At 33.7% G+C, this 106,769-nt stretch overlaps 4 protein-coding genes across 4 annotated transcripts in view; 1 reads left to right on the top strand and 3 right to left on the bottom strand.

Moving 5' to 3' along the window:
- Positions 1–344: 344 nt before the first annotated feature.
- Positions 345–20,553, bottom strand: LOC123659051. Its single transcript, XM_045594325.1, has 9 exons — positions 20,474–20,553; positions 20,111–20,272; positions 18,893–18,965; positions 18,312–18,418; positions 6,801–6,867; positions 5,657–5,788; positions 4,781–4,854; positions 3,924–3,963; positions 345–2,984 (listed from the first exon to the last, which is right to left on the bottom strand). Exons 1-9 carry the CDS (start codon positions 20,551–20,553, stop codon positions 345–347), a joined length of 3,375 nt encoding a protein of 1,124 aa, XP_045450281.1.
- A 7,020-nt stretch (positions 20,554–27,573) lies between these two features.
- On the top strand, positions 27,574–29,201 carry LOC123660027 (protein canopy 4). Its single transcript, XM_045595174.1, has one exon. The coding sequence runs from the start codon at positions 27,615–27,617 to the stop codon at positions 28,254–28,256; it is 642 nt and encodes a 213-aa protein (XP_045451130.1). The 5' UTR covers positions 27,574–27,614; the 3' UTR covers positions 28,257–29,201.
- A 5,550-nt stretch (positions 29,202–34,751) lies between these two features.
- Positions 34,752–71,707, bottom strand: LOC123663555 (choline-phosphate cytidylyltransferase A-like). The gene is made up of 8 exons (XM_045598230.1): positions 71,292–71,707; positions 60,057–60,279; positions 49,122–49,219; positions 44,643–44,805; positions 42,805–42,974; positions 41,463–41,686; positions 39,432–39,496; positions 34,752–35,578 (listed from the first exon to the last, which is right to left on the bottom strand). The coding sequence occupies exons 1-8, from the start codon at positions 71,412–71,414 to the stop codon at positions 35,466–35,468; spliced, it is 1,179 nt and encodes a 392-aa protein (XP_045454186.1). The 5' UTR covers positions 71,415–71,707; the 3' UTR covers positions 34,752–35,465.
- A 25,126-nt stretch (positions 71,708–96,833) lies between these two features.
- LOC123663544 (importin-5) overlaps positions 96,834–106,769 on the bottom strand; it is a 10,059-nt gene continuing 123 nt past the window's right edge. Inside the window, exons 2-18 of the mRNA XM_045598223.1 lie at positions 106,051–106,284; positions 105,357–105,499; positions 104,845–105,046; positions 104,465–104,590; positions 104,159–104,370; positions 103,311–103,542; positions 103,070–103,213; positions 102,827–102,946; positions 102,393–102,588; positions 102,159–102,311; positions 101,901–102,074; positions 101,207–101,511; positions 100,985–101,125; positions 98,173–98,392; positions 97,637–97,937; positions 97,313–97,526; positions 96,834–97,198 (exon numbers count right to left, since the gene is read on the bottom strand). Of these exons, the coding sequence (XP_045454179.1) occupies positions 97,115–97,198; positions 97,313–97,526; positions 97,637–97,937; positions 98,173–98,392; positions 100,985–101,125; positions 101,207–101,511; positions 101,901–102,074; positions 102,159–102,311; positions 102,393–102,588; positions 102,827–102,946; positions 103,070–103,213; positions 103,311–103,542; positions 104,159–104,370; positions 104,465–104,590; positions 104,845–105,046; positions 105,357–105,499; positions 106,051–106,284 (3,201 nt within the window). The 3' untranslated portion in view covers positions 96,834–97,114. The remainder of the gene's footprint in view (positions 97,199–97,312; positions 97,527–97,636; positions 97,938–98,172; positions 98,393–100,984; positions 101,126–101,206; positions 101,512–101,900; positions 102,075–102,158; positions 102,312–102,392; positions 102,589–102,826; positions 102,947–103,069; positions 103,214–103,310; positions 103,543–104,158; positions 104,371–104,464; positions 104,591–104,844; positions 105,047–105,356; positions 105,500–106,050; positions 106,285–106,769) is intronic.

The following is a 106,769-nucleotide window of genomic DNA, read 5'->3' as shown; positions in this document are numbered from 1 at the left end:
AATTATTTTCTTGTAGAAGTTCAAAAATATTTTCCAGCCCATATTTACACAGTGCTTAAAAGTATGAAGGACCCTTTACGATCAATTTACAAAAGATTTCGTCAAACTGAGTACTCGTCGCTGAAGAATCCGAATTTTTGTCACTATTTCCGTAAACTGGAACATTGTCGTCTTCGATTTCCGTGTCACTTATGATCGATATATGTCTACCCTCATTTTTCTTATCAATTAAATATTGAATAGTATTTGTCTATTACGGTACTACTACGTTTTGAATTGAAATTAGCTTCTGTAAGCACGTTTTTAGGAACATCAAATAACTTGACTGTATTTTCGTTCTTTGCTTAGACCAGTTCCTGTAGACTCATCTTTCGTTCAAGCACTGTTCCCAAATATCCCAAATTGAATTCTAACTTATAACCATCAACTACACCATTGAAATTTTTGCCTGTTATAATAAGAGCGGAAAGTTTATCGATCTGTAAGACGGTTTCTAGTTTGTTTTCATTACGAACTGTGTTTATCTTCCTCCAAAATTTAGTACGTAATCTTTGATTCTGTTTTTGCAATATCGCTATAATCTCATCTGTGTCTCTATCAGTCCTCGCTACCATGGTTATAATACCAACAACACCTCGAAATTCCGTACATTTCAAATTTACTTGCATTTTAGAGTTAATATTTGCAATGTTCTCTTCGACAAAATGTTTCGACGGTAAATCCTTGCATATAATAAATATAACACCGTCAAATAAATATATATCATAGTATTTCGGTATTGAATCGTAATATTCGTCGAACATATCCAAAATAATAATCTCTAATGTTTTCTTTATATTGTAATATTCATTTTCAGTTATTCGCGTTAGTGGATAATCAACAGGGCCAACATACATTTTCAAATCATCTTCAATCAGATCTGAATAGTGGGTTTTTCTTAAATGTGTCAACGGTACATTTGTAACATTGGAATCAATAGGACAGTAAATAACTTTTAGTAATTCTTGATGTTTTTTAGCCCAATCATCTTCATATTTAGCTCTGTCTACTGCATTTTCTTTTTCTTTCATCTGTCTATCAATTATTTTAAAACTAATAACTTCGCCTTTATATGTAATTTCAAAGTTCGGATTTTTAATAACTTCTAATGAATCAGGATCAACGCCGAATTCTCTCCTTCTCTTGCCAACAACATCTGAGTAACACTTCCAGCAGTCTATATTTAATGTGGGATATTTAACTCTTAGGGCATATAGTATATCACGGGATTCGATATAACAAGGAAGTTGCAGAGGCAGTTTCATTATGACCCTAGTATATCTAACTAAATTCTTAACATCTCTAAACGCTAGATTAAAACCGGTCAAGTAAACGAAGCGCGGCAACAACTCGTTCAAATAGTTTTTAGTTTCCAAACTATCACAAATATAAATTACTGCACCGTTTGACAAGTACACATCGTGAAACCTGGGGATTATCTTATCTTTGAAACGTTGTAGTTTGACATCCTTATGCAGACAATCTTTAAACAACTGCTTAAGCCGTTTAATAGCCAATCCATCTAATTTATTCTTCGGATATCCTTCCAAAACGATAGCAGTCTTCAGTTCATCTTTTACTTGTAAATAATTTGTACGTCTGTTGTATGCGATGCTTCTAGTGCTGTCTATGTTCAAATTGCTGTTTTGTCCTACAAAATTATCATTGCTTTCCGCTACTGATTCTGTTCTTTCAGAAGTTGCAAACGTTGATGTACTTGCATCGATTAGTTTGATTGTAGAGTCTGTTCTATCGCGTTTACTATAAACACCTGCTAAATTTTTGTTAGAATTTTGATCTTCTGTACTTTTACCTAAGAAAATTTGATTATCCGTTATATTTTCACATTCTTTTGTTCTTTTTATTACATCATTTTCTTGACCAGTTATTTCACCAGTATTAGCGACTTTTTTATCATTTTCATCTTTATTATCAGACTCATTTCTCGGTGTAGATTCGTTAGACTTTAGTTCTTGTAAGAGTTTAACCCTAGACGCAATGCTGGAGAGATCCTCGTCACCGTTAGATAAATAGTAATCACTGTACAATTCAATAGTGCCGCGTAGGTCAAAGTCTGTTTGGTCAAAATTGATAACATTCTTGAAATCTCCCCCGCGCATAATTTCACGGGATACCCTGTCGATGCAGAAGTACGTATATTCCACATCGTTTATTACACGACGCGAGTAAATTTTCCACAAATGTGTTTTCAAAGTAGGATTAAAATACTGCAATAATTTAAACGTGTCTTCGGCAGAAGAGGGCTTTGTTGATTTAGGTGTCTTTAAAACTCCTAAACACATTCTTTTCACCTTCGCTTTCAGCAATACAAGTTCTTCCTTCATTCGTTCTTGCAAACCTGGAAATATCATTACCAACCAATTTCTAGTCTCCACATTTTTACATATACAAACAATCGCACCTTTATTGATATAATAGTCAACAAATATGGGCGTATTTTTCAGGAGACCCTCCTTTAATTGCATATCCTTAATATCATTTAAGGACCTCTGAAATATTTGCATGTGTTTTAGCTTTATTTTTGATGTGGGGTAGCTGGATAACGTAATAACTATCTTCAAGTCGTCATCGACTATGTCCATGTAGTCTACCGTCCTCAATTGTGTCAATCTATCAGATTCATCACGACCATCTGCACTATCACAGTCCAATTCACAATTTTTACTATTGCTAACTTTAATATCAGTCGTGTCTCTTCTCCTCTTATAATCAGTTTTTCTTTCACATATCATCTCTTCCGTTTTACTGTAGTTTGTTACTGTAGTATTCTCGAAATCTAATGAACTAGAAATAGTATAGTCGTATCTGCCAAAATCTTTTAACTTGTTTTTTCTATCCTTGCAAGTCAGAACGCATGTAGAGGGCGTCGAACTGTCCGAGGGTTCAGTCCAAGCATGCTGTTCACAGGAGCAGGTCAGCGCCCTCTGTCGACAAATAGTACTACTATTGTCAGAGCTCAAGATTTCTAGCGTAATATAATTAATTAAATTACTGAAACCGAAGAAGCTTTTTAAAGTAACACAAGTTATCAGTAATAACGCAATATTAGCACAGATTCTTTAAAGAAAAACCGGCAACACTAAGTTACAAAATAATATGTGTATATTATAATAATTTAATGTACCAAGCTATTTAGAAAAGAATATTGTTTAATCTATGTATAAAGACTGATACTGTAACGGAATGAAGAGACGAACTGCGGCCTTCGGATTCATCCGCGTAATTTCCAATCCTGTGGTAACGTGGGGACAAAAAATAGCCTACATTATATTCTGGATAATCAGCTATCTACGTTCAGAGTTTGACTCAAAATCGCGTGAAAAAGTAACAAACATCCAACTTGTTTTCACAAATATTTTTTATAAGAAAAATGTACTTCAATTTCATACAAATTTCTTGCAAACATCGGGAATGGCTGGATAAAATCAGAAGAAAAAATCCGTGCAGATGTTTGTCGTGGTCAGGGCCAGTTTGAGCCTTGTATATTGTGCGTGTTTCCGGATCCCTACACAGGAGACCACATACAGAACTTTGTCTTTCACCTACTGTGGCCGTTGCGTGTGATGCATTTATAGTGGAGAATCTCACAGGTATCAAGACCTAAAGGTCAGCTATTTCAAATAATTAGGTTAGTGTTTAAGAGATAACTCTTTGAATTCTCGTCAAAGTATAGACAGGCATCATTTTACTACAAACACTTATTTTAGTAAGTCCATCATTCAACCAAATTATTTTAAAATACAAAATACGTATTATTTTTCTTACACAGTACTAATATTTAGGTAATGTATTAACATCGCACCCGACATTATTTTAAGATCATGACAAGTGTAAGATTTATTGTAAGTAAAGGTTTCACTCACCGAGTCACCAGCTGCGCTGAAGGTGTCGCCGTGCTCGAACCTGCTACAAATAATAATTGTTAATATCTCACAGGAGGCTTCAAATATCCCGCATATATACAAGTAGGGTCCGATTTCACCACATATTTGTAAATACATATCTGACATATTATGATGGTAACCAACAGATAAAAATTCTACAATCAAACCTTATACATCAAACACTAATTGTATTAGTATTGCAATATATGAAATCAAAATTGTACTTTATTAGACAAAGTATAAAAATCTCTTGAGTACCTCTCTGATAGCTTCATCAAAATCGGTGAAATAACTTCTTACATTATATGTTTTTAACAAACAAATTTAATGTTTTTTGTTCGACTAGGTCGGCAAACAAGCGTACGGTCCACCTGATGGTAAGCTTATTCCGTAATTTATATTCCTGCAACATCAGCAGCTTCATATTCGCTTAGCCGACCCTAACTTCTACCCACCCACAAGAGTTCTGCTTACTTTACTCACATAGGAATACAAAACTACTTAAAAGCAGTATTATTTGCCTGTGATCTTGAAGGCTGGGGTTCTTTCAAAGTCAGGCAGCTCACAATTTTGAGCAAGAATTTTCTGCTGTGCTCTACCTCGATGATTACCTGATGTGCCAGATACGTGTAAAAGCAAACTATGACATAAAATGTTGTAGTTTACTAGCTCAAGTGCCTATAACAATCCCTGAGCATAGCTTACCCTTTGGACAGCATTGTGTGTCTAGTAATTGTGTGTATATTGGTGAAATAAAAGCTTAAGTATATTTTTTAAAAACAAATTCTATATGTATGTATTTGCTCCTATTCTTAAATATGTATATTAGTGTTTACCTGTCATTATTGTTCTGGACGACGATGCGCCCATCCGGTAAGATGGACCTGGTTGATGCTGGTTTTTGTGCAGCCTATAAAAAAAATAGACTTATGAAAACTTACAAATTAATAATAAATAAAAGTTATTAAAATAACAAAGGATGTTCGGGCAGTCTTTGTGGGTCTCCTCATCGTGCTTCGGAGAGCATGTTAGGCCGTTCGTTTCCAGTTGTTATTGTGTACACTTGATAGAGATTGTTACTCCTAATAGGGAATATATCCGTCAATCAGCATTGGAGCAGCGTGGTAGATTAAGCTCTGGTCCTTCTCCTACGTGGGGAAAGAGGCCTATTGCCCAGCAGTGGGATATTACACGTTAAAGCAAGTTTAATAATCGCCAAAACACAACAGCAGCGACTAGAATGTACCCGTGAGAAAAAAAAAAAGAAACACCCAGACTGCGAGAAACTTCTATATGGTGTTTTAGTAAATGAATAGACTGCTGTACTTGGTTAAGGGACAGTAAGTATATTTATAAACATTGACACTTGAGAAAATTGAGTTCAAAGTTTTGTATGTGTATTTTAATATTAAGACGTTAAATGACATAGGTTTAATGATATTTTTAACAATTCTTCAATAAAGAAATGTAATGATATCAAAATTTTACAAAAGCAGTAAAAAACTCTTGTTGGTTGTAGTGATTGCAGATTATAGCTATATTAAACTGCTCTCAAGTATTCCTGTGGTAAGGTGGCTAGACAACTTGGGGAGGGTCAGCATCAGGTTTGCGATGGTTCAGGTGTTACAAGCGTCTAATAAGCATAATCAGCAGTAATCAGCGTAAGCTGTGGTAATCGCTTTCCATTAATTAACAACCCCTTAGCTACTCACGTTTTCTCCCTTGCGGTTGAGCAGCAACATTCTCTGGCGGCACTTTAGCTGCGCTTCCTGGATCTTTAGATGCTCAAGCCTCAACTGCTCCATCTCCAAGACAAGGTGTGTGTCGATGCCGTCGTCTGTCGCCTAGAATATTTAAAAATATTAACAGAACATATTATCCTAAAAGTTTCAATTCTAACAACTAACTAAGGTAGGCCAATGCAGAATATCTCCTGCTCGAAATCTGGAGCAGCCCCACTAAGAAAACCCCTGGACCTTATAGAAGATCACAGCTAAAAAATACTGCTTTCAATTGTTCCTGTGATGAGTAAGGTGACCAGAGATCCTAGGGGGGATTGGAGGTAGGGTTGACAACGCACTTACAAGGCTGCTGATGTTGCATGTGTCTATGAGGTACAGTAATCACTTACCATCAAGTGAACCATACGCTTGTTTTTCAACATAGTTCTATATATAAATAACAACTGGCTTTTTCATAGTAGTGTTCCTCTTTTCGTTTGCCAAAGACAGGATCTTTCCTACACACCTTATACTTTCCATTTGTTTGTCCTAAGCAAACTCATTTTTCACATACTTTAAAGTTGTTGTTTAAAGTGTAATTTTGATAATTCTTTTTTTAAATCGAAAGCTGGTGCTTTTCGTGTCATCTCATTTAAATTTGATAGTGATGCCAATAGTAGTTTTTGGATATGCCTAATAACAGACATTTAACTTCTTATTTTATTACTTGTCAATATAAATTGAAATCGGTTGAGAAGAAAGCACATGTTAAGGCAAAATAAAAAAAAAAATAAAATTATTTTGCACCTAATGAAATGTTTTTTTGTGCAGTTAATGTTAATATAATTGTGCGTGTATATGTACCAACAAAATTACTATAATAGACTACTTAGAAATCAAAAATATAAAACCAAATATTTTATTTGCAACCTAGGAACTTTGGTAATATTGACATTTGAGTAACTTCATTTTATGTGTCAGATACCTTACTGATAGGTCTTATCAGCAGGAATCAAAGAGGTACTCAGAACATGTTACACCTCGACAGCCAGACAGAGCCGTGACAGCTGCGCCAGCTCGCCTATACTTTAACTTAATATGAACTCGATAAAAAAAAATCTCTTCATTCACTCACCAAATCGTCATCAACAACAAACTCCTCAAGATTATTATTCTCTCCATTTGAGACCTCATCTTGCTTCCTGAAACAATGTACAAATAAATCAACATAACAGACACTCAACAAGTTCCTCCAGGTTTGTCAGCTTGTTTTAAAAACATTAAAACATGGGATTGGATAAAAAAAATTTACTACATTATAATTTTTTACGCAAAAACAGTACATTGTCTGCATTTTAAAATCTACTATTAGTTCAAACTCTGCCTATATATTTATGTATCTTGTTCAGATTATCAATATTATGATAATTAAATAAACACTTTTCACTCAAAATACAATTGCTCACCTTATCAAAATATTTGATCTAGATTTTAACTTATTTTTATAAAACTAAGTTGGTAAACAAGCGTTAGGTTAACCGGATGGTAAGCAGTTACCAGTTACTATAACCAGCATGTTACCAACCCTACCCCCCGACCTTCCTCGAAGCTCTAATCACCTCACTCACCACAGGAATACAATACTACATGAGAGCAGTATTATTTAGCTGTGATCTTCTGTAAAGTTGAAGTACTCCTAAGCCAGGCTACTCCTATACAGGCTGTGCCCTACCTCAATAAATTAACTTAGTAAAAGTGAATCTCAAAAAAAAAACATCACATACATTCAAGAAAATTACAATATTTAAACTTAACAAAACGGAAAGGTAGTCATGCACTGATTATGAGCGTGATCTCTTACAGATAATTGTCCTTGGAGAGGAAATATTTATAGCAAAGGCTTTTAATTTAACTTGTTGTAGCAACTGTAATGTATTAATTTTACAATTTTCAATATTAAACGAATGTAGAAAATTCTGCATAACATACCGGCCATATTGGATATCAAAACTAATTTATATTTTATAATGAATAATAACACATGCAAAGTATTGAAAACTATCAATTATGCTTTGTTTTGTCTTGTTATAAATACAAATCGTATATTGTTGTAAAATTATTGGCTTGTAATCAAAAAATCGTACTCACGTCGCAGCTTCCGCATTTTTCAAAGAAGCAAAATATTTATTGAGAAGCATAGTGGCAATTGGAAAAAGAATCAAAATTTACTCAAGCTTTGTAATAAAAATTAGAAGGAAACACAACGTAATAGCAAAACAATTTCAAAATTCTTCGAACAATGAGATGAGACGAAAAGGAACTGCTTAATGCTTTCGAATTTAAAAGTAAGCAAATAATTTAGACATAGTAGCGCTTTAAGAGCGATAGGTGTATAACGTTAACAGATATGCGTATTATTATAAAGCGCTGTAAGTTGAAATTCGCGTCGGTTATTTATTTTGCGATTGGTTTAACTATAATATTTACGTTCAACAATTTAATTTTCGGGTAGGTGTGTTAAACGTGAATGTTTTTAAATTTTTACATATATTTAAATTTCATGACAAATAAATAATAGTAATAATACAATTTAATGTAACGTTTCGATAAAAATATACTTTATAGGCTTTTTTTTTTCTCACCTTTACCTTTGTACCAAAAATCCTTTTACCAAAAAGTAATAGTAAAAGAATTATTTTCTGCTGTCCGCCTGTCTATATCTTTGAGATCATCACATACACACTGAAATTTTCGGAAAATTATTATCTACTGTGATCTAGCCTGCTGTGGGACTACGGCAGTAAAGAATATAGTCACCCCCTCTCTTCCCATGGGTGTCGTAAGAGGCGACTAAGGGATAACACAGTTCCACTACCACCTTGGAACTTAAAAAGCCGACCGATGGCAGGATAACCATCCAACTGCTGGCTTTGAAATACACAAGCCGAAGACGGGCAGCACCGTCTTCGGTGCTACAAAGTCAGTCCTTCGGTCACCAACCCGCCTGCCCAGCGTGGTGACTATGGGCAAAACACATGAGTTCACGCAATTTTTGGCGCGAACTTGTGGAGGCCTATGTCCAGCAGTGGACTGCATTAGGCTGACGTGATGATAATGATCTAGCAGCCTTATTATAGCTAAAAAAATTAAGACAAAAAGGGAATCGCAATATAAAAACAAGGTTATGGTACTCACCCAGAGAAGCTACTGCAAATTTTGAACAAGGCATTTCCTGACATAGATTCATATATTTTGTGAATAATATACAATTTAAGTAAAATAAAACCAAAACTAAGAAAGTTCTTACTAACATAATTCGCTAATACAATAATGTTACCGATAAAGTTAATAGATTATATTATTTTAAATAATTAATCAATTGTCAAATAAAATAAGAAATGTCTTAGATTTCCTTTAACCGAATGTACTATGGCAGCAGAATTCAGGAGCTTTTTTTGGAAAGTGGTCATTTTTTCAAATTTTAACTTTCAAAAATAATAGATACTTCTACTGAGAATCAGAACCAATTTAATTCCTTTAAACAAATATAATATAATGTTAAGTTCTAAATATATAATTTTATGTTTAACCAATGGTTAATAACCATTAACACTATATCAAAAAATTGTCTATCACAAACGAATTATCTTTCAAATGTCGTATGTGAATTGTGGAAATGTAGGCTTGAGTAGTTATGAACCTCCTGAAATCCTGACTAATTTCAAAACAGTTAATATTTTAATTAGACTACATTTTACAATGTTAATTGCTCATACCTCATAAACTTTAAGCACTCACCTCTAAATACACACATATCAATCCCACGCAAACACATTTCTTACTAGTCCAGTCATTACGTCGGAAAAATCGGGTTAGAAATGCAAATGAACCGAGAAAGCCAAATTTTGGATATTACGTGGGGGATGGCTAGAAAAGCTTAAGTTCAAATTGTCGACCAAAATAACCTTGTGGGTTTTCCGCCATCTTGAAAAAAGGGTTAAACTCAGTTTTTTTATCATAACTCGGTTCCCCGTTGAGATACGATAATTTTTATAGAATACTTTTTTGTTGTTCTTTTTACGATCTACAATTAAGGTCCTATACATTTTTCACGTATCGATCATCGTTATCGAGATATCGTTAAAAAAAGTCACAAATTTTGGGAGAAAAAATTGTTTTTCGCTATTTCCTTTTTTCTCGTGAAAAATATCGAAAAATGTTTGAAATAAAACTTGTAGAGCCTGTTCAGACCTACAAATTCGTTTTTTAATTTTTCAATTTCGAGAAAAATTACGACCTCTAGCGCGCCGCAAAGTGAGTAAGACTGTGCCCGGTGTCGATTAACGGCCGAACCCAATATTCAATCTAAAGATAGAGATAGGTAGTTATCATCGACTGCTAATAACTAACTATCTATCCTTTGTAGTTGTCCCAATAATTCGCATAGGGGACTACTATCTCCAGTTAGCTGTAGATAGACCGGCTACCTGAGCTCTTCCTTACATTCCAGTATACACAGCGTCACAGACGGCCTCAGTTATGTTACACAGATGTTTTGTAGTATTTAAATTTGTCATACAAATTTTATTCATATTAAGGTAATCTTGTTTTATAAAAATATGGACAAATTAATTTTTACACAGACTTTTTAATTTATAATAAATGATATTATTTTAATATGGAATCAATGGTAATTCTAGTAACGGAACGTTTTAACACGACACGAAAAGACGCTACGACGCCATTACGCTTTATTGAATCGTCGTTTCGTTTGAATTTGTATAATTTTTTTACAAATCAAAATTCAAATTATACAAATCATTGCAAATTATAGGTACAATCATTCACCAAATTGTTTGTTTTATTCACAAGATGAGTAAAGTAAGTATTATTTCACAAGAAACTTATTATTTTTATTCAATTAATTGTTGCAAAAGAGCAATATCACTTGAACTGCTACTTGAACTTGAGTCTGCCATTATTTTTTACTCGAAATTAATTTTATTTTAAACAAAGAAAATACTTTTTCAATTAATAAATCTTAGTTATCCCCCGAAAACTATAGATCGGATATTGTTGTTACTAAAGATAACCAACGTTACTGACAGATAGAACTCTATTATTATTGGGACGCTTACACTGTCATTTTCATACGAACTGTTATCTCTAGTAAGCTATCCTCCCTCTCGTCGATAGACAGCTTTGAAGGATAAGATTGCCTATCGTCGACAAGTTTATTGGGTCAGTAAAATGAATGATAGATAGATATTTCTGTCTCTAGTAGGACATAACCAGAGATAGATTGAATATTGGGTTCGGCCGTTAGCCGCTCGCACTGTTGTATCCACAACGTAAAAATGAATGAATTATTTGCTTAAGGGAATTATTGTTTGAGGGAATTATTGGTTAAGGGAATTATTGCTATACGAAATAAATGAATAATAATAATATAATAATAATAATAATTTTATTTCAGACAAAATCCATACAATTAAACAGCAGAATATAAACATAATTAAGAAACAGAGAAAAAACCAAAATAAAGCATAGGAAAATAATAAAACATAGGATAATTATATCAAAATACACACAGAAACTAAAAACAAACAAAACCAAAAAAAAAACGTGTGACAATAATGACTACGTGTAATTATTATTTTTGCTGCATAAAATTTTTTTGATTAATAAATTTTATGTTTTTGATTTATAATTTGGCTGGTTTATTAATTATTTAATTAATTATTTAATAGGTTGACTTTGCTTATTATTGGCATTAATAAATTATTGACATGAATTCTATTTAATCGATTATTAAATATTGTATATTTGTGTGTATTTTGATATAATTATCCTATGTTTTATTATTTTCCTATGTTTTATTTTGGTTTTTTCTCTGTTTCTTAATTATGTTTATATTCTGCTGTTTAATTGTATGGACTTTGTCTGAAATAAAATTATTATTATTATTATTATATTATTATTATTCATTTATTTCGTATAGCAATAATTCCCTTAACCAATAATTTCCTCAAACAATAATTCCCTTAAGCAAATAATTCATTCATTTTTACGTTGTGGATACAACAGTGCGAGCGGCTAAATCGACACCGGGCACAGTCTTACTCACTTTGCGGCGCGCTAGAGGTCGTAATTTTTCTCGAAATTGAAAAATTAAAAAACGAATTTGTAGGTCTGAACAGACTCTACAAGTTTTATTTCAAACATTTTTCGATATTTTTCACGAGAAAAAAGGAAATAGCGAAAAACAATTTTTTCTCCCAAAATTTGTGGCTTTTTTTAACGATATCTCGATAACGATGATCGATACGTGAAAAATGTATAGGACCTTAATTGTAGATCGTAAAAAGAACAACAAAAAAGTATTCTATAAAAATTATCGTATCTCAACGGGGAACCGAGTTATGATAAAAAAAACTGAGTTTAACCCTTTTTTCAAGATGGCGGAAAACCCACAAGGTTATTTTGGTCGACAATTTGAACTTAAGCTTTTCTAGCCATCCCCCACGTAATATCCAAAATTTGGCTTTCTCGGTTCATTTGCATTTCCAAATGTATATAATGACTGGACTATACGTGTATATCATAACTAATGTATATCTAATATATAAAATTCTCGTGTCGCAGTGTTTGTAGTTAAACTCCTCCGAAACGGCTTGACCGATTCTCATGAAATTTTGTGTGCATATTGGGTAGGTCTGAGAATCGAACAACATTTTTTTTCATCCCCCTAAATGTTAAGGGTAGTCCACCACAATTTTTTTTTAATTTTAAGATAAATTATTTATTTTTTATTTTATTATGATTTGGCGTTTAAAAATACACACAACACTAAATTTTCACCCTTCTACCACTAAACCCTATTTTTAAATAGCGTTTAGCGGCAAGACAACGTTTGCCGAGTCAGCTAGTAAAAATATAATATAACGCAACACAAACGTCGGCATACATATTACAACCAAACAAAGTACGCGTGCAGCGATCTCCGAGCTTAATCTGACGAGCGAGCGCTGCTAGCAACAGGTAGTACCTAGATCGATAGACAGGACTCCAGAGCTCAGGCCGCCATTGCCTATAGTCGTCGCCTAGGATTATCTCTTATCAATTAGAAGTAGGAGAAAAAAAATAGGAGGTTCAGTCGCAGAACACAAGTATCAATGAATTGGGCCGGAAATATCTTGCTCAAAATCGTTCGGCGGTACTAAGCAACTGCATCGATTTCGGATTACGAGACGGGGACGACAGTCTAGCTGTAGCGGGGATCGCTTGGGAGGATGCGAATTCAAAAGGAACATTTTAGAGGCTTCGATTGGTTTTTCATAATTTAGTAATAAAAATGCACGCTGATATGGACCGATTTATGACCGGCCGCCACATTAAGAAAGCGGTTTGTTATAAGGTGCGCGTTTCGCTAGAGTATAGTAGAAGGTTCAGGCACAGAAAAAAGGACATAAATACCTTACTCAAAATCTGGAGCAGCTAGACTTCCAGAAGTATCCAAACCTTGGAGATAATCACATCTAAATAATACTGTTCATTTAGTGTTGTGTTCCTGTGGTAGCCAGAACTCGTGGCTTAGTCGGATGTAATTCGTGACGAGCTTTCGCTACTACTAATTGCAGGCATCCATAGCAGCTTATGGATGCCTTGATCGCATACCATCAGGCGGACCATACGCTTATAAACCATTGTAGTGGTATACAAAAACCGGAGAGCGACGATTTTCTGTATATTCCTTGAACTTTCAGTCAAGTCATTCGGGATGAAGAGTAGTACCCCACTTTTATTACTTAACCTTTTCACCGCCTGAGTCGGATTTACCCAAAAAAAATAAAAAATAAAAATCGGCCTTATTGCGCCTGAGTCGGATTTATCCGTCACAAAACCCTGTGTATTATTATATCGCACCACTAGATGAAAACTCCAGGAACTCAAAAAAGCTATTTTTTCAGAAATGACTAAAAACTGATTTCGGAATATTTACTTGAGATATCGAGAAAATAGTAATACATACACAATAGTCATATGTTCTAAAGCCTGTTTAATGACGTATTTTTAATGCTATACCCACAAAAAATTTAAAAAAACAATTTTTTTAGTTATTTGAGTTTTCTTTAGGTAATAAGAAACTTTCTTGTGTCATATTTAGAATTACCTTACTTTATCTGAAATAGAAATGCGTTACATTACTTTGCATCTTAAAAATATACGACCTACTGGTAGTGTTAAACCCGCTATAAGTTGAAAACTGGCTTTATAAATTAGGTAAAACATGATTAAGAATTGAAATAAAACTATTTTGTAATCAAATTAAAATGGTTGCATATTCTACTTAACAACAAGAAAAAAAGAAAAATAAAAAAATTACTATTTTAGTGACTTATATCCAACTAGATAGTACTTGCTAGATAAGTATTATATTATTTATTACTCTTATAATCACAGTTGCTATTAGAAGTTTTTTCTACGGAATAAGAATATAATTTTTGTTATTTAATGAACAACGATATATTCCTTAGTATTAATATAACTTAAATAATCATATTTAATTAGTATTCTGTACAATAGCTTTAAAACTCAACCTTTATCTTTAATCTATATAATTCAGTCTTTGTCTTTTACTCTATATAATTCTAAGCCAGTCTCTTTTTTTAAGCTATCACTTAAATAATTAACAATAATACCCATAGTTTCAAATCACAGTTCAAATCATTTGTCAATAATAAGTACTTTCTTACTACTAATAGAAATACGTTTGTTAGTGGCACTTACAATTAGTTCTGAAACTAGACAATCATTTAAAAATACCAGTTTAGTTAAGTACAAAATATTAAAAAATATTTCACATAAAATTTTTATAAAAAATATCGAATCTTATAAGGATAGTGCGATTAAATATGAGGATAGAATTGATGAATTGAACAACACTCTCTTTAACTGCAGGGCTAACGTAGGGTGGTTTTTATGTTTCCCTCTTTTTCCTCCCTGTACGAAACCAGTTTCCGTCTTATTAACTAATGCTGTTTTAATTGCTTGATCTCCCAAGTCAAGAGTTGCCTTAAAGAAGTTCTTAAAGACGCGAACGCGCGAGTCATTTTCTTCAAAATAGTAGGCCGTATTTAGAGCCTGGCAGTTATTTGTGCTTGTGTATCGATATTTGGGCTTTCATGAGAATTTCCCACAATGTACTCTCCTGTGTCTAGGTACTTTCAACGTCAAAACGTTTAAGGTCACTAAATCCCCAGAATGTATCAATAAGCTTTTGACGAATAGTTTGTGTTGAGTTTTGTACTGCATTTAAAACTGCATTTTTCTCCGCAAGGTGCTCGCATTTTGCGAGCCTGTCTGTGTCTGTGTGATTTCTTTACTTAGCTTACCCCGGGACATATATGCCTTACCAGAATTTTTAAGAGCTTTGGCTATGTTAGCTTTCCATGTTTCTGGTTTCCGCAGTTTTTTCTTACCCTTCACTATTTCTCGTGCTAAATGTTTTTCGGAATTATCATTAATAGTATTATTATTGCTGCTTGAGCTGATGATTGAATTGCTGCTGGAGCTGCTGTTTGAGCTGCTTGATGACCTCGAACTGGTAGACGACGATGACAGAGAGCGAGGTCGAGGTAATGGGAGAGTAGTAGGAGACTTACGCAAAGGGGAGAAAATTATTTTTCGTTTCGGTAAAAAGGATCAAAATCGCTTCCTTCGCCGCTGTGGACGGGCGATACTGTAAGTATATTTTAGTTTAGAAACTCGTCGTCGTTCATCACTATTAGTTGACTGCTCATCGAGAAACTGCGGCGATGAAACTGACTTTAACTCTTCAGCAGGTATTTCAGGCTACCCTACACTTTCAAGCATCTCCATGCCAAAGGGTTGAGTTGCTGGCTGATCAGGAATCTGTTTTCTGCATTGACGAGATCCAACATAGCTTGTTTTTCCCGGCTTTTCATTTTTCTATTCTAAATAATGACCTTATCATTTAAAAAATCAAGTAAACTCAAGCAAGTCAAAAATCCTAATTATCAATCCTTAATGAGTTACGAAAATTAAAAGCGAATAAAAAATTTACTTTAAATTTGAGATTGTAAAATACTATTTCATGAACAAGTTATTATTTTATTAAGCGGGTGAAAAAAACAAATTTAAAGATTCATTCAAGTAAACTATTGTAAGTCGGAATTCATATTTTCTGTCACGTAAACTAGATTAATTCGAAATATATTTAAACAAAACGTGACACAATATTAACAAAACCCCCGCAAATCAAAATATACAGTTTTGTTTATCAATCAAATTTCAGCAAAACTCAATCAACTCGAAATAAAATATGAAACTTACCTTATTAACTTCACATAAACTCCAGCAACTCAAAATATGCCACTATACAAATGTTTTTCTCTCAAGATAGAGAAGAGACAACTAAAAATGGCGTAGTATGATTCGCGCCATCCAGGGTAAGGTCATTCAGCTAAAGTAGTGTTTCGCGCTATCTTTCGACAACGGTCGACGCTATCGTTACGGGAGTTTTAACTCCGCGTGGGTATTCATACCGGGATTTCGAAAACGCCACTAACTCAATATTAGTATTTTTTGAGTTAGTGACGTTTTCATCTAGGGGTGCGATATATTCAATTTCTAAACGTATTATGATGTTTTAGACTAAAATACATTTTTTTTTTCGAAAGTTTATCTATTTAACCTTTTAATTAAGTGTTACAATTCAGATTTACTATATCAAGAAACAAAATAAAATACTATTTGAATTAGGGTAAATTTACTAATATTATCCCGGAGAAAGTGTATTGATTTCCAACGCCTATGTCGTATTTATCCGACAGTAGTGATGAGGCATAAATACGAAGTTATTGAATTAAAAAAAATTAATTAAGTATGTAATTGTTATTTAATAACGTGTTGTTTTTGCTGTGTAATGTGTAAATCTATATTTTCTAATAAATTAGCGATTTAGTTATTTTTTGTATGGACAAATATAAATGCTAATTCCCATCCCTAGTCCCTAAGTCCTTTTCCCCAGTATAGCCAGCACATAGCCAGCGCCTGCGTCGGATAAACACGACCGTTCATGACGTCACAACCGTATGGAATTTTCCATTAGTGTTGTGCGTGTTTTTGTGATATAGTAGTGAGTTAGTTTTACGTTCGTGTTTTTAAAATTGAAATTTACCATAACGACTGCTGAAGAATTAATACGAATTCTAGAAAGTGATGACGTGATATTGATGAAGAGGTAATTATATCTTTTATTAAACTGTTTTATTTAAATTTATTGTGCTGTGACAAACGAATATCATTTTAATACGTAATGCTCGTGCACAAGACTTAACACAAATTAACACAAAATCAAGAGACTTTTAGCCCGTGTCCATCTCCAGAGTATTAATTTTTTTATGAAGAAATAACAATCAAGATTGATTAACGTATGTTTGAAGATTAATTTATGTACGGTACTATACTTAGTAAAAAATTAATCCTTTGATTAAAATTTTGTAATTTTTACTTTATTTATTTCATTACTTTGTTTATCGATAACTATACTTTACAAGTCTATGCAAAATTGTACCTAAAGGTTGCTGGAGCTACAGGCACTTCACGCGAATTATGACATGGCGGTTAAAGTTTGTCATTTGTAAAGTGTTGAATAGCCACTAAATAATAAGTTCTTTATTAATCACGGTGTCGGGGGGGGGGGGGGGGGGGATTCCGAAAAATCACGAAACCTCACAACATCGAGGGCTGTAAAGAGATATCACGTGTATTTATTTTATGTCAGCTGTGTGGTTACGGCAGTAAGGAATATAACCACCCCCTCTCTTCCCGTGGGTGTCATAAGAGGTGACTTAGGCATAACACAGTTCCACTACCACCTTGGAACTTAAAAAGCCGACCGATGGCGGGATAACCATCCAGCTGCTGGCTTTGAAATATACAGGCCGAAGACGGGCAGCAGCGTCTTCGGTGCGACAAAGCCAGCCCTGCGGTCACCAACCCGCCTGACCAGCGTGGTGACTATGGGCAAAACACATGGGTTTGCGCCATTTTTGGCGCGAACTTGTGGAGGCCTATGTCAGCGTTAAGTGATGATGATGAGTGATTATTTTAGGCGCCGCGTTGGCGCAACAGTTACAGCCATGGATTGTACCTGTTGCGCTGGCGGTTGCGGGTTCGATCCACGTACATGACAAACATTTGTATTGGTCATACAGGTGTTTGCCGTGGTCTGGGTGTTTGTGCAGTCCTTGTGGGTCTCCCCAACGTGCCTCGGAGAGCACGTTAAGCCGTCGGTCCCAGTTGTTATCATGTACACCTGATAGCGATCGTTACTCATAGTAGGGAATATATCCGCCAACCCGCATTGGAGTAGCGTGGTGGATTAGGCTCTGATCCTTCTCCTACATGGAGAAAGATGTCTATGTCCAGTAGTGGGATATTACAGGCTGCAGCGATTATTTTACGTCGAATATACGATTTCAATGGGTATGGGGGGGGGGGGGGGGGGTAGCAATGTTGTAACTCTGCTAAAACATCACATGATTAATAGAATAAGATATTTATAAATATATTAAGTTAGAGTGTGAAGTAATAGTAAGGAAACAACACTATCCCTCACCTGTTGTACCGTCTTCTGCTACTATTGCTCAATTCTTCATCCCTAGAGTTACTGGTCTGGTAGTCTCTCACGTTGCTTCTCTGGTTCTGCGAGTCTCTCTCTGGTTTCTGTTAAATATCAAACGTTAGTTAAATAACTGAGAAACAATTTTTTAAAATCGTCCAAAATTAAAAATATTACTGAACATTATACAATATAACCTCTACTGTAGCAATTTTACACAAGACTAACTATTTATGCACTTGCCCCTTCCTCATTGTTTATTGGTATACATAGATAAATAGAGATTAAGGCCATCGCGGAGTTTGTAGTCCTATAAAAAAGTATAATTCCACCATACATTATTTTGTTATATCTCAGAGTTTCGGCAACGGGCGGCGGCTCAGTTTTCTCCGACTACTTTAATAATAATCGTTATATTTTAAGTCCATTGGTAAAAGCAACACAAATATCCGTTCAGTACCCGAGTCTATCGCGAACAGATACATTTTGTTCAGAATATATTACTATACGATAGATTAAATAATGAAGCCCATTTAGTTTTTTGACCGTTTTGTAAAATATCACTTCAAGTACAGCACCTTGTAAGCTACGTTGATGTGCAGCTTCAGTGGCTCAGTGTTGTTCAAGTTCATCATGGCTAGCTTTGCTTCGCTGCAACAATGGAAAAACGTTGGTAAAATCGACACCTCCTTGAAAGTTTTGTAACATACATTTAAAAAAATACAATTGAATTGAAAACCGTCTCCTATTTTGATGTTGGTAAAAATTTATAGGATTTAGTTGCTCATAAAAAGTACAGTGAAACCTCGACAATCTGGCCTTCAATTACACGGATCGACAATTATCCTGACATTTCCAACAAATTAAACCAGCGCGTATACATTTGTATTTCGTTATGCAGTATTTTAGTAATTAAAAAAAATGTCAAATCTTTATATCAAAATATGCCTACGACTATATATAACGATATAATATGCATATTCCTTGTAAAACACTTAAATTTTGTAAATCTAGAAAACATCTACGAGAAGAGAAATAATATTACACCAAGCGTTAATCGTTCTGTTGGGTCTCTCCACTGTACCTCAGAGGAAGCACATAGAGCCCGGTTGTCCTGGTTGTTATCATTAACAACTGATAAAACTCTTTACTACTAAAAAGTACAAAAAAGGAAAACCATTATTTGAAAACTGATAATATGATTACATTACATTTCGGATACGATTAGTGATTACGGATTCAGATATTTATTTAGAAATTTGTAGAAGTATTTTAATCAATATTCACAGTCAATGGCCCTCACTAGGATTTATTCCTGTGTCGGGGGTCCGTAAACACATACAATACACAAGCATAAACGTCCAGACCACGAAAAACATCTGCATGCCCATTACAAATGTTATTCCATGTGCGGGATCAAATCCGCAACCGCCAGCGCAACAGCCACAAACCAGTCATGTGACCGTTGCGATTACGGATATTATGGCCTGTTTTACAGATCGTTGATAAAAGTTTATACTGCACATAAGTTACGAATAGCCTTAAGACGATAAAATAGAAGATTAGGGACTGCTTAACTTTAATTAACAAACTACAGCTTTTAGATTCACAGAGAGCTAATAGAAATATCCGATAAATAAAGCTAAATTCGATGGTAAAAAAGAATAATATATCATAAATTTTAACGGCAGCTAGTTAAACTGTCATATATCAGTCAATAATCTTAACCCATTTTCAACAATTTCGGTGACAGAGCCCTTTGACATCCCTAATAGGTAAAAACCAAGCTCACTCACCTCGGTGTCTCGTACGTCACTAAGGCGAATCGTTTCAAGGGGTCAGTACTCAGAAACACCTTGGTACAGTTCCCGTATTTGGAGAAAAGTGTCTTTAGGCCATCTTCGTTTAAAGACTTTGATATATTCTTCACATACAGCTTGCAATGATCTAGCTGGTCACTAATATTAAAAAAAGAGATTACTTAAAAACTATTGAACGGGATACATAGCACAGCTAATATACACACAGGTACAATAACAGGAGCAACACAAGCCCTTTGCCGACTCTATCATCGACCCACTTCAAGAGCTCTGGCTGACTTTCTCACCACTGGAACAAATATTTGTCTGTTATAAGAAGATAACACTGGTAGTGTGGACCTTACTTCTGTAAGGTTGAAGTATATTACACCAGTCTGAGCTACTACACCAGTTGGGCTGCTACAGACTTTGAGGAACATATTTCTTGTCGAGTCTTATCCCTTTGAGGTCCAAAAGAGCCTCCTCAAGAACATATCCAACATATGCGCTGCGTCGACAGCAAGGGTGGGGTGCTAATGATGCATGTCTATAGGCTACGGTAACCACTTGCCATTTCTTGCCGCTTCTGTGCCAGAAAAATGAATAATTCGAGATGGTACTTACTTGACGTCATCATCATGGAAGTGCTGGTCCATGTCTAGGAACTGTTTGTGATTACGACGCTGGTACATTACTAAAAAAAAAAGTATTTTTTAAGTTTTCACATTTACGTATTTTCCAATCCCGTGGGAATATCGGGATAAAAAGTAACCTCTGCTTGTCGAAGTGTCGTAAAGTCTTGGTCTCCAGCTATCTACGTACCAAGTTTTATAAAAATCAGCTCATTGAGCAAAGCATTAAGTTGTTTCTTCAGTTATTATAGGAACATTGGACAGAGTGGATGCGTGCGTGTGTTAGATATTTATTATTTGTTAGTATTATGATGTATTTGCACAAAAATATTGGTCAACACATTATAGCAAGTAATTTCGCCGACGCCGCTGTTAATTACAAATTAAGACATACGAGGGAGCGTTTTTATGTTCGCGGAATGAAGGGTAAGGGGTTGAAATAAAAAAACCAAATTATTTTTACTTTTCAATATATTCACCTGCAAGACGGACACATTTTTTAGATCTTTCAATTAATTAATTTATACCCTCATAAAAAAATGTTTTGTCTTTGTCCTCAAAATACGCTGAAACTGCCTCCTTAACTTCATCATCGGTGGTAAATTTTTTACCCCGCAGCTCTTTTTTCATTTTTGGAAAGAGGTAACAATCTCTCGGGGCCAGATCTGGGCTGTAGGGTGGGTGGTTCAAAATATCGAAGCCCACTTTAAGCAGGGCAGCCAACGCAACGCGGCTCTTGTGGACGGGCGCATTGTCGTGCAAAAGCAGCACACCTTTCGTCAATTTTTCCCCGTCTTTTCTGTTTAATAGCTTTGTATGTTACACCTGACTTGCTGCTGCTGATTATGGTAGATAAAAGATATAAAAATAAATGTTAAAATAAAAATATATTTGCTAATAATTAATTGCTATTATGAGCTCACGAACGCGCTGTACGATGATGATATGTGAACGTGAACTGATGTATTTAGCTAATGAATCGTGCAACTAACGTAAACTGCTGATCGGGCGATATGTATGTGCGTCTGAACCGCACAAGCTTCTTTTAATCGCTCTAATATTGAAGTGTAGTATTCTCCGGTTATAGATACACTTTTATCTTTATAATCAATCAATAATATTCCTTCTGAGTCCCAAAAGACCGTTGCCATGAGTTTCCCAGCTGACTGTGACACCTTAAACTTCTTGGGCGTGCTGTGCCTTTTTTATGCCACTGCATAGAGTCCTGTTTCAGGTTCATAATGATGACAGTCCATCTGTCCTTTTCAACATGGTTTTTGCACTAGTAGATCTACATCTACAAATTTGATATCTTTTATAGACAATGTCTCAAATGCAGTTGATTCTTGCCATTTTGTTGATGTAATTTATACGGACTTTAGTAAGGCGTTTGATAGAGTTTCCCACTCCATACTTCTCAAAAAGTTGTCATGTTATGGAATTCTGGGATCTTTGCTCAACTGGTTCAAATCTTATCTATGCAATAGGGAATGTGTTGTAGTAATTAATGGATATGAATCTCAACCATTCAAGGCATTTTCAGGGGTACCCCAAGGATCCCATCTGGGTCCTATATTGTTTAATGTCTTTATAAATGACATTTCCACTTGCTTCCAACATTCCAAATTTTATTTGTTCGCTGATGACCTGAAATTTTTCCGCACAATTTCCAACCCAAACGATGTATCACTACTTCAGGGAGATCTAAATCGCTTGAGCTCTTGGTGCAATTGTAATAATATGAGTCTCAATATAAGCAAGTGCCATTTGGTCAGTTTCAATAGACTCAAGTCTGTTCCTCAGAGGTCTTATAAAATAAAAAAAAAATTACCCTTCAGGAATGTAGTGAGATTCGTGATCTAGGCATTATCTTAGACAAAAAATTGCGCTTCCACTCACACATTGACTCCATCTGTAGAAAGGGATTCAAGAACCTGGGCTTCATTCTGCGTAATTGTAACGACTTTAAAAACCCTAACACTATAATTACCTTGTTTAACGCTCTGGTGCGTAGTGGGCTTGAATATACGAGTGTAGTCTGGAACCCACACTATAACATTTATGTCAAGAGACTGGAAAGCGTTCAAAAGCGATTTATGTGGCATCTCGTTTTTAAATACGGCCTAGCTAAAAAAATTCCGTCTTACACACAAAGATTAGCGCATTTTAAAATGAATACTCTTGCCGATCGAAGATGCTTGTTGGACAACATGTTTATGTTTAAATTAATTAATGGCATTCTGGATTGTCCAGAATTGTTATCGAAGATACTAATCACAGCACCATCCAAGTCTTTGCGAATGAGTAAACGTATGATTTTCTCAGTACATTCTTCTAAGACAAACCTGGGCCATAATTCCCCGCTAAACAGGATAATGAGGTCCTATGGTATTATAAGTAGGAGTAATGAAATTGACATATTTAATTCCAATGTATTTAAATTTAAGAGAGAAATCATGCGTATTTTGAGCAGTCATAAATGTTAATTATTGATAATTTTTATTAACCTAGATTTCGTCAATTTTTGCTTATATATTTTTTTTTCTTTTTAAGTTTTTTGTTTCATTTTTTGTTTTATATCTTGCTTGATTATTGATTAGTTTTAGTTTTTGTTTAATTTTTCTTATTTTTTGTTATTTTGGGTAAACTTTATGTAATTTTTCTTAGAATTTAATTTTGTAATTTTGTGTTGTAATTGTTTTATTTTTATTTTTTATCTGGAACTCAACGTTATTCATTTCTTTTGTCGTTTGTTACCAAATATTGTCAATGTTGTTATCACCTTTAATTAAGATACCACTTGCTTTTTTTTTTTTTTATTGCACTATTTATGTAACTGCAATGTTTTTAGTGTGTATTTTGTTGGTGATCTAATAAATAAATAAAAATAAAAAATGAACCCAAGTTTCCTCTCCAGTAATAATTCGACTCAATACACCATCCTTGTCTTCATTGCAGAGGTCCAAAAATGCACGTGAATACTCTACGCGTTGTTGTTTTTGCGGCGGCGTGAGCATTCTCGGTACCCATCTTGCGCTGACCTTAGTCATGCCAAGATGATCGTGCAGGATTTTAAAAATGGTTGTATCGGATACGCCAACCATTTCTGCGAGTTGTTTCTTCTTTAGCTGAGCATCGTTGAGTACAAGTTTTTCCACTTTTTGGATAACTTCTGGCGTGGTCACCTCGATGCTCCTGTCCGGCCTCGGGTCGTCTTCAAGGGGTCCCCTTCCTTTTTTAAACAAACTGTGCCACTTGTACACCATGGTTTTTCCTGGACAAGAGTCACCGTAAACCAATGACATCTCATCCATTATGGTCGCAACTGATTTTTCTTGCTTGGTAAGGAACTTTATAACGGCACGATATTCGATTTTTTCCATATTTCACTTTTTACTCCTGATTATGTTGCTTGGTTGGCGATAGCTCAAAGACTAACAGTCTAATAACAATGAAATCTCGTATTTATACTAATTATGAGTCACTAAACACGTTACGATCCTAATGAGCCTAATCACGCCCCTCCAACCCTCTCATTCCGCGAACTTAAAAATGCACCCTCGTACTACACAACATACTTGTGGGTCCTTCATATACTACAGCAATTTAAACTAAATAGATCCACATATGTCCCATTTGCTCAAAACTTTTCGTTATCTATTGCCACCCAAGGAAAGCCTGGTGGCCTGGATACAGTTTTTTTTTTTTCACCACAGGAACACAACACTACTTGAGAGCAGTGAGTATCATTTGGCTCGGACTTGACTGTGTCATTCTGTAAGATAAGGTATTTCTTCCCCAGTTGGGCTGCTCAACATTTTGAGTAAGATTCTCTGTTGTGGCCTAGCTCAATATATATATATATATATTTTTTTATTTATGTTCAAAAGATAATCAATATATGTTATCACTGTGATTACCATTATTATTTAAATACCCCATCACATTAAGAAACACCTGTAATAATAGTAATGTCATGCTTCTTCTATACAAATAAATAAAATTAAAGTGTGTTTGTTATATTTAAATAACTGCATTTAACTAAATGCATATGGATGTATACAGGGTACATACACCAAAATAACATTTTTTACTATTTTTGTCTGTCGGTCTGTTTGTTCTGGCTAATCTCTGAAACTCCTCGACCGATTTTGACGGGACTTTAATAGGCAGATAGTTGATATAGTTAGGAGTAACTTGGGCTACTTTTATTTTAAATTTATTTATTTTCTAACTCAAACAACAAAAAACAAACTGAACAATAACTTTTATGTTAAATTCCACCCGGACGAAATCGCGGGCACAGCTAGTATTAAATAAAGGATTTTTAAATAAGCTAAAAACAACACATAATATCATAGGAACGATAAGCAACTACTTCTATACTTGTATTGTATATAAATTTTTAACATATATAAATAGTACTTTGTTATTATTTACAATTATAAAATAACATTTACCAATGATCGAGGTAATGCTTTAGATTAAGAACCGGCGAATTATCTAAGCTCAAAATTTGACCGTTTATCGGCATAATTTCGTTACAAAAAAAAAATAACCCTAACCTATCTAACTTCCAAATTAGACCGTTTATCGACATAATTTCGTTACAAAAAAAATTACCCTAACCTATCAAACTTCAAAAAGACGGTTTCTTAATCTAAAGCTTAGCTTTTCTAATATCTCCAAGAATATGTGTACAAAGTTTCATGATGATCGATTAAGTAGTTATCTATAATACCGAATTCAAATAACGTTTTCTTCCAGGAATCTATTCGACAAACGGACAAAAGATTTTTTTTTCTATTCTCAAAAACATCGCACGTGTACGGAATAAAGTTTAACAGCGCAACAGCTTGAAAAACAGATATAAAATTACAAAAATCATCATTTTACTTACCGATAAAATGTGTTAAATCACTTATAACAAAAAGAGGAACAAATATCAATATTCGAAAATTAAATGACAAGCCGGCAAAGAGAATTTAATGTCAAGCCGGTTAACACGACCAAAGAACACGACCACAGAACACTATTACAGTATTACTCCTACCGGCGACAGTCAAACTACAGCTATGGCCAGTTATTTTACTCTTTGAACGACAATAACAATCATAGAAAGCACTATGGGTATGTTCCGATATGCACTGCGAGCACTACATAATGCTATCACTGTATAAGAATTCGTTCCGTTATGGACTGCCAGTATACTGTCGCAGTACCATATTCTACTGTGAGCACTGGCGTTTTCAAGGTAAGGTACTCGCAGTACTTTGATTACGAGATCAGTCAAAACCACTCGAGTGCCAACTGCCATACGTGTTTTAAATAATATCTCCAGTTTAATCACAAAATTATAAAGTTCTGTAATTAGTTTAGATTAAAATAAATAAATCAACGGAAGAATTGCAAAAATTAACCATATTAGACTGTGTTAAAAATGTTCAATACGAGCTGAAAATTATGCAGGAAATTTTTAATTGTGCGAAAAAAAAAAACACGTAAAGTACCTATATATTAATTTTAAAAAAATCCTAAAGTTTACCCAACACATCTGTACATTAACTTATACACAAAATTAATATAAGTTGAGTAATGAGAAACATATTCTTTTTAATGAAAAACTTCTTACTTTTATTATATTATAAATTCAATTTACAATTACTATTAATTAAAATATTTTATATTTGATAGTACACTTATTTGAAACTTGAATGCTGCGTCAAAAAAATGCGGCTGACAGTATACGGGATTGCGTTCCGTTTTAAATAGTAACTAGTATAACTGGCTATATAGGAAAAGCCTTTATCATCATGATCATCATCACTTCAGCCTAATATAGTCCACTGCTGGACATAGGCCTCCACAAGTTCGCACCAAAAATGGAGTAAACTCATGTGTTTTTCCCATAGTCACTACGCTGTGCAGGCGGGTTGGTGACCGCAGAGCTGGCTTTATCGCACCGAAGACGCTGCTGCCCGTCTTCGGCCTGTGTATTTCAAACCCAGCAGTTAGATTGTTATCCCGCCATCGGCTTTTAGGAATGGCTTTACAGTATACTAAATTGACATCACACTGTAAAGTGGTCGCAGTGCATATCGGAACATATCCTATATTCCTTGGTAGTGACCAAAGAGTATATAAAATTGTAAAATATAAAAGTATAGAGATAAGAGATGAGACAGCGAGACTTCAATGCCACGGTTGAACCCGGTTTACTATACGCAGGATACCAACTTTGCAGTTGAGCTCTATTTTCGTAAAGTTGGAGTTTTGAAAGAGTGCTGTCTAAATATTATCGTACCTGAAGTCGATACTACTGTAGGAACTAGCTCATACAGCAATGTATGAGCTATTAATATAATGAATAGACTTTCTAAGATACGAATTAAAAATATAAGTGTAGTTTTTAAAACTAAATTGAAATCAAAAATAAATGAACAAGGTAAATAAAAGAATAAACTAATTTATCTATTTGATAATGGTTGCGTGCCCTTAGCCCGTAGGTGGAACGATAGAAAGGGTAATGTGGTCGTTGCAGTCGCTTTGTGGAACGCGGAAATTCTCTCTGCATCTCTTATCAAACTTATCAAAGTGAGGCTGTATGGACTATAGTCCTCTGCCTTTCCCTATTGGGGGATAAATTTTAAAACAACTTATCAAAGTCAACTGTCAATTGTCATAATAGAATTAAATACTTTTTGATCTAATAGCGTACAAGTAGCGTAAGTTGTAGTTTTTGATATTAATTTTAAACGTTAACATATTTAAACAATTCGTGCCACTGCTTTAGAACAAAATACCTTTAAGTTAATAGACAATAAGACAAGGCGTTAGGAATTTTTATTTTTATTCGTACTTGCTTCACCATGGCTTGCCGGAAAATAAGTTTTATACTTTTGTGCAGTCTTAGCATTGTTTTATGCAATAACAATGTAGAAGTTAGAAATGAAGAAGATTTAGGCGTTAAATATGCCAATCGGTGTGAAGTGTGCAAAATATTAGCCACGGAATTGCAAGGTAGACTCGAAGAAACTGGCAAAATTCGTGACGTGATTGAAATAGGATACTCTCTTGACGATGTGCAACCTAAGAAGCGGACTAAATACGAAAAGTCTGAACTACGATTAATCGAGTCACTGGAAGGTGTCTGTGAAAAAATCCTAGAGTATAACATACATAAAGAAAGACAGGATAGTACGAGATTTGCGAAAGGTATGAGTCAAACGTTTAAAACTCTACACGGACTTGTTGACAAAGGTGTTAAAGTTGATTTAGGTATTCCATACGAGTTATGGGACAAGCCTTCAGCGGAGATCACTCACATGAAGACTCAATGTGAAAGTCTACTTGAAGAGAATGAAAGTGAAATTGAAGATTGGTACTGGAACTTACAGGGCCAAATTGATTTAAAGCACCACCTCTGTACAAACCATGCTTTGAAAAATACAGATAATTCCTGCCTATACGAAGATTTAAAAGGCGAAACGGGCAAAAAGGATGAGCTCTAAATCATAAAATGTACATTAATAAACTAAAAGGAAAAACCAATATTTTAGCTCAATAGATTAAAGATATATGCTTCAAAATTGAGTTGCAAAATTCCACCCTAACAAAAATACATCTCAACATACTTACATGACATTGCAACTTAAATAAAAGCTTATAAAATGGTCTGCAATTATCAAATTGCTTAAATCAAGTACTGAAATGACTGCTTATAATTTAATTTTTCTTATTATAAAAAATAATAGTTAGTAACTAAATCATTTGATATTTTGTAAGTACAATAAAGGGGGCATTCAAGTATTACGTAATGAAATTTGGGGGGAGGAGACCAAAGACCAAGACCCCTCTGGTCTTGTAAAACGAACGATGCGTTACAGGGGCGGGAGGTGGGTTGAAACAACCTGCTACGTAACATTACATAACATTGTTTTTTATTTAAAAAAAAAACCTAGGGTATTAAAATCTCCCAAGTTGGTAACCCGTTTTGCTTATACCCCTTTTTTGTATATAAATATATATTCTTTCCGGTAGTTTGCGCAACATAATGGTGACATCTGTGTAAAAATGGTCAGTTGGGTGTTTCGTAACGTTTATGGGGTTCAGGAAAACATTACGCCGCGTTATATGAGGGGAGGGGAGGAGGTCAAAAATCTCCTAAATTTGCGTTACGTAATACTTACTTAGTCCCCAAACTTATTTTAAATTTACCTTTTTTTAGTTTTTATAAAAAACTACCGGTTAATTAAAAAAAATGTATGCACGTAAGAAGATATACTTCATTGGCTAGCTATCGTCACCTTGTTAACTTCTTTGTTGACTAGCTATCTTCAGGGTGTCAGTTTTTTGTGACGGTGTGCATGCGCATCGAAAATATTTACTCTCATCATTTTTCTGTCTCACGCCAAAAGAGTAATATAACTTCAATAAAAAGTATTTTAATAGTTCTATATAGGTGGTATTATTTAATTTTTACAAACCTAATTAAAATGGGAAATGTAAATAAAACTTTTAAATTTAATATATATTTTTTTATTAGGAGTATAAGACTTGTATTTGATAATAAATGTTGAATCTAGTAGTTAACAACACTTGTGTTCAAAAGAAATGAAAATACTAAGAGAGAAAACATTACATAATATTATAAAAAAAAAAAACTAGCAATGTAGACAACATATGAAAGTAATGTAAGAGAAAGACCTTTATTACGACACCCACGGGAAGAGGGGGTGGCTATATTCTTTACTACCGTAGCCACACAGCTTGAGTATGATAAAAACTGCATGCATGCTCTTTTTTTGTTTCTAACCGTCAGACAGCAATGTTGTACATTGAAACAATACTGTATACCTATTTACCTTAATGTTTCCGGTTACATTAATTTTATTTCTATGGAATAGTATTTTACACAATATACATAAAACGTGTTATTATCTGGCGTCCTTCCGTTTAGGGCAGGGGTGTCGAAACCCAATTGTGCAGAGGGCCATATATTAGATTTAGAATGTGTAGGCGGGCCCGATTCAAATAAGTAAAATGTAATGTGCGTATTTTAAAAGTTCGGTAGATGAATCGAGTAGTGTGAAAAAATGAAGAAGTACCGTAAAATGCTGCAACTTTGCACGGATTTTGAAGTTTTTTCTCAATAACTACTTTTGCTTAAAGAAAGTCCTAAGTGATTTCAGTTACTATTCAATGTTGGACTCTAAGCTACTGTAATAAAGTTGATTCTAACAAATAAAACTCATTTAAAACACCAAAATTGTGCTTTAAAAAAGTAGGCAAACTTAAGTTACAAACTACAACATTGCCTAGCTAAATATCTTATAAAATAAATAAGTATTAAAGCAAAAGTTTTGATACTCGTTATGATTATAACTTCTTTTCCACGGTATTTCTCACAAAGTCTTTAATTACTATACAATATTATCTATATTAATATTATAAAGAGGTAGTTTTTAACTTTGTTTGTATGCAGGGGGTAATCTTCGCAAATACTGATCCGATCATGAAAATTCTTTCACTAACAGAAACCTACACTATTCAGGAGTGACATAGGCTATATTTTATTGTAATTGAACAAAAATTCAATTAGAAATCCCTATTAGAAAACAATTTATTAGTCTTTCGACGTTATTAATTTTGTCATATTTTAGTCTATCGACGACGTTTTCTCGATTTTTGATAGATGACGTTGGAGCAACATATTTATTTAAGTGCTATAAAGTATGTTATTTGGTCAATATAATAATAATTAACGCCCAACAAAGTGGGCACGGGTCGGCTAGTTTTAAATATGGCTAGGCAAAGTTGTGCAGGTTTCTCCAAATTTGCATACAAAAGTGAATATGATGTAGGGTTGCCCACGATAGGTGAATAAAAGAAAATAAAATATCATATCGAAATGTATTTTTGTATGAAATAAAATCAACAATGAAGAACATTTTCGTTTTACATAATAGAGTATACTCTAAGTATACTTACCTAAATTGTTACTAGTCTTTTCTTTACATAAAAATCTTTAAGTAACAAAAATATTCTAGTAAATAAATTGAGATGAAATTGAAAAAAATACTTGCATGGTAATATTTCTGCTACTGTAAGTACTCCGAAGACGGGCAGCAGCGTCTTCGGTGCGACAAAGACAGTACTGCGGTCATCAACCCGCCTGCCCAGCGTGGTGACTATGGGCAAAACACATGAGTTCACGTTATTTTTGGCGTAAACTTGTGGAGGCCTATGTCCAGCAGTGGACTCTATAGGCTGTAATGATGAAGTACTACCTACTAACAAAGTATTTTACCTAAACATATGAAAACATCTTAAATAGGTACCTACTAAGAAAAACGCTAAGTGACGCCATTTTGTTTGAATGCGTCCATATGTCGGTCGTTAAACGTCAGTCAGTATCGTTTGTTGATCTTGCAGTCGCGATCGTTTTTATGTACTCCTTTTCGAAAATAACGTGTAAAAGCTGCGGAACGTAGCATGAGTGCACTTTCCGCCGCAGCAACGGTGGAGGCTAAGGTGGAGTCAGACGCAGAGCTCGAAGGTATTGTAAAGCTCTAAATTCTTCTGCACATCTCAAAACTTTAACTATGGATGTCTCCATAATATCTCCATAACCATGCAGTTTTGTATGGTGGGAGTGGTACTAGAAAGTAAACCCTCAACCCCCCAAAACCCCATAAATCGACGCCCGGTCGTCTAGAGAAAATAGCCCCACACCATTTAATGAGCGCACGTCGGAAAAGTAGCAACCCTATCCCTAGGCAATCTGTCGATTTTTTTGAAAACCTAATACAACTTTGCCGACCAAGATGTGCCTGTTTAAAATACTACTTTAAACAGAAAAAATAGTAAAAATATATAGAAGATAATATTATTTTTGATATACATCATAATACTTTAGTAAATAAGGCTTAAGACATATTCACAAGATTACTGCTCGAGCCGGTAAAAACGCGCGTATCATGACTGACATTGGAAGTGATACTGACAGTTTATTTTTATAATTTCGCATGTACCATGGAGCATTGAGAGCTCACCTCTCTATGCTCCATGGCATGTACCTATATAGTTTGATTTTAGTTTTGCCATATGCATTGCCGACTTCCTTTTAGTAATACTATAGACATTAAAAACAATTCTCAACGACAATAATTTAACATATTTTGAATTTAGGCAATGTTATACAGTGTTGGCAAAGTTGTAGCATTTTACGGTAGTAAGTGCAGCTCATTACTACGTAACATGAAAATCGTCAAAATTTGAAAAAAAAAATGTTGAGAAGACATGGGTAAATTGGCTGCTGTAACTGTAAAACTTATGAAACTTACGATGAAAATTTTATAAATAATAATTATTAAATTAATTAATTTTACTAATTGATATTGCTGTTAAATTAAAGGACGTCAGTTTATTTACACGTTGGATATCGCACATTCAGCGATACCGCGCCCACAGAGTACTTTATATATATATATATATGAAAACCGCGCCCTATCTCTTCCTCGAGTTGCGAACTCGACTGAAGTTTATAGGAATTCCCCATATATAGAAAATGGGGTTGCTATCACATAGCAATAAATATCTGGGATGAATAAAAAATAATAATTGGTAATAATAAATTAAGTGAACTAGAATTGAGAAATGAAATGAAATTTCGCCAGAAACCGATTACACACACTTACCGCACGTCAAAAATAATATCATTTACAAAAAAAAAAACAATCATAATAAAAATTTACATCTTTCATTGTTATCCAGCAACCTTAGCTTGATTACAATATTTAATTTACTCAAAATCCTAATGTCAAGCTTAAATAAAATAATGTCCCTAGTGTAGGCTGTAGGTTAAGAAAAAAAAAACTTGGTAGTTCGGTATTCAATTCGATATATATATGTTCGGGGATAACTTCGTTGTTTATGAACCGATTTTGATAATTCTGTTTTTGTTGGAAAGGAGATATCCCAGGTGTGGTACCATGATAAGGAAACTAGGATCTGATGATGGGATCCCAGAGAAATCGAGGGAAAAAGGGATACCCGTAAAAATCCACATAACTTATTACTAGGTGTACCGATTTTGTTGATTTTTAATTTAATCGAAAGCTGATATTTATCATATGGTCACATTTAAATGTAATCTCTGAAACGGCTGCATCAATTTTGACGGGACTTTCACTGGCTAGATAGCTGATATAGTAATGAGTAACTTTGGCTACGTTTATTTTAGAAATTTATTAATTTTATAACGCTGCGAACTGAACAATAACTTTTTGTTAGATTTCACGCGGACGAAGTCGCGGGCACAGCTAGTATAAAATAAAATAGACATTCACATAAAACAACTATTCTTCCTGAGCCGGCATTTAGGAAATGTTAATTAGTCGTTCGTTATCACTTCAGCCTATCGTAGTTCACTGCTGGACATAGGCCTCCCCAAGTTCGCGCCACACATCCCGGTCTTCCGCAGTCCTCATCCAGCCTACACCGGCAATCTTACGTAGATCGTCGGTCCAACGGGCCGGAGGAAGTCCCATACTGCGTTTGCCAAGACGCGGTCTCCACTCTAGGACCCGTCTACTCCAACGGCCATCGGTCCTGCGACACAGATGACCAGCCCACTGCCACTTCAACTTGCTAATTCTGTGGGCTATGTCGGTTAGTTTCGTCCTCTCGCGGATAGTCTCATTTCTAATCCTGTCTTTGAGAGAGACCCCAAGCATAGCCCGTTCCATTGCACGTTGAACGACTTTAAACTTGTGTACCAGTCCCTTCGTCAGTGTCCACGTCTCGGCTCCGTATGTTAACACAGGCAGGACGCATTGCTCGAAAACTTTTGTCTTCAAGCATTGCGGAATCCTCGAAGTGAAGACGTTTGAGTCGTTCGTTATAGTGTTACATTATTTGAGACATGTCGATCACTACGACTAACAAATAAATGCCTATTTTTCTCTTTCAGAGATTCTAATCCCATTATATACCTATATAATGGATACTCCTTTTAAGCAGAAAAAAAATCACATTAATATCACCCGCTTTGCCCCATAGCCATGCCATAGGACATTATACTATGCAAATAGCTGAAATAAACTAATCTAGCTGTATCGACATTCGTTATTAACCGTATTCTTTTCACCGCGTGCACAGCTCGGTCTATCCGTCAATTGACAAAACTGGTAGATAGGAGTAACATAGATACGAGAACTGGTAAATATTCAAGTTTAACATAGTGAATTTTATCGTCAAATGTGTACTTATTTACCATTTCTGCTTTCATCATCATTATGTTTCACCGGTGGCTGGTAAAAATTATTCAGCACATTAGTTACTACGGGACTGTTACACCGGCTATGGATAACGCTATTTAAGGGATGACGGTATCCAACAGATAAAAGTTTTTGATATATTATTATTTATTAATATCGAATTCTACTTTGTTTATAGGATCAGTTGAGAAACTGGTCCTAATGGCCTATTCTACCTGCTGTTGTTAAAGTTTATTCCTAACCTATTAGGATTATTGCAGGATATACTTTATCGACAACCGTTGTAACAAGGTGTAGTAGGAAAATAGGCTATTGGGGCCTGTTTCTCCACAATTAATAAACTACACATATACAGATTATTAGAGATATGTAGGTTCACAGTTGCGAATAAAAATATCCCATAAATAAACAATGTCAATCGAGACTATTTCGAACATCGAACGGTGTACATCTTAGTTCGACACTGTTGTTGATGGAAAGCGCTTTGTTAAATACTACGTTACACAGCGTCTCTTTTTTGTGTAATCAGAAAGCTACCAATAAAGTTTACTGTCGTCCGTAACATTTCTAATCTTTGAAAAATTATAAAAAATTCTAATATTATTCTTTTGGTTTCAATTTGTATTAAATTTGTTTAATTAGGTATCTTATTTTATAGTATTTCTATGATGATATAAAAAAATAATTCTTTAAAAGTTGCGTGACTTGGGACAAATAAAATAACAGTTTATAATATAAGCACCTCTTTAATCAACGTCAAAAAGTACTATACAAATAATATCTGTTTTACTTTCTGCACCGGTGTACTTTCGGTGCTAGTATTTTAATACTGCAGATAGTCTGCAATACATTACTAAATGAGATAAATTTACAAAATGAAATATAAATAACAATAATGAATAAAACTAATAGGATTAAATACATTCACTCATTTCAGACAGCAGACACAATTTCAAGCTGTTGCATACTTTTAATAATAATAACTAAATACATCCAACATATCTTGCCAACCCTCGTTTACTGTGGACTTTTTGATGTAGTGTGGACGTTGCACATTGTATAAAAATACTATGATACATTTCCATAAGGGCCGGATTGAACCATGTAAAATTTAGTGGCAACATCAATTGAAAGTATACCCTCTTAGGTAGGATTTTAAATTTTTTATAACAAATTTTCACATTTTTTATTAATGTATTTTGAGTTATCTCTGTCAAAATAGGTAAAGTAAATAGATATTATTTTCATTCTTTTTTAATTTGATTGCAGGGCATATCCAGTGTGGGGCACGGGAGCTGTTGCCTATATTGATATAGGTATAAAATAAATCAATATTACTTTCAAGTTTTTTTTAATTTGGGGCCCTTGGATGTTGCCTATATTAATATTGGTAATCTATATATAATCCGGCCCTGTAAATAAGCATACAATATCAGTGTTCTATAGGTAGGGGCTGGTGTCCTGGTAGTCCTCGTCACTGTCGGAGCCATCGTCCGTCAGCTGGCGCTGTGCTGCCTCTTCCGATTCCCCAGCATCGTCAGAGCTCGATGCATCTACAAAAAATAAATAACGTGTTATATTTAACTACAAGAGGTGCATATGCGACAAACAGTGTTGTTATTAATTGTTATTAATTATTTAATTGCACATACTTAAATGTTAATTGTTAGAAATATTTAATTATTATCTATATATAAAACAAAGTCGTGTTAGTTACACCATTTACAACTCAAGAACGGCTGGACCAATTTTTATGATATTTGATTTTTTGGATTTCTCTTAGTCCGGAATAGATAATAAGTATTAAAAATATTGGAAAATTGACACACATTGAAAAAAAAAAATAGAAGAAAAACAATTTTCCAACACAAAATGTTCGTGGGTTTTGTAACTGACAAACATCTAATGTTCATCCTGTCAATACTGTAAACTTTACCCTAAAATTATCCAACACATTTAAATAAAAGTTTTGAATCAACCATGTATATCCAATATATGAGGATGATGGCATATTTTTAACCGAATTCCAAAAAAGGAGGAGGTTCTCAATTCGACTGTATTTTTTTTTTATTATGTACGTTACATCAGAACTTTTGATCGCATGGACCGATTTCGACAAATTTTTTTTTAATCGAAAGGTGGTGTGTGTCAATTGGTCCCATTTAAATTTATTTGAGATCTAATAACTACTTTTCGAGTTATATCTAATAATGCGTTTTTAATTGACGCTTTTGATAATTTTTAATTCAATCGAAAGCTGATGTTTATTATGTGGTCACATATAAATTTTATCGAGATCTGATAAATACTTTTTGAGTAATATTTGATAACGCGTAGTTACTTGACTATTTTTTCGTCGATCTACGTTGTATTACTCGTCGATGTAACTGAAGTCGGTTTTTTTCGTTTGCGAGCAACCATAATTATTTGGAAGAGTCTCATTTGGTAAACAAACCCCTGTCAATCGTAATTCACGTTTTTTTCGCATTTATCAAACTTGACATTTGTAAAACTCCATTTACTATTTATTTCACTTAAAACAAATACCAATTTATCATTTTAAATATCAATATAAAATTTTATATTCGTCTATTGCTTATTAATATTGTTCATTCATTTGCTCTTTGTGTCACTTTACTATACTTACAATATAACTCTATTGTCTATGGTCGGAAGTACGCCATATTTTGTTTACTATTTAAGACTATTCCAAAAAATAGAATATACATACATATATTGTATTGATTACGTTTTCACTGGACCATTTAACAAGTATTAAATAAACATTATATATAAGCGCAAATTAACTTCGACAAAAATATATTATTTTAACAAAGACACACAGTTATGCTAATTTAAATCATTTTATTTTTAATACTAGCGACCCGCCCCGACTTCGTACGGGTGCAATGCTGATACTAAATATACTACAGAATGTCTTTATTTATAGTATGAAGCTAGCTTATAGCATGGTTATTAAAATAATAACAACAACATTCAAATATGCGTCGTTAGATTACACGTTGTTACAGAATGCGTTGAAGAAATAAAGGTTCACTGCTCGTTCCCCGTAGGTGATAGCGTGATAATTTGTAGTCTATATGTTGACCCCACTTCTTAATAATATTGGTGCCAAATTTGAAGTAAATCCATGTAGTACTTTTTGAGTTTATCCCGGACATACATACAGACAAACAGACAAAAATTTTAGAAAGTATATTTTTGGCTTCGGTATCGATTGTAGATCACACCCCAAGTATTCTTTAAAAATAAAAATAGGTAAAAAAACTTTTTAAGTTAAACGGTTTTATGTTAAACATACATTGCAATGTTTAAGATAAATGTACTAAAAACCAAAAAATAATAAAATAGATACAGTCGTGGGAATTATAAACATATGCATAGACTAGACTAAAATAAAACCGTGGGGCACGTCAATTGTCTACAATCGTTGATTAAAATGTTTGTTTTGTAATGTTACACTATAATTAGGCAGTTGTTCAACCGACAACGATGGACGTGTGATAAGTAGGGCTAGAATGTGGAAACAAGCTAGCAAGCTCGATTATAAGCGAGTTTTAGGGTTTCATAGTGGTGAGCGAGTAGTACTTTTATCATATGTTTTGTCGATTAAAGACAAACTACGAGCAGTGAAACGATTCCTCGCCAGCCAGCAGTGTGAATGTCCAACGATAAACTAGTTGAAACATCTCTTTTATTTACATGGAGTGTATAACTATTGGAATTTCCATGAGCAAGAAAATAGTAAGTAATTTCCTCACCGTCTGCGGGCCAACTGCCTATTTTAACGACGAATTAAACGATTCTTCTATCGCACATTAAGTCGATAATTTGTAGACAATTGACGTGCCCCACGGTTTTATTTTAGTCTAGTCTATGCATATGTTTATAATTCCCACGACTGTATCTATTTTATTATTTTTTGGTTTTTAGTACATTTATCTTAAACATTGCAATGTATGTTTAACATAAAACCGTTTAACTTAAAAAGTTTTTTTACCTATTTTTATTTTCTAGTTTTTAGTTTTTATTTCGCATTCTGTTTAATTCATTTAGTGCTTCATTATTGCAAGGCCCATCTTAAATATTGAGGTTGTATAGTGCACTGTATTCTTCTTGTCAAGCCCTTTTATTTGATACCCATATTGGTGGGATTGATAAAAAATTGTTATCAGACATTTGGTAACGGTGGCCAGCTTAGATTTCAATTTTGCATAGTAAATTGTATTCTACTTGTTGAGACCTTTCATTTGATACCCATGTTGATGGGATTGATAAAACCTAAGTTATCCGCCATTTTGTAGAGGCCGCCATCTTGGATTTTAATTTTATATAGTACATTGATTATACTGGTTGAGCACTTTCATTTGATACCCATATTGATGGGATCGATAAAACCTACGTTATCCGCCATTTTGTAGCGGCCGCCATCTTGTATTTCAATTTTTTATAGTATATTGTATTCTGCTTGTTGAGCCCTTTCATTTGATACCCATATTGATGGGATTGATAAAACCTACGTTATCCGCCATTTTGTAGCGGCCGCCATCTTGGATTTCAATTTTTTATAGTATATTGTATTCTGCTTGTTGAGCCCTTTCATTTGATACCCATATTGATGGGATTAATAAAACATGAATTATCCGCCATTTTGTAGCGGCGGCCATCTTGAATTTATAATGATAATGAATAAACATAATTGTATTGTCACCAAAATCCAAAGTGTATACAAAATTTCAGATTAATCGGTTGACAGGAAGAGGGTGAAATTTGAATTACTAAATTTGACCCAAGAATAAATAATAAATAAAAAATAAAACAAACGGGGTGAGCTAAATAAAACCGTTTAAAAATATTCAATGTACAGTTTTGACTTTCCTACCATTTTATTATAATATGTATAGATATTACGATTCTATTCTATATGTTGACCCGACTTCTTAATAATATTGGTGCCAAATTTGAATTAAATCCATGTAGTACTTTTTGAGTTTATCCCGGACATACATACAGACAAACAGACAAAAATTCTAGAAAGTATATTTTTGGCTTCGGTATCGATTGTAGATCACACCCCAAGTATTCTTTAAAAAAAAATATTCAATGTACAGTTTTGACTTTCCTACCATTTTATTATATGTAGGTATAGATATTACGATTCACTAAAGAAAGCTTCAAGTAACGTAATAAACATAATATTAGACTTTAAAAAATGTCAACTACGTCAATTATTTAACTTAATAAATTACTCTACAAATATCAGGCAAGTAATAAATAAATTAAATATATAACAACAAGCGATGTGTGTGGCGAGTAGCGTGTGTTTGTTTTGTTGTGTTTAGTCGAAAGCTAGAAAAAGCTACAAACAAATAATTACCCAGTTACCTGCTTGTTGCTCCCACAGCGTGTCGCAGCGTCGCGACTTGGGGGGTGGGGGGGACGCTGAGCCCCTGCAACAATGTACAATATTTTATAAGTGTTCAAGTACTTAGGAAGCACAGTAAAATCTAAATGTGATATGGACATTAAATCTGTGCGGCAGCTGTAGCTTATTTATATTCTTTATTGCACTTTAAAAAAAAATACAGTTATTTGTATACAAATTTAGTTATCAACGGTGGACTTATCTCTAGGAGAGATCTCTTCCAGCCAACCTGTGGTAGTGGAACTAATGTTGCATAGCAGGCTAAGAGAGTGCAGTAATATAGACATCATACAGATTCTTGAAAATAAAAACCTAATTAAATAATATTCATAACATCATGCAATATACATACTACATATAATATACTATCATACACACCACTACTTATATAAGAATATACACATAAATATTATAGTACCTGGGTGACTGAGCCCAGCTCAGTATTTTTAAACACAAATATTCAATGTACAAAACTGTACATTAAATATTTTTCTAAAAGAAAACTTGGTGTGTGATTTACAATCGATACCAAAGACAAAAATATGGTTTTTAGAATGTTTGTCTGTTTGTCTGTATGTATGTCCGGGATAAACTCAAAAAGTACTGCATGGATTTACTTTGAATTTGGCACGAATATTATTAAGAAGTCGGATCAACATATAGGCTACATATTATCAAGCTATCACCGACGCGGAACGAGCAGTGAATCTTTGTTTCTTCAACGCATTTTGTAACAACGTGTAATGTAACAGCTCATATTTGAATGTTGTTGTTATTATGTTAATAACCATACTATAAGCTAGCTTCACACTATAAATAAATAGCTTTCGGCAAGCTAAGGTCTAAAAGCATGCGTTCCCACGATCTCAAATTGAAAACTTAAATTTCATGCTGTATGGCGTTGTCATTTGCAATTTATAGCATCAGAGGCGTCGGTTGCGTACCGCAAGCATATCCGTATATAGGACCGATTCCAACTAAGATGCTTGCACGATATTCTAAATATCCATTGGTTGGATCGTGTAAGGAATTGGACGTGCTTCGCCGTTCACAGGTAGCAGAAATCAAGGCCAATTAACTTCCCAATATAAGAAGACATCTTTGATGGTACGGACATCAGTCGCGAATGCCTATTAAAGAGGCGAAGTGCATCTTCGTTTCAAAACTTCAGAACGGAAAGCGAAAACAAGGCAGCCAGTTTCTACGCTATAAGGACGTTCAGAAGAGACATATGGAAAAATGTCACATTTAGGCCTCCAAATGGGAAGATCGTGCAGCAAATCATCCGGAGTGAAAACGGCTGGTGCAGGTACAAGCCATGCTCGACAGTGAGAGATCGTGGCAGGCGCAGGTCTACTTCTGCGAAGAGGTGATGACGGAGCGGGCCAGGGAGAGTGACGTCCCGCTGACCCGCTCCGGCGCAGACGTACGGGAGCAAGGAGACAGTTTGCCCACCTTCTCCCCCCCTCGTAATAGTGGGGTCGCCGGCCGATAGTCGGGGGACACGACCCCACATGTCTGAGGGGTGGCCTTATTGTGAGCGAGGCCACCCCCACCATTGTGCCGGGGCCCGGAGGTTTCGTCTGGGCCTACCGCCGGGGTGAGGTGGCGAATGCTAGCGCGACCCCATCTCGCCCCACCCAAGCGGACGACTGCTCACACGTGGTGGTTTTTTAGTCTGTAGGAATCTGACATAACCCTCTGGCGCCCCCGCCCCGATCCATGACGGATTTTCCCCACGTAAAAAAAGTTACAAATGTCGATCATCATCATCATCATCATCATCAGCACCATAATCTTTTTCTTCTTTAAAGACTATGGCTCCATCAGCTTTTCGCCGATGATTTTGCCAATGACAAGTACCTACTGAAAGTGTATAAGTCCGGAAACGGTCCGATTTTGACAGTACCAGCACCATAATCACCTCAGGGCGACAGAAATATTTAAATAGAATTGAAGTCCACACCAGTAGAGGCGGAGGGGGCAGGTACCTGTGCTCGTCGGCCGCGTCGCCGAGCTCGCTGGGCGGCGGCGAGGCGCGCGGCGAGGGCGGCTGGCTGAGCGCCTGCATGAGCCTGCCCTTCGACTCGTTCCAGATGCTGGACAGCCGCCCGTCCGGCCCGAACAGCAGCAGGAACGCGTCGATCAGCTCGCGGGACTTCTCCTCCCACTTCGTCAGGATGTCGACTCGCTTCTCGCCGATGTTCGTCATCACCTGCGAGTGAATAACGTTATGTTGATGGACGTCGTCACGTTGGGAGGTTTATGGGATTAAGATGGGAGGTAAATGTGGATTTACTCGAGTGTCGTATTAAATACTAAAAAGAAACAACAAAGTGATCCTATAAGGGTTCCGTTTTTTCCTTTAGAGGTACGGAACCCTAAAAAAAGGTTGTATGTTGTACTACGTGTATCTGATAACGAAAAAATATTAATCCTCCGTTTTTTTTTAAACATATCTAAGCCTTATTTATAGAGAGAAATCGATAGCTACTAATACATTTTCATACCACTTTTCGCAATTGAAATAATCGGCCGATTTGCTTGATGGGTGTTTGCAGATTTTTTTTAAACCGTCAGATTAAGGAATTTCCTTCATATAATTGTCAGATTTTGGGTCAGTACAGTAGTTTAGTAATCTGAGGCACGTGAATTTTCTAACAATCGTTTTTTTATCTGATCGGTGGCCTTAGCATTTCGACACAAAAATAACGTTACACAATAAAAACATTCATACACACGAATTCTTTATATCTACATAATATTTTATAAATATAATTTAGTACATTTTCAAATATAATTATTATAATATTACATAATTAATTTTAAGTGTTTTTCTAAGAATTATCTCTTTATTATTTCCGCCTTACAATAACCAGTCTAAATATTTAAAGACTTCGTCTAGACTGGTTTGTTCAAGGTCGCAAGTTCCACTTGCAACAGAAATGATGTCAAAAAATAAATTAATCTTTATTTCAGGTAACTAATGAGCTACAAGATATTTTTTTACAGGTAATTTTTTTTCCAGAATATACAAATAATTTTTAATAATTATATTAATTAATAGTAATAGCGCCAAATATCTATTAAGGCTGATAGTCGTGGATTCGAATCCCGCTTACATAAATATTTATTTCTGGCCTGGGTAGCGCAGAGAGCACATAAAGCTTTCCCGGTTATTATCTCTTGACAACTCTCGGTAATTTTAGAAAGGAACTTATACACTAAACAACATAGGAGTAGCGTGATAGTTAAGCTAAAATCCATCTCCTAGATCTTTGTCCAAAAGTGGGAGTTTTACGGGCAGATTAAATTCAGATAAGTGCTGCTCACCTTCTTCCCCTTATCCTTGAGCTCGTCCATCTTGTTCTGCAGGCGGAACTTCTTCTCGTTAAGGAAGGACACGTTTAGCTCCTTGGCTGAATACCCTCGCGCGAGGTTTCGTCTCACGTAGATGTCGTAGTCGCGGACTATCCGCGCCACGATATCAGACGTCGATACACCTGGAACAATTATACGGTCATTAAAATTAATAAGTACTTAATACAATATATTATACGATATGTCCCACAGTTTCGTCCTCGTAATTTCGGATCCCGTAGGAATATAAGGATAAAAATTAGCCTATGTGTTATTCTTTCGCTTTATCTCCAGTTATCTATCAACATGCCAAATCGAATTACAATCAGTTCCGTAAAAGAATAACAAACATCCATCCACCCAAATTTTTCCATTTACAATATTATTAGTGAAGATTAGACTGCTCACACTCAATTACTACTAGGATTTACTCTTGTATCGGAGATCCGAAAACATATGAAACTAGCAAAAACACCCAAAAGAAAAGTGAAAAGGTCGTATAGCAAGTCAGCATTATTCGAAATAAATTCTATAATCGATTCATATTAAGGAATATTGTACATATATTCATTCCGCTTCAGCCTGCAATATCCCACTACTGGGCATAGGCCTCTTTCCCCATGTAGGAGAAGGATCAGAGCTTAATCCACCACGCTGCTCCAATGCGGGTTGGTGGATATATTCCCTACTATGAGTAACGATCGCTATCAGGTGTACATGATAACAACCGGGACTGACGGCTTAACGTGCTCTCCGAGGCACGGTGGGCAAACCCACAAGGACTGCACAAACACCCAGACCACGGCAAACACCTATATGGCCTATATATTCATTCATGTCATAATATATTCGAAATTCCATCCTTTAACATTTTGAGCCGCCATAACAATGATAAAATTACCTACTTTAATGTCTACCTAATAAGTATAAGCATTACAGAAAAATAAATGATACCAACACTATATTTACTCGTCGCGTCTAACTAATTATGACTGCGGTCAACCCTAATCGGCTTCGGGTCAAGTCGATACCAAATAGGACCTCTTGGTCGTCTACTGAGTAAACTTTCTAAATATACACATTCAAAGGCATGACAAGTTTGTAATGATTGACAGTTTGTTTTAAATGCGGAGTTTCTTGCCGGACCTTTAAAGAATCTACTTTCCTAATCGGTGGTAGCTTCACATTAAACATGATATACATTTTTAAACTATTTGAATTATCTATACTAATATTATATATAGTGCCTTTGTACCAGCATTGTTTATAAGAGCTATTTCCTTTTGCTTTCCTAGTGTACATAAATTGTTAAATAAATAAATAAATAAATTATAAAGCTGAAAATTTTGTTGTACGCGCTAATCCTAGAACTTACTAGTTCAAATTGAGAAATTATTTTTGTGTTGAATTACCGAGGAACCTTTACAGAAGGTAACCACTAAATAATACTGTCGTCAAGTAGTGTTGTATTCCAGTGGCGAGGTAGCAAGCTCCTGGGGAAGGTCGGAGGTAGAATCGGCAATGAGTTTGCGATGCTTTGGTAATGCAGTCGTAACAGCTAATCAGGTGGATCGTACGCTTGTTAAGCCGACAGTCAACGTCATATAAAAAAGGGGTTAGGAATTAAGTATAGCCTATGGAAACCTGCAAGTCCAAAAGCATCGGATGGGCGCTCCCAACCATACCCTGACTCTCTCTAGGAGCTCTGGACACCTTATTCATCGCATCTAGTGGCTATAAATACAATTTGTCTATTATTAACCTACTGGGGTCATAGTGAAACAAATAAAAAAATAAAAAAATTTGCCTACCCTCCGTCCTCTCGGTGGCCACGAACATGTCCTTCGCCTTGATCATCGCGTATGTGTCCTCACAGTCCTCCGTCGTGTAGGGGATGTCGTCGTGTGCCAGGAAGTCGATCTTGTGCTTCTCGAGAAACTCCTCGTCGTACTCCCAAGGGGCGTCCCGGACCACCTGCGACCGAAAAAAAGGTATTATTGCCTCTGCATATTGTATTGCTTAGAACTTAGATCTTTAGCGAGATAAGTTTATATTTTGTTATTGTTATTTACATGTATTTATTAAATGTATGTATATATATTTCAGAAATATTTTTTTTGAAATTACAATTACAAAATATAGTTAATTTTGTGGGAAATATAATTACATATGATTAATCTACATTTACTATGAGTTAACACATTTCGTTCATTTTTATAATATTAATAAAGCTTTATTTAATTACAAACAAAATATAACATCAATCATTACCTCAATTTACAAAAACCAAAATTACAATTAATTATTAATACTTTACATAGAATTTCATCTAAAACTAAATAAATAAATTAAACAATGTCATTTAAGATTGTATGAACCCTTTCGGGTAAAAGCCTCATCTAAAGATTTCCAAGCCTCTAGCTAGCTCAAGCCATGAACGACCGCCCCGTCCGCTATTTCATCCGCCCATCTAGCGTAAGGCCTGCCTCTTGCTCTCGTGCCCTGTGGACCTTGCCACTTGATAGATTTTAGCGTCCATCTATCGTCTTTGTGGTAGGCGACGTGACCTATCTAATTCCACTTTCTTTGCAGGGAAAATATGAGTACGTCTATTACCTTAGTTTTCCTGCGAATGTCTCTATTTCTTACTTTGCCCTTCAAATGTAAGCCAGGGTAACTTCTCACCATTCATCTTTGAGTGGTCTGGATTTCGCTCATAATATTGTGATTAAATACCCAAGTTTGACATCCATATGTAAGACATGATAAAATTGCTGAGTTCATAACCACCTTATTGATGGGCAGCGAGAGGTGTGATTTGAATATTTCTTTATGTGTCCAGTACTTTTTCCAGGTAATCGCTATTCTGCGGTCAAACTTCTGTGCTTCTATCTTTGCTGAAGAAAGTCTGTTTACCTAAATAGATGTATTTATCAACAAATTCGACTTTTTATTACATCTAAACTATTTATTATATCTAAAATGTTTCTTGTTTACAAACGCTAAAACAATTATGAAATATAAAAAAAACCTTAAATCAAATTTTATGATCAAAATCCGCTGAAGCCCAAAGCCTTCTATTTCATTTACACAACTCTTAAATATCATGTTCATATTTAGGCCAAAATTAGAGGTATGGTGCTAATTTGTGCTTGGCGGTTACTATGTTACACTACGGCACAACTGCAAAATTTTACAGCACATAACAACCTATTCTATTAGTATTTCTAGATTTTTTACGTATCTATTTTTAATTAATGAAGCATATTGTTTCTAAATTTCGTCGACATTTTCAGTTGTAGACTTTTTTGAGAAAGATAGCCCGTCAAGCCCGACTTCAATTTGCTCGTGAACACCTCGATTGGCCTATTGAGCAATGGAGCTCCATTCTGTTCACTGACGAGAGCAGAATGTGTCTCCATGGCAACGACAGAAGAGACCGAGTATACAGGTGTCCAGGGGAACGCTTCTCGCAATGCTGTTTCGCTGAAACAGTATTACATCACAGATTCAGTCATGATGTGGGCTGGAATATCTTATGAAGGGAAGACCGAGCTTGTTTTCGTGCTTAGTGGTGGTCGGAGTGGTGGTCTAACAGCTCAAAACTACGTGGAAAACATTCTCCTCAATCATGTTGTACCCTTTGCAGGGTACATAGGAGAAGATTTTCTATTGATGTATGATAATGCTCGGTGCCATACAGCAAGTGTTAATCGCCAGTTTCTTCAAGAGGTACAAATTGAGACGATGATGTGGCCAGCCCTCAGTCCTGATCTGAATTGCATTGAGCATTTATGGGTCGAGCTCAAATGGAGGGTGCGAGTTAGAGATATGGCTCCATCAAGCATCGTCGAGCTCAAAACTGCACTAGAGGAAGAATGGAATACGATACCTCAAGATTTTATAAAAAATGATAAAATCAATGACAAATCGCATGCAAGTCGTTATAAAAGCTAGGGGAGGCAACACAAAGTATTGAAAATTTTAATTTTCTTTACTTTTATCAAAAATAATTTTTTTATTCACTATGTTGTTGTTTTCATTTTTCTTCATTTTTTATGTATTTCTGTCAAATTAAATTTTATTAATAAATACTCAACCGATTTTTCTCATTAGGATAGCATTTTTTAAGAGAAAAGATTAGGGTTTCAAATAAAAGAAAACAAGAAAAGCGGATAAGCCATTTTCCTAAAAACCGAACTTTTATACCAATATACGGCTTGAGTCGATTCAGTTGCACGCGAGTGTAGCTGTATCAACATCTGTTAATAACCTTATTCTTTTAACCACGTACGCTGCAGAACTCAGTCTATCCGTCAATTGACTGATATGGGGTCCCCACTGCAACTTTGAATCAATAGTGATTCCTAGAAAGACGGTTGAGTTAGCTAAGTTCAATTTATCACCACTGAGTTTTAATTGCATATCAATTTGTTTTACATTTGGAGCAGAAAAATTGATACAATTAGTTTTTTTACTATTGAGAAGTAAGTTATTAACAACAAACCAGTGCACCAGTTCAGAGAGAGCATTGTTTACATCGTCATAGTTGGTTTCTTGTCTACTTAATTTAAATATTAATGAAGTATCATCAGCGAACAATACAATTTCATGCTTCTTCTCTACTAAATACGGTAGGTCGTTTATGTATATTAAGAACAAGAATGGAGCAAGGATTGAGCCTTGTGGGACCCCCATCTGTATGAGACTCAGACGACTTAGTAACATTCACTTCAACCCTCTGAGTTCTATCACTAAGATAAGAACTTAGAAATTTTATTGCGATATTTTTAATGCCATAGTGACTGAGTTTCCTGATTAATGTGTTATGATGAACACAGTCAAATGGCTTAGATAAATCACAAAATACACCTAAAGCATCACGCGACTCCTTCCAAGCATTGACTATCGAAGTAAAAAGCTCAACACCGGCATCAGTTGTTGAGCGTCCTTTAGTGAAACCGAACTGCTTGATATGTAAAAGATTATTTGTTGTGAAGTGGTTTAAAAGCTGATCGAGAATCACTTTTCCAAATATTTTACTACAGGCAGGTAGAATAGAAATGGGCCTGTAATTTGTTGGATCTGTATGACAACCGGACTTAAACAAAGGTATAACTCTTACTATTATTCATAAGATCAGGAAACTCACCACTTATAATACATTCATTAAATATAATCGCTAAGTGGGGTGCTATGATATCAACAATTGTACAAATAATTTTAACAGATATACCCCAGAGGTCGGCGGTGTTTTTAATTTCTAAAGTTTTAAATGTTTTAACAATTTCATTAGCATCTATGGGTTTAAAAATAAAATCACCTTTGCACGCATTTACATTTTGTTTAAGCAACGATTCAGCGACTTTGGGCGATGATATAAGCGCCTTAGTTTTCGAAAGTGGAATGTCAACAAAGTGTTTTTCCAAAGCGTTTGCCACCTGATTAACCGCTTTAATAGACTGATTGTCAATGATAAGTTCACTGACACCATTACGTTCTTTTGATTTTCCAGTTTTGGCAGTTGTAATATTCCAAGTCATTTTAATTTTGTTTTTACTAGACTTAATTTTATTTCTAATGAATAATGACTTAGCCGCGGCACAAACAAGTTTTAAAAAATTTGAATATTTTTTGATATAATTACAAAAAACAATGTTTGTATTATACGATTTCTCGTTTAAGAGATCATATAATTTTTGCCTACTTTTATAGATTCCCGGAGTCGCCCAATCATTGAATGACTTACAATAGTTAGGAGAGATTTTTTTTGGTATAAATACAGTCTTGAACACACTGTTTATATGACCGCATAAAACTCCATATTTATCAATAACACCACCTATTGATGGCATATCTATTTGATTTTTTAAAGTGTTTCTAAATCTCTCCATACGGTTAACATTCACATATAAGCATAATGTTTCTCCATTTGAACTAATTTTTTTTTTTTTTACCTACAATTTAACTAGACAAGAGATTTTGTTACTTAAATTTGAAAACGAAACAAAATATTCGTTAAATTAAACCAGCTTACGCCGAGTTGCACGAAACAAAATTAAAATTTAAGTAGAGATTAAACTAATTTAATCACAAGAATTTCATACAATTCTTGCGATTAAATTAGTTTAATCACTACTTAAATTTTAATTTCTTTTCGTGCAATTCAGCGTTAGATTTTTTACACTGCAACGACATTCCATTTTTAGGTCTATATTTTTATTGAAAAAAAATTGTGTTATTTAAATTTGAAAACAGAAAAAAATAGATGTAAAAAATTATCTATTCACCTCATCAACGTATCTGCAGTGTCTGACGGCCTCGTATCGTTCATCTTCTGTCATAACTGTGCGGCCCTTCCGGTTGTGTGTGAGCTTGTCGTTGCATACTGAAATAAAAAGATTAAGTGTTATTTTTGTTTGAAAAACTCAGCATTTATTTGGAACATCATCATATATCAGGTGGGTAATTTTCAAAACTAGTCATGGCCACCATTTCATGGTTTTACCCACCAATAAGATTAAAATTATCAAAGGAATTTACATTATATCTTGTTACTTCATTTGAAAGGAATAAAATTGGTTTTTGTCCTCAGTAGAAACATTTCAACATTTTGTTCAAAAAGGCAAATTGAGAGATCACCACTTATGTAGATAAAGTATCTCTCGAATTGTGCAAATTTTATAATTTGTACTTGTTTGTTGTACTGGTAAAACGTTTTCGAGTATTATAACTTTTACATCGTGGTATCCGGCAGGCACGTAATTTGGAAATTATACCGCCTCGTTGCTTTTCTATTGCGATAGTACTCAGTACAAACTATCGTCATTTTACGATTGGGAAAATCTAATCACAGCCCTTCACTTCGTTCAACCATTAGTAAAATATAATTGAATATATTTTTTGTTTACTTATTTTTTATATCATTTTTATTGTAAACCAACTAAGATGTACTAGGCGAATTTTAAAAAAAATGACATAAGAGATGCACAAGAGGCGATCTCATCACTAAATCAGCGATTTCCTTCAGATATAGGTTAGTCATAAAAATACACACGCAATATTTAAGGTTCCTTCAAGATTAACTAGGGTTATTTTTCTTAGGCCTGTACTATAGAATAATTGTGTTTGCAAGCAAACGAAGAAAAACCGACTTCGATTATATCGACACGTAATACAACGTAGGTAGACAAAAAAAATGTCGAGTAAATACACATTATCAAATTAAGATTACTCCAAAAGTTGTAATCAGATCTTGATGAAATATAAATGTGACCACATGTCTTCAAGGTCGCATATTGAATATGCTGTAAATTAATTAATATAAGATTGTATTAGAAAACATACATTATCACGAACACGTGTTTAAATGTGATCGATTGCATTAAAAGAGATAAAAGTTGATTGAAGTTATCAGTAATTTTATAATTTACGCGATAAACGGAACGCGGTGAAATGTATTATAAAATAATTTCATGTGATGTCGTCTTTGTTATGTTTCTTTTTTAAATAATACTTAATCTTAACTAAATTAGCCTGTAAACGTCCTACTGAAGGACAAAGGACTAACTTCCATATAAGAGAAGGGTTGCAGCTTAATCTGGCATGCTGCTCCACTGTGCTTAGGCAAATAATGCCCACACCAAATATAGACCTATTAATGCTTATTCATATACAAACTTTAATTTAGCCGAAACAATATACAAAAAAGTAATGGAAGTTATTATGTTTCACGACACTGCTTACAGGTAGCAATTTTAGTCGCAAAAGTCTAGTCATTAAAATTCGATTGTCAAAGCGAGCAATTCTGTTACCTACATAGTTTACGATTGTTGCCATTTAAATTGATGATAAAATACGTTATATTATATACTAGCTGTGCCCGCGATTTCATCCGCGTGGAAATTAACAAAAAAGTTATTGATCAGTTCGCAGAGTTATAAAATAAATAAATTTCTAAAATAAACGTACCCTAAGTTACTCCTTATTACATCATCTATCTGTCAGTAAAAGTCCCGTCGAAATCCGTTCAACCGTTTCCGAGATTAGCCGGAACAAACAGATACAGACAGACAGATAAAAATTTTAAAAACTGTTATTTTGGTGTATGTACCGTGTATACATCCACATGCATTTAGTAAAAAGCTGTTAATTTAATATCATAAACAGAAACTCCAATTTTATTTATTTGTATAGATGAGACTTGCTATATTTTTTTTTTTTTTCAAATATTTATACATTATACCTTTTTTATATTAATTGTTTAGGCAAGAACGTCAATCTAGAGATCCGACTGCTAAATGTCATCCTCGTCTATTGAAAATATTTTACTACTTTTTTTTATTCACTGTAATAAGGAAACAAAATCTGATGTAGTTGTATACTTTTAACTTTTTATTATATTTCTTAACTGATATTGAGTCAGAGATTTTGATTTTTTTTTTGCAACGAATGCGATATTAATTAAATGCGTTTATTAATTAAAGAAATGAACCAAGAAGTTCTGTTTATTTATTTTTACTTTTAAAATACACGGAGTCGCCTGTTCTCAAAACTTTATACCGGTGTTTTAAATAACAACCGGCTGACATAGATACACATTTTTGTATCTGTATAAAAAATAAAATTCTAAATGTGTATTTCATAGAAATTAAAATAAATAATCTTTCCAGTTAAAAATTATATCTTTCATTGTACAAAATATTGTAAAAAGCGCGTATCTTGGAAACGTCGTGTCAGATATATTTCAAGACCATCTTAGATCTTAACGATTGTTATCGCATCAGTTTTACATTGTATTTCTTGTTTATTTTTATAGTATCAAGTGATTCAGCGAGTCAGGTATTTATTTACCAGAAGAAGTCTATGTACCTATATAATGCTGCATGAAATTGGAGATGTAAGAGTTAATTTCTCAAACAGAATGATCGCAAAATCTTACGATGCTAACTATAGATATATTTTTAATGTCATAAAAGTTTCATTTTTCAGTTGACTCCGATTTCTTGAGATAAAAACTCTAAAATCAGGTACCTACGCTAAATAATAATTTGAAACATCAAAATAATTGGAAAAAAATAATGTAGACCACATATTTATTTATTTATTTTTATTAATACTTTATTGCACAATACATTATAGAATTGTACAAAAGGCGGGCTTAATGTTAAAAGCATTCTCTACCAGCTAACCTTAGGACGTACAAGAGCAGACGTTTGTAGGTGTGCAAAATTGATTACCAGTAAAATTCATATAAAGAATATACATACAATAACATATGGATATATAAAACCTTCCTTGTACCAAAAATGGCCTTATAAGAAAAAAAATCATCATAAATTCCTTATCACTCTACAAGGTCTTAAATCACAGAGTACTATTATCATCACGTTGTATCACTTTAGTCTACAAAACCTATTTATAAATCTCTTCAGGGTCACTGCGTCTCGTGTTTGTGACTATCTAGTATGCAACGATGTTGGACTCTCGTGATAACATTACTCACAATCGCTATCATTTAAGAGATAGTCACGGCTTGCGTATTTCGTAATATCTAAACATCGTACGATCGATTAGTACAGATATATATAATTATATCGGGAGGACTATTGAGCGATCGGAGATATATTGGGGATCGCTTTGTACATTGTCGCATGCAGGTTGCAAGCAGAAGTAATTTTGTTCAGTACAATAATAAAAATGAAAAAGTGCGTATTTCAGATTCGACACGCTACAAGAGAACGATTAGGTACTTTAAACTTAGGTATGTAATATTGATATCGATAAAATGTTGAAGTAAAGTTGTTTGCCAGCGCTCGACATCCTAAATAATATAATTGTCACTTTATTTTTTATTATGCTCTTGTTAAGCTTAATGAATGTCAGATAAGATTCTGTCAAAATTGTAAACACATTTAACGATAATCATGTAACGATATCTTTATAATTGTTTAAGTCATACACACGATTTTTCCATCACTTTCTTCACCTTGAAGATTTATGTTTAGTGATAATGCAGCATGTATTACAGTTCTTTTTATAATTTAACTATATGTTTTATGTTTTGTAATACATGTGTCATATGGACAAAATTGCATATTTCAACTTCGCTCATGACAAGAGGTGTAAGTATAAGCCACACAGATAATTGTCGTAGTGGGTGGGCGTTTGTATTTGTTTCTGTTGTGTGTTCAGGCTCACTGTATAGTATTTTCAACATACTTGGGGGACGATGAGTGTGAATCTTTTCACTTCAGCCTATCGCAGTCCACTGCTGGACATAGGCTTCCACAAGTTCGCGCCATTTTGTGTTGCCTATAGTCACCACGCTGGGTAGGTTAGGTTAGGTTAGTTTAGCGGGTGGGGCTCATTTTGCAGAGCTAGCCCCAAGAGTCGTGAAAGCCGCCGCCTCACTGGGAAGGCTGCTGCCGAACGTGGGTGGTCCAAGTGCCCATTGCCGTCGGCTGTACTCTGGAGTCATCCGGAGTATGGCCATGTACGGGGCACCCATCTGGGCGGACGCCCTCGGTCGCGCCAACAAAATCCAGCTGCGACGGCCGCAGCGGGTCATCGCGACGAGGGCGATACGCGGTTACCGGACGGTGTCCTGGACGGCGGCGTGCGTGCTGGCCGGCGATCCCCCCTGGGAACTGCAGGCGGAGATCCTCGCCGAAACATATCATTTTGTGGCGGCGAGGAGATCCCGGGGGGAGTCTCCTACGTGGGAGGAGCTCACACGCATGCAGAGGCTGGCGCAGGACACCCTGTTGCGGCGGTGGACGGAGGACTTGGCTTCGCCAGTCCCCGGGCAGTGGACGGTGGACGCAGTGAAGCCGGTCCTCCGAAGTGGGTGAGGCGGCGGTTCGGGCCGCTGACCTTCCGTCTGGTGCAGGTGCTTTCCGGACATGGGTGCTTCGGTAAGCACCTGCACCAAATCGCGAGACGGGAGGCGACTCCAGCCTGCCACGAGTGTGGAGCGCCAGAAGATACGGCGCTCCACACGCTGGAGGCGTGCGCCACTTGGGAACCGCAGCCGCTCACGCTTTCAGCGGTTCTCGGACGGGATCTCTCACTGCCGAGTATCGTAAAGGCCATGCTTGACAGCGAGAGATCGTGGCAGGCGGTGGTCTCCTTCTGCGAAGAGGTAATGACGCAGAAGGAGACCGCGGAGCGGGCCAGAGAGGAAGACGCCTCTGCTGGCCCACTCCGGCGCAGACGTACGGGGGCAAGGAGAAGGCGGTTTGCCCACCTCCTCCCCCCTCGTAATAGTGGGGTCGGCGGCCGATAGTCGGGGGACTTCGGCCGGCCGGACGACACGACCCCATACGTCTGAGGGGTGGCCTTGTTGTGAGCGAGGCCACCCCACCATCATGCCGGGGCCCGGAAGCTTTGTCCGGGCCTACCGCTGAGGCGAGGTGGCGAATGCTAGCGCGACCCCTCTCGCCCCACCCAGGCGGATGACTGCTAACACGTGGTGGCAGTAGGAGTCTGACATAACCCTCTGGCGCCCCCGCGCTGGAGGGTATCCATGATGGATTTTCCCCACGTAAAAAAAAAAAAAAAAAAAGGTTAGTTTAGCGGGTTGGTAACCGCAGGGCTGGCTTTTTCGCACCGAAGACGCTGCTGCCCGTCTTCGACCTGTGTATTTCAAAGCCAGTAGTTGGATATTTATCCCGCCATCGGTCGGCTTTTTAATTTCCAAGGTGGTAGTGGAACTGTGTTATTCCTTAGTCGCCTCTTACGACACCTACGGGAAGAGAGGGAGTGGCTATATTCTTTAATGCCATAGCCACACAGTTAACCTTCTCCTTTTTTGAAGTAGGTTAAAAACTAGGTTTAAGCTATTCTTGTTATGTGAAAAGGGAAGAAATCCCTTATAAATTTAAAATTTTATCTAAAATCCGAATCTTTAATGATAAATATAATAACTCGCAGACTATGAATAATAAATTTTACATTCAATATTTTATTTTTGTAAACGCCAGATAAGATATTAAGATTATAAGGACACCTATATAGAGGACGAGCGAGTTATGGTCAGAAAAGCAAAAAGTATGCGTTAAATTTTAGCTCATACTAGTATCTGCCCATGCTGGCGTCCGCGTGGACTCCGCTCCTGTTGGTTTTAGCGTGATGATATATAGCCTATAGCCTTCCGCGATAAATAGGCTATCTAAGATTGAAAGAATGTTTCAAATCGGACCAGTAGGTCCTGGGATTGGCGCGTTCAAGAAAACAAACAAACAAACTCTTCAGCTTGAAAACATTAGTATAAATTATTTGACATGTTTGGGTTCAGGGAACACAAACATCATTTGTAATGTAACAGATTTTATCGTAATATTTCTATGAGTCATATTTAAAGTTCCTTATCCAAAGATAGTCAAAATTATACTCAACCCGTTCTTCAGTGAGTCATTTTAAAATTCCTTATCTAGACAAAGCTAATGGTAGGTACCCTATCTTACCCTCTACGTAACAGATCGCTTTTACTACCATTTTTTCATTTACATTTACTTTTTTTCACCTCTAAGCTGTGGGTGGTCCGTGGCAAAACAGACATTTTTTTCAAAGGGTCCCAGATCATTAAGGGCGGCTTGCAGCGTGTGTTAAATCTAGATTTAAAACTCGATTTTGCCTTAAATCAGATTGAATGTCTTGCACGTCATCGATCTCGATTCAAATAAACGTCAAAGTTAAATCGGCACCAGAGTCGGTTTAGCGTAATTAAATCTCGATTTTGTTAACCATCATTTGCGAATACCTACGCGACGTTATTGTTTATTTGTTCGTTTCTTTCTGTTGTCTTATGAAAATGGATTTTCCTTTGGACCATGAGTACGATTTGTTATCAGATGATGATGAAGAAATCCTGCAGTATTTGGAAACGCCGTTTTTCAACAAGTATCAAAAGATGCATTATTTCATCATTAGTAAAATTAGGCGCCCTGGATTTTTTCATTCTAATGTTGCAAACGGAAAATCAGAAAACTCGAAAAACACAAAATCAACTATAACAAAAACACAACACGAAACAAAACTGCTTGACTTAAAATATGCGCGGAAACATAACCTATGAATATAACAAATTAACAAATTGTTCAGTTCACTTCTTTGCTTAAATGGCTTTTAGTTGTATTATAACAAATTGTTATAAAAATTATATTATAACAAATTGACACCTACTATTACAATGTACTCTGTGATTGACACTGATAAATATACGTTTCTGTGTACGCGATATTGCTTTGGTGTACATTATTGTATCTAAAACGGAACGTAAAGAACGAACGGCGACTGAAAGATACGCAAAATCTCGATTTAGTTAAACTGGACATAATTTTATTATGAGCAACGCAACTTCGATGAGACTTAAGTTAAATCGAGTTTAGGGTAAAATCTAGTTTTAATAAAATCGAGATTTTTGTAATTTTGCTGCAAGTGGCCCTAAGAGATTAAGAACCACTGCTCAACTATACAAACGCACCGACTTAGAATCTTAATAGGTGAACACATAACAGAAATCTTTGCATGGACATATCACAATGGCCGCAGTAAATGTATGTTCCTACAAAAAACTTGCATTATTTAAACATAACTAACTTTGTTAAGAAACCATCCGGCGGTACTTTTATATTCCTTTGTTTTGGTAAGGAAAAAAAAGAACAAAAAAGAAAACGATTTTGTCTCCTACTATGAAAAATTGCATTCAATTTGACACACAAGTAACATTAATCTTTTTTGGTATTATTATTATTACAAACAAAAGGCAAGTAAATAATTATAACAATACAATCAAAATTTCTAAGAACTGAGTTACACGTAAAAAGTAAATGTAATTACAAACATTTAGTGCCTACTTGTAATATTGTACACGCGTTTTAAGAATATAAAAATAAACTGGTAATGTTATATTATAATAATTTAAGGAGTCAAAGATGATCGAAAATTCAAACACATTTTATAAGTGATTATAAAACTAATCACAATAAGAAATAGGCCCATAGGCTACACATAATCGTAAGCCACACACTTGTTATTACATAATATATTAACGCCCGGTTTCTGAAACGTTTGTCAAAGTATAGGTCTACTAATCGGCTGTTAGATTTAAAACGGATGTCAAATCAATTGGAGTTGCTGAAACGTCATTCACAGCAAAATTAGCTAGTCCTCGATTAGTTTGATTTGACATTCGGTTTGTAACATGTGGTCATGTAACATAATTAAATATTATTTTATATATTTGTGATGTATCAAAACCTACAGAAACTGTTAGTTGTGATGTTATTTAATACATATGATAATACTCAAACATCTAATAAAGCATCATATAAACATCTAAGGAAGATACAATAAAAGGAAATAGTTCCTAAAAACAATAACTGACTAGCCCGTTGGCACAGTTTGTAGTGGCTCTGCTTTCTGTTCCGCGGGTTGCGGGTTCGATTCCCGTCTGAGTCTGGGTGTAATATTTGTATTTATATATTTATATATCTATTATTTCTTTGTATATTTATAAAAAATGTATGTTATAAGATATTTATTTTTTTAATAGTTCCTATAAATGTATATTTAGATATATATTTTTATGACCTTTTCTTTTAAATTCCCTATTATTTATATATTGTTAGTAATCAAATTTAAAACTTAACAATTAAAATGTGTCAATAATAGAGATGACTGACACTGAAGTGTTTTTATTTATTATTGAACTTTGACCAGTATCTTCTTCGTAATAATAATAGACATCTGTGTAAGCTACAACAAAGAACAAAAAATTTTAGTTTATCAAGACCAAAATGTAGACTATTATAAGATAAAACATACATTACATATATAAAACTTGGTTATAAATATGTTTTACATACCTTTAAAGAACCAAAATGTAGTTTCACGTAGAAAATAATTGTTTTCCTTAAGTTAATTCGCCGATATACACCGATTAGTTGACTGAGTATTTGCCAGACGTTTGATCAATGATTATAGCTTAATTCGCGTTTCAGAAACCCAAAATGGCGGTTACCATACGATTCCAGAGTCAAATTTGACAGTTATGTCAACTAACAGTATGATTAAATTAAGTAGTTAACCATGCTTTTAGCAACTCATTTCATGCTTAACAAGAGATTTGACAGATGATTTGTTAATTTCTGCATTGATCAGCCTTTCGGAAACCGGGCGTAAAACATTGAATAGTAACGGTACGCCTCTATCACAGAGGTTCATGTCCTCAATTAGTACCATTCATAATTCTCAATAGAGTTCAAAAGGTTTTTAACCTAGTTTAATCGTTAAGGAAAAAACGTATTATTATGTTACTACCGCCCGGTTTCTGAAACGTTTGTCAAAGTATAGGTCTACTAATCGGCTGTTAGATTTAAAACGGATGTCAAATCAATTGGAGTTGCTGAAACGTCATTCACAGCAAAATTAGCTAGTCCTCGATTAGTTTGATTTGACATTCGGTTTGTAACATGTGGTCATGTAACATAATTAAATATTATTTTATATATTTGTGATGTATCAAAACCTACAGAAATTGTTAGTTGTGATGTTATTTAATACATATGATAATACTCAAACATCTAATAAAGCATCATATAAACATCTAAGGAAGATACAATAAAAGGAAATAGTTCCTAAAAACAATAACTGACTAGCCCGTTGGCACAGTTTGTAGTGGCCCTGCTTTCTGTTCCGCGGGTTGCGGGTTCGATTCCCGTCTGAGTCTGGGTGTAATATTTGTATTTATATATTTATATATCTATTATTTCTTTGTATATTTATAAAAAATGTATGTTATAAGATATTTATTTATTTATTATTATTTAAAAAAACAATATCATGAAAATAAGACGAAGAGCATCTTTAGAAAAAAAAAATATCAGAATATTGTAGACTGATTTAAAAAAAAAACGTTAGTAGAAAATAGTAAGATGAAAATATGATAAAGTAATTATAATAGCTTGTTTCAAATTTTAGTTATTAAGTAATTATAAGTATTTTTTTAATAGTTCCTATAAATGTATATTTAGATATATATTTTTATGACCTTTTCTTTTAAATTCCCTATTATTTATATATTGTTAGTAATCAAATTTAAAACTTAACAATTAAAATGTGTCAATAATAGAGATGACCGAACTGAAGTGTTTTTATTTATTATTGAACTTTGACCAATATCTTCTTCGTAATAATAATAGACATCTGTGTAAGCTACAACAAAGAACAAAAAATTTTAGTTTATCAAGACTAAAATGTAGACTATTATAAAATAAAACATACATTACATATATAAAACTTGGTTATAAATATGTTTTACATACCTTTAAAGAACCAAAATGTAGTTTCACGTAGAAAATAATTGTTTTCCTTAAGTTAATTCGCCGATATACACCGATTAGTGGACCGAGTATTTGACAGACGTTTGATCAATGATTATAGCTCAATTCGCGTTTCAGAAACCCAAAATGGCGGTTAACATACGATTCCAGAGTCAAATTTGACAGTTATGTCAACTGACAGTATGATTAAATTAAGTAGTTAACCATGCTTTTAGCAACTCATTTCATGCTTAACAAGAGATTTGACAGATGATTTGTTAATTTCTGCGTTGATCAGCCTTTCGGAAACCGGGCGTACGTGTCGTAAAGGTAGATCTAAACAAGGTTGTCATTTGACATGAAAACTTATAAAATTTACGTTAAATTATCAAAATTTATTTTTATGGAAATTCGGGACGCTGGCGTTGTCAACATTATAGGACATATGATTTAATTTTTAATGATTGAATATACTGACAAGTTTTTTAAACAATACTTTTTTAAATTATTTTGCTGTTTCTTCTTAGTAAAATCTGTATTCCAAATACCACAATAACTAAAATTAAAATATTCAAGGCTACTTAAATAGAGAAATTTTTGATTTGATTCGAAATCCTGTTTCAAGAGTCTGGAAGTACAAGAATTGGGTAAGTAAATATCTACTTGTTTTGAGACATTTCTGTCATACTAGTTACATTACTGGTGAAATTTTACGCTCGTTTAAGAATTCAACTGACAGCGTACTTTTGCAACATCCGCAAGGTTATGTTCGTAAAAGGTTTAATTGCGCGCATGCTAACATAAACTATTACTTTCTAGTAATTTTTATACGTTTTGCCATAACACTAACGTTTTACCAACTTTATAATAATAAGGAAATGATTCTAAAACTCGACTCACCTCCGACTATGAGGTATACATTAGGGAAGACCGTCTTCGCTTGCTGAAGCTGTCTTGCATGACCCTGGTGAAACATGTCATAAATGCCGTCTGAATAGACTCGTACTCTGCGATTCGCCGTGCCTGCAACTGCAACTGCTCTGGGGATGCGACCGTACGAACATCTCTCTCTCTCTGCTACTGCCTCGGGATCCGTACTGAAGGGTGCTGCCATACAAAGTGACTGAAAGAGAAAAATATTATTATAAAAAAAAAATTCGAGTGTGTATTACAAAAATTGTTAGTTAAATTTTATAATATAACAATCAGGAAAGTAATATAATAGTGAAATAAGATTGTGACGAATATATCTACACATATAAATAAAAATGAATCGACAAATGTATGTTCGCACATAAATTCCGAACGATTGTATTAAATTGGATAAAACCTTTTATTTGAGTTCGTCATTGTCAGGACAAGATTTATATATAAGAAAATATATAAAAAATATACATAGGTATTCACGAAAAAAAAAATATTTGTAGCAAAAAAATAAGCGAAAAAATAAGTAAAATTAATCGTTCGATCAATAATAATTATTTAACGAACGTCATTTTTCAGTTCTATTGACGCAAAAGAAATAAAAAAAGTAGTTTATATTGTCGCATTGTAAGAGCCGATTTCAATACGGTCCAAATAATAGCTTTAAGGACGCTATCACATTTTTCCACAAATATCAGTGTTTTTCACGTACCATTTTAATTAATTAGGAGTCACCCTGAGAGGATATTTTGGTTTCAAATGAAAGATAATATATTCATCTCCGAGTGAGACCATAAAAATTCTATAGCCCCATACAAACTTTTCACACAAATACAGTTTAACCATCACAGAAATCGCAAAAAATTAAAAAAAGACGGGTCTGAATAGGAACCATTGTATCTAAATACACAGCACTAAGAAAAATAACTACACTAAGAAATTGTTGCTTATTTAGTCCTCTATGCGTAGCGCTAGATATTTTATATAAAAATAAATAATATTTCCATTTATGAGAAAAATAAGAAACGCTCTCAAATTTCTTCATACATTTTTTACAAGTGAACCATCGTCGTTCGTCATTCCGCGCCGAAACGCGCTCATGGAAGCATGGCTGTATCGCTTCAGCGCAAGTAATAATTACGTAAAAAATGAGTTCCTTGTGTGTACTGTGCTTGGACGAAATTGATACTTCACAATCGATTGTCTTTGCTATGCATCTGGTTTATATATAATAATCAATAATAATAAGTAATCTTCGCAATTTGTCTTCTTTTCAACCGATTTCAAAAAAAGGAGGAGGTTACTCAATTCGACCGTATATATATATTTTTTTTTTAATGTATGTTCGGAGATAACTTTTTCGTTTATGAACCGATTTTGATAATTTTTTTTTTCGTTGGAAAGGAGATATTTATAGTTTGGTACCATGATAAGGAAACCAGGACCTGATGATGGGATCCTAGAGAAATCGAGGGAAACTTTCAAAAATCGTACGGGTGACTAGTAAATTTAATCATGTTTTCATTAAGTACTATAAAGCACTACTATTTAATAAAGGTCTGGAGTCGATCTGATGATGGAGAAGAAAGATAGTCGAGGGAACTCTTCAACAATTTATAGCAATTACCTGGTGTTTGAACTTAATTCGTTTCTATCGATGAGAACTTTGCACCTATATGAGTTACAAGTGTCATTACAGTCTGATGATGGAGACGAAAGATAATAAAGGGAACTTTTCAACGATTTATAGCAATTAACTGCTGTGTGGTCATCTGTGTCGCAGGACCAGGTTTGATGATGGAGCCCATAAACACTCGAGGGAATTTCTCAACAATTTACAGCAGTTACCTTTTGCTGTTTGACGACCGCTTTGATATAATGGTGCATGTGCCGTGTCGGCGGCGCCTAAACACCGACGGTCGCGGGTTCAATTTCCGCTCGGAGTAGATATTTATGTTTATACTAATATTTTATTTTTGGTCTAGTTGTTAATCCTTGTGGTTCTCCCAACCAACCTAGCCTCAGAGAACACGCTAGGCTGTCAGTCCCGGTTGTTTTAATAATAATAATAAATAAAAAAAAATACGTTGTTATTACGTACACCTGATAGCGAACTTTACTCATAGTATGTCAACGCGTTAGCGCAGCGGTCACAGCACTGGTTGTTGCGCTGGCGTTAGTGGGTTCAATCTCCGCGCAGGACAGACATTTGTATTGGCCATATAAGATGTTTGTCATGATCTGGGTGTTTGTGCTTGTGTATTGTAGTATTTTATAATATTGAAGTCGGTGCCAAGTAAATACTACAACAACCTGACTACAATAACAAATACAAACAACACACACAAAAAAACAAGTACAAAAAATATTATTAAATATATCAAAACAATAACAGAATAATAACAGTATTCAAACTAACTTATAGTCAATGAAACAAATTATGAAAGAAAACTGAATACAACTTACGAGTAGATACTAGAGTAGTTATTTTTTTACTTGGCACCGACTTCAAAATTATAAAATATTTATTAAATCATTTCTGATTAACTAAATCAAAATACGAATTACTTTGTACTAAGTAAATTTATTTTTCACTTTTTAGTTTCCTGTTTGAAGTCTTTTTTTTTGTTAAAAATTATTTTATTTTAAATTTACATTCATCATCATCATCATTGTTCCGTTTGCAGAGTTATAAAATAAATAAATTTCTAAAATAAAAGTAGCCTAAGTTACTCCTTATTGCATAAGGTATATCCCAGTGAAAGTACCGTCAAAATCGATCCACCCGTTTCAGAGATTAGCCGGAAGACACAGACAGACAGACAGACAAAAATTGGAAAAATGTTATTTTGGTATATGGACCGTGTATACATCCGTATGCATTTAGTAAAAAGCAGTATTTTAATATAACAAAAGGACACTCCAATTTTATATATTTGTATAGATTGTTTACGTAAAATATGTTATGTTTATATTATTATAATGTTAAAACTATAATTATATAACTTAAAATTGTATGTGATTTTGAATTATAAAAATAGGCGTATTATTATCTATTATATTTTATTGTATAGTACGACGAACGTGTAGTAGATACCCTGACGCCTTAAGACATCGTCATAAACAGAGTAAGGGAGAGGTTCCGTGAATAGTAGGTAACAGTAACTTAGTAACAGTTACCAAGTTCGAATTTAAACTTACAACTAAATTTACTAATCAATACCAGTAAAATTAAAAATTAATACTTTCAAGTACCAAGATTAGTTACGTCGGTACAAAATCGAGCAGAAAGCGGTATCAATGTGTGCGTACGTGTAATGTTATTGTGTTGCGATTTAAATACCTAAACTTGAGCGAGTTAAAAATGTGATAGCGTCCTTAAATGTGAATACACTCGAATGCTGAGTTATGAACAGGGAAGTTCAATAACTGCGATACTATAATACAAAACAAAATGGAAAAAAAAATATTCATGGTCACTAACACTATCATTTATATGTAAAAGCAACGATTTAAGTCTTTGTGTAAAACAGGATATTTACGAGTGCACCCGAGACCATAGCACTTGCAATAGTACCGAATTATAATTATCGGAAACTTAACAAAATACAATCGAGTTGAGAGCCTCCTCCTTTTTGATGTCAGTTAAAAAGATCAAAAACTAATGTGGTAAATATTTCGTTTTGAATATAAATCATGATATCTATGTGGTATAATTTATCGTTTATACGAAGGATAGTAAATTAAATGATATTAAATAATCGAATTACATTAAAACGTTATCAACAATAGATATTGAGAATGTATCCAACCGATAAATTACATCATCCTATGTATATACGTTATAACTACTTGTATTGAATTCGAAATAAGCCAACATGCAGATGTTAGGTATATCTGTTATATGAACAGACGATAGACCTTATTAAGCGTGACACTGTTTTAGCATAAATCTTTTCATGTAGAGAACACTACAGTGTACGCAATAAAAGTGTTGATACAAATCGCTTTCCATATTGTAGATTACTTACTGATATTAATAATATAACATAATTATTTACTAAAGCGAAAGCAAACAACTCGAAAGAATGGGTTGAAACCTCAAAAATGCTCTACAGAACAATGTTTTGGTCACAGGCGATGATAAGCAATATAATTATATTATATAGTTTTCTTGTTACTGGAAAAATTTGTTTCTTTTTTTAATATTCATAAATATTTATTATGAATAAGTATCAATTACTTGTCGTAAAATTAATTTTATCAACTGATAAATCCCTGGGATTTCCCTAAAATCGCTTAACAACTGAAAGAAAACCTACTTTTCCGGGATGCCCCTAAACTGTCACATGTTAATGACGTTCGCTGTGGGAATACAACTCGTGTGTTATAATGACTGGATAAAAAAAAAAATCTCGTTGGCAGCATGATACGTTTTTTATGATTTCAATAAAAAAGGTCTACGGTAGTTTACAATAATTTCCACACTATTTTACGAATGTAATACATAGTAACTCGACACTATAATAAATCTCACGCAGAGAATAAATAACTTAAAACGTTATAAAAATGAATAGCCAAAAATATAAAGTACAATTTTCATTTATTTTTTTTAGGATTTGGATATTAGATTAAAGCTTATTTTTTATTTTATTTTTCAAGACAAAGTTTTTTTCAACTGGAAACTAAAACAAGTATTTGAGAAAATACCCATTGACTTTAAAAAATAACTGCAAAACAAAAAATATTCATTTAAACGACCAATAAGCGAGAGACAATATAAATTGCAAAACCACCGCAATGAAAATCACGCTTTAACAGTAGGTACAAATGAGGATGGCAAATAAACTAGTATTTTTTATTCCCTCTACAGCTGTGGCTTCATTTGTATCTGTTGTCTGAAAGAATTTATTTAATTTAGTTTGTTCCAATGTATCTTCGGCATGGGATGAAATGAAAAGGCAATAATTAATATGCAGTTTCATTGAAATGCATATTGAATAGTTACTATTGCTACTTGTTTATTACTGTGACATACTTTACATTATTAAACAAATCTCCATCGAATAAGTGCCTTTCTAGATGAGTGAAGAAATAAAAATAATTACAAATATTACATTTACGAAAAAAAGAAAAACAAGTTCGATCATATCGAAAATTGCACAAAAAGTAACTTTCGTAACATAATATCACTGATTTGAATTAATCACACCTGGTGGTCTTAACTATCAATCAAGCAAGAATAAAGAGATAGTAACAATCAACCTGTTGCAATACTAAGTATCAAGTGAATCACATGTTACGATGTCAAGGTTCAGTAGATTATGTTTGATAATGAGGTGGCGTGATGTGACATAGCGGTTCTTATCACACTCGTCCATCCGCCTCGTGCTTCGCTAGCCGCTGGGCGTGACTGAAATCATGCAGACACTAGACATAGATTGCAAAGTTACAGTACTTTGAAATTGTCCGGATTCAAAGGGCCAGAACTGAGCTAAAATCGCTTGTTATCTCACTACTGGTCAAACTGTAAATTTCCTCTCTCATGTATACCTAATCTTATTGGTAGAATATTGTTGGCGTACATCTTAAGAATACAATATGCAAAACCTCTTCTGAATATAAAATAGTTTGTCAGATAATCTGCGACGCAGCTCTACTATGAGATGACAGATAATGGATAAAAAGAGCTTCCCCAATATTTCGTTAGTTGAAATTCGCATTTTGTGTATACGCATAACACTTTCTTTATAGTGCTAAACCATGGTGCACATCTAAATAAACTATGAACGTATGCTACGAGTTTGAACAGCTCTGATTAATGCATTTACTCACGTTATCAGCTAATTACTCGCATCCTATGTATAGATAGCTGAGCGCGTTGTGACATACTTGTGCTAGTTATGACTAATAGTTTTGATGGAAAAAATAATCACTTGAATAAACATCACAAGGCGGTCCCCTAATTAATTACATGCCTGCATTAAGAAGATAAAATATATTTAACCTATTTCATTTTACGTATTTTTGAAACACTTTTAATGCAGTTAACAATATCTTAAAAAAATAATCTAGAGCGTGTAATGCAAGAACAATGTGATTGTTAATAGAATTTGCTAGGCACCGAATCAATTCGTAGGTGGACGAGGTTACAAGGTTGGCAAGATTACTTTCTAAACTGCGGGTGTTATTTTTTTTCTATTTGAAATCATATCTATCACGAGGACTACACAAATGTATTTAGCGTCTGTAAATTTCATTTGCAATCCAGACAAAATTATTGCAAATAACGTAATTTTAATAATTAACGTAACTTATTTTTTTAATTTCATAAATTGAGATTAATTTGCGAAAGAACTATTTTGTCCCAAAATGTCAAAGCATTTTTTCGATTAAACTCACGCATTTTAGAAGACTTTATAACTAGATGTATTTGGCATTAGTCCAAAAATGTTAGATTAGTATTGTGTAACACTTGTAGGTAGGTATATATTACTGGAATTGAATAAGATTCTTACTACAAAATACTATTCCTCCACTTCTATACTTCCATACTTTCCATTAAAATAATTAATTTACTTTAACAAGCCTAGTACGTAATTAAAAATGAACCAACAAAATTTTAACACAATTTATCAATTTTATTGCTTGTACATCATTATAATTTTGATATGGCAATAATAGAAACTATCTTCATATGTGTATGCGTGAGTGTGTGTTTCATATGTTTGGGTAAAACAAACAATTATTACGTAGTGTGATCAGCAGTGACGCAACTTCGTCCTTTATGACTTATGAGTCACTTATCATCATAGTCTTGCGGTCAGTATAAGTTGGTTTCAAACACACCCCCTCATAGTCTTGCGGTCAATATAAGTTGGTTTCAAACACACCCCCCTAAGTGCTTCAACCGAATCGTAATTATTATTTACATTCATACTTAGTTGTATTATTAGGTCACATACAATTTTTATCAGTAATACGATGGGATTATTTTATTGCTTTTGTATCAAAGTCGTATTGATTTTAATATTCATTGGCCGCCAGGATTACGTTCCGGAACTTATCTCTAAGATAGAACTGTTCTTATTAACCCATTATATTATACATTGTTGAACTAAGTGTTCACCGGAAAAACTTAGAGAAGGATACTCAATTTAAAAAATAAGGTCCACAAATCTCAAATGACCAATGAGTATTTATTAATGCTATTAAAATCATTTGACTGACTAAATTTAATATTCATAATTGAGACTAATTTAGACAAACTCATGTTTATACACGAATAAAGAAATCCATTTATCCGCCAGCAAACGCATTTTATTTAAACAGATGTGTAACATTATCTATTATCACAAATTGAATATTTAGTTATTACTTCATGTGCATATAAACTGTTTCATGTCCTATATGCGTTTTAAAAAGTATAGAGAAAAACATGTATCATCAAAATATGCAAAACGACCGAGGCATGTTTGTAAACAATATAGTTCACAGGCAGTACATAAATTTGAAATAATAATGCCGGCCGAAACCTGGCAACGAGCTCGCGTAAACACTAAAAATGAGAGGCACCGCGTGATTCTAAAACGAAGAAAAACAAACATATTAAAACAACATACCTAAACATGAATATCTGCATTGTGTGCATCATATTAAAGACTAAAAATCTATTACTTTTTTTGATCAAAATCCTTTACACAATTTAAGAGAAATCAAAGGTGATTTTACTTATAATTTGTCCGTATTTATGCAAAATGGAACCACACGACAAATTTCGGATTTTGCTTTTTTTTAGGAATACTTATTTAAAAGTGGTCTAAATTATTATACAAAGGAGAACCACGTGATTTTCCCCTTGGAAACAAGGTATACTGAAAGCAGAATGTAAACACCAGCAATAATGAACATTACATAAAAAGCAAAACCGAACCACAGTACCATGGGACACTTTTGTTCAAACAAAGAAACGATATTACTATCATGTCATTTTTAACCGACTTCCAAAAAAGGAGGAGGTTCTCAATTCGACTGTATTTTTTTTTAATGTTTGTTACATCAGAACTTTTGACCGGGTGGAGCGATTTCGACATTTTTTTTTTTAATCGAAAGGTGGTGTGTGTCAATTGGTCCCATTTAAGTTTATTTGAGACCTAACAACTACTTTTCGAGTTATATCTAATAATGCGTTTTTACTTGACCCCTTTTTTCGTCGACCTACGTTGTATTATACCGCATAACTTTCTACTAGATGTACCGATTTTGATAATTCTTTTTTTGTTGGAAAGAGGATATCCCTAGTTTGATACCATGATACCATGATAAGGAAACCAGGATCTGATGATAGGATCCCAAAGAAATCGAGGGAATCTTTTGAAAATCCGCAATAACTTTTTACTGGGTGTACCAATTTTGATAATTTTTAATTTAATCCTAAGCTGATATTTATCTTGTGGTCACATATAAATTTTATCGAAATCTGATAACTTCTTTTTGAGTAATCTTTGATAACGCGTAGTTACTCGACTATTTTTTCGTCGATCTACGTTGTATTACTCTTCGATGTAATTGAAGTCGGTTTTTTTTTCGTTTGCGAGCAAACACAATTATTAAGTTCCAAGGTGGTAGTGGAACTGTGTTATCCCTCAGTCGCCTCTTACTATACCCACGGGAAGAGACGGGGTGGATATTCTTTACTGCCATAACTACACAGCCTTAATAATACTTATGATTAACATTTCATTGCCTTTACTTTAATCGTTAAGTGACATTTATTTCCGAGACGAGGCAGATTTTTTTTACTATAAAACGACGATTTGCAGAGTGTTGTTTAAAAATCTTACAACCTTCTATAATAACAGAGACTTTCCAAGACAAGAAATGTTTTTAATTCTGAATCGATACATGAGATAATAAACAACTCAATTAGACAATTCAGACATAATTTTCCGTTTAAGTAATTAGTATGACTACATTAACATATTCATTGCCAAAAATTTCCCTTACAAATATAATAATCTGCGGTCAAAAGTTATCTCGAGTTATTTTTAAAATTTATCAGCTGTAGAGGTCAAGAAACTGAACAACAGTCCGGCACAATTAACGAACAGCAACGGCACGGTTCAAAAAATAAGGATATACTTAGTTGCTAAATCAATGTGTTTAATACCCAACGATGAAAATAACATAAAATTTCTCATATTACGTAAATACTAATTTTATAAATGTAAGTAAGATAAGTAACGCTACATACTTACCAACATAATACATGTAATAAAGTACACATAATTACACGTAGATATCAATTACTAATACGTACATACCCAATTATCTAATGTCTTCAAATTAAAAATGATATTAATAGCAATAAATTATCTGTTACTTAAAACAAAGTAAATATTATCGTATTTAAATTAATTACTTAATTTTTAGTATACCAGTTTTGGGGTGCTAATTAAAAATAAATTTCAAAAATGTAATTGATTTGTAAATTAAATTTCATTAATAAATAGTGTTGTTTCAATTAACTTCAATTGTTCCTATATTGCTTCAATTACTAAATGAGGTGATTAGCTTTAAAAATAACTGCATTATCATTTGTTCACACAATAATAAATACCTACCATATTCTGGATTCGATATTACAGCTAATAATAAATAAATTAATTAAAAAGGAAAGTGAACGTATCTATAATGAATATGAAACAAAAATATACAATTCTATCGAGGTTCTTAAAAGGCCAATCATTTCCTGCTACATATAAGTTGTATACAATGCAAAATTGCATCGTTCTGACGTCACCTGAACTTTACGTATTGTTATTAAATTGTTCATAGCTAGTTCGTGATATTTTATCATCGTAAGATTTTAAGCTGCTAAATTCTTTTACGATATTACTACCTTATCAAATAATGGTTGTTTTAACTACGCAAATGATAACTTTTATCTAAGACTATTAAACATTGTTAGTTGAGGAAAAAAAATTGAAGTCTTACTTAGGTCAGTTTTTTACACATAAAACCAAAATTAATTCTTAATCTCCACTACAACTTGATAGAGTATTTATTTATTATGATTATACGAGTAATAAAATATATTATTATACATTGAAAATTAAAAAAAAAAAGTGAAATGTGAAGTTGTAAACTAATAGGATTAATTACGAATTGAAAAGTACACATCTCACAAATTACGTATATGAAGTAATTAATTGGTAACGATAATTTATACCGAAACATTTCACGTCATTATAAAATGAAGTGTTTCCAATAAGTTCAAGGTAAATTATATTGTAATTTGAGTTTGTAAATTTTAGGCAATTTTAGATGTTACTATGCTATTCGATCGTTAATCACATAAACCATCGATAAAAATAATAATTTTAATGACACGTGGAAATGCGCACTGCAACATTGTAAAAAAAATCTAAAAAGTCGATTATTAAAATGAAACGTCATTTTATATGTAAAACTTTAAATAAAATCACATGTAACGTTTCAGATCACGTGCTATTAAACTGTTGAAATAAACGTCAACAAAACGAGCTAATTTATAAGAGGAAATAGTTATCACAGTGCTATTTTTTACATGAAGGAAACGACGAACGAAAATTACCATTGACTTTGGTTCAGAAACATTAGTTTATCAAACAAAACTTTCTATGCTTGCTCATATACTATGTAAAACGCTTTCACCTCTTCATGAATGAAAATAAAAATCTCACTTTTTGAAGAACATAAGCGTTATTTATAATAGAAGTTCATAATCATTCTGTACTGTAAAACTTTTTTTAATAGGCTTCAGCAGTTACACCATCTGAAGCTTTTTTACCATTATCTAAACATTTGACACGCTTGTCTATTGTATATTTGTGCTGGAGGAAAACCTCGTTTAAAATAAATGTTGCAACTAAAAGCCGGTGACATAATTGTCAGGGCGCTTTATCTTAACATAATCGTCAATTTTTTGATAATTTCTACCCTCTCTTATAAAAAGCTCGAAAAGACCTTAATTTTATAGATTATAATATAAGATTTATTTATTTACATAATTAGATTTTTTTCACAAACCAAAATCAGTTTAAACTGATTTAGATTTTAGTCACACATTATTTAAAACATATTTTGGAAATACTTTTCATCATAATTAAAACTATTTATGGAATAAACAAAAGAAAAAAATGAAAAAAAAAATAATAGTTAAATACTCACACTACTGTTTGAAATTTCGGGTTTCACATAACCATTTTTCCTATAACCATTAAGGCCGGTCTCCAATTTGCCATTATGGTGTCCATTGGTAAGAGTCGTGGTCATGGTCAACGCTGACATCATCAACTGATCGTCTAACTTTCTTTACTAAACAGGGCACAATATTATTTTGCTGTCACCAATATTCACTGAACGATTTTAGCATAATGTCAAAAATGTCAATAATAGTAATATGTAGTTGTTGACTAAATATGAGTAACGTCAATAATTCGCCGAATTCAAGCGTGGTCGATGATAACGACAGAATACCGCTGCGCTGTGATCATGTAACAGATACTTGTGAGCGGAGTAAACACGCTTCCTTCGCGAGCTATTGCAAGTGACTGACTATTAGCCAGTTAGGCAGATTCGAAGCAAGAAGTGAGCGAGGAATGTACAGTAGGAGGGCTTCAGCGGGCGAGAGGCGCAGGAGAAGGGGACAACGGCGGTGGCGCGACGCCGACGTGGAGGTTCGTCAGACACGCGATGCGCCACGAGCGCACTCGCACGGCTCCGGCAGTCCTCGGCTAAATGTCAAAATATTTCAGTTTGTGAGTCTAAATGATGTCTTGATACGGTTTGTTAGTTTTCGTACCAGCGTGCCTAACCAATCTATTTTCCAAAATTTTTGTTATTTACATCTTGTAAGTTTTTTATCTCGAGTGGAAAGATACTTTAACCCTATGAAATATAGATCAAACGCATTTTTTTCAGCTGTAAAAATGCGACATGAATAATGACAAACCAAATGGTTTTGGTACGTCTTGAGAACACGGTACTTAATTCTATGGTAACAATTTGTAAAAATGAAATGCCCATAAGTTCAAAAAAGAAAATTACAGGAAATCTTATTCACATGCGTTAATTTGAGGAAAATATAGCCTTTAGCCTTCCGGGCTATCCAACACTATAAGAATTTTTCAATTCGAACCAGTAGTTTCTGACATTAACGCTTTTAAGCAGACACTCAAACCTTCCGTCTCTATAATATTTGTATAGATTATATCAGAGTAGAGCCTTTTTTGGCACAAAACTTTTGTCAAACATTACTGCAAATATTGTATTACCCGGATAATCAATCAGTTTGAATAGTCAATGTACTGTTAACCCTTACATCTAAGACTACCCCTAGAGAGTAAAACCTTTCTAATAATTACCTCTATGAAATATCAATATCATTAAGTAATCTAAATATTAAGGATGAGCTAGCACTTTTAACAAGAAAAAGTGCACAGCGGTCGTTGTTATGGATCAGCGTACTTTCGAAATATAAATGGAACTTTGTTGTTGTGCGGTTTACCACAGATATAGGAAACACGATATGCATTAATCTATTGAATTCGTTTTTCCAATTATTCTGATACTTTTATATCACTGGCAGTTGCAGCAAAAAAAGAACATAACAGCTGACCAATTACTAAATATCATGTAACTTGGCATAGAACTAAAGATTTTCTATCACTTTTATCTTCAAGGAGTTACCTAATTCGTCTAAATGATGAAAATATAAGTATTAAAGAGGTTAATTTAAACATTTAATGAAAGAGTGCTATGTATGATTAATAAAAATGTTTGTTTTTCTAAATAAAAGGTACCAACGAATACCGGGTAATCCTCCACTCCTCCTACTCCTGAAACTCCTGTTTATTTTTACAATATAGCATGACTTGTACATTGTATTATATGACAATACACTATTATGTAATGAACTATTATGTTAATTACTTAGTTACTGACGTTGTATTTACGAAATTATTTTGTTGTTTGTGTCTTTAACAAATCTAAGGTCATTAGTAAAGAAGGCAATTTTTAAAAGCTACTATTAAGTGTTTACTCTAATTTATTACTCGTAGCAATTTAAAACGTTTTTTTTTTTAAAGACCGATAATTTAGTGTTTTAGTAAAATTCAAAAATTCTAGAAAAGAAGATAATGCTAGAGATGGATAGAATTTTAATAGATACTATTCAAGTGTCTATTAATTGTTTAAAGTTCAGCAAAAATTTTAAAAGGATTTTTCTCAAGAGTGGTTTTCATCTAACTCGAAACTAAATTTATTTCTAAAAAAAAATTCAAGAGATCCAAGTGAAGAATGATGTCTTATCGGAATTCTATGTATTTTAGCATCGATGTCAGAAAATGTATGACAAACTGCGCGCACTAAGGTAATTGAAGGTTAAAGACCTCATAAGTTTCAGCGAAAAGTTTGCTAATTCGGATACAAAATACATAATTAAAAACAATTAATTCCATTTGCTTTTAACTTTTCGCAGTCATATATGCTTTTACATTTGAACGGGATTCGTGTTCACGTAGATTGACGCCTACAAAACTTATTGTTAATTTTGACTTTATCTACAGAACCAAAAAATCACTGAATACCCTTTTGTACAATATTTCCTACTCTTCTTTAATAAAATAACACATTTTCTTTACTTACATTGTGCAAAATATTATATAATATTAAACTGTAAGCCTTCCTTTCTGCAAACTTTACAGAACGATCTTATCATTAAATAATATTTTGTATTAATATTTAAAACGTAGGTACATACTCAAGAAAATAAAACGTAAAAACATTATTATTAATAATTTGATGAACAATATAACGTTACGTTTTACTTGATATGCATTAGTAAGAACGTATTAAAGAATAAGAACTTGAGAACTTCTAAGAAGATTATATTTTAGATATTTTCAATTAACTAAATCTAAAATACTTTCTTTTCTGGCGTAGTAATGACACACCTTTCTTCGATCGAAATATCATCTCCAGAATTTGAAAGATAAAATTTTGACAAAAATATAGTTGGAATATTTTTTCTCCTTTTAATCAAATGTAGCAATGGAATAAAATTGATCTTAATTTTTAGTATAAATGATTGTTGAGCACTGCAATATACCCGATAAATGATCCATATTATTATCAAGCAAGAATGTCATCAAATAATAAAAAAATCAGGAACAGTAGACGATGCATTTGTGTGAGAGTTTTGGCTCGAAGTTTTCCTTTGCCATTAGACTCAACAATAACAAGTTTTGTCGCTATTTTAAAGCACCGATGTTTCTATTACTGAATAGTATAGGTTAAGCTTTGGAACGGGTGTAATAGCATATGTATTTCACGTGTCTTTCACTTCTACATTTTTCTAGAGTAGTCGCATATCTAGATCATTTTTCATATCTAGAACGCTTTTAAAGCTTGGAATAAATAAGTACGTAGTGAGTGATGTTTCAATATAATTATATTTCGTTCTAATGATTTATTGTGAAACAACGTAAACTAAGTGACATGAACAATAGCCCAATTACTTTTTTCTAAATAATGACGTGGTTTACTGGTCGTCAGCCTATTCTACTACTAACGTATTAAAAATAATTCAAACAACTAATATTCAAATGTAGTTATTTTCTTGTTTACCTATTTATTACAAATAGTAAATAACTTTACCTATCTACTTAAACACTCAATATTAAATGACCCACTTACAGTACAAGCTGACGTTTCGTCCGATATTATCTTCTCTAAGCTTTCGTGGCATCACAAAATTTTATTTGGTTTGAAAATATACGTCAAAAAAAAAAATTGTTGACCTACATGATTAATTTTAACGTTAACTCACTAATATCCTGTTTCAGTACGCCAAAGCTTTCCAAAAATTGAAAATATATTTTAGGTTTGTATGTCAAACGTTAAACTAAGGTACCACCTAACAATTAACACACGAGACAAAAAGTTTTATGTGTATATTAACTGCTATATTAGCGAGTTCACTAACAATTGTATGATATTTTTGATCTACATCAAGATCTACATATACATAACACATTCATAATTGTGTTTACTAGCAAAGGAAAAAACCAAGTTTAATAACATCGTCAAGTGATATAACGTAGTTAGACGAAAAATAGTCAAGTAAATATGCATTAATAGTGATAACTCAAAAAGTTCTTGTCAGCACTCGATTCAATTTAAATGGGAACACATGACAAGCACAAGCTTTCGATTTTTTTATTTTTTACTTGACGAAATGACAACTATTCCGCTTCGAACAAAAACATCACGTAAATCGGATCAGAAATCTCTGCGTAATCGGTGTACATATATAAAAACCCAATATACCAACCGAATTAAGAATCTCCTCATTTTTGAAGTCTGTTAAAAATGAAAATCAGTTCCAACTTAGTTTAATTTCCCCTAACCATTCATCTTCAATAAAAAATATTTTATTAACAATTTAAATTTTAAGGTTGTATTTAAATTTACGTACCTACATAAAGGAGAGTGAACTAAGGAAAATAAAAAATGTAAGAAAAAAATTATAAATATTTACAGTTTTAAAAAATGGTTCAGTTATGACCTATTCACGAATACATTAATTAGAAAAGTGACGGACACTCTTACGATTAGTATAAACATAGAGAACACTACAACGATGTTGACCTCTTTTCCGCCTTCACACGCTTCATAGAAACAATTTTGAAACAAAATCATAACACAGCATTCATACTTGAAATTTCACAAAATTTGTTCTGCATTGTCTTTTAACCTTGGAGGGATATTTCACAACTTTTTTTTTTAAATCGGGGTATTATTAACTGTAATATAATATACTATTTATGACACAGTGAGGTATGTAAGACTTTTTTGGGGTCAAATTTTATAACAATAAGTATACAAAGAACTACATAAGTTTGGAAACATTTTGTCGCGTAGAGTTATGTGTGGGTCAATCTCGTATGATGCAGTAATCGCGTGACACAGAGCGGTTTTTATTTTACAATTGCATTTTAAACGTGTCAAATTCTTGTTTGTTTCATTTTAATGTTATTTTAAATTTCAAAATAACATTTAAACCACGTAAGGGAATAAAACATCTACAAAGAGTCTCAACCCCTAATTTAAATTGCGGTTTTAATCACGCAGATCATAAAATAAAATATATTTCCATTATTTTGTTTTGAATCCTAGCACGCGACACCCACTCAGCTCTAGATCATGTCTAAAATAAAAATAAACGTACCTACATCTGTCAAAAAACTAAAAAGTGCCATTGAAAAATCTAATCTCGGGAATTACAAAGCTTTATTTAATACATTTATTTTGGATTAGCTGACGTTAATACATGAACGTAATCTATAAAATAAAATATATAATCAATCAACGCGACTGAAATCAAAATCAAATATTTACTCAAAAGATTCGATTCTATTTCTGGAACAGTCGAATTAAATATAGTATTTGCTGAAGTATCGATAAATTTTAACGGGTAATATAACGTTACTAGCTGGGCCCCGCGGTTTCATCCACGTTGTTCTGGGGAAAAATTGCCTTCCTTCTTGAAGCATACCTAACCTTCCTATTTAAATAATTTTAATTTTAAGTTGTAGAGATGCCTGTAGAGGAAGCAATTATCTATAAAATGGTATATAATTGATGTGGAGTGATTGTTAATTTTTTTTTAAAGGGGGAGGCAAACATCTTAACCATAGCGTATTAATAATATATGATTCTAGCGACCCGCCCCGCATGGTTGCAAAAACTATCAGTCTTCCTTTACTATATTATGCATGTATTATACATATAAACCTTCCTCTGGAATCACTCTACTTACTCAAGAAAACCGCATCAAAATCCGTTGCGCAGTTTTAAAGATCTAAGCATACAGACAGCGGGAAGTGACTTTGTTTTCTACTATGTAATAATGATAACGCTATATTGGGAGAAATTCGGAGTTCGCGAATGTCAAAATAACAAACAGTTTTAGAAAATAAAAGTTATTCTATATTTTCTATATTGCAACATATAAAAAACCTGGTTTCACTGTGTTTGTGGTCGTACTCCTCCGAAACGGATCGATCGATTTTTATGAAAGTTTTTGTATATATTTGATAGGTATGAGAATTGGTCGTATATTCATAACGCTAGGTGATTATTATGTCCCTGTCTACATTTTTTCTATTTAAATTTCTCACGTTTGATAGTTCGCAAGACAGGTTAGTCAGTCAGGTCAGGAAATTATAAATTAATTAGGTTACCATTATATTTTTAAATTTTATTAGAAGTGTAGATTTTTTTGGACGTTCGTGTGTATATATAATCACTTGATGAGGAAATAAACGATTTCATTTCACCGTCTTTAACCATGTACCTACCTACAGAAGCAGTTTAATATTTTTAGGAAATAATGGACAAGGCATAATAAATACATCAATCCACGTCACTTGAGTACATTTTGAATATTCACACAATCACGGATTTTACGTTATCTATAACTTCTATAAAAATATTATTTAAAAGAAAATATTTGATTTTGATTTGCTTTTTGTAACTCAAAAACTATACTGGGCTGATTTTTAGAAAATTCTTTCATCAGGAGAATGCTACGTTATCACTGAGTGACAGGCGATATTTTAACAGGAGAATAGACAACGGCCAAAATAGTGTAATAGTGTGACAGCGGTTTCTTATGCTTTTAGATGCAAAAATTGTCACAAGGGGGACCCATTAGAAAGATATTATCACGAACGCTAAAACTACGAATTGTTACGGTAGGCGAATTTTAGAAACAAGCTAAGCGTAACAAACGTAAAATACAAATTAAAACAATACTATACACCAAATATTAGGAATGAATTTGAATGATTATAATAATTATTACTTCTAATTTGCCTTATCTTGTAAAATGTAATGTATCTCTTTATATAAATATATACGATAAACAAAAAATAACATATTAAAAAAATTAAAAAAAAATCTTTGTTACATAACTACTTTTTATTTTATTTTTTTAATTATATCGAATAAGGAAACACACTGTATATGTAACCTGTAATAAACCTGTCAGTGAGCGTTTCCGCACGGTATTGGACATGTACCCGCATTCTACGTACAAAAATTATGCTTGCGTCTCATAAATGTTTTGTTATCCTACAATATATAATATATATAATATATAATGCATAATTGTTGTTTATATATATTTCGATTTGTATTCTTTTATTTAATATTGAGAACAACTGAGACTTATCGAACTTATCGATTGTAGCACACACAAATATTTTAATATATATTTCGTTTTTTTGGAAGAGTCTTATTTGGTAAACAAACCGCTGTCATTCGTAATTCACGTTTTTTACGCATTTATCACTCACTTTTACAACACATTCGCTTAAGGACATTTGTAAAACTTCATTTACTATTTATTTTACTAAAAACAAATATCAATTTATCATTTTAAACACATAAAAACTACTAAAATACGAATTCCGAGAGTACATATAACTAATATTTTCGAATATGACATTTCAATATCTTTTTTTAAAAGGCAAATAGGGATGTGGTCAGAATATTTTTAGAGGTGAATGAGTATAAGTGAATGGACAGCATGAGCGATAAAATAGGCCATGTTCTTTAACTATATTTTAAATTTTCACGAATTATAACTTGTTAAATAATATTACCGTAAAGCAATTTGTTTTTTTTTTTTTTTTTTTTTTTTTTTATGTTGAGCGCAAAAAATGCTTACAAAATATTGCAAATGTCAATCATTTATGGTAAAGTGTTCATTGTAAAGGTTTTATTTTATATCTATAATCTATAATAATATATATGTTGCAGTCAGAACTCTTAACCAGTCAAAAGTACTATTGACTAGCGAAATTAGTCAAAAGTACTTTTGACTGGACAAGTTGGTCAAAAGTGGTTTTGACTGAAAATTATTGGTTATTAGTACTTTTGACTGCAAATTCGCGGTTAAAAATACTTTTGACTGACGCTCTCCGTCAAAAGTAGTTTTAACTGCAAAAAAGCGTCAGTCAAAAGCACTATTAACTCGTTAGATGTGAATAAATTTAGTCAAATGATCCTGATAAACCATAATAAATTTATGCGCGCGATCTTCTTGCGCCTGCACGTCAATCAGATCGACTTGGCAGCGGCTGTTCATTTCAGTGTGCAGGATCGGTTTCTAAACCTGACCCATCCTTTTCTTGCTTTACTTCCTTTGGCATACTTCGTACATTGATAAATATATATTAATCATTTCTTTTGTAACATTAGCGTATTTTTTTGCCGTTTCATTCTTAAGTCTATCGCGACCACCATGCCCTATAAAAACATGAGCAGCATCAATAATGTCGTAGATTTCCTCAGCCGGCAAAAATATTTGACAGGTTCTGTGTTTGTAACTAATTTTTTTATACCACAAACTTCAATGTGTTAAAGCGTTGTAGTTTACTGTACTGTAATGGTGTTTCCTATTCATTAAATTTCGCGTCTTCCACATCCATTGCAAACTTTTCAAATTTTTCTTTTGTCATCACATTGAATGATCTTTCATATCTTCCATCGCTAAAATTCTTTGCAAAAAGCCTTCTTTCTTTTCGTAGTCACTCATTTTTGTTCTAATATCAGCACGTTCTCCACTAATAATGAGTAATATAAAAGTTTATATTACCGTTTGTCGTTATTTTTATCGACCGCCTTAATTTTTTAAGAGTTTTGACTAATACAACCAGTCAAAACCACTTTTGAGGGAATCATTTAGTCAAAAGTACTTTTAACCAGCTCCATTGGGCAAAAGTACTTTTAACTGTTATTTTAGTCAAAAGTATTATTGACTAAAGCAAACGGTCAAAAGTACTTCTGACTGATTTTGCTAGTCAATAGCGCTTTTGACTGGTTAAGAGTTTTGACTGCAACATGTATAAAAGCGAAAGGTCACTCACTCATCACAAAATCTCCGAAACTATAACAGCTACAAACTTGAAATTTGGCAGATAGGCTCCTTATAAGACGTAGGCATCCGCTAAGAATGGATTTTACGAAACTCGACCCCTAAGAGGGTAAAACGGGGGTTGCAAGTTTGTATGAAAGTCCTATGTTTTAGAAGTAAGAGACTTGAAATTTAAAATGTACGCTCTATAGATGATGAGAAGGTGTTCGAATAATGTATCTTTAGAAATTAACTCCCTTTTGGGGTTAAAACGGGGGATGGTAGGTTGACTCACTCATCACGAAATCGCCGAAACTATAACACCTAAAAGCTTGGAATTTGGCAGCTAGGCTCCTTATATGTCGTAGACATCCGCTAAGAACGGATTTTACGAAACTCGACCCCTAAGGGGGTAAAACGGGGGTTGGTAATTTGTATGAAAGTCCTATGTTTTTGAAGTAAGAGACTTAAAATTTAAAATGTAAGCTCTATAGATGGTGAGGAGGTATCCAAATAATGTATCTTTAGAAATCTATTTCTTTTTGGGGTTAAAACGGGGGATGGTAGGTTGACTCACTCATCACGAAATCTCCGAAATTATAACAGTTACAAACTTAAAATTTGGCAGATAGGTTTCTTATAAGGCGTAAACTTTCGCTGCGAACGGATTTTACGAAATCCGACCTCTAAGGGGATAAAACGGAGGTTGGAAGTTTGTATGAAAGTCCTGTGTTTTAGAAGTAAGAGAGTTGAAATTTAAAATGTATGCTCTATAGATAGTGAGAAGGTGTCCAAATAATGTATCTTTAGAAATCAACTCCTTTTTGGGGTTCAAACGGGGTATGGTAGGTTGACACACTCATCACGAAATCTTCGAAACTATAACAGCTACAAACTTGAAATTTTGCAGATAGGTTCCTTATTGGACGTAAACATCCGCTAAGAATGGATTTTACGAAACTCGACCCTTAAGAGGATAAAACGGGGGTTGGAAGTTTGTATGAAAGTCCTATGTTTTTGAAGTAAGAGACTTGAAATTTAAAGTGCTCTATAGATGGTGAGGAAGTGTCCAAATGATACATCGTAATCTATATATATAAAAGAGAAAGGTCACTGACTCACTCATCACGAGAACTCAAAAACCGCCGGATGGTCCATCCATCCAAGATTGACAAAGATGAAATTTGGCAGGGAGGTAGATTATAGTTATTAGATGTCCGCTAAGAACGGATTTTGCGATATTCCACCGCTTAGGGTGTTTAATTGGGATTGATAGTTTGTATGAAACATATACAGCATAGCTGCTGTATATGTTTCATACAAACTATCAATCCATCAAGTTCGCCTGATAGGTTATTTATACTGCAGCCTGAAAATAAAACTAAAAATGTGGTGTATAGAGAGGTTATATAAAAATAACTATTAAATTATACTAAATTGTGCCTTTGAAAAAGTTACTCAGAGTGATAAGCATTTCAAGTGACTGAAATAAAAAAATAATTTGCGTTAAGCATCTTAATAGTTATGCATATCTTCATAACCACGCGGACGTAGTCGCGGGCAACAGTTAGTGTATTATAAAACAAAGTCCCCAAAAGCGTATGTGATCGATTCCCTCAAAATCTATTGAACGGATTTTCATGCGGTTTCACCAATGGAGAGAGGGCTTCAAGAGGAAGGTTTACGGAACGGCTAAGCCGATTTTGGTAAGAGTTTCACTAGAAGTTTGCCGGGAAAACTTTGTGACAAACTGATTTCAACGCGGGCGAAGCCGCGGGCACAGCTAGTTATGAATATTTCTGAATATCAATTTCATCCTAAATATTTTTAACGCTATCCCATATAATATTAAAGTATACCACATAGAAAGGGCATAAACGTTTACTGTAGTTCCCAGGAAAAAAATTTGAGACTTTAGGATGAGACTTAAGATTACCCAATGAGAGCTTCCTGGAGTACAATGTTATTAGTCCTTTTTTGTAGATGTTAGAGAGAGTGTGCCGCCGGCGCCAGGTTTTTTATTCATAGTAAATACAAATAATGTGACAATAATATTAATAGGGTCGACTTTTTTTTAGACACAGGCGGCCTTATTTTGTTGTAAATTTTATTTTTGGCGTCTTTTTTACCGACCATTTCACATAAACGAAATATAAATTTGTATTCATAGTAAATACAAATAATGTGACAATAATATTAATAGGGTCGACTTTTTTTTAGACACAGGCGGCCCTATTTTGTTGTAAATTTTATTTTTGGCGTCTTTTTTACCGACCATTTCACATAAACGAAATATAAATTTGTATTCATAGTAAATACAAATAATGTGACAATAATATTAATAGGGTCGACTTTTTTTTAGACACAGGCGGCCCTATTTTGTTGTAAATTTTATTTTTGGCGTCTTTTTTACCGACCATTTCACATAAACGAAATATAAATTTGTATTCATAGTAAATACAAATAATGTGACAATAATATTAATAGGGTCGACTTTTTTTTAGACACAGGCGGCCCTATTTTGTTGTAAATTTTATTTTTGGCGTCTTTTTTACTGACCATTTCACATAAACGAAATATAAATTTGTTGCCTTTTATGCTCGATGCTCGATTAATATTTTTTTTTTTTTTTTTTTTCGTAATTCTGTAACCTCTACTAATTCTTAGCAAAAATATTCAATATATTATTAGGTTTTGAAATAATTTTAGCGATATGTTAGCGTTAATATTTGAACATAAAATGAATTTTATATTCGTCTATGGCTTATTAATATTGTTCATTCATTTGCTCTTTGTGTCACTGTACTATACTTACAATATTACTCTATTGTCTGTGGTCGGAAGTACGCCATATTTGTTTACTATTTAGGACTATTCCAAAAAAATAGAATATAGGTATTTCTTTTCTTAGTGTAAGGTTTAAAATTTAGAACTTCGAATGTAAATATGCCAAGTCAAACACAAAAAGGGTTTAATGGTATTGTTACTGTTGAAATAAAAATATGTATGTATGTATGTACTTATATATAATAAATAAATAAATAAACATGCAATAATATTTCTGTTTTTATTCGTCACAGTAATCTGAAGCCGTTCACTCAAATAAGACGAATGAAAATTGCTTCACTTGAGTGAGATTTATTGCCGTTTATAACTATAAATTTTTTATAAGATTGCAATGGAAAACTACAAACCCTAATAATACATTGTTTTCGTAACTGTTTCAAAACATCTTCTGACACATTTTTATAGTAATAAAAATAAAATAGTACTTTTTACAGTGATGACAATAATAGCGTAATGATTCCAAGTACTAAAAATAAACGAGACTACCTCTAATACATATTATATTATTGAAGTAGTTTAGAAATAGAATACAATGTGACGTAATGATAAAAATCAAAAGCCCATTTTAAAAGTAAATAGCTCAACAGTACTGATATCGTACCGAATCGATATAATCGTTATGTATGCATATGTATATACACATACCGTACATAAACAAAAATAAATCACCTAAATATATGTTCTAAATGACTTTGAATAATCCTTTTTTTTTTGTTATTGTAATTACAATGAAAGAAATTCGATCCGGAAAAAAAATCGATTGACGACAAAAAATATGGTACGAAGTTCGCTGGGTTCAGCTAGTGAAAGATATTTTTTTAAACGAATTATAGGGCGAATAACCTTTATGTGAGCAATAGAAACCAAAAAAATTATTTTTAGAATTTCCGTCTTGGTGGTAGACTACTGGAGTACTATTCCATCGTCGAATCAGTCGAATCATCGAATATCATTTATGGCATCACGCAAAATCTGTTGCATAAATTGCCTGCGGTTTAAGTTGTGACTCCGGACGCGTAAGTGAAAACTTTTTATACAAACAAATAAAATTATTTACAAATTCCAAGCAAATGAAGTCTCAAGTAAAATATAAAAATATGTTTACATTTTGGGGGTTTTCAAGCGTTGAACAGAATGACTCCCTCCTCTAATATTGTAAATTTCTTTAGGAGACAGTAAACAATTAACATCAGGCAGAGCCACTTGCATTAAGCTCCGACTTTCTCCTACACAGAGAAAAAGGACTATGCCCAGCAGTGGAACGTTATAGATCGAATAAATCAAAATTAATCAAGAGCCATCTCATAGCCAGCTCATTTGCTCCTTTCTAAAAATCATCAACACATAAATAATAATAGTTCTCAAAAATCCTAACTTCAGCACTAGAATTTTAATACGTTACGCATATTTAATAAGTAACAATGATGTTTGAATGAAGGAAGAATGAAACAGCCATAAAACATGATGTAAGCGGAAAAACTCGGCACATATCTATGGCTTACTTTGTTATACATAAACAGCGAATGCTGAGCGACACATCGCGTCCTCAGTACATTGGAGGTGGAAAGGTTAAGGTGCAGTCATGGTTGTCAATAAAAGTTATCTAATATAATTAAATCGTACTTGAACCAATTCCATACTTAAAATATTTTTAAAACAATAAATGTCACGTTGAGCATTTTATTTATTTGTTTGTTTAAAATTTTTAGGAACACATTCGTTTCAGAAATATTCACATATTTTTCTCGCTATTATTACTACTGTGAGTAAATAATAAATTTGTTTATGTCAAAGTGTAGTCCAACTGTAAAAAAAAGTCTAAAAATACTGATCTGTCTACCTGGATAGGATTCCAGAAAAAGTGCAAAGATTTTTAAGTAACCTTTATAGTACTTTTTATACTCCACTAACTCCGTTGCCTTTCTAACGACACTCAAGATATTCTTCTGAAATTTTAGATCAGTATCTTTTTCATGTAGTGATCATCACTTCAGCCTATGGCAGTCCACTGCTGGACATAGGCCTCCCCAAGTTCGCGCCAAACATCCCGGTTTTCCGCAATCCTTATCCAGCCTACACCGGCAATCTTACGTAGATCGTCGTTTTAACGGAGGATTTGCCAAGACGCGGTCTCCACTCCAGGACCCGTCTACTCCAACAGCCATCGGTCCTGCGACACAGATGACCAGCCCACTGCCACCTCAACTTGCATGTAGTGATGCATTTGTGTAATACTTTCACTATTTTTGCCATTCAGTTAAAATACCGAATAAAATAACTTTCATTATTAATATTTAAATACCTTATAAATATTTCAATGCTATTAACATTTATTTAACTATAATACATTTTATAAATATATAAGTATAAAAAGAATTCTTAATTTTATGTAAATGGTAGTTTAATTTTATGGGTTGAGCTTCAGTTACGATATTAAACTTAATCCATGACGAACACCTTTTTTATATGTTGGATATTTCCAACTCAGAAATTGTAATTCTTAAAACCTTGCGAGCGAAAAGTGTCCTATTTTCCCAGGAAGACTTCATACGCTGTTACCACTTCAAAACAAAATTTGAAGAAGTAGAATTTAAAAATATTGAGATAAGGCAAAGCCAGAAATATATCTTTTTCAAAAAGTGAAGCAGCCCGACCATGAAGGTACCTCAATTATACAGAAGATAACAGCCAAATACTACTCTGAAATAGTATTCCTGTGGCAAGTAAAATAGCCAGAGCTTCTAATATACTGCACTGTTTTAGATTACCGGAATAGCCGTTAATATTTCTATTGCCCAGTGATTAGTAAAGAACATTTGCGATTGGCGTAATACTTAATGAGAAGAGAAGATAAATGTACCAGATAAAGACGAAGCCTTTTAACAATAGTGTGATATTTGCGGATTTTAAATTAGCAGTTTTCAATAAATATCAAGATTATAAATCTCCGATTTGTTAAGTCACTCTTACTTTTATTAGCCGCTAATAATCATAGCCGTAACGCCTACGTGGTTAAAGAAAATATATCAGCCAGGACGCTTTCATCTCGAACGCTGCCAATATTTATAAGAAAATAATAGAGCTACACAAAAGTACTACTTGACTGAATATAAATTCAAATAAACAATTATTTAATTTTATTATTATAGATTTATTTAGATCAGCCGATATGACTTGGCATTTTATAGAACACGTGAATCAACAGCAGATGTTGGCGACTAGAAATTAGGGATGATGCTTTTTTCGAGTACAAAAATAATCATCAAAAATATTTTTTTTTCTCGAGTCACTTTAAAACTATATATTTTGCCCCACTTATTGGCATATCATTTTCGAATGGCGTTGAGTTACGTTGGTTATTTCGGTTCTTCAACTAATCTCCTCGCTTTTGATTAAGCCACAAAGATAAGCATGTATGTTGCTTGCTGTGTCATCATTAAGATATCTCAAGGTCATATTTAAATACCATGAACTTAGGCCACGCAGGTAGCAGTACCATTTAAAAAAATTGGACTAAAAGTAGGCTGTACTACTAAAGCAGTTATTTATTTATTTATTTGGAGAACGGTACAGAAACAATTACAGAATAACAGCGTAGCATAAAACAGAAAAAAAAAATAGATACAAATTGTCCCCTCTATGTCTCACTAAGAACATAGGGATAAGATTTACAGCAAGGACAGTAATGATGATTAGTTATTACTATTAATAGTCTAGAGCTAATGAAAACACCAAGGCAACTAATTAAACTAACTAAATAGCTTCCTAACTTTAGTTTTAAAAAGATGCCGGGAGCACGAGAACATATCTATATCATTAAATAAACTATTGTGTAGGACACACATTCTGTAAAGTGGCGCGCGTTGACCTATATTTGTTCTAGTTAATTCTATATGGAAAAGGTTTTTAGACCGAGTTGGTTTAGCTGGAGCTCGAAAATACAGTTCTGCAAGAAGTTGTGGTGCGTTTATTTCACCCATGCAAATATGTCTGAGGGTAAGTGCATCAGCCATCGAACGTCTATCGCTAAGAGAAATCATGCTGTATCTATCTAATAATTCATCATAAGAGCACCTTGGGGAATGAATACGGTAGTTGAGGGTACGTAAAAACTTTTTTTGTACAAGTTCTAGGCGATTTTTGTATGTATCGTAGTATGGGTTCCAAATGGGGGATAAATACTCAAGTTGTGAGCGCACTAAACTTTTGTAAAGACACATAAATGTTTCTTCTCGCTTAAAAGATTTCGTGATGCGGCAGATAAAACCTAACATGCGGTAAGATTTTTTTATTATATGATCAATGTGTGTATCAAGCGTAAGCTTTGTATCCAGATAAACACCTAAGTCACGAATCGACGGTTCAGTATCGAGCATATGATCTCCCAGCGAAAAGGTGGATGGTATTATGTTTTTATTTCTTGAAAATCGAATATGTTTGCACTTGCTATAGGCTAAAAATAGTTTATTGGCTCTACAGTATTCACTTAGTCTATCCAAGTCTTCCTGCATCAAACAGATATCATTATTCTTTGTTACGGTGGAGTATATTTTTAAATCGTCTGCGTATAAAAGAAATTTTGAATGTTTAAAGCAAGGCGAGATGTCATTAATAAATAAAGTGAATAGTAATGGACCCAATATCGATCCCTGTGGGATACCGGATGTCACAAGTGCAGGAGAAGATGCGTATCCATTCATGACAACAACCTGGGTACGATTTTCTAAGTACGAAGAGAGCCACCGAAGGAGATTACCTTTAATGCCATTGTACGATAGCTTTCTTAAGAGCAAAAGATGATCCACCTTGTCAAACGCTTTTTTAAAATCAGTGTATATAGCTTCAACTTGGCCCTTTTTGTCTAAATTTTTAAATATGTAATTTGTGAAAACTAATAGATTTGACAAGGTAGATCGCCCCCTAACGAATCCGTGCTGCTCCTCGATAATAGTATGCTTAAGCTTCGATGATATGAAATTGTGAACTAGTTTCTCAAACACCTTCGGAATAGTTGATAGGATGGATATTGGCCGATAATTTGGTATTTCATTTTTCGAACCCGATTTAAATATAGGCGTTATAAAAACCCTTTTCCATTGGCTTGGAAATACACCTTTTCTGAGGCAGTTATTAAAAATCATTTCAAGAGGAAAAGAGATATTTTTACTAACTCTTTTTAAGAATATAGGTGCTATGTTATCGGGACCAGGCCCTTTGCTAGGATCTATATCTTTTAGTGCTTTATAAATGTCAAGTTGAGGTAGATAAAGTTGATTCAAACATATGAGGGTCTCATTAGTATCTAGTGTGTCAGAAATTTTGTAAGCTTCTAGATTTACCGGCTCAAAAACCGATTGAAAATATTGAGAAAACATACTACAAATTATGCTTGGATTACTGGATGTACAATTGTTAAGTTTCATGGTTTTTGGATATCCTGAGTTAGTTTCTTTTAAATCAGAGGTGTATTTCCAAAACAACTTTATATTGTCTTTAATAGACTTTTCTATATTTTCAATATATAGATTGTAGCAGTTCCTAATTAGTAGTTTGACTCGCTTCCGCAGTAAATCAAATTCTTGATAATCTCTTAATGAACCGTAAGTTTTCCAACGCATCCATACCTTAGTTTTTCGCCTAAGTGTAGAAATTAAACTTTTAGAAAACCAGTTCGGATAGCGAGGGGGTTTTGATTTTGTCTGGGGCACATGTTTCTCAATTATGTCATTTAAGAGATTGTAAAATTTGTCAACAGCTAATTCGGGAGACAGAGTGGCGAGTTCCGATGTCCAGTTTATATTACAAAGATCCTTGTTAATGAGTTCGTAGTCAGCCTTAAAGAAGTTTCTCTTAATTTTGTGGTCGTTGAAGGTTGACATATGAGGTTCCCTATTGCACGCTGAATGTAATATTTCGAGTGGAGGGTGGTGAGGAACAAGGTTGAGTAGCGGATCTTCTGCAGTGTTAACAGTTATGTGTCTGCTGGTACTAAAAACGAGATCTAGTGTTCTGCTATTCTCATTTAGAATAGTATTAAATTGATGCAAGTTTAATAAGGCCATAGTGTAAGTTAATAATTTGGATATGTCAGTATCGGACACAACTGGGTGTGGTGACGGACAATCAGACAGCCATTTAAGGTAAGGTAGATTAAAGTCTCCTATTATCATCAAATTTGAAAAATGTCCATTCAAATGAACATCATGCAGTTTACAGAAAAACCTATCAAACAGAGTGCTTTTGGATGCCGGTGGTATGTAGCATGCGCACAAAAGTAAGTCAGAGTAGCAAGGGAAATGTAAGTAAATTTCCTCTATATTATTAGCCTCAAGGTCAAACCTTCTTAGTACATTAATGTTTTTTTTAACTAAAATCAACAGGCCTCCACCTCCTCTTTTATCCGTGAGATTAAGATTTCTGTCTCGACGGAACATTAAGTAGCTATCGGTCTTTATTTCAGAGTCAAAAACAGCAGAAGAAAGCCAAGTTTCGACTAGGATAATTACATCGTACTCACAGGTAAGTAAATTTAATTTCAATTGAGTAATTTTAGTTTTCAAGCCACCACAGTTTTGATAGAATATTAATAGATTATCTAAATGCATTATTAAAAGAAGAGTAATATATTATATAAGCTATTGTATGTAAGTAAGTTTTGTGTAACGTTTTCGTGCTCCCTGACATCAACACTATACAACGACAAGTACAACAGAGACAGAAATAAATATCGAAAAAATGTGTAAAGCTCAGAACAATATTATGATAAATTTTATGTGTATACGCACAAAGCAGCATCGCCCAGAGTCACAATATTTTATTTAAATCACTACTACATCGGATATGTACCACTCGCGCTTCGTCACTTTTCCTTAATAGAATGCAATGATTTTTCACCCAAATGTACTTATAATTTTTAGCCTTTGCGTGCTGCCTAGCGGTGCTAAATAACAATTTATTTTTGAGCGTTAAATGTTCGTTTATATAAAAGCGGGCATCCTGATTCGTAGCAGTGGCGGCGGCAGACGTGGGCGGGCCGAGAAGCGAAGCCACAGTGAGAGAGCGGCGCGCGCGCGCAGCGGCAATCACATCATCGCGCAGCCGGCGTGTACTAAGTTGAAGTACAATATTTTTTGGACGGTTGCTAGGTTTGCCGGGGGCTACCCGATGGACGGACCGAATGTCGCTTTCTTTAATGTCAATACCAATTAACTTTCCTATTTGGATAGATAAATGAACGAGATTTTCAGCCTTTTTCTCGGGAATATTTTGTATTTCCACATTACAGCTACGAGAAACCTGGTCTAGGTCATCAAACTTAGCCTGTAAACATTCCAGGTCCGTGCGCAATTGACTGTTCTCCTGCATCACATCATTGAAATTTGATTGTGAAGACGACATAGATGTTATTGTATGTTCTAATTAGTTGATGTTGATAACAATACTTTTATCGTATTATATTAAAAAACAATATTATAATTCTGGAATTATAATAATGTTTTTTAACGCAACGCAGAGGTAAGCAATTGTCACGATTATCTCTCCAAGAAGAAAGATATTGAACAAAGCTAAGAAAATACCATTAAGTAGACCAAGATTTTTGATTATGTATGTATATTATACACTAGCTTCTGCCCGCGACTTCGTCCGCGTGGAATAGGAATAATTCTATCATACATGATTTTTGCGAAACTGCAGCGCACGCAGCGTAAGATCTCATAAGGAAAAAAACCCCGAATTTGAAACATTCTTCATTGGTGCTCCGCTCCTATTGGTCTTAGCGTGATGACATATAGTCTTCCTCGATAAATGGGCTATCTAACACTAAAAGAATTTTTCAAACGGGACCAGTAGTTCCTTAGATTAGCACGTTCAAACAAACAGACTCTTCAGCTTTATAATATTAGTATAGATTCTATGTTCAACGTTGTAAGGACAACGATTGGTAACGACACATAAAGCTGTTAGGCACTGTACGTAAGCGGTTAACCTATTGGATACATCAAAATACATTTTTCGAATCGATTTCGTATGAATAGTTAAGTAAGTAATAATACAAAGTAAAAAATAAAGTCTTAAAGGAAAAAATGACTTTAATGCTTCTTTTACCTATTTTTTACAACTACAGTGCCAGACAAGCGTATCGTCTGCCTAATAGTAAGCTAATACCAAGATACCACTGCCTATGCCTGCAACACCATTGCAAACAAACGCGTCTGACCATAGCCTTAGCCCACCCAAGGAGGTTCTTTTTTAAATTGCTTTGGTAATAATAGTCGCTCGCTTACTGACTTTAGGGCTGGTTTATATGGATAAAGTTATCTAAAACTAGTGAAACAGACCCTTAGCCTATCGTGTAACATTAGTAAGATAAGGTTAAATAATAGTTGATGTATTTATCTCGCACTTTACAACTCGTAACACGATTGTGACCAAGTAGACTAACCGTGGCATGGTCAGTGATCACGCCACATACTTGGCGACGCGCCCAGCCTCTAGTGTGACTTATTTTTTATATAACGTCAAGCATCAAAACACATTTTATATTTTTTATACGCATTTATACTATACGTATTTTTTGTTTCATAAAATAGGACAATGAATTAGAAATGAATTGAAAATAAATTATTTTAGTATTTATTAAAAAAAGGTTGAATATATTCTATACAATTTTAAAACTTGATTGAGAAGCGCAACTTCAAGTCGTATGTAGAATAATTTGCCCGCTACTTCATTAAAATCGTTTTTTTTTTTTTTTCTACAAGTGAGTATTGTAAATACTTCAGGTTCTTAGTTATTAAGGTTCTTAACATGCACCAATTTTTAAGTTAGACCTTCAGCAATACAACTGCGATAATTGTGTTTGCTGGCAAACGAAAAAAAAACCGACTTCAATTACATCGACAAAACAATGTAGGTAGACCAAGACGAAGAAATAGTCAAGTAAATATGCATTATCAAAGCTTACTCCAAAAGTTGTAATCAGATCTCGATGAAATTTAAATGTGACCACATGATAAGCAGCGTATTATTTTCGAGGGTTTCCCTCGATTTCTCTGGAGTCCCACCATCAGATTCTGGTTTCCTTATCATGGTACCACACTTAGGATATCTCCTTTCCGACAAAAAAAGAATTATCAAGATCGGTTCATAAACAAAGAAGTTATCTCATATATATCATATTAAATAAATATATAAAGATTTGATAAAAAACATAATATAGAATTATAGACTAATCTGTTGGTGCAGTTTGTAGTGCAAACCCTGCTTTCTGGTACGCGGGTTGCAGGTTAGATTTCTGCCTGTGTCTGGGTGGAATATTTTGTATTTATATATTTATTTTCGTATTCTATCTATATATATTTATCAAAAAAAAAAAAAGAATATTAACCTATACTCGTAATAGTCAGCGGTAACCTTAACACAAGCATGAGGTGCTTAACTTAGGAACAGACGACTGTGTGTGTGTGTGTGTGTTGAAAGACAATTTTTTATATTGTTACACTTATTCAGTTTTTAGATGTTTTTTAAGTACAAACTTAAAACAGATTAGTTTACGTATAGCTTTCGACTACCATTTAAAAATAATAATGATAACCTTGAACTTATATACAAACTGAGCAATATATGTAAATAAATAAAAAATCCTTTATTTAATAGAGACAACTAGAATTAAACTGTTTGATCCTTTACAGTGTTAACAAGATAAATATCATGTATATTTCAAATCACATAAGGGAATTGGAGCAACAAACTGGAGCAAGTGCAAATACTAATTTCATTATGATAATGTTGTCACAAATCAACTTTATACACTACAGATAGTTACTTCATCCATTTCTTAGTGTCAAAGCCAAAAATTTATATTAAAAAAAAACTTATAAAAAATTATGTAAATAGTAATGTAGTAATAAAAAACTATAAATTACACTTCATATCTGAATTTAAAAAAATGGTGCATAGCTCACTGCACCACATTGGATGATAATACTGTTTTTTTCGATTCATTATCAACACTAGGTTTGTATAAATTCAAATAAAAAACAAATTAACATATTCACGAAAAATATATGGCATCACAAAGATCGCCAGGTGTAATAGTATAAAATAACAGTGATAGTACTTTAGAACACACGACTGAAGTTAGTTAAGTTCTCTAGTTGCCCCTACAGTAATATACCAAATGTAACAATTCTCTCTCTTCCTATCTTTCCTAACTTACATCTCCCTCTCAACTTCCGTTCGCCTCACCCAATCACACTTTTCATAATGCTCTCGTCACGCATTTACCAGCTTACTCCCCAAGTCAAGTGGGTGTAAAGAAGTCTTACTTAAATTATTTACATTTTTAAACAAATAAACTACTGTAGGAGTAATATAAAAGAGTGAAATCTAATTCAAGCACAGAACTAAAAAATAGTTCTCATAAAAATGTGAGTTGTTGGATGATGAATGAGTCGCAGATTAAATTCAAGGTTAGTCAAGATGTGTATTTTATTTCAGTTTCAACTTGATTTCAATAAGTACTTAGTAGAATTTTTGAATATTTTTTTTTCCATAACTAGGTCGGAAAACAAACATACTGCTCACCTGAGGGTATGCGATTACCATAGCTTATAGACGCTTACTCACCAACGGGAATACAATATACAATTATTTAGCTGTAATCTTCTGTAAGGTTGAGGTACTCTTATATACTCATTTCTAATCCGATCTTTCCTCGTTACTCCACAATTTTAATTATAATAATATAAAAATAATAATAATTTAATTTGGATTTATGAGGCGACCAATAAATAACACTTAAAATTAAAACCCAGTTGGGCACCTCCATATTTTGAGCAGAAAATTCCTGCTGTGCCCTACCTCCGTTAAAATATTTTATGTTGAATAATTTGTGTTATAGTTTGTATGAAGTCAGCGAAAAACCAAACAGTTCTTCATTTCTAATAGTTTCCAAGGTATATTGTGTTTAGAATTACATTGCATACAGCCAATCAAATGAAAGCAATAATAATGATTAAATTTAAACTTTGAAAAGATCCAAGATTAAAAATGTTGTTAATTGTAATAAGCTGTCACTACAACATAGTTTACAAATAATTAAAAATATTTAAATAAGGTATCACGTTGTTTTTTTTATAACGTTTAAAGTGTACATGTTTGAAACCAACATATCAAAACAAGGTACTTGTAACTATAACACTAACCTGAACTATTTTAGAGGATGTATGAGTACCTCCCTCGAGATTGACATCGGTACCGTTTGCGTCTTCCCCGCTTCCTGGTTCCAACTTTGAATTCATTTCGTCTTCGTTTCCTAACCAAGTTCTCTTACGAGACATTATCTCATGGCACGCCGGTGTATTCAAAAGGCACCTCAAGTGTCTGTACTGTTCACGTCGAATATATTTACCCTTCACTCAATACTATATATCAAGCTTATAGTTTCACGAACGATACGTCCATTGAAAAAAAAAACATAATAGTTTAAAATTAACTAAGTTTGTAGCGTTTATAAACTTATAACAAAAATTGAAAATGAATTGTTATTTGACGTATTACTGTAGATATATTAAAGTGAAATCAAAAAACCGTGTAACCACTAAACAAGAATTTTTATTTATCAACTATTATCAAGTGACAAAATAAAGTGACAGACACGTTCAACAACAAAACACGAGCACTACTACCAAAGAGTATATAAAGGTGACTACTATTTGAAATAGGCACATTGATATTTTAACTGTCAAATGTCAATGTCAGCGGGAATTCTTACTACATTTGTGTTTACACCATTGAGTTTGTATATAAAGCATTATACTTTTTGAAAAAGGAATACGCATTTATTATGCAGTTATGCTTAAGATTATTAAATAAAATTACGAAAACCGACGAGGCCGTATGAGCTTGATGCCTTTGCTTTTTCGACAAAATTAATATTAGTCTAGGAATTTGCCACGTTTTTGTTTTCTTCAAATACATAAACGTTAAGTTTATTTTAATTTCTTTTTATACATAAGTTAATCTTCTAAAAATACGTTACGATGTTAAATCAAAGCGACAGTGACAGTGAATTGTCGCATTCCATCAGTGCAAATGCTGCCAGAGAAATTCTCAAATCAACTCATCAACAATAAATATACCAAACAAAAATGTAACTCTTCTCTATCAATAATTGGACCAATGTTTCGAATGTTCACTTTTACTTTTCATTATTTTTAATAAATGCTTATCTCATAATATTATTGTAACGAAGTTCCTTACGGCAGGCTTGACATTTGGCTGGGCGGCCGAACTGAAAAAAGTGTGATACTAAAACCGTAAGAAAAATATATAACAGAAGTGACGTAATATCAGTCACACGACTGTATAATATGACGTTTGTAAAACTAAAATATTACTAGTAAACTTTCTTTTTAAATTATTTATGTAATTTTATACTGTCGACAAAAATAAATACATGTTTTTTATTTCACATAGTTTTAATTATTATTATTTTGTGATTTATTTTATTTTACGGTATTTGTTATTTTCCAAAATACTTTTATGTACTTAATTAAAAACTAATCAACAAAATTAAAAAAAAAATCAACAACTAGAAAATATAGGTATATAAAATTTAACATTTTTTTTTCAAATTGTGTTGCTTTCTGTACTATCTGAAGGAACCTGGTGTCCTATGACACCACATACTTTGTGTTAATTTTTTCGCAAATCGTACGAAAAGTAAGTATTTTCCTCGGTGATAAAGCTGTCTTAGTCTTGGGTGAACTTAAATCCCTCGCTACACTCAGAACTCTTCATAAATCCCTCGCTTCGCTCGCGATTTAAGTTTTTAACACCTCGCTACGCTCGGAAGTAAACCTCGAGTCGTCCTCGAGTATATTATTATATCAAATTAAGGTCATTTTTTGTTTACTAATTAGGGTTGCTAGGCGTAAAAAATGCTAGATAAAATCCTGTTTATCTTTTATTTCTATCAGTCTTCAAAAAAGCAGGCTACTTAATTCAACCGTATATATATTATGTATGTTCGGGGATAGCTTCGTCGTTGTTGAACCGATTTTGATAATTCTTTTTTGTTGGAAAGGAGATATCCCAAGGGTGGTACCATGATAAGGAAACCAGGATTGATGATGAAATCCCAGAAAAATAGAGGGGATCCCTCAAGTCGTAGTGACGAATTTTTTTCGTATACTTATGTTGTATTACTTGTCGACGTAATTGAAGTCGGATTTTTTCGTTTACTAGAAAACAATTATAAAAAGATATTTTTTTCAGTCATTCTGTATGGTGTCCAAAATCATCAGTACCTATGTATAAATGAAATAGAATGAAACAATCGTTGCCAATAACTTTTATTTTAGTTAAACAAAGAAATGTATAATTATGTAATAATATATATTTTATTGAATAAAATTAATTCTTATAAACAGACAGGTCTCGTCCATTGCGAGAAACAGCTACAAGAACCCAACTCGGCCGAAATATGGCAAACTAAAAAAGAAGAATGTGGTAGCCCAATTTTGTTTACTTTGTAAAAGTATGTATGCTTTATTAAATGCAGTGCAAAAAAAAGTATTGTAATTGCAACATAATAAATAGAAAAACGAATACATATACATTATGTATAATCGAGATTATTATATATTTGTATGCATTCTATCTTTACGTTTAAATATTAAAATTAATAACTTTGTTAATTTTGTATTAATTCCTTTTAAAATTGAACCACCAACATTAAATTTTTAAATAAAATATTGACATTAAAAACATAATATTTAGAAACCGACAATGAATGGTCAAAGAGGTTATACTTTCATATGGCTGGTCATCAAAATTAGTATAAAATATATCACAGCAATTTTTAGCCCAACGGATAGTTCATGAGATCGAAGAATTGAATATCTACAGAATGGGAAGGGTAATATTAATTTACATTTACAACAATGGGTACATTATATTTCAGAACCAGTCATTTTACGAACTTAGTTCGATTTAGCTAAGATTATACACAATACGTGTATTATAGACAAATTCTTTTTTCTATATTTTGCCATAATTTATTACTGAATTACAGTAATCTAGCAGAAAGGAGGCAGTCAAAAATTCTTTAGTCATCAGAAAATAGTAGGCTCATTTGGGGACTGTGACTGGCAACAGAGGCAGTGCGGACACAAAGGGTTGGGGAGAATAAATACGAGCTTCGAACAGAATGACACTAGGTGGAAAGCGCCACATTTAAAGCTGCTTTATGGTCGCTACTTAGCGACATCAAACAGGAGTTGAATAGCTCTGCATTGCTCTGAAAGAAACAAAACCATTTGATTATTAAACTTACATATATTATAACCATTAATGGAAGCAAGGCAACAAGCACTTGAGATAAAAGTATTATTGTGGATTAAAATGAAATTACCTGTATCTGTCTCACTAGAGCAACCATCTGAGCAAAAACAGGGTTGTCGTTAGGCACAGCATCATGGAGGAATGCTTCAGCGAGTGTAGTGATAACTCTTTGGGGTGCATCGGGAGTGGCTAGAGCTGCATGTCCACTGGCGGCTAACTCGCAAAGCAACGAGTACACGTGGGGAGCTTCTTCTGTGTCTTCAATCACCGGCAACCATGTCAACCTATAACAAGTGATTTAGTTTTTATTATATTTGAAATGCAAAACTTAATTAGGCTACCTTCGAATTTATAAATTTAATCTCAAATTAAAAAATTGATTATAAATTCTCACCAATGCCTAATAATTTCGTCTCTGTTTATTTGCGAGTGGTTATACTTTATTATCTTGGTAACTGCAGATATAGCATTCTCAGTCGCATTAAGATTTTCTACAGAGCGGGAGTTAGGTTCGGCGATAAGAGCAGCAAGAAGAGGTACAGCCCGAGCACACGCGCCGGCAAACTGAGGTCCACCAAATTGGGCTAATACTCCACATCCATATGCAGCAGCTTGTCGTACTTCTGGCTCTGGTTCATGTAATCCATTTAGCATTGGTTCAAGGAATATATCTTGGTATTTCACACAAGCAGGTCCTGCAATAATTACAAATGACATTAGCCTGATGTCTATCATTAAACTATATAATAATAGTATGTGATCTATCTTTTTTTTTTTTTGTTTTACGTTTGCATCCTTTTTGTATTTAGTCCTTGTTGTAAATTATGTACTATGTGTTTTCTTTTTATGTAATTTTAACCTGATGCAGTGTGTTTTCACAAATAAATTTATTTATTATTATTATCATTATCTACACTTATAAAGACATACCTCCAAATTCGATAACATCGTCAAAAATACAAATAGCCCATTGTCTATCGGCGTAGGGTCGACCGGGCGCGAGTAGTTGTACGAGATGGGGCAGCAGTGAGTCGAGGTGTGGGAAAAAGTTTTCGTGGTAGGCGGACATAAGTGCGTGTAAAACATCGGCTACGCGCGACAGCCCATAAACATCTTCATTGTCTTCATCTGCAAGTTGTTCTTCGACCACCTAAAAATATTTATAAACGTTGTACATTACAGTAACTCAAAAATATGTACACAATATTATCATATATACAAGCGTGATTACGTTGCTGGCAAGGGCTTTGCTCAAGATGCTAAGGGCAGGCGTGGGGACCAGGTTAATGAAATAGTGACACCAGTGCGGTTTAAGTAAAATTCCCCGTAGGTGGGGGACAGGTAGTAGGGGACATCCATTAATTACGTGAGCTATTTTTCGATCATTTAAGACCCTTCCCCCGACTTAGGTGAGATTTTGTGAGATTTGCCTGGACTCCCCCTCCACTTACGTGAGATTGACGCTAAAAATATTTTAAACTAATTTTATTTTTATTATTTGGGAAAATAATGAACCGTTCGTGTATACTATAGTTAAATTAAATAAAATTCAAAACGAAAACAGATAAAAACAACACTTTTTTTTTTTAATTTTTACTTAATCCATGGAGACGTGTAATTTTTCGTGTAATATTTTTCGGTACTCCTCGGTTTAAATGAGATTTGGTGAGATTTCATTGGACCCCTCCCCTCATTCTGAGCCCACGTAATTAATGGATGTCCCGATGGATGTTATATGTGAATATGGATAGATAATATAGGTGTATATGTTTCAGAGACGGCTCGTCCTAAAGAGCGCTGCTGCAGTGCACTCCCACCCCAAATATAATTATCTGTGTAATTTATACCCTATATTTCTTTATATTAAATACTATACTACATTAAATTATTTCTATTCTACTATGCCTATACAATAATGTATTATTATATTACGTACATTTAGAATTAAGTTATTCGAGTGGAGCGCCAGTGAGTGCGTTCCAATGAAACGAAGTTTAGTTATATACCTATATATCACTATTCAATGAGTGCGAAAGAGACAGGATAACGCGAAGTAAAAGATTTCATATGAGAAATTAGCCAAATCTGGAGCACCGCTAAGCGCGACGTTGCAGTTCCGCCGGGCGCACAGTGATAACAATTGTTAAAAGATAGCAAAAAAAAATGACAAGAATTCCGGGAAAGAACTGGTTTGTTAATCGATATAGTTAAACAGGGATTTGACACTACCAACGAAGATAATACAGCTCGAAGGTTTTTCACAAATTTTGAAATATCTGCTGAAATAACTGGCATTCACCCTGATTTAATCAGAAGGTTTGCAGTTATTTTAAGAACTATTTCATCTGGGCAACTCATTAATACTAGCCTTTTTGGGGAATATTGTAAAGAAACAGCAATACTTTATATTAACTTATATACATGGTATTACATGCCTTCAAGTGTCCATAAGCTGTTGGTTCATGGTGCAGACATTTGTGAAAGTTTCTCATTTATTCCCATAGGCATGCTTTCCGAAGAAGCATCCGAAGTGCGAAATAAAGACTTCCGGAACATTAGACTGGCCCACACAAGAAAAATCGGTAGAGTGAAAGTAATTTGCACATAATCCACAGCTTTCTAATTAGCTCCGATCCTTACATTACTCATATAAAACCAAAATTTGTTCGATCGCAAAATCAATTATTCCCAGAGGCCAGCGCATTGATCTTAAAAATGAACTTTCAGAGGAAACAGATTTCTCAAGAAAACGTTGACCCAAATGTTACGTGAGTTTTGTTTCAAGTGGACTAAATTACTACTCATAAATGAAGGTCCCCCCGCAATCGCGTGAATCCCGCTGCGTTGAGTTTTTAATTCTTCAAACTTATCTCAAAAACTAATATTAAATTTAAAATTTCAAACATTGTAAGCATTTCAGTTACTATATAATTGTAAAGTAAGTACATATTTAATATATTAAAATTCGTTTTTTCAACTCGCAATAACTCAAAAGTACGCAGAGATAAGTAGAAAGTATCTTCGAATGAAATACTCAGAATCACTTGTTTTCTGACATGTGTGATCGCCATCTCGACAACTCTTAAGAATTTTGAGAAGTTAACAGAAATGTAATTTCTTTCATACAAAAAAAGGTAATTATTTTTTTTTTTACCAAGAAAAATAAGAAAAATATTATCCTAATGTTAACCATCAGTAAAAATTTCGTACCTCTAGCATCAATGTCCATATTTTATTAAATCGGTACTTGGCTTGCGGGGTGTGCCAAGTGCCGCGGGGATAAGATGCGCTATTGCCGTTCTTATGTATATAGTATAGTTATTTAGCAGTTTTTGTTTTAAATAAGTAAACAAAATAATTTGTACGCGACATTTTGTGTTAAAATGGAACAATACAGTATTGTATCGTTTATTAAAAATTGTGAAACTACTCAAAATGTGCCTCGAACTGAAATTGTATTTACTACTTACTAAAAAATGTAGTACGAAAACTAAATCTTATACGCGTGTTTTTAAATTTGAAGAAAATTTACAAAACCCTTTGGTTGTGTTGATGTGAAGAAAGCAATGATTTTGTTTTCTGTCTTGTCGTATAGTAGTGGTCTTATAATGCATGTTTAACAAAAGGCGTGGGCAGTTTGACCCGAGGATGTTAATTTTAAATAATAAAAAAAAGAAAACGATATTATTGTATAGTAATAATGTTAAGTATAGCCTTATTGTTATTTTGCTAATTAACTTACCTCATCGTAATCTTCATCAGCACGTTTTTGGCGACGTTCAGTGGCTCTTTCGAAATGTTCAGTAAGCAGTTTGTTCAAGATACGTAGAACTTCAACCATCATTTCGTCTGACAAACATCCTGCACCCAACAGCTCAATGCACTAAAAAAAAGTTCTTTTTAGTAATTTACACTGGTATTCACTATATAAATTTTATAAACGTGTGCTTTAACTTATTTTTACCTTAGCAAGACTGTTGAGAAGCTCAACTTGCACCTCCTGCTCTGGTTCGGAATCAATAGCCTTCAATAGCTCAGGTAGGATATACGCCCACATGCCCTGGATGTATTGTGGGCCACGAATACGTGCACATTCCAACAAGTAGGGCAGTGATTCTGCTGCTGCAGTTCTAACATTATCATGGAAGTAAAACTTTAACATAGGCACCATTAGTTTTACAACATCTTCAGCATACTCAGCAAAAGCCTCCTTCAGTTCACGTGCATAGCACACCAACATGTCACAAGCCGAAGCTTTGTCTTCTAGTCCTGAAAGTTTCAGAACACTATCACTATTTGTTTTTGGTTGGCCAATACAACGGCTCACCTGATGGTAAGCGATTACTATAGCACATAGACAATTGCAACATCAAAAGCATCTCAAACGTGTTGCCAACCCTACCTCAGAGCCTCACCAGGACTGGCTCAGGGAACACAATACTACTTGAAAGCAGTGGTATTTAGCTGTGATCTTTTGTAAGGTTGAGGTACTCCCCAGACGGGATGCTCCAGATTTTGAGCATGATATATTGTGCTGTGCCCTACCTCAATGATTTGATGTTCTTTATCAAAAAAGATGTTTTAAGTTCAATATTTGTTTCACAAGATTTTTATTTTAACTAGAAGTTACAGTAAAAATAAAGTAATTGAATAATTACCCGCAGTCTTAATACCGAAGTTTTGCTGTTCACCTAAAGTAACAAAGTGCCAGTCAAGGTCTCCTTCTATGATTTCAAGGTCCTCATTATCAAGAAGGGCTACTTCAGGTTTCATTGCTGCTGTACGCATAACAGGTTCCATAACCATTGGTAGATACTGAGCAAACTTTTTGCCTACAAATTATAAATTAGTTATTATTTATCACACATTAAAAACTTACAACAATGCTACATTACTTTTTTATGGCTTTTCCTTACCCATTATCCTACAGATTCTAGACCAAGCTGAGATTAAATATGAAGTTTGTGGGTCATCAGCTGGCAACTGTTCTCCCTCTGTGTGAGTTTTCAAAAGCAGATCCATCACTTCAGATGCATCAGACATAAACTTTTCTTCTCCCACAGCTAAACCTGTTTAAAAATTATGCAGCAAAACCAAATTATGTTTTGTCAGAGAAATTTAAATTAATCCTTCGATTTATTTGTACATACCAATAAGACTGACACATTCTATAGTCTTGCCACGAAGCATCTTGAATTCATCTGTGGTGGCATTTGCAATGATATACTTCAAGCATGGCATAAGCCTGTCGTAGTATTCAACAAATTCTTTTTCAACAGTGTCGGCGACAGAAGCAATTGTAGTCACTATTTGCTCTAATACAAGTTTGGTGCCACTTTCAACCAACTGAAAAAAAAAATAAACATTTTAATTTAGAGCAAAGAAATAATAGGTATTTAATTGAATGAAAAATTTTATTTGATGATTTGTTAGTGAACTGAGATCCCTGACTACCTACAATAGAGAGACAGGGAGCAAATGTCACTTTTAATCTTCCAGTGTTATGGAAATGTCAAATCCAGAGGGTTTTGCCACTAACGAACACTGGGAAAATTGACTAAAGATTACATCGAAATCTCCTTACCTCTTTGAATTTGGCTGTCAAAATTGCTTCCAATTTGCCCATAAGTGGGCCCAAATATTGGGTTAAGATAGGCTTAGGACAGTCTTCACTGAAGTTGACTAATGCAGCTGCTGCATGAGCCTATAAAAATAATAGCATAAATATTTTGAATATATTCAAAATAAATATTCTTAACGCACATTGCGCATTTTAAATTTTTCACACATAGAAATGTTATAAATATTAAATAATGCCTCCACACACCTGCACACGTGGATTCGCATTGTCATCAAGAACCATCAACAGACCAGGCACGACTTTGTCGTGGAATTTTTTTTCAAATACTGGGGCAAAATCTGTTGACATCTGACCAACAGCGTTACAAGCAGCATATCTGACTCGTGGATGCTAAAAAAGTTAATATTAATATAAAATGTAGTTTTAAAATCTTCAAGATTTAAAGTAAATTTGTCTAGTATATCTATTGTATATAATTGCAACATACTGGGTCAGTAAGGTAATTTAGAACTGCTGAGACTACTTGGTCAAGCATCTGTTCCATTTGCTTGTGGCATCCTTCGCCAGCGGAAGATACAGCCATTAAAGCTGCATGGCGACGCTTCCAATCACTTGAGTTCAACATTTCTGGAACCTGACCTACAATTAGGCCTAACATTATCTTGCCTCCAAGCCCACAGCACATACGATCCAGAGCAGATTCGGCTGCAACATAGTTCCTAAAAAAAAAACAATTATTTTAAATTATTGAAAACTTCACACTTTCTATAGATGATTTAGTATCTGAATAAATATATTATTTTATAAGTGAGATATATAAAAAACATCCTTATTACGAAAATAGGATCTTATAGGCAACTTCTACAGAAATAAATCATTAGTAATCTTTAAGTTCTTTTGTTTTTGAGGGACTGACATTCAAATGTATAAGGAACATAGAATGCTAATTATCTCAATGATTGCTCTTGTAAGATTTCACACGGCAACACAATATGAACATTATGAAGCCACAACAACCTTACACAACAAGTTAACAAGTACTATGTTATGTACAAGTACAATGTTACATCTGTTAATAACAAGATATCTATTTAAAATCCACACTAAGAAATAATCTTTGACTCTGAAGAGATTTGAGTGTTTTAATTTATTTTATATTATTTTCAAGCAGGCAGTTAAATAGCTGATAATTGACTGTATCCAATTACACCTGATTAATATGAAAGAGATAAATGTATTTTAAACTGTTTTTAATGCATCAGAGCGATATGCACAGAAAAAAAAATTATAATGATTGTAACTTTTTAGGCAAATAATTAAGTATAATTTACTTACTGCTCATTATCATCATCAGCAGCATTGTCCTCTACAGACCAATTTGGTTCCTCATCTAACTCGCACATCATTTGAAGTATGAGAGGTGTCAGCATCCTAACTGCATTGGGGACAACTTTGCGTACCATTGCAGGTGCTGTTTCACACAATGTCACTAAAGCCTCTAGAGCTAATTGACGCCAGTTGTCTTCTTGATCGAGATCCCCAATAACCTATATATTTTAAAGAGATATAATAAAACAATAAATGGAGAAGAAAATCATTAATGTCAAAAGTAAAATAGACCAAACCATTAATTGATTTTACCTTGATGCAAACTTGGAAAATAGTTTCCACTTGAGGCCTCAAGAATTTTGGTGAAGATTCAGCCAATTCAATCAAAACTTTTAATGCTGCATCATCATCAGCTTTTTCTATTGATTGTACTACAACCTGTTAAACAAAATTTATAATTAAATTTAGTTGAGAACAAATTGTAAATAACAGATTAGTTCAACTTTAATTTGTTTTGAGGGCTACTATCAAACTCCGATCTATTAACAGTTCGGTGTTAGCGAAATCCTCTATTTGTTATTGCACATTATGGCAGTGCACATTTCATTGAGAAATGGTCACGTAGTTTATGTGCTGTATATAATAATATTATACAAACTATTTGAATTAAAGCTCATGGTTTCAATCCCCACCTGCATAAAAGGTAACAGTAGATCACTGAAATGTTTCTGGATCGCTGGCTCTTTATCATGTAGCAAAATAAAAGCTCCAACAGCTTTAACTGCTTGCATACGTAGTGCTTCTGACTCTGTGGGTTGTAACGCGGAGAGAAGCATCCTTTTGATAACATCCAAGTTTTCATTCTGGAGGTTACCGAAGACACCAGGAACAGATCTGTAAAGATTCCCTTTATCAATATCTTCTTCAAGTTTTAGAATAAATGTTTGTGTGATGTATTAGAGTTCTAAAGCAATTTTAAGTGGTACTTATTGTACAAACAAAGTATCAATAACTTGTTCTTGATAGCATATTATATTAGCAGCAGAGGGTTGGATGAGGGTGATTCTCATACATAAAAAAAATTTGTAGAAGCCATATAGACACCTAACACATTCTGGGCATTTGTTTTTGGGCTATCAAATGTGAAGCGTATGTGTTTTTATTTATAATCAGACATTTTAAATTAAAATATACTTAAACTTACGTGAACATTCTAATTCCTGCCTCCTTAATGTTAGGATCTTGTGCATTCGCACAGTTAAACATAAATTGTAAAAATTCAGGCCATTGGTTAACTCCGTCATCATCAATATGATTTCTCGCTAACTCCGACACCACATCACATATCTGTAACAATAAGCCATTGTACGGCCATTTTAATTTTAGAACCATCGAAACATGACTAAATGTTTAAATTTAGTCATCTATGATAGGAGTATCTGATTTAAATGTGAGTCATAGTTAAAAAAAGAGCACTATAATAAGTATGTTTAAAACTTATATAGAGAATGGGTTAAATCACACACATTTTACACAATAGGATATTAGATACAAAAAGATAATGTGTAAAATGTTAGTTTTTTTTTGTTTTTTTTTCTTTTTTTAAATAATTACTAGTAGCTTCTCACAATTTTTTTTTTTCATTGTACTGGGAATATAGTCTATGTATCATTCTGGTTCTCCTCCAGCTGATATCATCTACATATAATTTTTTCTTAAATATATTTTTGTCTTATCTGCAAGCAGCCATTTTGTTTTAATCAGATTAAACATTACATACAAAATTTAAATACAATCAGTTCAGTAGTTTTAGCATTAAAGAATAAAATACAACCATCCATCCTCATAAAGCTTCGCATATATAGTAATTAGTAGAACAATATATTTTTTAAATTAACCTTTCGTCTCAGATTTTGAGATACATCCATTTGAAGTGTAAGTAGAAGTTGTTCTCTGAGCATAGCTTGCTGTTCAAATGGCAGTTTCGGGAAGAATTCATAGAACTCTGCACTGATGAGTCGTCGTAGTAGGACGGCAGCTGTCTCCCTGCCATCCTCACCAAGATCGGCATTTTGAATAGCTCCCACTAAGAGGACTACTTTGTTTTCCGTTGGGATGTCGTTATATACTTTCTATATAAACAATGATTTTTTAAATTACACAATTTTAAAATATCTTTTTAATATAATCTAGCTGAATAGTAAATAAATAGAAAATTTTAATATAGTAATCGCGTTGTTATTAATTTCTAAAAAAATGCAATTTTCAGCTTGCAATGATAATAAAACTTAAAGACAAAATTGGAAGGGACGCTTAGACCACATGTCATCGATCTAATTGATCGCCCGCCGACTCATCTCTGATCCGAAGATAGGTTGGAGAAACAAAAAAAAAAATGCAATCAGCAATATCGATTTAAATACCATCGCGTGTTAATTACGTTTTAACAATAAATAGATACAGTGCTTACAACTATTTTTAAACGCCAGAGAGCAATTTTTATTGCTTATTCACCATGACCACGTTTTGACACGAGGCCACTACCCAAGTTTTCATTGTTAATACTATTCTAGCTTAACTTTATCGTCTATATATTAATCTAACTAGAAAATAATAA

The sequence above is a fragment of the Melitaea cinxia genome, chromosome 2 (genome assembly GCF_905220565.1).
Source record: "Melitaea cinxia chromosome 2, ilMelCinx1.1, whole genome shotgun sequence".
NCBI classification, from domain to species: Eukaryota; Metazoa; Arthropoda; class Insecta; order Lepidoptera; family Nymphalidae; genus Melitaea; species Melitaea cinxia.
This window is presented reverse-complemented; position numbering and strand designations above follow the sequence as displayed.

Bases quoted from the DNA above. Each gene is read 5' to 3' on its own strand.
- LOC123659051 (XM_045594325.1), bottom strand. From the start codon at position 20,553: ATGTTCCTCAAAGTCTGTAGCAGCCCAACTGGTGTAGTAGCTCAGACT. The intron at 18,966-20,110 runs GTGAGTGAGCTT...CCATTGTTGCAG, and splicing joins GTGACGTACGAGACACCGAG to CGAAGCAAAGCTAGCCATGA. The intron at 3,964-4,780 runs GTAAACACTAAT...TATTTGTAGCAG, and splicing joins GTCCAGAACAATAATGACAG to GTTCGAGCACGGCGACACCT.
- LOC123660027 (XM_045595174.1), top strand. From the start codon at position 27,615: ATGGCTTGCCGGAAAATAAGTTTTATACTTTTGTGCAGTCTTAGCATT.
- LOC123663555 (XM_045598230.1), bottom strand. From the start codon at position 71,414: ATGATGTCAGCGTTGACCATGACCACGACTCTTACCAATGGACACCAT. The intron at 44,806-49,121 runs GTGAATAGATAA...TTTCGGTCGCAG, and splicing joins ACTGCAGATACGTTGATGAG to GTGGTCCGGGACGCCCCTTG. The intron at 35,579-39,431 runs GTAACTGGGTAA...TATTTTTTGTAG, and splicing joins GCTGTGGGAGCAACAAGCAG to ATGCATCGAGCTCTGACGAT.